The 118,399-nt window shown below is 43.7% G+C and overlaps 5 protein-coding genes across 12 annotated transcripts in view; 1 reads left to right on the top strand and 4 right to left on the bottom strand.

Annotated features, from left to right (window-relative positions):
- LOC121573881 (phosphatidylinositol 4-kinase alpha) overlaps window positions 1-16,960 on the bottom strand; it is a 33,287-nt gene extending 16,327 nt beyond the window's left edge. For all 6 annotated transcript variants that reach the window (XR_006002104.1, XR_006002105.1, XM_041886249.1 and 3 more), the window contains exons 1-28: window positions 16,798-16,960; window positions 10,842-10,958; window positions 10,554-10,647; window positions 10,291-10,452; window positions 9,830-10,092; window positions 9,379-9,445; window positions 8,889-9,037; window positions 8,723-8,788; window positions 8,539-8,635; window positions 8,189-8,380; window positions 7,903-8,003; window positions 7,519-7,778; window positions 7,301-7,396; window positions 6,888-7,071; window positions 6,599-6,699; window positions 6,339-6,507; window positions 6,026-6,076; window positions 5,770-5,878; window positions 5,440-5,576; window positions 5,182-5,315; window positions 4,858-4,940; window positions 4,553-4,623; window positions 4,165-4,371; window positions 3,975-4,058; window positions 3,806-3,895; window positions 3,105-3,224; window positions 2,938-3,030; window positions 1,435-1,591 (exon numbers count right to left, since the gene is read on the bottom strand). Coding sequence is in view for 4 of the 6 variants with exons in the window: in XM_041886249.1 (XP_041742183.1) it covers window positions 1,435-1,591; window positions 2,938-3,030; window positions 3,105-3,224; window positions 3,806-3,895; window positions 3,975-4,058; window positions 4,165-4,371; window positions 4,553-4,623; window positions 4,858-4,940; window positions 5,182-5,315; window positions 5,440-5,576; window positions 5,770-5,878; window positions 6,026-6,076; window positions 6,339-6,507; window positions 6,599-6,699; window positions 6,888-7,071; window positions 7,301-7,396; window positions 7,519-7,778; window positions 7,903-8,003; window positions 8,189-8,380; window positions 8,539-8,635; window positions 8,723-8,788; window positions 8,889-9,037; window positions 9,379-9,445; window positions 9,830-10,092; window positions 10,291-10,452; window positions 10,554-10,647; window positions 10,842-10,958; window positions 16,798-16,896 (3,553 nt within the window). In the remaining 2 variants the exon portion in view is untranslated. The remainder of the gene's footprint in view (window positions 1-1,434; window positions 1,592-2,937; window positions 3,031-3,104; window positions 3,225-3,805; window positions 3,896-3,974; window positions 4,059-4,164; window positions 4,372-4,552; window positions 4,624-4,857; window positions 4,941-5,181; window positions 5,316-5,439; window positions 5,577-5,769; window positions 5,879-6,025; window positions 6,077-6,338; window positions 6,508-6,598; window positions 6,700-6,887; window positions 7,072-7,300; window positions 7,397-7,518; window positions 7,779-7,902; window positions 8,004-8,188; window positions 8,381-8,538; window positions 8,636-8,722; window positions 8,789-8,888; window positions 9,038-9,378; window positions 9,446-9,829; window positions 10,093-10,290; window positions 10,453-10,553; window positions 10,648-10,841; window positions 10,959-16,797) is intronic.
- A 27,835-nt stretch (window positions 16,961-44,795) lies between these two features.
- Window positions 44,796-59,387, bottom strand: LOC121573877 (tricarboxylate transport protein B, mitochondrial). Its single transcript, XM_041886245.2, has 9 exons — window positions 59,038-59,387; window positions 49,997-50,104; window positions 49,057-49,156; window positions 48,841-48,979; window positions 48,638-48,722; window positions 47,208-47,312; window positions 46,973-47,088; window positions 46,786-46,859; window positions 44,796-46,651 (listed from the first exon to the last, which is right to left on the bottom strand). The coding sequence occupies exons 1-9, from the start codon at window positions 59,147-59,149 to the stop codon at window positions 46,537-46,539; spliced, it is 954 nt and encodes a 317-aa protein (XP_041742179.1). The 5' UTR covers window positions 59,150-59,387; the 3' UTR covers window positions 44,796-46,536.
- Window positions 59,388-60,288: 901 nt separating this feature from the next.
- On the top strand, window positions 60,289-74,540 carry LOC121573880 (voltage-dependent anion-selective channel protein 2). Of its 3 annotated transcripts, XM_041886246.2 has the most exons (9): window positions 60,290-60,432; window positions 63,014-63,085; window positions 68,007-68,056; window positions 68,578-68,580; window positions 70,532-70,737; window positions 70,930-71,151; window positions 71,458-71,608; window positions 72,478-72,535; window positions 72,646-74,540. In XM_041886246.2, the coding sequence occupies exons 2-9, from the start codon at window positions 63,019-63,021 to the stop codon at window positions 72,735-72,737; spliced, it is 849 nt and encodes a 282-aa protein (XP_041742180.1). In that variant the 5' UTR covers window positions 60,290-60,432; window positions 63,014-63,018; the 3' UTR covers window positions 72,738-74,540. The 3 variants fall into 3 exon arrangements, with proteins under 3 accessions (XP_041742181.1, XP_041742180.1, XP_041742182.1); XM_041886247.2 differs by lacking the exon at window positions 68,578-68,580 and having other exon boundaries at window positions 60,289-60,432; XM_041886248.2 differs by lacking the exons at window positions 60,290-60,432; window positions 63,014-63,085 and adding an exon at window positions 63,109-63,123.
- Window positions 74,415-89,103, bottom strand: LOC121573876 (torsin-4A-like). Its single transcript, XM_041886243.1, has 3 exons — window positions 88,978-89,103; window positions 76,326-76,790; window positions 74,415-76,064 (listed from the first exon to the last, which is right to left on the bottom strand). The coding sequence occupies exons 2-3, from the start codon at window positions 76,788-76,790 to the stop codon at window positions 75,210-75,212; spliced, it is 1,320 nt and encodes a 439-aa protein (XP_041742177.1). The 5' UTR covers window positions 88,978-89,103; the 3' UTR covers window positions 74,415-75,209.
- Window positions 89,104-101,294: 12,191 nt separating this feature from the next.
- On the bottom strand, window positions 101,295-118,158 carry LOC121573875 (BRCA1-associated protein). Its single transcript, XM_041886242.1, has 13 exons — window positions 117,797-118,158; window positions 116,021-116,182; window positions 115,521-115,764; window positions 108,219-108,408; window positions 107,969-108,082; window positions 107,721-107,869; window positions 107,379-107,454; window positions 106,935-107,073; window positions 103,154-103,263; window positions 102,927-103,016; window positions 102,662-102,765; window positions 102,314-102,453; window positions 101,295-101,636 (listed from the first exon to the last, which is right to left on the bottom strand). Exons 1-13 carry the CDS (start codon window positions 117,873-117,875, stop codon window positions 101,419-101,421), a joined length of 1,815 nt encoding a protein of 604 aa, XP_041742176.1. The 5' UTR covers window positions 117,876-118,158; the 3' UTR covers window positions 101,295-101,418.
- Window positions 118,159-118,399: the final 241 nt, after the last annotated feature.

Here is a 118,399-nt window from a genome sequence, read left to right as displayed (position 1 = left end):
TTTTATTGTTACAAAGTGGGATTAAAATGGATTGAATTGTCATTTTTTGTCAACGATCTACACAGAATATTCTGTAATGTCAAAGTGAAAAATTAAAAAAAATAAAAGATTAATGAACAAATAAAACACTAATATACCTTGATTAGATAAGTATTGACCGCCCTAAGTCATTACACGTTAGAAACATTTTTGGCAGTGATTACAGCTGTGAGTCTTCTTTGGTAAGTCTAAGAGCCTTGCACACCTGGATTGTGCAATATTTCTCCATTATTCCTTTCAGAATTCTTCAAGCGCTGTCAGATTCTTGGGGATCATGGCTAGACAGCAGTGTAAGTATTGTCATAGATTTTCAAGCAGATTTAAGTCAAAACTGTAACTTGGCCACTCAGGAACACTCACTGTCTTCTTGGTAAGCAACTCCAGTGTAGATTTGGCCTTGTGTTGAAAGGTGAATTCTTCTGATAGTGTCTGGTTTAAAGCAGGTTTTCTTCTAGGATTTTGCCTGTGCTTAGCTCCAGTTTTTATCCAGAAAAACTCCCCAGTCTTTGCCGATGTCAAGCTTACCCATAGTCAATACAATGTTCTTGATCAATCCTCAGTTTTCTCCCATCACAGCCATTGAACTCTGTAGCTGTTTTAAAATCACCAATGGCCTCAGGTGACATCCCTGAGCAGTTTCCTTCCTGTGCTGCAGCTTAGTTCAGAAGGACGACTGCATCTTTGATGTGTCTGGGTGGTTTAATACATCATCCACAGCATAATTATTAACTTGACCATGCTTAAAGAGATATTCAATGTCTGATTTGTTATTGTTACCCATCTACCAATCACTGACCTTCTTTATGAGGCTTTCAAAAAGCTCCCTGGTCTTTGTAGTTGAATCTTAGTTTGAAATGCATTACTTGACTGAGGAACCTTCCAGATGTTGTATGTATGGGGGACAGAGAAAGGGGTAGTCATTCAAAAACCATGGCAACCCCTATTATTTCACACAGTGAGTAACTTATCTGATTTGTTTAGCCAAATTTTACTCCTGAACTAATTTAGGATTGCCTAAACAAAGGGGGTGAATACTTATGCAACGACTATATATATATATATATATATATATATATATATATATATATATATATATATATATATATATATATATATATATATATATATATATATATATATTTCAGTTATTTAATTTGTATACATTTTTAAAAAATGTGTAGAATTTTCTTTTCACTGACATTAGAGCATTTTGTGTAGATCAATAAAAAATCACAATTAAATGCATTTAAATCCCACTTAGTAACGGAACAAAATCCAAGGGGGGTGAATACTTATTATACCCACTGTACATTAAAATATGCATCCCAACAATGGGCTATTTGCTGCATTTATTCTATTCCAAATCAAAATCTTAACTTTTCAGCACACACACACCTTTAGTGCTGATGAGCAGTGCAGCCAGTTTGAACATGTTCTCAGTGAAGGCCTCAGGGTTCTGGGCATCTAAAGCTTCTGTCGTCTGTCTGACCATCAGCCTGGACAGGTCTGACTGGCTACGCACCGCCTCACTGAAATGGATCATACCTGCCACCTGGAGGGAGAAAACACACACACACGCATCAGCAAACACACACACACACACACACCACACGCTGATGTGAACCACTTGGGACAACATTGTTCTGTTGAATAAGAAGGAGAACTATGATAAAGTGTATAAAGGAGAAGTGAGTGGAGTCCTATCTAGAACTGTCGCAGTGTCTCTCTGTACCTCCCCAGCATAGAGGGAGTCCTATCTAGAACTGTCGCAGTGTCTCTCTGTACCTCTCCAGCATAAAGGGAGTCCTATCTAGAACTGTCGCAGTGTCTCTCTGTACCTCTCCAGCATAAAGGGAGTCCTATCTGGAACTGTCGCAGTGTCTCTCTGTACCTCTCCAGCATAGAGGGAGTCCTATCTAGAACTGTCGCAGTGTCTCTCTGTACCTCCCCAGCATAGAGGGAGTCCTATCTAGAACTGTCGCAGTGTCTCTCTGTACCTCTCCAGCATAGAGGGAGTCCTATCTAGAACTGTCGCAGTGTCTCTCTGTACCTCCCCAGCATAGAGGGAGTCCTATCTAGAACTGTCGCAGTGTCTCTCTGTACCTCCCCAGCATAGAGGGAGTCCTATCTAGAACTGTCGCAGTGTCTCTCTGTACCTCTCCAGCATAGAGGGAGTCCTATCTAGAACTGTCGCAGTGTCTCTCTGTACCTCTCCAGCATAAAGGGAGTCCTATCTAGAACTGTCGCAGTGTCTCTCTGTACCTCTCCAGCATAGAGGGAGTCCTATCTAGAACTGTCGCAGTGTCTCTCTGTACCTCTCCAGCATAAAGGGAGTCCTATCTAGAACTGTCGCAGTGTCTCTCTGTACCTCTCCAGCATAGAGGGAGTCCTATCTAGAACTGTCGCAGTGTCTCTCTGTACCTCTCCAGCATAGAGGGAGTCCTATCTAGAACTGTCGCAGTGTCTCTCTGTACCTCTCCAGCATAAAGGGAGTCCTATCTAGAACTGTCGCAGTGTCTCTCTGTACCTCTCCAGCATAGAGGGAGTCCTATCTAGAACTGTCGCAGTGTCTCTCTGTACCTCTCCAGCATAGAGGGAGTCCTATCTAGAACTGTCGCAGTGTCTCTCTGTACCTCTCCAGCATAAAGGGAGTCCTATCTAGAACTGTCGCAGTGTCTCTCTGTACCTCTCCAGCATAGAGGGAGTCCTATCTAGAACTGTCGCAGTGTCTCTCTGTACCTCTCCAGCATAGAGGGAGTCCTATCTAGAACTGTCGCAGTGTCTCTCTGTACCTCTCCAGCATAAAGGGAGTCCTATCTAGAACTGTCGCAGTGTCTCTCTGTACCTCTCCAGCATAAAGGGAGTCCTATCTAGAACTGTCGCAGTGTCTCTCTGTACCTCTCCAGCATAGCGGTTTCTCAGGTTGAGTGAAGCCATGAAGTTGGAGTAGTCCTTCTTCACACAGGCTGGCCTTTCTGTCAGCTGTGTGATCTAGAGCGGATGACGGAACTTGGTTAGTGTGTGAGTGATTGCGTGTGTGTGTGTGTGTGTGTCTGTCTCCTCACCCCTAGCGTAGTGCTCTGTCTGTTGTAGCCAGCGAAGTGCAGGATGCTCTCTGTAGCCATGGCCAGGCCAGTGTGCTGGGACAGACCTGACACCCAGTTCTGATGCTTGTTCAGGTACTCCTGGAAATCAGGGAGAAAACATCCAAAACAAGGGATAAGAGAAGATTAATCTGAAACCTTGAGTCCCTCAAAAGGCCATCTAGAAGCTATTTTGACAGGACACCTGCAATCCGTTGTCATATAGATGGGTTAACTGACAGCATCACGAAAACTATGTGCACGCTTCAATGGGGAAGAAGTCTGTGAGTTGTTGTGATTCTGGATGACCAGATATCTACCAACAATGACAAGAAACTGCCATGTGGGGAATCGTAAGTGACTTGTACCAGCCAGTTTGTTCTTGATACCATGTCTTATTTTGAGGTGTTTTGACTGATTTCATGTCAATGCTAATAATGGCTAATATTCGCTAGCTAACCAACAACTGTAACGATGTATTTGAGACAACAAGTGCTCATTGTGCAAATATATTTATGTTTTTAATAAACATGGAAGAAATATAGTTTACATGTTGTCAACAATCTAAGTCAACCCTGTCTGTTTTGCCACATAGTTGCGCACGCGACGGTTGTGTTGCTAAACAACCAACCCGTCTATGCTTTTCCTTTACGAAATGTGGTGTGTGTGTGTGTGTGTCTCACCTGCAGGTGTGACTTGGTGACAGAGGGGGCCCACTTCATGGCCTCTTTCAGGATCTCCCCACAGCGAGCAGCAAAGTCCTTCACTATGCTCTACAACCACAGAGAAACATCAACCAGCATTTAGAAAACACATACACACACACACCGTATCACACACACACATTCCTACCTCTCTGGCCTCGTATGTGTCTGGTACAGTGATCCTGTAGGGGGTATCCGGGATGTCATAGTAAGGCTGGTCCTTATGGATGTCCTGCAAACAAGGTAGGTGCACGACACATCATAACACAATACATTGTCTACTAAGCCCTTATAGGGACCACAGAGAAAAACAAGTGTGTGAGAGTGCGTGTCCGTACTGCGCTGAGGGAAAGGGAGAGCGTCTGCAGGATGTCCAGCATGGTTTTCAGTACACGGCCACTCCACAACAGGTGGGGGAAGGTTTCGGCCAGACCTGACAGGTATTTGTCGGCCACCCTACGGATTCTCTTGTGGACGTGGTTGAAGTTGACCAATAGGAACTGAGCGTGGCGCTCCAACTCCTCTTCATGGGCTTTAGTCTTCGGCTGGGGAGAATAACAGAGGCAGCCAATCATTGTAGAGGACACGCTCCACAGAAGGTAGTTTGTTCTCGACTTCTCCTAGAGACCCAGTTTCTCTGTTTTGATTTAATCTTATGATGGTCCTGAAACAGTCATTGTATGACTCCTTAACTAGTGTTAAATGTTGTTATCCGACGACCTTTACCTTCTCAGCCATCATCTGTAGGAAGACCTCAAACACCTTGTCCCCCACCGCTATCACACACAGCATCATACCTGGACAGACAAAAATACACATTATCTCACTGTCTAAAACATGTGGAATAAACGCTTAATGCGTGCGTAATAACTGTCTAATGCGTGCGTAATAACTGTCTAATGCGTGCGTAATAACTGTCTAATGCGTGCGTAATAACTGTCTAATGCGTGCGTAATAACTGTCTAATGCGTGCGTAATAACTGTCTAATGCGTGCGTAATAACTGTCTAATACGTTTGTAATGCAGCTTACCAGACTTGTCCTTCTGGATGGCTCTGTCCTCAAAGTAGCGAAACATCACCTGGAAGCGGTCAGAGTCCAGCGCACGCAGCATCCTGGTGAGAGAACGCCATTCCTGGAGAGTTACTGTCCTGTAGGTTTTCACTCAAACCCTAAGCTAGCGCACCTAATAACTAGCTGCTTGATTAGCTGAATCAGGTTAGTTACAACTGGATTTGGAGCAAAAACCTGCAGGACAATAGCTCTCCAGGAACATGGTTGGAGAGCCCTGCTCTAGACAGATCACAAAAAGCAGGGGTGAATCTCAATAGTCCTAAGTGGTTTCCTTTTCCTTACCTCATGTACTCCAGCCTGTAGACAGACAGTAGGTAGGTAGACATGGCAAAGTCTAGTTTGTTGATGAGCGCAGACACCTCAGGAGGAGGATCTAGCAGGTTTATAATGGTGCTCCTCAGGTCATTCAGCTCCGCCTGAATATACACAACCAGGGAACATTAGCTGTGTGTGTGTGTGTGTGTGTGTGTGTGTATGTAGTAGCATGTGTGTGTATGTCTACATGCGTGTGTGTTGTGTGCGCATGCATGTGTACTGTACCGCTGTGACGGTGTCGTTCTTCAGGGCAGAGTTGTACTGTAGTTCAGAGCGTAGGGGTTCTCCACTGGGGAAGGTGAGGAGGGGAGACTTGGTGGCGACCTCACACACTCCCTCATACCACTCTTCTGGCCACAGACCTACACAACACACAAAACCCTTCATATACCTATGGACTTTTACATAGCAGGATGACTGATAACTCACTTTCCCTTTTATCTTTCCATCAGATGGGTATTAGCCCACCATTTCAAAAATGTTTCCATACTTTATATAGTATACCAATCCTGGTGGAATATTGTAGTAAATGTTAATATAATCTTAAACACCCACCTGATCCCTCAACAGCGAAGCCCATCACCACAGAGTAGAGCCAGAAGTCTCTGAACAGCTTCTGCAGACGAGGCTTTGCTTCCTTGATGGGCGGTAGACGCTTCGTCAGCTACACAGGGAGAGGGGATCTAGATCAATACTAAGCGTATAGTACTAAGTGTATAGATTATATACGGAGTACTGTAGACACTCGGGGCACAGAGGCACTACTGGACAAACTGTTGAAAGTGGAAATGTATAGAGGCAACCCACATACCACAGCAATAACAGGAACGAGTACTCCAAGGTTTCCAGCACTGCTTGACGCCTGCAAATACAAATAATAATAAACAATGTCAACAAGAAAAAAGCCTACCTCTAAAAGACCGCTACACACTTCATGCAAACGACAGAGCGTCGTATACGGCCCGTTTCCAAATTTGAGCTGCACAAAAGTACGTAGAACTACGTACAAAAACGATGCTGCGTTTGCGTAGTTTGAATTAAGTGTGTAGGGCCCATAACAAAAGCCTGTTGTCGCTGAACCCTACAGTCTATCGTAAGTAATGGCTACTGTAAATGGAGTGTACCTTCAGTGCAGGGCCCTTGTCCGAGGCCCTCTCGCTGGCCCTCTTGCCCTCCAGTCCCAGCTGGACAAACAGCTCCAGTAGGTTGACCAGCAGCTCATCTACCATCTGCTCTGCTGCCAGGTTAGCTGCTATGTTAGCTAACGCATTGATCACAGCCAGGGAACAGTGTCTGGAACACACAAGATGAACACAGTAGGTCGTGGAGCTGGCTATGGGTAGGGAGTAGGGGTTAAGGGTAAAGGTGTAGGGGCTAAGGATACCTGTATCCATGGTCCTTGTGGTCCTTGGTGGAGTAGACCATGGAGGAGGCCTTCACACTGATCTGCTGGAACAGGTTCCACACCTCCTGGTAGATATATTGCTGTGAGGAGAGAGAAACGGATGAGTTTACTGAGAGACGAGAGGGGGGTGAGTTTACTGACAGGAGAGAGAGAGAGAGAGAGACAGAGAGAGAGCGAGAGAGGAGAGAGTTTACTGAGGGATGTATTGCTGAGGGGAGAGTGGAAAAAAAATCATGTGTATACAGGATCAAGTGTGAGTGTGACTCACGTTCCCAGTGATGACCATGCATCCCAGCTGATCTATAATGAGTACGTCTAGCTGTGACGGCGGCTGGCAGAACTTTTGCTGTAGGATCTGCAGGATGGGCTCCATGACGCGGGGAGTGTCCCTCAGAGCCACCGCAATGTGACCCAGCGCTCTGATGGTGTGGTCTGGGATCAGATGGGCCTCCCTGGGGGGGAGAGAGAGACAGTGGGTTGGTCAGAGGGGCTGCCAGTCATTGCCATGGACCTGGGGATTGGTCAGAGCTGCTGTCAATCACTGCAGGAGAGTCTTTCTAGCTAGCGAGGTCACCTGAGGTTTCACTAGCTAACATTGACAGCAGCTCAGAGGTAATCCAGCCTGTTAATAAGTAAAGTACACTAATTGGTAATATTGGAGGGGTATGAAATAATACTTACTTGTCATTCTCCTGAGAGATGTAGAGACGGTTGGACAGGCTGGCCAGGAAAGCCTCCACTATAACACTGTCCATAGTCAGACCTGCCTTCAGACACCTGAGAGTAGCAGAGAGAGGGAGGAGAAAAGAGATAGCATACCTGGTTACCGCGATGAATGAAAGGAGAAAACACTGCTCATATTTCTCTCCTTTTCACACACATACTTTGTCTTTCCTCACCTGCAGATGTTGTCAATGGAGATGTCACGGAGCTGTTCGTACATGGAGGGCAGGCACTTCTTATTAGCGTGAGCACTGAACGTAGACTGGGAGTGCTCGTTGGTCACGTGGATCTTGATCTCTCCAGTCCCTGTGGTGTTCTGGCTGTGGTATTTGTACAGCTTGACCAGGACAGGAGAGGGGACCACCAGGAAGTCTCTGAGAGACGTGGTGACAGAGTGGGCCACCACCGGGAACCGCTCACACAGACGACCCAGACCCTTCACAGACACAGACAGGGAAAATGTGATTAGGTATGAGAATACTCGTTTTATGGCACTCTTATCAAAACAGTATTGTGAAGACAGATAAAGACAGGAACAGAAGACATATTACAGGCAATACCTGGAGACAGCAGATGAGCAGGGGAATGTGAGCGATGATGACTTTACTGGACGTCTTCGACTGCAGTTTCTCTGACAGCTTGGTACACAGGTTCTCAGCTCCTGATCAACGCAAAACACATGAACAACAGTTAGTTTGGTGTTAAATTCAAATTAATGACCCAATGTTTTTCAACACATGGCCAATTCATTCCAAATTAACGACCCAAAGTTTTTCAACACATGCGCACGGATGGATAGTACACACACACACTAGCGCGCACGTATGAACACACACACACTCGTACCCTGCTCCTCAGTGACAGCCCAGACCATGAGGTCGACACAGGCAGCGTTAGCTTGGCAGCGTAGCTTTAGAGGACTCAGCTCACTGTGGAGGTACTCTACGTCATGTAGGATCCTCTGCAGCTCCGACTGGCTGCTACTGAACTGCTCCAGCACAAAGTCATGAACCTCTTTCACATAGCCCGTCTGCAGGTCTGGGAATACCATCACACCAACATCAATAACATGTTAGTAGAACAGTAATAAACGCATGTAATAAACTGTCTGCTGAACTGCTTCAGAACAATCAGATCGTAGCAGAGGGTTTCTGTATATTCTGTAGGTTAAAGTGAGAGACCAGTGGATTTGTTACCTTTCAGGTTGTACAACGTGTCTCTCAGCATCTTGAAGATGGCCACATACAGAGGATCACTGAATGTCCTGTAGTACAGGTGCATACCTGGGTTCAACTAGAGGGAGAGAACACAACCAACATGATGTAACATTAACTTGACTACACAGGAAAGCGCTTTAATTAAAATATAGGGAAGATGAACCTCCAGAAGTTCCTGCAGGGTGTCATCCAGTGTTTTCAGAAAGGATTCAGAGACAAACTGCTCAACCTGCAAAAGACAAACAGAACACTCAGAAAGGAATTCTGAAAAACGATGTTCTACCCATTCTAATTCTATAGTTCTGTTAATTCTGATTCTACATACTGACCATGTTGAGGAGCTGGCGCAGAATGTCCAGAGGGACGTCAAACTCTCCCTGAGCACTACCCGTAAACAGAGGAGACACAGAGAAACTAGAACTGATGGTGGAAAAGTAATAGTCTGGGTCCACAGCACTACCATCAGGGAGATAGGAGCCTGGAGAGAGAAAGAAGGAGGAGGAGAGGGAGAGTGAGAAAGGTACCAGTCAAAAAAAGTGAGACACAGGCTACTTAGTATTTTTATTTATTTAACTAGGCAAGTCAGTTAAGAACAAATTCTTATTTATAATGACGGCCTACACCGGCCAAACCCGGACGACGCTGGGCCAATTGTGCGCCACCCTATGGGACTCCCAATCACGGCCGGTTGTGATACAGCCTGGAATCGAACCAAGGGGTCTGTTGTGACGCCTCAAGCACTGAGATGCAGTGCCTTAGACCGCTGCGCCACTCGGGAGCCCACTTCAGAAATATATTGCCTGTCTAATATATTCCTACCTTCATAGTACTGTGCTGAGGGGTCAGCTGGGGAGCTGGGGGTCAGTCCTGCTCTCTCTGGACTGGCCTACAGACAGAGGAACATCCCATTTTCAGACATTTCAAATACAAGCTTCCTTTGCCCTCTAGTGGCCGGCTATGGTAGTACAGTTGTTTTCTCTGTAGTGATATAGCAATAGTAACAGAGGAGTCCTTGTGTCTTATGGTGTCTTCCAGATACCCGATGAGAATGAATGTTAGTACTATGGTGTAGCAGTAGTAGTAGTAGTAGTGGTATAGTACAGTGCTTCCCAACTCCAGTCCTCCAGTACCCCCAACAGTACACCATTTTTGTTGTAGTCCTGGATAAGCACACCTGATTGTCCGGGGCTACAACAGAAATGTGTGCTGTTAGGGTTACCGGAGGACTGGAGTTGGGAACCACGGGTCTAGTCTAGTATAGTGATAGTACTTGTTGTGATATGCTGGACACTGAGCTTTCTTTGCGTCTGACAGTGTCTCCCTGACAGACTGTGAGCAGCGAGGCCGGCATGATGGAGCGGAAGTCGTTGAAGGAGCGCCGTCGTGACGGGTCGACATCCTCAACAGTGGACACTGGTGGTGCTCCTGCCCGCGGAAACAGCTTGGACAGCAGGGGCTCCTCCGTGTTGCTATAGCGACCAAAGGCCCGGGCCACGCCCAACAGGCAGGGCACAGTGTACCTGCACAGGTATTCTAGGGGAGGGAGGGAGGGAACAAAGAGAGAGAGACAGGTGAAAGGCTGCCCTTTTCATTGTCATTCTGTCTCCGCCTACTTGTATCACAAAGTTTGTGAGGAAAACAAGAGACAACAACTAGATAACTAACCAGGAACTAGAATTTTCATGAAACACTGGTGAACATGAAATGGTGGAACAGAGAGCATGCTGGTACCTTTATCATGGCCCTCTGGGTTCAAGCAGATGTCCAGCAGGACCTTCATTATGTCCATGATGGCCTCCAGGATCTGTCCTCGCAGGGTGTCATCTCGCTGGGCCACGTCTGAGAGAAGAGTGCCCATACAGAAACAGAAGTTCTCTGCCACCGGAAGGATATCTGTAGGACAAGAAGAAAGATCATCACCCAGTCAGAGAGCCGGAATTAGACATCATATTGACTGGTGTAAGACAGACAAATGCTGGCATCTCCTTCCTTACCCCGCCCTTTGCTTCCAGAGCTTTCTTCGATCCATTGGACTCTGGGAAGTCCCTTCAGCAGGCCCAGCAGGTAGGGGACGATAGATTCTTTGTGCTACAATAAAAACATAATTCACAAACCACTCGCACAAAAGCCATTAAACAGCTAAGGGGAGCACACAAGGTGCCATGGATAGGAGCCAATTATTGGTCCTGAGGTCAGGGAACATCTGTCCCGTAAAAAGCATTATATAAATGCAACCCTTAACAGCGTCAGAGAGTAGGCCTCGCTGCTCCAGTTGAATGTACCTGTAGGTCAGACTCGACCAGGAAGATGCCCAGAGCTAGGACCGCATCCCTCCTCCTCTCATCCAGCTGGAACACCCCTCGGAAGTCCATTGGACACATGCATTGGAGCTTCTGGACCTGAAAACAGAGAATAAACAGCAAACAAGTGGCTTGTGGCTGACTAATCAAACCATCAGTCCTAACCTTCACAAATATATTTCCCTGTATTAGCAGTTAGGTTGACTTCTACCAGGGCAAACTGACATCCACGGTAGGCTAACTGCTGGCCTCTGCTCCAGCTTTACATATAAAGATAGTAAACTATCCCTGGATTCCATGGCCTTCAGGAAAAACAACACAGAGAATCCTATACCCCTTAGTAACCACGGCATTGACAGCTTGACTCCACTCCAGGCGAGGAGCCAAACACAACTGGCCCTTAGCATTAATTAGCTTAGCTAACGAGGATCAGCCTTTAAGCTCAGTGAGGAGGATTACAGCCAAATGTCAACTCACCACCACAGTAGAGAGAGAGACACAAACCCAGTGCTAAAATCCCACTCAGTCACACATAGAATATACCATTCTAACCTCTGTGTATATAAGTGTACAAAGTTTTCTACCCATAATTCTGGACCTTTAGGGCACAGGAGTTAGACTAGTGCACTTGCCATGGTTACAATAGCAAGGTCATTTAATAGGATCTCTATGGTTTTATCATACCACTCTGGATGTTTGTGTAAAACTGTGCAAACATACATACACACACACATATACATACATATACACTACTATTGTTCAAAAGTTTGGGGTCACTTAGAAATGTCCTTGTTTTCCATGAAAACATACATGAAATGAGTTTGAATAGGAAATGTAGCTAAATTAATAGGAAATGTGGTCATAGAATCCTCCATTTGCAGCAATTACAGCCTTGCAGAACTTTGGCATTCTAGTGGTCAATTTGTTGAGGTAATCTGAAGAGATTTCACCCCATGCTTCATGAAGCACCTCCCACAAGTTCGATTGGCTTGATGGGCACTTCTTACGTACCATACGGTCAAGCTGCTCACACAACAGCTCAACAGGGTTGAGATCCGGTGACTGTGCTGGCCACTCCATTATAGACAGAACACCAGCTGACTGCTTCTTCCCTAAATAGTTATTGCATAGTTTGGAGCTGTGCTTTGGGTCATTGTCCTGTTGTAGGAGGAAATTGGCTCCAATCAAGCGCTGTCCACAGGGTATGGCATGGCGTTGCAAATTGGAGTGATAGCCTTCCTTCTTCAAGATCCCTTTTACCCTGTACAAATCTCCCACTTTACCACCACCAAAGCACCCCCAGACCATCACATTGCCTCTACCATGCTTGACAGATGGCATCAAGCACTCCTCCAGCATCTTTTCATTTGGTCTGCGTCTCACAAATGTTCTTCTTTGTGATCCGAACACCTCAAACTTCGATTTGTCTGTCCATAACACTTTTTTCCAATCTTCCTCTGTCCAGTGTCTGTGTTCTTCTGCCCATCTTAATCTTTTCTTTTCATTGGCCAGTCTGAGATATGGCTTTTTCTTTGCAACTCCGCCAATAAGGTTAGCATCCCGGAGTCGCCTCTTCACTGTTGATGTTGAGACTGGTGTTTTACTATTTAATGAAGCTGCCAGTTGAGGACCTGTGAGGCGTCTGTTTCTCAAACTAGACACTAATGTATTTGTCCTCTTGTTCAGTTGTGCACCGGGGCCTCCCACTCCTCTTTCTATTCTGGTTAGAGCCAGTTTACGCTGTTCTGTGAAGGGAGTAGTACACAGTGTTGTACAAGATCTTCAGTTTCTTGGCAATTTCTCGCATGGAATAGCCTTCATTTCTCAGAACAAGAATAGACTGACGAGTTTGAGAAGAAAGTTATTTGTTTCTGGCCATTTTGAGCCTGTAATCGAACCCACAATTGCTGATGCTCCAGATACTCAACTAGTCTCAAGAAGGCCAGTTTTATTGCTTCTTTAAATCAGCACAACAGTTTTCAGCTGTGCTAAAATAATTGCAAATGTGTTTTCTAATGATCAATTAGCCTTTTAAAATGATAAACTTGGATTAGCAAACACAACGTGCCATTGGAACACAGGACTGATGGTTGCTGATAACAGGCCTCTGTACGCCTATGTAGATATTCCATAAAATAAATCAGCCGTTTCCAGCTACAACAGCCATTTACAACATTAACAATGTCTACATTGTATTTCTGATCAATTTGATGTTATTTTAAAATGGACAATTTTTTTTCTAATTGACCCCAAACTTTTGAATGGTAGTGTGTGTGTGTGTATATATATATACAGTGGGGGAAAAAAAGTATTTAGTCAGCCACCAATTGTGCAAATTCTCCCACTTAAAAAGATGAGAGAGGCCTGTAATTTTCATCATAGGTACACGTCAACTATGACAGACAAATTGAATTTTGAATTTGGATTTTTAATGAATTTATTTGCGAATTATGGTGGAAAATAAGTATTTGGTCACCTACAAACAAGCAAGATTTCTGGCTCTCACAGACCTGTAACTTCTTCTTTAAGAGGCTCCTCTGTCCTCCACTCGTGACCTGTATTAATGGCTCCTGTTTGAACTTGTTATCAGTATAAAAGACACCTGTCCACAACCTCAAACAGTCACACTCCAAACTCCTCTATGGCCAAGACCAAAGAGCGGTCAAAGGACACCAGAAACAAAATTGTAGACCTGCACCAGGCTGGGAAGACTAAATCTGCAATAGGTAAGCAGCTTGGTTTGAAGAAATCAACTGTGGGAGCAATTATTAGGAAATGGAAGACATACAAGACCACTGATAATCTCCCTCGATCTGGGGCTACACGCAAGATCTCACCCCGTGGGGTCAAAATGATCACAAGAACGGTGAGCAAAAATCCCAGAACCACACGGGGGGACCTAGTGAATGACCTGCAGAGAGCTGGGACCAAAGTAACAAAGCCTACCATCAGTAACACACTACGCCACCAGGGACTCAAATCCTGCAGTGCCAGACGTGTCCCCCTGCTTAAGCCAGTACATGTCAAGGCCCGTCTGAAATTTGCTAGAGTGCATTTGGATGATCCAGAAGAGGATTGGGAGAATGTCATATGGTCAGATGAAACCAAAATAGAACTTTTTGGTAAAAACTCAACTCGTCGTGTTTGGAGGACAAAGAATGCTGAGTTGCATCCAAAGAACACCATACCTACTGTGAAGCATGGGGGTGGAAACATCATGCTTTGGGGCTGTTTTTCTGCAAAGGGACCAGGACGACTGATCCGTGTAAAGGAAAGAATGAATGGGGCCATGTATCATGAGATTTTGAGTGAAAACCTCCTTCCATCAGCAAGGGCATTGAAGATGAAACGCGGCTGGGTCTTTCAGCATGACAATGATCCCAAACACACCGCCCGGGCAACGAAGGAGTGGCTTTGTAAGAAGAATTTCAAGGTCCTGGAGTGGCCTAGCCAGTCTCCAGATCTCAACCCCATAGAAAATCTTTGGAGGGAGTTGAAAGTCTGTGTTGCCCAGTGACAGCCCCAAAACATCACTGCTCTAGAGGAGATCTGCATGGAGGAATGGGCCAAAATACCAGCAACAGTGTGTGAAAACCTTGTGAAGACTTACAGAAAACGTTTGACCTGTGTCATTGCCAACAAAGGGTATATAACAAAGTATTGAGAAACTTTTGTTATTGACCAAATACTTATTTTCCACCATAATTTGCTAATAAATTCATAAAAAATCCTACAATGTGATTTTCTTTCCTCATTTTGTCTGTCATAGTTGACGTGTACATATGATGAAAATTACAGGCCTCTCATCTTTTTAAGTGGGAGAACTTGCACAACTGGTGGCTGACTAAATACTTTTCCCCCCCCACTGTGTATATATATATATAGTACCAGTCAAAAGTTTGGACACACCTACTCATTCAATGGTTTTTCTTCATTTGTACTATTTTTTACATTGTAGAATAATAGTGAAGACATCAAAACTATGAAATAACACATATAGAATCATGTAGTAACCAAAAAAGTGTTAAACAAATCAATATATTTTAGATTCTTCAAAGTATCCACCATTTGCCTTGATGAAAATTGAGATGGTTTGGGATGAGTCGGACCGCAGAGTGAAGGAAAAGCAGCCAACAAGTGCTCAGCATATGTGGGAACTCCTTCAAGACTGTTGGAAAAGCGTTCCTGGTGAAGCTGGTTGAGAGAATGCCAAGAGTGTGCAAAGCTGTCATCAAGGCAAAGGGTGGCTATTTGAAGAAATTCAAATATAACATATATTTTGATTTGTTTTTGGTTACTACATTATTCTATATGTGTTATTTCATAGTTTTGATGTCTTCACTATTATTCTACAATGTAGAAAATATATACTGTATACATACATATATATGTATGCGTGTGTTTGCACACAATTTAAAACAGAGAGACCGTTCAGAGCAACATCATTGATGACTTCCAGTTTTTGCCTAAAGTTTGGCTGACAGTTCCTCCCATACAGCTTTCCTGCCAACGCCTGAATCAACATGATGTAATGTGATAAGGCAAATTAGCAAACTATGTCTGTTGAAATCATAGACCATATGGTTGAAATAAAGAATACAGAACAGTCAAGTAAATTGTGACCAATCAATGACCATTGTTGATGTAACAGTTGTTAAAGTAATTTGTGAATTTCACCAGGTTCATATATTAATATAGCATGTTGATTTGTTATTATGCATGCCTGCATCCTGGGAATAGGAGAGTGGGTACTTACGTTTTGCCCTGCGTGCTCGTGCTCAAATAATGTTTATGCACTATGAGAGGTAGGCACGCTTTTTCTGTCGTCTTTAGAAAAGTTAGATTCCTTCTAGCACAAAGTCGTACACACAGTGTTTTGTTCATGAATAATGTTGTATATTTAGAGTTTACTCATGAGTGGATGGTATTGTTAAGATACAATTGTAATTGTACTTTTCAGGATGATATTAACATTCTGAATTCAACATGTGGTTACTAGCTAGCTAAGGTATTGTATGTGTGAACGATGGCTAGCTCCTCGACTGATTCCAGTCCTTTGTATTGTGCGTCTATGTTGTAGAAAGAGGCGACAATGGGCAGAACATATGTGCTCTACAAATGTTTTGTATTTTCTTTTGGATGCAGGTATGTGGTTTTATCTATGTAAAATGTATGGTATGTGTTGATAAATTATAAGGAGAGGTTGTACTCATTTTTGTATTCTATAAATAATTGACGCACAATGAGAGAAAGAGGCGACAATGGGCAGAACATATTTGTACTCTACAAATGTTTTGTATTTTCTTTTGGATGCAGAGATAATTCTGATTCATTAAAACAGCCTGATCTCCGAAGTCCACATCTATAGTCCCAATCAATCACACACAACGCATAGATACAGCCGTGCAGCACAGTGCCGGTTACATTGACAAATAAATGGGGGCGTTACCTTTTTTGAGGTTTGAGAGCTCGCTAACTAATGGCTCATGGGTATGCCAACTTTCTCATTCTGATGGAATGACAATCCGCCATATATAATCGACAGGACTGACAGCTAAACGCGTAGTTAGCAAGTGATGTTGCAGTTATTAAACTAGGTTGTCAGTATGTAAAACTGCGTAGTTGCGGTGTCGTGTTCCGGTGTGAAATTACAAGCCAATTAACTAAGGGCCTCTACTTGGGAATGAATGGCTGTTTGTCCAACAACAGCTGTGTGAAGCTCTTGGAAAACGAGTCACTAGCTAGCAGCAAGACAAGTGTCGATAGCATCGCATATCACTTTAATCTAGCCATAGCGATACGTTTTATTTTAATAACTCATTTTTATTGTTCTGTGGCGATAATGTATAAATGTAATGTTAACCGAATCTAATAGACAACTTAACTAGCTAGCGTACGCTCACTTTACGGCAATGCTAATAACATCGCTCAGACTCACCTTATCTATCGGCGCTGGGCGGTGTGCGGCCAAAGAGCGCGCCAGGGACAAGACAGTGTTGAAATAAAAACCACTCGTTCCTGCTCCTTTCGCAGACATGTTTATTTATCAAGACAAACAGGTAGTACATTTTACAGCGCTAACCGCTGCGAAGAGGACAAGTAGTCACTAGTTACCACAGCCACAAAGTCCTACTTATGGCTAAACCCCGCCTATTACCATTAGGGTAGCTGCGACGTCATCCCTCAGGTTCTCTGCTGCCACCAGCTGATATGTGATCTCTCAGTGCAGGGCATCTCAGGAAAAGTGGGGGATTTTGAAAGGAACCATATAAGGAGAAGTGGGGATTTCGAAAGGAGTCTTTTAACACTAGAAGCGCTGGAATTCCATAAATGGTGGAACTGTCATGACTTGATATTTAAATTATATATAATTTCAAAAATGTAAGTGATAATGCCAGAGAAGCCAGTGTTTGGAGGATATATTGGCACGGGTGTTGTTAGGCCCGAGACAACGGTTACCAACATATTCAAATAATGATTTACATATTTTCATTAAAAACATTATTTTGATGAATTTATTCATACTATTTCATCCTTCCACAAGACATAGTCCCGACACAAATTTAGGGTTGCTACCCAAGCCGGCTGGTCGTTCGTTCTATCGGTTCGGTTGCCAGAGACATGACCCAGTCTTTAAGTCTTTTTGTTCTGTATCTATACAGTCGTTCATTTAAATGTTCTATTGCCATACTGGCTGGCAACGTTCTTATACCTTGCTCGCTTGCTAGCCAACTACGGCTAACTTACAGTCACGTCAAACAGTGCAGCCAGAAAAACAACAAAGTAGCTGCATTTGCATTTGTTTAAGCTGTTTTCTAGTGACATTTATTTGGATACATCCATAAAAATTAGTTAATGATGCGCAATTTCACCTGGCATAGAAAATGTGCTCTCTCATCAGGACACTGTTGTTCAGAGGATCTAGCCAACAACATAGCTAACATGATCACTTCAAACTGAAGCTGGAAAGACTGCAAACTAGCTGCACATTTCGTTTGACCTGTTTTCTATTGATATTTCTTCATATATCCATAAATATTATGCTGATTCATGATTTTGACTGGCTGAGAAAAGCTGCCTGCCTGTCTGTCTCATCCCGACTCCCGACAGGTTCATTACTATGTGACAGCTGGAGATCAAATTTGAATACTGAAACAATGTTGCAAATGTTGGAGAGACAGACAGCAAGGTTTATACAAATCTCCGCTGTTGAAAACTAAATGTTAGTCTAAAAGAAATGTGAGAAAATGTCTAGATGCTTTTTATAGTGGAGATCAAGTTTATACATTGCCTGGCTGGGCTGATGAGATGGAACAGAGTAAATAAGCATTTTGTCATAGATTTAGCCGGTGGTAACTTGAGGAATAGACACCAGCTGGAATGTGGTTTTAACCAATCAGTGTCCAGGATTAGACCCACCCGTTGTATAATCAATAATACATAATACATTCTAAATTGAATGCATTTTTATGTTAAAATAAGTCAAAACAAACTTCAGGACACCAAATGTAAATTGTAATAATTCAGAAAATGTATTGATTGATCCGGAATTGTGCTCCCCCGAGAATAATGCGGCACAACCCATTCCTCACTGAGTATGGCTGTATGGGCTGCAATGCAGGCAGGCCATTTAGGGGGTGAAAGCCTTTCTATTTTATTTGGTTATATTATTCTAACTGTAAAATATGTAGGCTTATGTGTTTACTGTGGTAGGGCAGGGGAATATATGTGTTTGATGTCTGCTAAATGAACATGTTGATTACATTGGCATGGTGCAGTATATAGCCTGGCTAAGCAGCACATATGCTATCATATTCTTTTGAAATAAATTGTCTTAATATCATATTGTTTTTATGACCTTCTTAAACAAAATATGAATGTATTTCTTTGGGACTACATACAAAACAAGATTAAATTAGCCTACCTCATGACTAGGCTATCAATTGTCAAATTGAAAGATTGTCAATGCAAGCTGAGCTTCAAGTCATCATAAAAAGGGCCATGAAGGCCAGACGTTTTGATTACTATATCCTATCGAAAATGGTGGATTAAAATGCTTCTAATTAACCTATTCTTGCCAAATAACTCTCCAAATTGCGCAGATGGGCCCCTTTTCAAAATAAGTTTTCAATAGAATAATCAAATTTTCATAGAATAACCATGGCTCAACTTGTTCCTCAGGTGAGTACATGCAGCAATGGCCATTTGGAAAAAATATCCTTTCTATTTTATCTGGTTACAGTGAGGGAAAAAAGTATTTGATCCCCTGCTGATTTTGTACGTTTGCCCACTGACAAAGACATGATCAGTCTATAATTCTAATGGTAGGTTTATTTGAACAGTGAGAGACAGAATAACAACAAAAAAATCCAAAAAAACACATGTCAAAAATGTTATAAATTGATTTGCATTTTAATGAGGGATATAAGTATTTGACCCCTCTACAAAACATGACTTAGTACTTGGTGGCAAAACCCTTGTTGGCAATCACAGAGGTCAGACTTTTCTTGTAGTTGGCCACCAGGTTTGCACACGTCAGGTGGGATTTTGTTCCACTCCTTTTTGCAGATCTTCTCCAAGTCATTAAGGTTTCGAGGCTGACGTTTGGCAACTCGAACCTTCAGCTCCCTCCACAGATTTTCTATGGGATTAAGGTCTGGAGACTGGCTAGGCCACTCCAGGACCTTAATGTGCTTCTTCTTGAGCCACTCCTTTGTTGCCATGGCCGTGTGTTTTGGGTCATTGTCATGCTGGAATACCCATCCACGACCCATTTTCAATGCCCTGGCTGAGGGAAGGAGGTTCTCACCCAAGATTTGATGGTACATGGCCCCGTCCATCGTCCCTTTGATGCGTGAAGTTGTCCTGTCCCCTTAGCAGAAAAACACCCCCAAAGCATAATGTTTCCACCTCCATGTTTGACGGTGGGGATGGTGTTCTTGGGGTCATAGGCAGCATTCCTCCTCCTCCAAACACGGCGAGTTGAGTTGATGCCAAAGAGCTCGATTTTGGTCTCATCTGACCACAACACTTTCACCCAGTTCTCCTCTGAATCATTCAGATGTTCATTGGCAATCTTCAGACGGGCCTGTATATGTGCTTTCTTGAGCAGGGGGACCTTGCGGGCACTGCAGGATTTCAGTCCTTCACGGCGTAGTGTGTTACCAATTGTTTTCTTGGTGACTATGGTCCCAGCTGCCTTGAGATCATTGACAAGATCCTCCCGTGTAGTTCTGGGCTGATTCCTCACCGTTCTCATGATCATTGCAACTCCACGAGGTGAGATCTTGCATGGAGCCCCAGGCCGAGGGAGATTGACAGTTATTTTGTGTTTCTTCCATTTGCGAATAATCGCACCAACTGTGCAATCTTGTCCCTGACATCCTTGGAGAGCTCTTTGGTCTTGGCCATGGTGGAGAGTTTGGAATCTGATTGATTGATTGCTTCTGTGGACAGGTGTCTTTTATTTATTTATTTTATTTTATTTCACCTTTATTTAACCAGGTAAGCCAGTTGAGAACAAGTTCTCATTTACAACTGCGACCTGGCCAAGATAAAGCAAAGCAGTGCGATAAAAACAACAACGCAGAGTTACATATGGGGTAAAACAAAACATAAAGTCAAAAATACAACAGAAAATATATATACAGTGTTTGCAAATGTAGCAAGTTATGGAGGTAAGGCAATAAATAGGCTATAGTGCAAAATAATTACAATTAGTATTAACATTGGAATGATAGATGTGCAAGAGATGATGTGCAAATAGAGATACTTGGGTGCAAATGAGCAAAATAAATAACAATATGGGGATGAGGTAGTTGGGTGGGCTAATTTCAGATGGGCTGTGTACAGGTGCAGTGATCGGTAAGGTGCTCTGACAACTGATGCTTAAAGTTAGTGAGGGAGGTAAGAGTCTCCAGCTTCAGAGATTTTTGCAATTTGTTCCAGTCATTGGCAGCAGAGAACTGGAAGGAATGGCGGCCAAAGGAGGTGTTGGCTTTGGGGATGACCAGTGAGATATACCTGCTGGAGCGCATACTACGGGTGGGTGTTGCTATGGTGACCAATGAGCTAAGATAAGGCGGGGATTTGCCTAGCAGTGATTTATAGATGGCCTGGAGCCAGTGGGTTTGGCGACGAATATGTAGTGAGGACCAGCCAACAAGAGCGTACAGGTCACAGTGGTGGGTAGTATATGGGGCTTTGGTGACAAAATGGATGGCACTGTGATAGACTACATCCAATTTGCTGAGTAGAGTGTTGGAGGCTATTTTGTAAATGACATCGCCGAAGTCAAGGATCGGTAGGATAGTCAGTTTTACGAGGGCATGTTTGGCAGCATGAGTGAAGGAGGCTTTGTTGCGAAATAGGAAGCCGATTCTAGATTTAACTTTGGATTGGAGATTCTTAATGTGAGTCTGGAGAGTTTACAGTCTTGTATGGCATTGAAGCTCGTTTGGAGGTTTGTTAACACAGTGTCCAATGAAGGGCCAGATGTATACAAAATGGTGTCGTCTGCGTAGAGGTGGATCTGAGAGTCACCAGCAGCAAGAGCGACATCATTGATATACACGGAGAAAAGAGTCGGCCCAAGAATTGAACCCTGTGGCACCCCCATAGAGACTCCCTTTAAGAGTGTGCTCCTAATCTCAGCTCGTTACCTGTATAAAAGACACCTGGGAGCCAGAAAACTATACTTATTTCCCTCATTAAAATGCAAATCAATTTATAACATTTTTGACATGTGTTTTTCTGGATTTTGTTGTTGTTATTCTGTCTCTCACTGTTCAAATAAACCTACCATTAAAATTATAGACTGATCATTTCTTTGTCAGTGGGCAAACGTACAAAATCAGCAGGGGATCAAATACTTTTTTCCTTCACTGTATATTCCATTAGGGCAGGGGAGTAGCCTATAAGCTGTGTGTTTGATGTCTGCTAAATGAGTTGATTTCATTTTAGTGGTGCAAGCCTACACTCTAAAAAGTAAAGGTTCCTGGAGGATCCTTTAGGGGTTCTTCAAATTGAAACTGTGGGGGATCCCCTATAAGTTCTTAGAAGAACCCTTTAAAAGGGTTCTTCAAATAACCCCTTTTAATGGATCCTCAAAGAACCTTTTGAATAACCTTTTGGGGTTAATTTTTGAACTACCCCCCATCCCCTATTATTTTTTTTTTTTATAATATGTTTATTATTTTCCAATAAAAATAAAGTAAAAGAGACAGCAATACAAACAATGACATTCATTGTACTGTTGGATGGGATGGCCAGTTTAGAGGACAAAACAAAAGTTAACTCACACATACACAAAATAAAACAAAATCCTATTAGGTGGTACGTGTATAAGAAGACAGCATATAGTCATTACAAGCAGTGTAGTTCAGCCAAAAATAAATATTGAGTGGAGTACAGCACAGAGTAGCAGCAGATCGTCAGCCCAGTTATGAAGCGGGACTAGACCATTTATCCAGTATCGGCTGCCATATTTTGTAAAACAATGGACTTCTATTGGAGGTGTTGTATCGAATCTTTTCCATATGGATTACATTCCCTAAATCCCGTAACCACATTTCAAAGGTAGGTACAGTCTCCAATTTCCAAAATTGCAATATGAGCCTTTTGGCTAATAGAGTACAAAGAGAGACAGCTTTCCCTCCTGGTTATTCCCATCAACTGTACCAAACAGAGCGATCAATGGGTCTGGGGCTAGAACTCTATCAAAGGCCTTAGATAAGTAATCAAAAATGAGAGCCCAGTAAGCCTGTAATTTAGGGCATGTCCAGAATAAGTGGGACAACGTCCCCCTCCTCCTGCTTGCACCTCTCACACAGTGGTGAGGTGTCCGGGAATATTTTATGCAGTTTTACTTTTGAGTAGTGTAACCTGTGTATCACCTTAAACTGTACAAGGTTGTGTCTGGCATTCACTGAACTGTGGTTTATATTCCTGAGAGCTTCTATCCAGTCCTCATTTGAGATTTCTGAACCAAGTTCTTGTTCCCAAGCCCTTTTAATGGTGTCTGTGGATACCTCTATGTGGGCCTGTAGCACATCATACAGTCTGGAGACCGACCCTTTTGAATGGGGTTTGACAAGGATCAAGCTATCTAATGTAGGACTATTTGGCTTCATGCCATACTGTGGGATGTGTGTCCTTAAGAAATTCCTGATTTGGAGGTATCTGAAAAAATGTGTTGTTGGCATGTTGAACTTTGCCTGTAGTTGTTGAAATGAAGCTAACTGACCATCTATGTATAGATTACCAATTGTTGTGAGCCCCTTCTCCCTCCACTGTGAAAACACCACATCATCCATTGCAGGGTGGAAAGCATGATTCCGGCTAATCGGGCTGTCTATGTACACAGTGGGTATGTTAAGAAAATCCCTAATCTGTTTCCAGATCCTAAGAGTATGACAAATGACTGGATTGGAGTCATAAGTGGCTTTTTTCACATATGATGGGCTATTAACAAGTGCAGGGAGTGAGAACGTTGACAGGAGGCCTGCTCAATCAAAAGCCATGAAGGCATATCCTTCCGTCTCATCTCAGGTAAACTTTCCTCCAGAAAGACACAATGTTCAGATTAGCAGCCCAATAATACAGTTAGAAGTGAGGAAGGCCAAAGCCCCCCTCTATCTTGTACTTGCATAAATGCTTCTTTGCAATTCTGGCTGCCTTGTTATCCCATAAAAATGGAGTTACTATTGAATCCAGTTTCTTAAAAATAGCTTTGTGGTATGAAATTGGGTAGACATTGGAAGAGGTAAAGAAACCTGGGTAGGACAACCATTTTAATAGCGTTTATACGACCAACCAAGGAAATAGGCAGAGTTTTCCAGAAATCTATATTTTGTTTAAGCTGATATATGTTCATGTCCCAATTCACTTTCAATAGCTGGTCAAGGTCTCTTGTCACTACAATGCCAAGGCTTGTGAACTTGTCCCTCACTGTTCTAAGCGGGGTAGATTGCAGAAATTGCATATCCACAGGCCGTGATATTGGCATCATCTCACTTTTTTGCCAGTTTATCTTGTAGCCAGAGAAGGAGCCGAATGTGTTTATCAAGTTAAGTAATGGTGGAATAGACGTTTTAGGCTTGGACAAAAACAAAAGAACATCGTCTGCATATAGGGAAATTTTGTGCTGTGTGTCTTTTATTTTAACAGAAGCTATATCGGCACATGCCCGAATGCGCGTAGCAAGGGGTTCCATGGCTATAGCGAAGAGAGCAGGCGAAATAGGGCACCCCTGTCGGCACCCCTTGAACAGGCGGAATGACTGCGACATTTCCTGATTGGTCACCACGGACGCCATTGGGTGTGCATAAATAATTCTTATCCAATTAATAAATTCCTTTCCAAATCGAAATGCTCCAGAACCGACATCATATACTTCCACTCAATCTGATCAAACGCCTTCTCTGCATCAAGAGCTATTACCACTGCCTCAACTTTATGATCATGATACATTACGTTGAAAAGGCGTCTCAAATTGTAGTATATATGTCGGCCCGGATAAAACCTGTCTGGTCAGGGTGTATGATGTCGGAAATATATTTTTTTCAATCGGTTTGCCAATATCTTTGTCAACACCTTGTTTTCTATGGGGGAGTAACGACACGGGGCGATACGACGACATCTCCATGGAATCTCTATCTTTTTTCAAGATCAGGGCTATTGTAGCCTCATACAGTGTTTGCGGAGTTTGGTATTTTCTTTGGATTGTTGAAACATTCGCAGCATAAGTGGAGATAGACTAGCGCAGTACTTCTTATAGAATTCTATTACATATCCATCGGGCCCAGGGGCCTTGCTGTTTGGAAATTGTGCTATCGCTGTGTTAATTTCATCTAAGGTTATCCCTGCATCGAGGTGCGGCAGCTGCCCCCTGTCTAGTTTAGGAAGTTCACAATCAGCGAGAAAGCGTTCCATAGTTTGTGGATCAGTAGCATCGCATTTTGATTGGTATAGCTCTGAGTAAAACTGTGCAAAGCATTTATTAATGTCCTGCGGATCTGTTACTATTTTACCCTTCTTGTCTTTTATTTTGTGAATAGCTCTAGATGCTTGTACATGCCTTAGCTGTCTTGCTAATAATTTATGTGGTTTGTCCCCCAGTTCAAAATAACTTTGTTGCGTTCTAGCAAGTAAAGAGCCCACCCGTTTGAAAGGATGGTATTGTATTCATACTTTAACTTTGTGATCTTCTCAAGGACTGTATACGAGGAATTTGTCCTAAAAACGTTCTCCTGTTCCCCTAACTCTCTTTCAATTTCTCTCAGCCTAGTATTGGCACGTTTCTTCCTCTCTGATGTATAAGAAATAATGTAACCTCTAATCACAGCCTTTAGAGATTCCCAAAGGGTGGAGTCGTCAACATCCCCCGTGTCGTTAGTACTGAGGAAAAAGGCAATCTGCTCCTCCAAATACTGACAAAAAGCCTCATCTTTCAACAGGTATGCGTCTAAGCGCCACGGTCGCCGACCTGTCGACATATTGTCGAGTTTCAGCACCATGGACAGAGGAGAGTGGTCCGTAATTAGAATGGGGTGATAGGTAACCGACTCAGCTGCTGAGATTAGTTTGGAGTCCAACAAAAAATAGTCAATTCTGGAATATGATTTATGAACTGATGAGAAGAAAGAATAATCCCTGTCTGTTGGTGCGCCAGTCTCCAAATATCGACAATGTTAAGGTTTGTCATCAATGTATTTAGACAGACACTGGCATTTGATTGTTGAAGTGACCTTGATAGCTGTTTATCTAAAAGAGGGTCTAACGTACAGTTAAAGTCACCTCCAACAATAACACTTGTATCCGAGATATTTGGTATGGCCTTAAATACCCTTTGAAAAAAATAATGGATCATCGAAGTTGGGTCCATATAAATTGACCAAGGTTATTGGTTTTGAATTCAGTGTACCAGCCACAATAATATACCGACCATTAGGATCTGAAATCGAGGTTGAGTAAACAAAAGGAATGTTTTTCCTTATCAGGATTGCTACCCCTCTCGCTTTTGCATCAAAGTTAGACTGGTATATCTGACCGATCCAGCCGACTCGTAGCTTGGCCTGCGCGGGCGTTTAATATGAGTTTCTTGAAGAAGCACTATGTCAGCACCCAGTGATTTAAGATGAGAAAAAACCTTAGCTCGTTTCACGACATGCCCTAATCCATTACAGTTCCAGCTGACTATCTTTATTCCACCTGGTCTACTCTGTGCTCGGTCACTATGTGGCATTTCTTATTTTAAAGCAAATTGCTGCTGTCATACAAAACCCAGAAGAAAAACGTCCCGCCGTGCGGAAGCTTGTCATGCCACCTGTACTAATAAACGTGAACATAAAACACAGACCCCAACCCCCTCCCGTCCCTTTTACTGAGTGACTTCCCCAAACGAAGCACTCCTTGGCTAACACACAAACGTTAGGGTGTCTAGACATAAAGCTTGAACTAACTCGTTGTCTATAGATGCTCCGCATATAAACTAATATTAAATAACACTTAACTTAACTCTCATGTTAGGGGGTGAGTGGCGCTAAAACATGACATGCCAAACAATGCTATATTAGCCACAACATCTCACCTATCCTATAAGTCCCAATTTCTGATCTTCTGATCGAAAAGACATAGGCCGGAAATTCAATTCACACACATTCCTGGCCTGTATTTGGCCATTTAGCCTGCTGGCACAGCCGTTCTGTATCCTCAGCCGGGGAGCTTGCTTGTCAAGAACAGATCTGCCTCTTTTGCGTTGTCAAACGTACGTGTTGATCCCTCGACTGTCACCTTAAACCGGGCTGGGAAGAGGAATCCATATCGGATGTTGGCCGCCCTGCATTTGTTGCGTACCTCATCATACTCTTTCCGTTGGTTCCTCACCTCCAAGGTAAGATCTGGGTAGAAAGACACCCTGGCTCCGTTGTAGTTAAGGGGGAACTTTTGACTAGCCAGCTTGAGGATGAGATCCCTGGTGTGGGGATAGTGCAGCCTTACAATGAATGGCCTTGGTGGCCCGCCCTTGGCCGGCTTCGTTGCCTGTGCTCTGTGTGCGCGGTCGATCAGGATGGCCGTTTGAAGTGTTCACTCCCCAGCAATGCCGGTATCAGCTCCGAGACAAATTCAGTGGGTTTCCCTTTCTCCGTGTCCTCCTGGATCCCACATATTCGGATGTTCTGGTGTCTTGAATGCGACTCGAGCATTTCCAGTCGGGCCTTCAGGGTTTTGTTGTCATTTTTGAACGTTGCGCACTGTTTCTCTATGTCCTGTAGCCTGGCCTCGTGATCGATTGTCGTCTGCTCAACCTCGTGCACCCTTCCCTTAGTTGCCTTCACAGTTTCGGCCAAAGTCCCAATACTCTTTGAGATATCAGCCAACCTTGTGTCCACCTTCTTGCTTAGTGCGTTTATGGCAGCCAGTATGTCACTTTGAGTAGGATCTGTGGGGAACTCTTGGAAGCTAGCCTCTTCAGCTAGCTCCTCGTGGGTCGGCGACGTTGAAATTGGTTCGTTGTCTATCTCATTCCAATTATCTTGTTTAGCGCCCCCTTTTTTGTTGCCTTTTCCCTTTGTCATATTTGTTTGAAGTTATAGGTTGTGAGAGGTTAAGATAAATATTAATTTGTTTGAAAATTGAGCGGAGCTCTAGCAATGCACGTCTACTCCATAGCACGCTCTCTAGCGCCCCCCCCCCCATCCCCTATTATTAATCATTATTATTATACGCATAACAAAAACTCAAATAACACAATATTTTAGTTGTCAGTGTTTATTATGATTTTAGTGGCAAAGCAGAATAAAAAAATAAAAATATGAGGTAAATTCCCAGCAAAGGCCCAAGTCCAATGGGTATATCCTCTGGCGTGTTAATGTGTTGATGTTCTCCGTATCCATAGCCATAATGATTTTGCAGTGCATGGTGATCGAACAGGTTTCCTGTTATATTCATCATATGTGTAGGGAGGGTGAAGTCTGTGAATCCAAAAAATTTTAATTATACAGATGTTTAACAAAACATGCACACAACAGTATTCATACCTTGGAATTTTGAAGAGGTAAGTGAGGAGGATGGTACATGTGATCTGCATAACATATCAATTGACATACCTATGTATGCCTCCTTGTCTGTATACAGTTGAAGTCAGAAGTTTACATACACCTTAACCAAATACATTTAAACTCAGTTTTTCACAATTCCTGACATTTAATCCTAGTAAACATTCCCTTTCTTCGGTCAGTTAGGATCACCACTTTATTTTAAGTGAAATGTCAGAATAATAGTAGAGAATGATTTCTTTCAGCTTTTATTACTTTCATCACATTCCCAGTGGGTCAGACGTTTACATACACTCAATTAGTATTTGGTAGCATTGCCTTTAAATTGTTTAACTTGGGTCAAACGTTTTGGGTAGTCTTCCACAAGCTTCCCACAATAAGTTGGGTGAATTTTGGCCCATTCCTCCTGACAGAGCTGGTGTAACTGAGTCAGGTTTGTAGGCCTCCTTGCTCAGACACGCTTTTTCAGTTCTGCCCACACATTTTCTATAGGATTGAGGTCAGGGCTTTGTGATGGCCACTCCAATATCTTGACTTTGTTGTCCTTAAGCCATTTTGCCACAACTTTGGAAGTATGCTTGGGGTCATTGTCCATTTGGAAGACCCATTTGCGACCAAGCTTTAACTTCCTGACTGATGTCTTGAGATGTTGCTTCAATATATCCACATAATTTTCCTTCCTCATGATGCCATCTATTTTGTGAAGTGCACCAGTCCCTCCTGCAGCAAAGCACCCCCACAGCATGATACTGCCACCCCCGTGCTTCACGGTTGGGATGGTGTTCTTCGGCTTGCAAGCGACCCCCTTTTTCCTCCAAACATAACGATGGTCATTATGGCCAAACAGTTCTATTTTTGTTTCATCAGACCAGAGGACATTTCTCCAAAAAGTACGATCTTTGTCCCCATGTGCAGTTGCAAACCGTAGTCTGGCTTTTTTATGTCGGTTTTGGCTTCTTCCTTGCTGAGCGGCCTTTCAGGTTATGTTGATATAGGACTTGTTTTACTGTGGATATAGATAATTTTGTACCTGTTTCCTCCAGCATCTTCACAAGGTCATTTGCTGTTGTTCTGGGATTGATTTGCACTTTTCGCACCAAAGTACGTTCATCTCTAGGAGACAGAACGCGTCTCCTTCCTGAGTGGTATGACGGCTGCGTGGTCCCATGGTGTTTATACTTGCGTACTATTGTTTGTACAGATGAACTTGGTACCTTCAGGCGTTTGGAAATTGCTCCCAAGGATGAACCAGACTTGTGGAGGTCTACAATGTTTTTTCTGAGGTCTTTGCCGATTTCTTTTGATTTTCCCATGATGTCAAGCAAAGACGCACTGAGTTTGAAGGTAGGCCTTGAAATACATCCACAGGTACACCTCCAATTGACTCAAATGATGTCAATTAGCCTATCAGAAGCTTTTAAAGCCATGACATCATTTTCTGGAATTTTCCAAGCTGTTTAAAGGTACAGTCAATTTAGTGTGTGTAAACTTCTGACCCACTGGAATTGTGATACAGTGAATTATAAGTGAAATAATCTGCCTGTAAACAATTGTTGGAAAAATTACTTGTGTTATGCACAAAGTAGATGTCCTAACCGACTGCCAAAACTATAGTTTGTTAACAAGACATTTGTGGAGTGGTTGAAAAACGAGTTTTAATGACTCCAACCTAAGTGTATGTAAACTTCCGACTTCAACTGTACCTGCAGACACAGACACAAAAGTGAGCAGTTCAGTCATCTGCACCCAATACAGCTAGCCTTCAACATATTCTTAGAGCATACATATTCTTACCTCTTTGTTGATTGATATCCATTGAATTTTGTCCATTTTCTGTTTTACAAAGATTTGCACAAATATGAAAAGATAGATGGTATCATCATAAAACAATATCAATTTAGATCATATAAGGGACAAACCTTACCTTAAATTGAGGATATCTTTACATTGTTCAGTTAAGTGCCTGCACCTGCTGTCCTTTGAAATTCAAATCCAAATGTTTCAGTTGGGCAGTTAGGTTCCTGCAAGAACCCCCACCAACTAAGGAGGTTCCTCGATGAACCCCACCTCCTATGGGGTTCTTGGAAGAACCTTTTGGGGGCAATTTTCAGTGCCAAGAACCCTAAGGTTATTTGAAGAACTTTGAGGATCTTAGAAGAACCCTTGTTGAACCCCTAATTTTTTGAGTGTATAAGGTAAACTCCCAGCAGAGCCCCAAGTCCAATGGGTATATCCTCTGGCATGGTGATGTTGGCATGTTGATGTTAATGTGCTGATGTTCTTCGTATCCATAGCCAGAATGATGGGGAGAGTGGGTCAAAACGGGGCAATGTGGCTGGAGCCTTAGCTTCGTCCTCAGACACCGACGGGCTTACAGGAGCAGCAGCCACATCCCTTACAGGAGCAGCAGACTCAGGTGGCGGTAACTCAAGCACTCGCTCGTTCAACAATATCTCTAACACAGTTTTCCTAACTTCTGCTTTCACTAAAACCCTTGATATGGGTACAGAAAAGTGGTCAGCCAAAGCCTGTAGATCCACTCTACGGCAATTCTCAAAAACCTCCCACGTAGGGTTTTCCAAAAATACATCCAACTCAAAAGTAGCCATCCTAAACTAGCAACACGAGCCAACGAATACTGAACAAAAAAACAGTTAGTTACAGCTGCCAAGCTCAACACTGAACCAGACACTACACTAATTTGCATGAGTAACACGGGTATCAATGAGAATGATCCCGGACGAGCCCCCCACATTATGTTACGAACCCCGTGGCTTTAAACGTCTAGGGGGGATGGACAAGAGACCCGTAACATAATTCATGCAACTTAGAATCGTGACATGGAACAGTGAGAACAAAAACTACACGACAACCATAAACTACCGTCAAAAATAAAATGTTTATTTTTGAACACACGGTAAAGGTTTGGGAAAAAGGGCTGAGCAGGACCCAAGAAATGAAACAATAGTGTAAAAAAAAACTAAACTGATCTTGCCTGCCTCAAGAACCGCTAAGCTACTGCTAATCATAAAAAAATTACAGTGGATGGTCCGCTCAGGTCTAACTAGTGTTTTTAGACAGTTTTCTTCCTACGGGTAATGTATGCCCAAGGGCAACTTGCTTAAATTCCCCTTTTCCCAGAAACACACAACAAAGTTACCAAACAGAGTAACCAGCAAATGAGTGAGTACACAGGACACCACAGTATCCATACTCACATACGGAAAATAGTATTCTCTCTACAAACACAACTGACCGGCTTTTAAACAATGGGATGTGTGATTGAAAAACCAGAAACAGGTGGTGCAATGCAGAGGAATGTCCACTGATTGGTCCACCTCAGCAATCAGCAGACACCCCAACGACCATCAATCAGGAACATACAGGACACCTGTGATTAGGGCAGAAGGAGAGGAAAAACACAAAAAGACACAGGATACCTGTATCCGTAACAGCAGTGCATGGTGATAGAACAGGTTTCCTGTTATTTTCATCAGAGGTGTAGGGAGGGTGAAGTCTGTGAATCCAAAAAATAGTAATTATACAGATGATTAACAAAACATGCACACAACAGTATTCATACCTTGGTTTTTGTGGTAAATGTGAATGAAAAAAACTATTTTGATAATGGTTTTCATACACATACCTTGTCCATAATGTAGAGGCCTATGGGATATTCATTGAAGAGGTAAGGGTAGAGGATGGTACATGTGATCTGCATAACATACCAATACCAATTGACATACCTTTGTATGCCTCCTCGTCTGTAAACCTGCACAGACACAAAAGTGAGCAGTTCAGTCATCTGCACCCAATACAGCTAGCCTTCAACATATTATTATGTCAGGCGGTCAGTGTGATGCGGTAGGACGAAGTCAGGCGCAGGACACAGAGCTAATCGAAAATGTACTTTACTCGTAGGTAACGTAAATAACATAACCTCCACGCAGGGAGGAACAAACCCGCTCACCAGACGACAACCAAACATGAGCAAACACGCACACAACACAGTGGGAGCCAGAGGGTTAAATAGGAAAACAAATCATTGACATAATGGGAACCAGGTGTGTACAATGAAGACAAAACACAGAAACATCGATCGGTGGCAGCTAGTACTCCGGTGACGACGAACGCCAAAGCCTGCCCGAGCAAGGAGGAGGAGCAGTAACAGTACCCCCCTCCCTTGACACTGACACCGGCCTCGGGGACGGCCAGGAGGACGCGGCGCAGGGCGAGTCGGATGACGACGGTGGAAATCCCTCAACATGGAGGGATCGAGGATGTCCCTCCTAGGGACCCAGCATCGTTCCTCCGGACAGTACCCCTCCCACCACGAGATACTGCAGGCCCCCCACCTGACGCCTCGAATCCAGGAGGAACCTCCCGTATCTCAGACTCCTGGAGTGGACCAGCTACCACCGGCCTGAGGAGAGACACATAGAACGAGGGGTTAATACGATACTCAGGAGGAAGCGGTAACCTATAACAAACCTCGTTCAATCTCCTCAGGACTTTAAATGGCCTCACAAACCGCCGACCCAGCTTCCGGCAGGTTTCGGGTCGAGAGCCAGACCCGGTCCCCCGGTGCATACACCGGGGCCTCACTGCGGTAGCGGTCGGCGCTCGCCTTGTGCCGCCTGATGGCCCGTTGCAGGCGTACATGGGCAGCGTTCCAGGTCTCCTCCGAGCGCCGAAACCATTCATCCACCGCAGGTGCCTCGATCTGGCTCTGATGCCATGGTGCCAGAACCGGCTGATAACCTAATACACACTGAAATGAAGGAAGGTTAGTGGAGGAGTGGCGGAGGGAGTTTTGGGCCATCTCTGCCCAGGGGATGAAAACCGACCACTCCCCCGGCCGGTCCTGGCAATAGGACCGCAGAAACCTACCCACATCCTGGTTTACTCTTTCCACCTGCCCATTACTCTCGGGGTGAAACCTTGAGGTAAGGCTGACCGAGACCCCCAGACGTTCCATGAACGCCCTCCAGACCCTTGAGGTGAACTGGGAACCCCGATCAGACACTATATCCTCAGGTACCCCGTAGTGCCGGAAGACGTGTGTAAATAGGGCTTTCGCAGTCTGTAGGGCCGTAGGGAGACCGGGCATAGGAATGAGACGCAGGACTTAGAAAACCGATCCACAACGACCAGGAACGTGGTGTTCCCTTGAGACGGGGAAAGGTCCGTAACAAAATCCACCGATAGGTGGGACCACGGCCGTTGTGGAATGGGTAGGGGTTGTAATTTCCCTCTGGGCAGGTGTCTAGGTGCCTTACACTGAGCGCACACCAAGCAGGAGGAAACATAAACCCTCACGTCCTTGGCTAAAGTGGGCCACCAGTATTTCCCACTAAGACAGTGCACTGTCCGACCGATGCCAGGATGACCAGAGGAGGGTTACGTGTGAGCCCAATAGATAAATCGATCGCGGACCTCTAACGGCACGTACATACAGCCCTCTGGACACTGGGGGGGGGGGGGAGTGGGCTCTGTAACGCCCGCTCAATGTCTGCGTCAACCTCCCACACCACCGGTGCCACCAGACACGACGCCGGAAGTATGGGAGTGGGCTCAATGGACCTCTCCTCTGTGTCATACAGTCGGGACAGGGCGTCTGCCTTAGCGTTCTGGGAACCTGGTCTGTATGAAAGGGTGAACACAAAACGAGTGAAAAACATGGCCCACCATGCCTGGCGAAGGTTCAATCTCCTCGCCGCCCGGATGTACTCCAGATTGCGGTGGTCAGTCAAAATAAGAAAAGGATGTTTAGCCCCCTCAAGCCAATGCCTCCACACTTTCAGAGCTTTAACCACAGCTAACAGCTCCCGGTCCCCCACATCATAGTTGCGCTCCGCCGGGCTGAGCTTCTTCGAATAGAAAGCACAGGGGCAGAGTTTTGGTGGCGTACCCGAGCGCTGAGACTGTACAGCTCCTATCCCAGCCTCGGATGAGTCTACCTCTACCATGAATTCTAAGGAGGGATCCGGATGAGCCAGCACTGGAGCCGAGGTAAACAGGTCCTTCAGGTGACCAAACACCCTGTCCGCCTCGGCTGACCACTGCAGTCGCACCGGTCCCCCCTTCAGCAAGGAGGTAATGGGAGCCGCTACCTGACCAAAGCCCCGGATAAACCTCCGGTAGTAGTTGGCAAACCCTAAGAATCGCTGCACCTCCTTAACCGTGGTTGGAGTCGGCCAATTACGCACGGCCGAAATGCGGTCAATCTCCATCTCCACCCCTGACGCGGACAGGCGGTGTCCTAGGAAGGAGACAGACTTTTGAAAGAACATAAATTTATTCGCCTTGACGTACAGGTCATGTTCCAACAGTCGACCAAGCACCTTACGCACCAGGGACACATGCTCGTTCGTGTAGCGGAGTATATGAGAATATCATCTATATACACCACTACACCCTGTCCGTGCAGGTCCCTGAAAATCTAATCTACAAAGGATTGGAAGACTGATGGAGCGTTCATCAACCCGTATGGCATGATGAGGTACTCATAGTGCCCAGATGTGGTACTAAACGCCGTCATCCACTCATCTCCCTCCCGGATACGCACCAGGTTGTACTCGCTCCTGAGCTCCAATTTTGTGGAGAAGCGCGCCCCGTGCAATGACTCCGTCATACTAGCAATGAGCAGTAGTGGATAACTGTACTTGACAGTGATCTGATTGAGACCCCGGTAGGCAATGCACGGGCTTAAACCTCCATCCTTCTTCTTCACAAAAAAGAAACTCAAGGAGACAGGTGAAGTGGATGGCCGAATGTATCCCTGCCCCAGAGATTCGGAGACATATGTTTCCATAGCCGCCGTCTCTTCCTGTGACGGGATACACGTGACTCCGGGGAAGTGCAGCGCCTACCTGGAGATTTATCGCACAATCCCCCTGTCGATGGGGTGGTAATTGAGTCGCCTTCTTTTTACAGAAGGCGAGAGCCAAATCGGCATATTCGGGGGGAATGTGCATGGTGGAGACCTGGTTTGGACTTTCCACCGTAGTTGGCCCTATGGAAACACCTACACACCTCCCCGAGCACTGACTTGACCATCCCTTGAGAGCCCTCTGTTGCCATGAAATCGTGGGGTCATGAGAAGTTAACCAGGGAAGCCCCAACACCACTGGAAACGCAGGAGAATCAATCAGATAGACTAATTTTCTCCTCATGACCCTCCTGCGTCTTCATCCAGAGTGGAGCTGTGACCTCCCTAAACAGGCCTGACCCTAAAGGGCGACTATCTAATGCATGTACAGGGAAGAGCACATCTACAGGAACACTAGGAATCCCTAAACTACGAGAAAACTGATGATCAATAAAGTTCCCAGCTGCGCCTGAATCTACGAGCGCCTTATGCTGGGAATGAGGGGAAAACTCTGGAAATACGACATCAATGCACATATGCGCAACAGGGAGCTCTGGGTGTGTCGGGTGCCTACTCACCTGAGACGGTCCACCAGTGCTCTGCCTACTGCCTCGACTCCCTAAAGACCCTCCCCAGCACCGACCAGCAGTGTGTCCTCTGTGGCCACAGTTGGTGCAGGAGATGGCCCTTCTTCCGGTCTCCCTAAGCGCAGCACCTCCGAGCTCCATAGGAGTAGGGTCGGAGGTGCTGGGGGATGGAATGGATGGCCCCTGATCTGGACGTCCACGGGTCGCCAACAGGTTATCCAGCCTTATCGACATATCCACCAGTTGGTCCAGGGTAAGGGTTGTGTCCCTGCAGGCCAGTTCCTGACGAACGTCCTCCTGTAGGCTACAATCAGGGCCCTCTCATTCCATCCTGCGCTGGCAGCCAGAGTCCTGAAGTCCAGTGCAAAGTCCTGTGCGCTCCTCTTCCCCTGTCTGAGGTGGAATAGACGTTCCCCCGCCGCTCTCCCCTCAGGTGGATGATCGAATACCGCCCGAAAGCGGCGGGTGAAATCCTCATAGCGTACTGACGCTGCGTCTATTCCTCCCCACTCAGCGTTGGCCCACTCAAGCGCTCTCCCCGACAGACAGGAGATGAGGGTGGACACGCTCTCGTATCCCGAGGGAGCCGGGTGGATGGTAGCCAGGTAGAGCTCTACCTGGAGCAGAAAACCCTGGCACCCGGCAGCTGTACCATCGTATGCCCTCGGGAGCGAGAGCCGAATCCCACTGGACCCAGGTGACGAAGGGGTGGACAGCGGTGTGGGTGGTTCTGTAGTTGGAGGAGGTGTAGGATAACCACCTCTCTCCCATCGCTCCATGGTGTTCAACACGCGCTCCATTGCGGTGCCGATATTCTGGATCATGGTCGCCTGCTGTTGGACACGTTCCTCCATTGATCCAGACGAAAGGAATGTACCTGCTGACTCCATTTATGGTGCGTGTTTCTGTCAGGCGGTCAGTGTGATGCGGTAGGACGAAGTCAGGCGCAGGACACAGAGCTAATCGAAAACGTACTTTACTCATAGGTAACGTAAATAACATAACCTCCACGCAGGGAGGAACAAACCCGCTCACCAGACGACAACCAAACATGAGCAAACACGCACACAACACAGTGGGAGCCAGAGGGTTAAATAGTAAAACAAATCATAGACATAATGGGAACCAGTAGAACACAGAAACATAGATCGGTGGCAGCTAGTACTCCGGCCTGCCTGAGCAAGCATTATAGCATACATATTCTTACATCTTTGTTGAGTGATATCCATTGAATTGTATCCATTTTCTGTTTTGCACAAATATGAAAAGATAGATGGTATCATCATAAAACAATATCAATTTAGATCATATAAGGGACAAACCTTACCTTAAATTGAGATCTTTACATTGTTCAGTGAAGTGCCTGCACCTGCGGTCCTTTCAAATTCAAATCCAAATGTTTCAGTTGGGCAGTTAGGTTCCTGCAAGAACCCCCACCAACTAATGAGGTTCCTCTATGAACCCCACCTCCTATTGGGTTCTTGGAAGAACCTTTTGGGTGCAATTTCCAGTGCCAAGAACCCTAAGGTTCTTCAAAGAACTTTGAGGATCTTAGAAGAACCCTTGTTGAACCCCTAATTTTTTTTAGAGTGTATAGGCCTATGCTTGCTAAGCATTGATAATACAAGTTTTTATAAAAATGCTATTGTGTTTAAAAATATATATATAGTCTTAATATCATAATGTTTTTTTATGACCCTCCTAAACGAAATAGTAATGCATTTCTTTGGAATTGTGTATATTAGGCTACATGGATATACAGACTGATGGCTGCTGCAAATCAATATTGTCTATTCCACTGTTAAATATGCATACGGTGACCGTCATGGCGCTTTGAGGTAGAAATGTTCAGAAAGTGTTTGTCTTTTATGATATTTATCTCAGAGTAATGCTAGACTGTAAAATACTCATATTTAGGAAAAGTCAAGGACAGGTGGGTTCAAGGCAATATGATGAAACTTCCACCTACGCTATCAGAGTTTAAAACTGAGCTATAAAGTGTGTTGGCAGGAGACACCCTAGAGATGTTGCGTGCAAGTAAAGAGAGCTCTAAAATAAACAGCGTAATATTATCAGATACAGTGGGGAGAACAAGTATTTGATACACTGCCGATTTTTCAGGTTTTCCTACTTACAAAGCATGTAGAGGTCTGTCATTTTTATCATAGGTACACTTCAACTGTGAGAGACGGAATCTAAAACAAAAATCCAGAAAATCACATTGTATGATTTTTAAGTAATTCATTTGCATTTTATTGCATGACATAAGTATTTGATACATCAGAAAAGCAGAACTTAATATTTGGTACAGAAACCTTTGTTTGCAATTACAGAAATCATACGTTTCCTGTAGGTCTTGACCAGGTTTGCACACACTGCAGCAGGGATTTTGGCCCACTCCTCCATACAGACCTTCTCCAGATCCTTCAGGTTTCGGGGCTGTCGCTGGGCAATACGGACTTTCAGCTCCCTCCAAAGATTTTCTATTGGGTTCAGGTCTGGAGACTGGCTAGGCCACTCCAGGACCTTGAGATGCTTCTTATGGAGCCACTCCTTAGTTGCCCTGGCTGTGTGTTTCGGGTCGTTGTCATGCTGGAAGACCCAGCCACGACCCATCTTCAATGCTCTTACTGAGGGAAGGAGGTTGTTGGCCAAGATCTCGCGATACATGGCCCCATCCTCCCCTCAATACGGTGCAGTCGTCCTGTCCCCTTTGCAGAAAAGCATCCCCAAAGAATGATGTTTCCACCTCCATGCTTCACGGTTGGGATGGTGTTCTTGGGGTTGTACTCATCCTTCTTCTTCCTCCAAACACGGAGAGTGGAGTTTAGACCAAAAATATCTATTTTTGTCTCATCAGACCACATGACCTTCTCCATTCCTCCTCTGGATCATCCAGATGGTCATTGGCAAACTTCAGACGGGCCTGGACATGCACTGGCTTGAGCAGGGGGACCTTGCGTGCGCTGCAGGATTTTAATCCATGACGGCGTAGTGTGTTACTAATGGTTTTCTTTGAGACTGTGGTCCCAGCTCTCTTCAGGTCATTGACCAGGTCCTGCCGTGTAGTTCTGGGCTGATCCCTCACCTTCCTCATGATCATTGATGCCCCACGAGGTGAGATCTTGCATGGAGCCCCAGACCGAGGGTGATTGACCGTCATCTTGAACTTCTTCCATTTTCTAATAATTGCGCCAACAGTTGTTGCCTTCTCACCAAGCTGCTTGCCTATTGTCCTGTAGCCCATCCCAGCCTTGTGCAGGTCTACAATTTTATCCCTGATGTCCTTACACAGCTCTCTGGTCTTGGCCATTGTGGAGAGGTTGGAGTCTGTTTGATTGAGTGTGTGGACAGGTGTCTTTTATACAGGTAACGAGTTCAAACAGGTGCAGTTAATACAGGTAATGAGTGGAGAACAGGAGGGCTTCTTAAAGAAAAACTAACAGGTCTGTGAGAGCCGGAATTTTTACTGGTTGGTAGGTGATCAAATACTTATGTCATGCAATAAAATGCAAATTAATTACTTAAAAATCATACAATGTGATTTTCTGGATTTTTGTTTTAGATTCCGTCTCTCGCAGTTGAAGTGTACCTATGATAAAAATTACAGACCTCTACATGCTTTGTAAGTAGGAAAACCTGCAAAATCGGCAGTGTATCAAATACTTGTTCTCCCCACTGTATGTGGAGGCTGTGCTGTTGCTGTGTTTATGCATATGGTTATGTTGTTTACTTTTGTTTGTTTTCTGTTATTGTTACTTTCCTCTCAAACTGCTAGTGAATGTTATTTTTTATTTTTTTTAACAGGTTGAAATGAAATGTACATTGGTCTGTTTAATATATTTTTCTTTCTCCCACAAAGAAACACTTTATTGATAATACATTCACAGATAAAAAATAATTCAGCTAACATTAGCTAACATTTACAGTTACGAAAAACTTAACGTTACATACAAGGCTACCGGTAGGTATCATTCAAAGACAGCTCACAGTGAGTGAATATACTTTTTTTTTTGCATAACTGAAATTCCTTCCTGTCATCTCTGCAGACCATGACTAACGTCCAATAACCCAAACAACGTCTTGAGTGGCACCTTTAGAAAGCCCCACTTTTCCTGAAAGATGCATTGCACTGAGACATGTCATTTGTGCAACCCATATGTGGCAGCATAGAGAACCTGAGCGATGACTGCTCTGAGAGATGATGTCGCAGCTGGACCCCTCTCCCTATTTCTACAATTTCTCTTCTTAAAATCAGATTTTAAACTTTACCCTAATCTTAAGTCTGCTAACCTTATGCCTTAAATGAAGACCAAAAAGCTAATTATAGTTTTCATGATTTTTTGACTTTGTGGCTGTGGTAACTAGTGACTTCCCAAGCATTTATATTTTACATTTACATTTACGTCATTTAGCAGACGCTCTTATCCAGAGTGACTTTAGCAGACACCAACAACTACGGCGAGCACCTGAGTTCAAGGTCATCAGAAAAATGTGTTGTTAATGGTATGTCAACATTATCAAGGTTTTGACTTCAAACAATTTGAGAACTCAACTGAATGGCACATCATGTCTGCTGAGAACCAGAAATGGAATAATTATTTAGGAACACTTTACTTTTTTTCTGTTCGTTGACAATGAATATTTTTCAGTTTGTTGACTATGAGGGATTATTTTGATGCTTTTAGCAAAGCTAGTATGTACACACTAGCATTTCTGGGAATTAGCTTGCAAAAAAACAGAATAGTCCGCTGAAGCTAGGTCCTTATGCAGCAGAGAATTTGAGAAAAAACATCTAATGGAATGTATAATTAAACAGAATTTCCAAACATGGGTCTGTTGTAGACCCATGCAGTTCCTCAGTGAGGTCAGTTTCTCTCTGCTTACCTTATGTCAAAATAAAAGTCCCCCACAAGTTCTTGCTTTTTTAGTGCAGGTATGACATGAAGTGGTGAGGAAGTGGGTCCACAACAGACCCACGTGAAAAGTCTGTTTAATTTATGTTCTACATGTTTTTTTTCTCAATTTCACCCCTGCATAAGGACCGACTCTACGGACAATCGGCAGAGAAAGTTGAAATTGAAGTCCGGCGAACTATTCCGTTGTTCTGCAAGCTAATTCCTAGCAACGTTGATGTGTAAATAATAGCATTGCTAAAAGCAGCTAGGGGATTGTAAACAATAGGTCTGCAAGGCATAAGCATCTTTATAATGTAAGACATTAATGGAGGTACTGGTGAGGTGGGAAGATACCGCTGGTAGGACCTAGAGGATAACTGATGCTCCAGTTATAAGATGCAGAGTAGACACACTTTGAAACCAATCCTGTCATAATAGGCTAAACAGACCCATCTTGTTCACAATCTTTTACAGTCTTTAATGCACACATGGCATATTCACAATCCCAAAGGCAAATGTTCCAAATGTCTCTCTTCAGGCAAATACAATCTGCAATGACTGTGTGCATGATCTTTCAATAAAACATGCTTACACAAGATCTTGTCTAAGAGCATCAAAAATATATGTATTTTACATTGGGTAGACATACAGTGCCTTGCAAAAGTATTCAACCCCCTTGCCGTTTCTCCTATTTTGTTGCATTACAACCTGTAAATTAAATTGATATTTATTTGGATTTCATGTAATGGACATACACCAAATAGTCCAAAGTGAAATGAAATAAATAACTTGTTTCAGAAAATTCTAAAAAATAAATAACAGAAAAGTGGTGCGTGCATATGTATTCACCTCCTTTGCTATGAAGCCCCTAAATAAGATCTGGTGCAACCAATTACCTTCAGTTAGTTAAATAAAGTCCACTTGTGTGCAATCTAAGTGTCACATGATCTGTCACATGATCTCAGTATATCTACACCTGTTCTGAAAGGCCCCAGAGTCTGCAACACCACTAAGCAAGGGGCACCACCAAGCAAGCGGCACCATGAAGACCAAGGAGCTCTCCAAACAGGTCAGGGACAAAGTTGTGGAGAAGTACAGATCAGGGTTGGGTTATAAACAAATATCTGAAACTTTGAACATCCCACGGAGCGCCATTAAATCCATTATTAAAAAATTGAAAGAATATGGCACCGCAACAAACCTGCCAACAGAGGGCCGCCCACCAAAACTCACGGACCAGGCAAGGAGGGCATTAATCAGAGATGCAACAAAGAGACCAAAGATAACCCTGAAGGAGCTGAAAAGCTCCACAGCAGAGATTGGAGTATCTATCCATAGGACCACTTTAAGCCGTACACTCCACAGAGCTGGGCTTTACGGAAGAGTGGCCAGAAAAAAACATTGCTTAAAGAAAAAAATAATCAAACACGTTTGGTGTTCACCAAAAGCCATGTTAGAGACTCCCCAAACATATGGAGGAAGGTACCCTGGTCTGATGAGACTAAAATTGAGCTTTTTGGCCATCAAGGAAAACGCTATGTCTGACGCAAACCCAACACCTCTCATCACCCCGAGAACACCATCCCCACAGTGAAGCATGGTGGTGGCAGCATCATGCTGTGAGGATGTTTTTCATCGGCAGGGACTGGGAAACTGGTCAGAATTGAAGGAATGATGGATGGCGCTAAATAGAGGGAAATTATTGAGGGAAACCTGTTTCAGTCTTCCAGAGATTTGAGACTGGGACAGCGGTTCACCTTTCAGCAAGACAATGACCCTAAGCATACTGCTAAAGCAACACTCGAGTGGTTTAAGGGGAAACATTTAAATGTCTTGGAATGGCCTAGTCAAAGCCCAGACCTCAATCCAATTGAGAATCTGTGGTATGACTTAAAGATTGCTGTACACCAGCAGAACCTGTCCAACTTGAAGGAGCTGGAGCAGTTTTGCCTTGAAGAATGGGCAAAAATCCCAGTGGCTAGATGTGCCAAGCTTATAGAGACATACCCCCAAGAGACTTGCAGCTGTAATTGCTGCAAAAGGTGGCACTACAAAGTATTGACTTTGGGGGGGGTGAATAGTTATGCACGCTCAAGTTCAGTTTTTTTGTATTATTTCTTGTTTGTTTCACCCCCAAAAATATTTTGCATCTTCAAAGTGGTAGGCATGTTGTGTAAATAAAATGATACAACCCCCCCCAAAATCCAATTTAATTCCAGGTTTTAAGGCAACAAAATAGGAAAAATGCCAAGGGGGTGAATACTTTCGCAAGCCACTGTAACAGTGGCAAATGTCTTGTTTCATGTAAAAAATCTATTATGTTTTGCAAAATATAAACAGGGCTGGTTCCTGCCTTTTGGGGCTAATTGAGTGACTGCCAGTGACTGACATAAGAGAGAAATTGCTGATGCACAACCAAATATAAATAATAATTGTGTTCTTCAAACTTTGCTTTCGTCAAAGAATAGGAGGAAATTGGCTCCAATCAAGCGCTGTCCACAGGGTATGGCATGGCGTTGCAAAATGGAGTGATAGCCTTCCTTCTTCAAGATCCCTTTTATCCTGTACAAATCTCCCACCACCAAAGCACCCCCAGACCATCGCATTGCCTCCACCATGCTTGACAGATGGTATCAAGCACTCCTCCAGCATATTTTCATTTGGTCTGCGTCTCACAAATGTTCTTCTTTGTGATCCGAACACCTCAAACTTCGATTCGTCTGTCCATAACACTTTTTTTCCAATCTTCCTCTGTCCAGTGTCTGTGTTCTTCTGCCCATCTTAATCTTTTATTTTCATTGGCCAGTCTGAGATATGGCTTTTTCTTTGCAACTCTGCCTAGAAGGTCAGCATCCCGGAGTCGCCTCTTCACTGTTGACGTGGAGACTGGTGTTTTGCGGGTACTATTTAATTAAGCTGCCAGTTGAGGACCTGTGAGGCGTCTGTTTCTCAAACTAGACACTCTAATGTATTTGTCCTTTTGATCAGTTGTGCACCGGGGCCTCCCACTCCTCTTTCTATTCTGGTTAGAGCCAGTTTGCGCTGTTTTGTGAAGGGACAGCGTTGTACGAGATCTTCAGTTTCTTGGCAATTTCTTGCATGGAATAGCCTTCATTTCTCAGAACAAGAATAGACTGACGAGCTTCAGAAAAAAGTTATTTGTTTCTGGCCATTTTGAGCCTGTAATCGAACCCACAATTGCTGATGCTCCAGATACTCAACTAGTCTCAATAAGGCCAGTTTTATTGCTTCTTTAATCAGCACAACAGTTTTCAGCTGTACTAACATAATTGCAAAAGGGTTTTCTAATGATCAATTAGCCTTTTAAAATGATAAACTTGGATTAGCAAACACAACGTGCCATTGGAACACAGGACTGATGGTTGCTGATAACGGGCCTCTGTACGCCTATGTAGATATTCCATTAAAAATCAGCCGTTTCCAGCTGCAATAGCCATTTACAACTTATCCAGAACGCTGCAGCCCGTCTGGTGTTCAACCTTCCCAAGTTCTCTCATGTCATCCCGCTCCTCCGCACACTCCACTGGCTTCCAGTTGAGGCTCGCATCTACTACAAGACCATGGTGCTTGCCTACGGAGCTGTGAGGGGAACGTCACCTCCTTACCTTCAGGCTCTGATCAGACCCTACACCCAAACGAGGGCACTACGTTCATCCACCTCTGGCCTGCTAGCCCCCCTACCTCTACGGAAGCACAGTTCCTGCTCAGCCCAGTCAAAGCTATTCGCTGCTCTGGCACCCCAATGGTGGAACAAGCTCCCCCACGACGCCAGGACAGTGGAGTCACTGACCACCTTCCGGAGACACTTGAAACCCTACCTCTTTAAGGAATACCTGGAATAGTATAAAAGTAATCCTTCAACCCCCCCCCCACTCCCCCACAAAAAAAAAGTGGTTGTCCCACTGGCTATCATAAGTTGAATGCACCAATTTGTAAGTCGCTCTGGATAAGAGCGTCTGCTAAGTGACGTAAATGTAAATTTACAACATTAACAATGTCTACACTGTATTTGTGATCAATTTGATGTTATTTTAATGGACAAACAAATTGCTTTTCTTTCGAAAACAAGGACATTTCTAAGTGACCCCAAACTTTTGTTATATCTTATGTTGTCTATTACTGTTCTGTACTTTGTCATGTATTTGTATGTTTTATGTGGACCCCAGGAAGAGTAGCTGCTGCATTTGCAGTAGCTAATGGGGATCCTAATAAACTAAACTAGGCTAAACTAAACTCGAAAACCTGCACAGCCTACCTGCACTGTATCTGCCAGCTGTTGGCTAGAGCGCAGGTGCCAAGAACAGAGTAGGCACATTTTCCATATAATGCAACAGTTTTTGTGACAAAACTATCTGTAGAGTTGAAAATGCCATGGAAACAATCAAACTTTTTATTCGGTACATGAAAACTTAGGTGAAAAGGTACATTTTGTGTGCACTACGTCATCACACACTGATTTTTATCTGCAACAAGTCCATTTGGTGGAAACATACCACTGGTGGGAAAATGCACATATTTTATTTATGCGGATTCTAGGATATTCGCATGAAAATCTGTCGCCAATTGGATGGAAACCTAGCTAGTGACTGACATAATAGAACAATTGTTGATGCACAACCAAATTTCGAACTTGCACCTTGTGTATTTTAACTCTCCAAAGTAAGTTGACACCCTGACTGAGCTTGTCGCTTATGCCTGGAGCCCACCCTGAATATAAATCTAGTCATTTTAAATAAAAATCAGTGTCCACCACCAAGAAAATATGTAAGCATAAATTGTAAATTAAAGACTACTCTAATACTGCCAGGGAACATTACCAGACAAAATCTCATCACATTGAATTACTCAAGGCTGCATTACGATGATGTCTGGTAAGCTATACTGCCAACTAGTCCCAGTAGATCTGATCATATTTGGCAATAAAAACATCTCAGCAAGGCCTCATTGCACTGTGTTACTGTCTATATTAAATAAAAAACAACAATTAAGTGTTATTGTGTCATACTGTATGACAGTAATGAAGAACTGACCCAGCTAAGACATACAACATTAAACATTTCAACTATAGACATTAGTAACACTAGACATCTTATATCAGATTTATAAAACAATCATAAGATACATTTGCAGGCACTTTCCTACAACATTCACCCCCCCCAAAAAAACAATCATTATGTAAATATATAACTGCAAAGTCCATCACCCTCACCACCATCATCTCAATCTTGGTCATTGTTTTTATGGAATTAACTTAAAAAGTGTTGGTGCATTCTGCAGAATGTCTGAGTATACCGTATGACATGTACATCTCTGTATTTGACAGACACCAAAAACAGGGTCTTCACCAGTATAGAATTAGTAGAATGAGTAGCAATTAAACACAGAGTTCTAATTCTATGGTCACAACAATCATGGTTACTACATATAATAGCTTTCTACCATAAAGATATCTCTGAATATAATGATCTATAAGGCATTGTGATGTAATAGCACTCAGGTATGTAAAGCAGCTAAAACATTTCACCTGCATTAAACCTGGACAATAACACCCATATGACACATGAACAAACATACATGTCTGTTATACTGCTATTAGGGTAAAACAATGATCTCTACCAGACCCATTTCCCTGGGTAATACCATCTCCTGTTAAAATGTACACGGTGCCCTTTGGAGTTAAAAGCCTCTGTGAGCCTCCTCCTCTCTCATTTCAAGTATTTTCTGTTGATCTACATCACATTATTTGGGGGTTTATAAGTATCGTTTCATTTTTGATTAAGTCAAGTATGTTAACGTACAACATAAGATGTTAATAATTGCCATTAGTGAACTGAAGCACCGTCGGTCTACGACACTTCTCTGGAATGACACAGTGTTCACATATTTCAGTCACATAGGCCCAATCCCTCACCCTACCCCCTATGCCCTTGCTAACTCCCCCTTGCGGATCTTAAGAAGATCAGAGACAGTAGGTATAAACAATATGATAGTAGTATCCCCAATAGAATCCTATAGCGCCTTAGGTGAAGTGCACTCAACTACCAAAGTAAACAAGGGTAGGGGACAGAGAACAACTTTCTGGAATGAAATATAGAGAGTCATGTCAGATCTGTGAGGATGTTGCTAGTCATGGATAACCTAAGGAAAGGATTGGGTTTGGAATCAGGCCATAGTTATGATGTCAGCGGGCCAGCCCCGTCTTCCCGGCTGTTCTCTGCTCCGCTGGTCGTCACAAATGTGGTCTTAGTCCGTCTTCCAGACTTTGTTAAGGACCTTCACCACCTCCTCGTAGATGATGAAGACGATAGCTACGTCCATACACACCCTGCCCAGCCTGGGGACTGTACCCTTATAGAACCTGGGGAGAGAGGGAGGAAATAAGGAAGGAAGGAGGCGAAGGGCAGACACAGGGTCAATACCATTATCTGTCTGATAACAATAGATGAAAATGAGACAGGAGGTCACAAAGTTAGTGTGTACAGAGATACTTACGCTTTAGGTCCCTCATGCTTCATGATCTTGACGGCACAGTCCAGGGTGCTTTTGTACTTGTGAGCCTCCAGACCCTGTTAGAGGAGAGACAGACGGGGTTCACCTAACAATATGATACAATACATGTATAGAGAAAGAGGTATAATTCACTGCATGTGACCAGGTCATTAATCATGGTGGTGTCTACCTGCATCCTGGTTTTGATGACATCAAGAGGAGTGTTTCCAAACACACTGACAGCTCCAGCGAAGGCTCCGAATGCTCCCGTGACCAAAGGGTTAATGGCCTTGTTAGCGTCATCACCTAGGAAACGGACAGGGAGAGACAGAGCAGTGAGACTCTCTGGATACACACACAGGTAAACAACACACACATACACACAGGAGACAAGGATTCAAACTCAGTCGGTCACACACACACACCTTTGTACCAGTTCCTTAGAGAGGTCATGACATAGAAGCGGATGGCCTGGTTGGATCCCTGTTTCAGTACCGTGGCTGTCAGACCCTGGTACGTCCCCCTCAGGCCTGGAAGAGACATAGACAGCACAACACCATAACACATCAACACACAGCCAATAACCAGCTAACAACTGTCCCACAACCTTCCGTCCAATAACCATAAAATAACCATCCAACAGCCATTTCAGTTATGGTGAGACCAGAACAAATAACTGTCCAGCAGATGGCAGTAACTACTCCATCTTCCCTTCCCTAGTCTCTTTCAACCAGGGGAGAACGACTATCCCCTCTCATTGAAGCCAAGGATGTTCAAGACCAACCGCGGTACCACAGATAGAACAATGAGCCAGATATTTCACCGGATGTATAAGTGTGAAGCATCCGCTTGGCGTTTCCACTCACTACCAAATATGGTGATGAGAGGAAGCCCAGTGGCCGGCAGTGGGAGAAGATGGAGCGAGATGGATTTTGGCCGACATTATGCACATTTTGTCATCAATGAAACATTTGATTTCAATACAGTTTTCTGTTCCCAAAACCAGAATCTGTTAGGAACAGAGTGGACTAAGTTTTGTAGATTTTACCCTTTGCCCAAGAAATAAAATGTATGTTGTTTAGAAGGAATGCAAGGGCAAATTTAGTTATTGCACACCCGCACTTCACAGAGTAGGCGTTCCCTAATGGAAATATGCAAATACATGCTAGAAACGTGCCTATATGATCTCGCTAGCTCGTGCTTGGCTCTGCACTCCTCCTTGCTTGTTCTGCCCACTATTCCCATTGGAAACAACAGGCTGTGGTCTATCTCTGGTTAGTTATAAAAATCTTTGCCTGTACTGCAGGCATTTTTAACAGAAAACAAGATCCCCCATTAGGTGAATGGAAAAATGTCAATCTTCGTGGTCAATCTTCGTGTAAAAAAATAAATGTTTAGAAGACAATCATGGTATCAATAATTGCGTTTAATACAGCAGATGTATTTCCTTTAACAGATTATTTTAAAATCCCACACAGAAAAGGTTATAAGGCTAATTAATTTGATAATGTCAGCCTGCAGTAGAACCCCGGTTGGCCTTCAACTTGAGTTACTCAATGAGAGGTGGCAGCACTGAGCTAGCCTGCAACGTCACTCCCTGGAGTAGCTCAAACTGCGCATGTTATGTCTCCGTGAGATGCAATCTTAACCGACTTCATTTGGCTTCAATGTGCTATTGAGTCTTCACATAGGAATGAATGGTGTCACGTGATCGATGGCTTTGTTCATTCATATATACAGTCATTGCTTTCAACAGCTACATTATGAGTTTGTACACTACACTATTTATTCTTCTTGCGGTTCAGGTGGCAGTAAACTCACACAAAGTTTCTGTCTGTCTCCCTTCTGTCCTTACCTTCTGTTCTGATGATCTCCCTGACTCCATGGAAGAATCCCCGGTACTTCGGGTTGGCTGACGACTGGTCATGGATGAACTTCACCTGAAATGACAAGAGGACGACACGGATTAAAATGAAATGCTGATCTTTATTGACATCGCACACCAACACATGCAAATAATGGTTTGAGAGTTCCGAAAACATTTTAAGACACACATACCTTGACCGTCTCCATGGGGCAGACCACCACCACAGCCTCAGCCATTCCTGCCCCCAGACCACAGAGAAGACCCCGGGTACTGTCCAGCTTCCCGTTCTCATCACGCATCTTATTACTGAGGAACTCAAACATACCAAACCTGATAGAGAGAGCAGTTGTCAGGGACATGTAAAACATTTACCGAAAACAGATAAACAGTGTGTGGGGTGGTGGTACCTGACAGCTGCTTTGGGTATGGAGCCATAGAGCAGTGAGCTGAGCCCTCTGTACAGACCCCTCACCCCATGACCGTCTACCGTCTGCTTCACACAGTCAACTACAGGGAGGGAAAGGAAGAGGGAGAGAATCAGGGTGAGAAAGGACAAACATACACAGTCAACTGCAGATATTTCAACTCAGCTTGAGGTGTTTTGTGCACGTTACATGTGGAACATTCAATAGTATTAACAAAAAGTAATGCATGGGTATAGGAAAGTGTTAGTGACAGTCATGGTGCTAGCAGCGAAGCAGGTTGGCATTTATTGGGATGACTCATGTACTGGAGGCAGCTCTGCAGAGTGGTCACTAGCTGGCACAGCCACAAAGTCATAAAATCTGATTTTAAACTTAACCTTAACCACACTGCTAACCTAACTTTAAATTAAGACCAAAACGCTATTTTTTCCCCATTAACTTTTACGATTTAGCCAATTTTGACTTTGAAGCTGGCCCATCTAGCAGAAGCCGATCAGTTCTGCCTCCAGGGTAAAACTCATGACAATAAATGTCAACTTGCAGCAGCTACAGTTAACAGTGCATGAGCTGAACTCTCAGTACTGACTGACAAACATGTTGTTTCAGAGCGACTCCAGGCCAAAGTCCACATGACTCTAAACACACAGATAACACAGCTAGGCACACACACACACACACACACACACACACACACACACAGCTCAGGAAAGTGTAGACCTAGTGTAGACCCATTTAGTACAGATCCCTGGCTCAAGGCTTTTCATTATTCTGCCATGTAAGGCCTACTGTAAGGCCTACTGCAAACAGCTACCTCTGTTTCAATGTGTTATAGCTATTACTGGTAACAATATAGGAAATAATGTCAAATAAACCAAATAATTCCCTTTCCTGTTTGGGAGAAACTGTTGGAACAGATACCCACCAATGCCTTTATATCTGGGAGGGTTGGCCTTCTCATCCAGCTGCAGCTGAGTCTTCACATACTCTGTAGGGAATGTAATACAGATCTCTATTCCTCCAGCAATACCACCTGGAGAGAGAGGGAGAGACAGAGAAAGAGTGTTGTTTGGTCTGATCACTATACCCCATGCTGAATCTGAAACAACAGACAAGTTTTAAGTTAAAGGTACAGTGCCTCCAGAAAGTATTAATATCCCTTGACTTATTCCACATTTTGTTGTGTTACAGCCTGAATTCAAAATCAATGAAATAATTTTTTTCTCACCCATCTACACACAATACCCCATAATGACAAAGTGAAAACATGTTTTTAGACATTTTTGCAAATGTATTGAAAATGAAATGGATAAATATTTAATTTACGTAAGTATTCACACCCCTGAGTCAATACTTTTATAGAAGCACCTTTGACAGCTTTTACAGCTGTGAGTCTTTCTGGGTAAGTCTCTAAGAGCTTTCCACACCTGGATTGTGCAACATTTCCCATTATTATTTTCCAAATTCTTCAAGTCAAATGGCATTCTGTACAGGCTTCATCTCTTTTCACTCTGTCAATTAGGTTAATATTGTGGAGTAACTACAATGTTGTTGATCCATCCTCACTTTTCTCATATCACAGCCATTAAACTCTTAACTGTTTTAAAGTCACCATTGGCCTCATGGTGAAATCCCTGAGCGGTTTTCCTTCCTCTCCGCAACTGAGTTAGGAAGGACGCCTGTATTTCTGTAGTGAGTGGGTGTACTGATACACCACCCAAAGTGTAATTAATAACTTCACCATGCTCAAAGGGATATTCAATGTCTGTTTAATTTTTTTACCCATCTACCAATAGGTGCCCTTCTTTGCAAGGCATTGCAAAACCTCCATGGTCTTTGTGATTGAATCTGTGTTTGAAATTCACTGCTCGACTGAGGGACCTTACAGATAGATAATTGTATGTGTGGGGTACAGAGATGAGGTAGTCATTCAAAAATCATGTAAACACTATTATTGCACAGAGTGAGTCCATGCAACTTATTATGTGACTTTTTAAGAATTGTTTTACCCCTGAACTTTAGGCTTGCCATAACAAAGGGGTTGAATACTTATTGACTCAAGACATTTCAGCTTTTCATTTTGGATTATTTAGTAAACATTTGAAAAACATACTTCAACTTTGACATTATTGGGTGTTGTGTGTAGGCCAGTGACAAAAAAACTAAATGTAATCTATTTTAAATTCAGTCTGTAACAACAAAATGTAGAAAAAGTAAACGGGTGTGAATACTTTCTGAAGGCACTGTATGGGTCTTCTCTGCTAGCTGAGTGGATGCCATCCTTTTATGTATAGCATGTGTTATTACTACATTCACAAATAAAATATGTACAAATATTATAAAGAATCAAAGTTATATCAAAGTGTTTCAATAACTGAACAATTAAAAAAGATCAACAGTGTATGAGGACAGTGTATGAGGACTTTTTATTAGTAACCTCCTGGTTCCACCTTAACAGCAGTAGCTCCACACATCTGCAGTTGAATGGCAAACAGAAAGAAGGTCTGATTGGTTGAGCTGGGATTCTGCCCATAGGATACTCCCCTCTGTGCTGTTCCTGATCAGTGGGGGCGTGACTGGTCCTCACTAGTTACCACAGCCACAAAGTCATAACCCCCGCCTATTTCTACAATTTCTCTTCTTAAAATGTGATTTTAAAACCTAAAAATAACCTTAACCAGACTGCTAACCTTATGTCTAACCCTAACCTTAAATTAAAGCCAAAAAGCTCATTTTTGTTTTCATAAATGTTTACAATATAGCCAATATTGAATTTGTGTCTGTGGTAACTAGTGGAAACCGGTGTGACTCTGCTGGAACAGAGAAAGTAGTACACACATAGGTTCTTCTGCCCAGGCGTTAGTGACGCATGCCAGATCTTACAATGCCTGGATAGGTATTTTACATATCAGCTAACCACATCATACTGTATGTTATAGCAATCTGGAGCCCACGGCACAGTCGATGACGTGGCACACAACCAGCAACAGCGCTTCTTCTACCTCAGGAGGCTGAAGAAATACGGCTTTGCCCTAAGACCCTCACAAACTTCTACAGATGCACCATTGAGAGCATCCTGTCGGGCTGTATCACCGCCTGGTATGGCAACTGCACCGTCCGCAACTGCAGGGCTCTCCAGAGGGTGTTCCGGTCAGCCCAACGCATCAACAGGGGGCACAATGCCTGCCCTCCAGGACATCTACAGCACAAGGTGTCATAGGAAGGCCAAGAAGATCATCAAGGATCTCAGCCACCCGAACCACGGCCTGTTCACCCCGCTACCATCTGGAAGGCGGAGACAGTACAGGTGCATCAAAGCAGGGACTGAGAGACAGCTTCTATCTCCAGGCCATCAGACTGTTAAATAGTCACCACTAGCCAGCTTCCGCCCAGTACAGTGCCCTGAACTTTAGTCACTGTTACTAGCCGGCTACCACCTGGTACTCTACCCTGTACACTACCAGTCAAAAGTTTGGACACACCTACTCATTCAAGGGTTTTTCTTTATTTTTACATTGTAGAATAATAGTGAAGACATCAAAACTATGAAAAAACACATATGGAATCATGTAGTAACCAAAAAGGTGTTAAACAAATCAAAATATATTTTATATTTGAGATTCTTCAAATAGCCACCCTTTGCCTTGATGACAGCTTTCCACACTCTTGGCATTCTCTCAACCAGCTTCATGAGGTAGTCACCTGGAATGCATTTCAATTAACAGGTGTGCCTTCTTAAAAGTTAATTTGTGGAATTTATTTCCTTCTTAATGCATTTGAGCCAATCAGTTGTGTTGTGACAAGGTAGGGGGGGGGGTATACAGAAGATAGCCCTATTTGGTAAAAGACCAAGTCCATATTATGGCAAGAACAGCTCAAATAAGCAAAGAGAAACGACAGTCCATCATTACTTTAAGACATGATGGTCAGTCAATATGGAACATTTCAAGTGCAGTCGCAAAAACCATCAAGCGTTATGATGAAACTGGCTCTCATGAGGACTGCCACAGGAATGGAAGACCCAGAGTTACCTCTGCTGCAGAGGATGAGTTCATTAGTTACTAGCCTCAGAAATTGCAGCCCAAATAAATGCTTCACAGAGTTCAAGTAACAGACACATCTCAACATCAACTGTTCAGAGGAGACTGTGTGAATCAGGCCTTCATGGTCGAATTGCTACAAAGAAACCACTACTAAAGGACACCAATAAGAAGAAGATACCTTCTTGGGCCAAGAAACACGAGCAATGGACATTAGACCGGTGGAAAATGCTCCTTTGGTCTGGTATCCAAATTTGAGATTTTTGGTTCCAACTGCCGTGTCTTTGTGAGACACGGTGTGGGTGAACGGATGATCTCCGCATGTGTAGTTCCCACCCTAAAGCATGGAGGAGGTGGTGTTATGGTGTGGGGGTGCTTTGCTGGTGACACTGTCTGTGATTTATTTAGAATTCAAGGCACACTTAACCAGCATGGCTACCACAGCATTCTGCAGCGATACGCCATCACATCTGGTTTGGGCTTAGTGGGACTATCATTTGTTTTTCAACAGGACAATGACCCAACACACCTCTATATGTGTTATTTCATAGTTTTGATATCTTCACTGTTATTCTACAATGTAGAAAATAGTAAAAATAAAGAAAAACCCTGGAATGAGTAGGTGTGTCCAAACTTTTGACTGGTACTGTATATAGTCATTGAACACCGTTTACATACTGTTTTACCCACTTCATATGTATATACTGTATTCTAGTCAAGGTCTATCATATATAACTACTGCTGTACACACCTGTTCTATTCATTTACTGCCAATAATGTCTATACAAACCATTATATACATATATATTTATATTCCGGACTGACCTTGCTCATTCTAATATTTATATATTTCTTAATTCCTTTATTTTGTATTTTTGGGGATTTGCTTGTATTGTTTTGTATCGTCAGATATTACTGCACTGTTGGGGCTAGGAACATTAGCATTTAGCTACAGGCGCGATAAAAATCTGCTAAATATGTGTACGCGACCAATACAATTTGATTTGATGCATGCAACGTCTGAGCAGGGGACCGCGACCACACTCTCACAGAGATAGAGCTACACAAACTGACACAGAGTCATCACAGACGTATAGAGTTTGTTGCTGGTAGCAAACTAAAAGTTATGTGATAATTTAGCATTCTCAACCACTGATCTCTAACCAGCTGTAACTAGGCTAAACACTCACCATGGAAAAATCTGTTAGATTTGGAGTGGGGAAAGCTGACCCTAGACCTGTGTGTGTGTGTGTGTGGGAAACGTCCTGGTTGAACCTAAACCTCAACCACATGCTGCTGCTTCTGAAAGAGACATTTGTTGAGGCTCTGGGCTCCAGCATGCATTTCACCTCAACACACAGACATGCAGGGCAGTCAGTCCCACACAGGAATGGACATGCAACACTTCAATCTCCACAAACACACACAGGCTCATTATCTTGTTATTACACAGTAGGCTAGAAATTCTACCCAGTGCCCAGCACCTTCCGTCATAAAGTTAGATATTTATAATTAGACGTGTCTAACCGTTTCCTCAAAACAGGATATGAGAAAGACAACCAGTTTGTCAGGTCTGACTACTGAGATTGTAATCATCTCTTGGCTGATAGTTAGACGGCTTTGCTGACCGGTCTCTGGTGGGAGGGAAACATCCAAGCAAGCAAAACACGCTCAAATAATTGATTGTGCAACAATGAACCTTCAATATGAGTTGATTTTAGAACTGACCTACAATGCTCTATGTTGAGAAAGAAGGGCCCGGAGTTAAAGATAAGGAGCAAGCCAAAATACTGCATAGCCAGAAATAACGTAATCTGGGTAGATGAGGGTGTTAAGTGCCATAGTTATGATCAACAACATTCCCAATTAATTGATTTATATTAATGGCACTTTTTACTGGGTCTCAGAGTGCTTTGCATTCTTTGGGGGTAATCAAGTGCAAAAAGTGCACTAAAAATAAAAAAATAGAAAATCGCAGGACAGCCCTACCTTCAGCATGCGCCCCTGGCCCTGGTCTGAGCTGGTCTGGTGAAAGGATGTTGTAATCCAACTGCACGTGTGCTGTGTGTGCTCTCTGAACTGCAGAAGTGTGTGGAGTTTATGCTGTGTCATCATGGCTCATGGATTTAGGAACACAGCACTGTACTGCACTGCAGACCCCAGCCCCCTGTCAAGCACTCACATTATTGGGTGAATATCACTGGTAGTGTAAAGATGGCTTCCTTTCATTTACTTTCCTTCATTCGGTTTGACTGTGAAAGCACTTCCTGGAAGACTTCCATCATATTGCTCTCATCTATCCTGTGTTAAAATGAGTGGGCCCCTATAGCTCACGTTTCACTCCAGGTGAAAGCATAGTAGTTGACTGACTCTGATAGACAGACCTAAAAAAAAAAACAGGCCTGAAAAATGTGCCAGAGAACTGAGACAGACAAATTATTTCTATCACCTAAAGTAGAGAGTGATATTTCCAGTCTATCAAGGCATTGGAAAGGGTCAGTGTTCACTTGTTCTGAAATCATTTCTGTAGTCAGAAACAGATAAGATATGCATTCTGGAAACATTATTTTGTTGAAATATAATTTGATCTCTGAAAAATTAAGCTAATTGATTGCACCCAAATTGGCCATTTTAATTTATAGGATTCATATACACTACTGTTAAAAAGTTTGGGGTCACTTAGAAATGTCCTTGTTTTCGAAAGAAAATCAATTTTTTGGTCCATTAAAATAACATCAAATTGATCAGAAATACAGTGTAGACATTGTTAATGTTGTAAATGGCTATTGTAGCTGGAAACGGCAGATTTTTTATGGAATATCTACATAGGCGTACAGAGGCCCGTTATCAGCAACCATCAGTCCTGTGTTCCAATGGCACGTTGTGTTTGCTAATCCAAGTTTATAATTTTAAAAGGCTAATTGATCATTAGAAAACCCTTTTGCAATTATGTTAGCACAGCTGAAAACTGTTGTGCTGATTAAAGAAGCAATAAAACTGGCCTTCTTGAGACTAGTTGAGTATCTGGAGCATCAGCAATTGTGGGTTCGATTACAGACTCAAAATGACCAGAAACAAATAACTTTCTTCTGAAACTCGTCAGTCTATTCTTGTTCTGAGAAATGAAGGCTATTCCATGCGAGAAATTGCCAAGAAACTGAAGATCTCGTACAACGCTGTGTACTACTCCCTTCACAGAACAGCGTAAACTGGCTCTAACCAGAATAGAAAGAGGAGTGGGAGGCCCCAGGGCACAACTGAGCAAGAGGACAAATACATTAGAGTGTCTAGTTTGAGAAACAGATACCTCACAGGTCCTCAACTGGCAGCTTCATTAAATAGTACCCGCAAAACACCAGTCTCAACGTCAACAGTGAAGAGGCGACTTCGGGATGCTGACCTTCTAGGCAGAGTTGCAAAGAAAAAGCCATATCTCAGTCTGGCCAATAAAAAGAAAAGATGAAGATGGGCAAAATAACACAGACACTGGACAGAGGAAGATTGGAAAAAAAGTGTTATGGACAGACAAATCGAAGTTTGAGGTGTTCGGATCACAAAGAAGAACATTTGTGAGACGCAGACCAAATGAAAAGATGCTGGAGGAGTGCTTGATGCCATCTGTCAAGCATGGTGGAGGCAATGTGATGGTCTGGGGGTGCTTTGGTGGTGGTAAAGTCGGAGATTTGTACAGGGTAAAAGGGATCTTGAAGAAGGAAGGCTATCACTCCATTTTGCAACGCCATGCCATACCCTGTGGACGGTGCTTGATTGGAGCCAATTTCCTCCTACAACAGGACAATGACCCAAAGCACAGCTCCAAACTATGCAAGAACTATTTAGGGAAGAAGCAGTCAGCTGGTATTCTGTCTATAATGGAGTGGCCAGTACAGTCACCGGATCTCAACCCTATTGAGCTGTTGTGTGAGCAGCTTGACCGTATGGTACGTAAGAAGTGCCCATCAAGCCAATCCAACTTGTGGGAGGTGCTTCAGGAAGCATGGGGTGAAATCTCTTCAGATTACCTCAACAAAATGACAACTAGAATGCCAAAGGTCTGCAATGCTGCAAATGGAGGATTCTTTGACAAAAGCTAAGTTTGAAGGACACAATAATTTCAATTATAAATAATTATTTCTAACCTTGTCAATGACTACATTTCCTATACATTTTGCTATATTTCCATTTCAAACTTATTTCATGTATGTTTTCATGGAAAACAAGGACATTTCTAAGTGATCCCAAACTTTTGAACGGTAGTTTAATAGTGAATGATTATAGTACCTAACATCCGATTTGGGCGAAATGTTTTGCTAACAATGAGTAAGACATGAGGAGTCCTAAGAAGTGGTCAAAAGCCAAACACAGACCCCCACACCCCCACACCAATCCCACCCCAACAATGAGTATATAGTATCAGTTCTCCATCTTTGACAAGTAATATGGAGCTGCGGTTTGGAGTATTGTTTCTGCATCCAAGATACAGAAGCAATATAGGCAGTTAGGCACGAATGTATGCCCTCAGTTATCACCCAGGAATGCCTTCAGTTATGCTATAGCATGTATTGTCCTAAAAGAGACAAAACAAGTAGTGCACCTGCATTCAAGGGTTCCTTGATTTTTCTATCTGATGCATGTGCAGCAAGGTTTCCATCCAAGGACCTTCCTCCTCAGGCTGCATAAGCATACGTAAGTATTTTGCTGCCCCTGCGATAACGCCTGCAAAAAATTGTGTACGCAACCAATAAACTTTGACTTGATTTGTATGTAAACCTTGATAAGCCTTACTATGCCTACAAATCTCTACACAGCTGTGCAACACAAGGCCATAGCCAGGTTTACTGTATACTCTGAGCAAGGGGATAGAACAGCCAACCATTATCTGTGTTGGCACCAAGTGTTCTATAAAATACTAACAAATCCTTTCCTAGATTGGAACTTTGCAAATGTTTTGTGTCTCAAACCCTGTTTGCCAGATTCTACAACTCTGTTACTTTAGTGTTCGGCACACTCCACTCAGCCCCCATTGCTGTGAGAGGAAAGCCTGCCTAACTTCCATTCATAAGCCATGTTAACCAAGCTCTGCTGGACTGAGGAGAGGGGGCTTCAGTAGGATCATGGGGTCAGTAATTATCAGAGAAATTGACCACAACATGCATCTAATTAACTCTACACACCCTGGAACTTTCGGCCAGAGCAGAGCATGTGTCCTTGATTTGAACAGACAGACCACTCACACACTTTGAAGTAAAGGCTCAAAGGGCATATTGATAGTAGCAGTTCAACAGATGCAGCCAGAACCATAGTCGAAGTGAGGAGGAGTGCACTGAACACTTCGGGGTTACTACAGTTTAAAGACAATCCAGGCTTAGACATGGGAGACTCTTATTTTAGGTTTTATTTCCAAACAATTAAAAACTGTATTGTATTCCTTAAGTCTCATATGCATTCAATAATTATCATATTGCAGCACCCTGTCAAGAACAGCACATGAAATGGGTTTCTATATTGTGATCAGCCTTACTCTCGAAGATACCTTCATGAATAGACGCTAAAGGTGGTTAGCGTCTATGAATGGGCTACTTACTCCCTAGCAACTGATTGACATGTAGTTCATGATTAAATGAAGAAAAAAGGTCTGAATAGATTAATAGACTCTCAAATAACTCACTACACTAACAAAGCTCACTTCACCACTCCCATAGCAAGCACTATAGGCAGGCACTTGTGTTTAAATATATTGCTACAATGTAACAGACTGCCACTCGACAAAAGTAAAAGGAAAACCCTGTAGAATACCCTGCATTGTCACAGTGACAATGACTTGCAATGTAACAATGTAGCAAGGCGGTAGAATAAACTCTGTATGAAATTATGATACAATGTATCAGTAGCCTACACAAGGAAAGATGAATGACTTCATCCTTACCTGCTAGAATGGCTTTGCCCGGGTGGGTGAGTTTGGCTTTCCCTGCTGGTGCGGCGGCGGCCAAACAGCGGGGTCTGTGGAAGGGACTCACAAATGTGGGATTCCCGGACATATTGGAAACAATCGCCCCCCCAAAAACAACCTAGAACTTGTTCTATTCTACGACAACACTAGTTCTCTCTCCCGATCGTCAGCCTCCGTGCACTCTACTGCTCTGTGCACAAATTGCTATGCGATCACTTACAAAGGCCGTGTTGATCATTGGACTTGGCACAGTACAAAAGGTAATGTTGCCTCTGCACTTTTGACAGGCGAAGTTTCCTCACTCCTCCATTGCCAGTAGGCTAGTGTATCGGCCCATAGTGGCCAGTGTTTTCAGGGCGGGGCGCTGGGTTTTCACCCTCATAAAAGCGCCATATTTTTCACAAACGCAAATCCGATTTAAGGTGGAACGGGACTTCCAATCACCGACTTTTATTAGCCCCCTAGTTCAGAATAACACATATTCAGAAAGAACAAAGCACTGCAGACCCCTCTAAAGTCACATACAGAATAACACATATTCAGAAAGAACAAAGCACTGCAAAACACTGCAGACTCCTCTAAAGTAACATATCCGCCAGTAGACTAGTGTTATTCATACGGGCCCCAGGTGGCCCTTCTTGTTCTCCCAACCAGACAGTAAAAATAGCTCCCAACGCTGCCTCTCCAAACATCCTACTGTAAACTTTCTTAGGGTGGCCACTGGCCTAAAGTGCAGGTGTAAACACAATTGCTGTTGTCATTTTTCACCACCGTGCCCCTCACACAAATTATAGTTTTAACACTAACACAGCCATTGGGCCCTATGTAAGCATTACGTTCCCCATTTCCTATCCCAGTGAGCACAATTCTCTTTCCAACGTTTTTCAGCCCAACGTATTTTGCTCATAGTACAGTGATGATGACTTATCTTTCTCATCTTATCATTTGCCACTAAAAAATGCTATTCGTCCGAATATAATGATGTTACAAATTGTACGCTAGGCAGCAAACTGACTGTAAATTGCTAAAAGAGCCACAGAGTTCCAAGGCCTGCCATTTGAGATGCAATTTACAGTCAGTTAATTGAATTTACAGTCAGTTAATTGAATTTATGTATTAGAAAATGCTGAAATTAATTAAACAAATGTGTATTATGTACCGGTAGGTAAATTGCATATTGCTGCAGTCATTCATACGGTCGCCCCTGTGAATTGCGCATGCTCCTTGTGTCTCCTTCACTGTGCCCTACCTTTGCCAGGCCGGCAGATGCTAATTGTGAGAGCGCTAACGTACGCTAGTTTTGACAGGGTGAAGAAGGAACAGTGCTCAGACGCTTTGCAGATATCCATCTCGCCTCACAACATAAAATCGGTAGCTATGAACAATCTACTGTTGATGTAGCTAATATCAAACATGAATGTTTATTTTTTATAATGCTATTCATCGCATGGATGAATAATTGACAATAAATGTCACTAGTTAGCGCGGTTGTCCAAGGTTAGCCACTGCACCAACTGGGCAACTAGCTAATGTTAGGTAGCTCGCTACAAGGGCCTATTCCAATGTCCATCTGTTGAAGCTAATGTGGTTCACTTGCTAGCTAGCAAATATTACATAATGTTGTTTGGCAAGGTGCTGTCTAATCCAAAGTAGAGTTTTGTTGCAATTAACGATATTAAACAATTTATTTAACGTTTTAAAGGACTAACAGTTTTTTTTTCTCCAAATAAATAGGGGGCGTGTACCATGGTTTTCCCACTGTTAGCTACTGATAACTAGCTAACGTTAGCTTCGTAATTTGGATGTGGCTAACTAGCTGCAATATTTATCAAATTAAGTTCTTAACTGTTATATATAGTACAATTTGTCGTTTTTGGCTTATATTAACTCTTACTGATGCCAGTCATCCCAACGCATCATGCAGATGTAACGTTATGTACGCTATCCAACATTTCAGCTGGCTAACGTTAGCCAGTTTGGCTAACCTGGCTAACCACCACCACTCTGACTCTCCTAAACTGTCCCATCTGCCGTCCTTTGCCAGAAATAGACGGTGCACAAAACATGTTCGCCCGCCACTCGTCTTGCAAACAATAGAACAATGAAAATGTAGTTGTTGAAATTTATTATCTAGCTAGCCAGCTAGGTACTTTTATTTGTGCTGGTGGTGTTATCTTATAGTTATGACCCTCACCTTGGTAACTGATAGCTATGACCCTCACCTTCAAGACAGACTCATCCAGAAAAATGTGTTTTCATCTAGCTAAGATAAGTAGCGTAGCTAACGTTAGCTGTCGTTGCGTGCTGAAATTGGGAGATAATCACCCAAATCAGCCAAGTGGATTAACCAGTGTCCTACTGTTAGCTAGTTGGAAGGATGATGACATAACATTACACTTGTATTAATTATTAGATGCATCTAGCTAGCTATCTATTATTACTAACCTGACATATTTAGGCTTTGTGACATTTCAAGGTAACTCAAAATAGAAAATTCTATGTAAAAATCAACTAGCAACTTGTTTTCTTAGTTTGGTATTGTGATAACTGCAAATATTGTGTTACAATATGTGCCTGTGCCCACTCCTGTCAACTCACAAGGGGCTAGGTTTGCAAATACTGCAGCCTGTTCTGCAAGCTCCTGTTGTCCGCAGTCAAGAAAATACATGTCACCTCTGACTTCAGTTTATCCTTGAGATGATAGGTTTGGAAACTTGCCTAGAATGGCATGTAAAGCATCTCCTTACGGTTATGTAGGTCAATCAAAGCTATAGGCTAATCCAGTACTGTGTGTGATGCTGGTGTAGGCCTAGGTGGCTTCCTGCCAAGAAGAAACAATCTGTTCTCTAGCTGAGCTCACTCACTGGGAAACCAGTCACATGACCTAGGTACCCAGCCTCCCAGCACTCTGGTTGCCAAGGATATGTGACAGAGCATCTATTCTACACTGATGATTCACTAGGGAAAAATGGCTGCTGCAGGAAAGTAACACTGCAGAACAGTCACTGGCTCACTGCAGTCATTCTGGACTGCTTTGTGAAATTAACAGTTCTGAGATTTCTAGTGAGAACTTCCAAATCAGTCCTGAGGAAATCATGTCAGCTGTATGCAACATTCTAGAACATCACACACTGAGTCAAGCATTGCAGTGGGACATACAGTTGCGGCCAAATATATTGGCTCCCTTGCACTTTTAAATAATTCCCTATTTCTTCTAAAACTTTGATCACCACACAATGCTATTGGATTTAGCTTTTGGGTTGCTTTGCTGCCTCTGATACTGGGGGCATTGAATGTGTGCAAGACATGAAACCAGCAGATTATCAAGGTATTTTGGAGTGCAATGTTCAACCCAGTGTCTAAAAACTGTCTCTCTGTTGATGGTTGTGGGTCTTCCAGCAAGTTAATAACCCCAAAAAATACATCAAAAGCATCTTGAAATGGTTCAAGAAGTATCACTGGACTGTTCTGGAGTGGCCAGCGACGATCCAGATCTGAATCACATCCATAACCTACGGCGAGAGCTGAAAACAACAGCAGTTGGTGGAGGGCACCCCTCAAACATTGAAGAATTAGAGCAGTTTGCTGCTAAAAAGTGGGCCAAATTGCCAGTAGAAACGTGCAGCAAGCTCATTGATGGCTACAATAAACATTTGTTGGCAGTTATCTTGGCCAAAGGCTGTGTAAGTACTAGCTATGGGCTGCCGATAACTTTGTCCACGCCATTTGTCTTTATTTTCTCAATTCAAATTGTAAACTTAAGTTTACAAAAATAAAAATGGTTCTGCAATGTTGAAAATCCAATAACACGGTAAGGAGACGTTTTTTTTCTCTCCATTTATAAGAGAAGAAATAGGGAATTATTTAAAAGTGCAAGGGAGCCAATATATTTGGCCGCAACTGTATATGGCTTGCATGTGTTGACTTTCCTGTCTTGTCTCCTCCTCTCCAGGTGCAATGGCTGTTCCTCCTTCATACTCAGACCTGGGCAAGGCTGCCAAGGATATCTTCAGCAAGGGCTATGGTAAGTTACTAACTAAAATATCTTCAGCAAGGGCTATGATAGGTTACTAAATAGTAAAACCATTTGCCCACCTGAACAGTTAGGTTACCTAGGAGAAGCCAAAATTCCACACATGACAATGAATGACAGTCAGAGGAGTTAGCCAAAGCATGAAATAACAGATGAAGTTACTGTTTATAGCCTGGTCGTGCTAGAATTTGAAACACCAAAGTCACCTGGGAATCAGCCAATGTGATACATAAAAATGTTAAGTTGCACTTGGCTGGCGAGGTTATGGACTGTTAGAAAGCAAAGCAAATAGGGATGTCACGATTCACCGATATGCATTTGTCCCTGATTGACATTTTTTAAAGATGCGATTGCATTGGTCCACGGACCCCAAACGGATAAAAGCGTAGCATGCATCGGTCAGAAAATCAATTAAAACGTTACGAATCGCTAATTCACAAAATATTTGCTCATATTACGTTCTACCTTCCGAAAATACCTAATATTTTGTGACACCTAATGCATCTTCTCCTTGAGTGTCGAACTAAGCATGTAACTGTGTTAGCCTACCATTTGAAGTATCTTATTAGGCCCATGTGGTCTAAAAAGGAAGGAAAATAAAATCATGAGGATCCACTTTTATATACAATATACCGACGCACAGACAGCGCGTTGTGCAAACAAAACAACCCTAGCAATATCAACTGGAATTTTTTATTTATTTCACCGTTATTTAACCAGGTAAGCCAGTTGAGAACAAGTTCTAATTTACAACTGCGACCTGGCCAAGATAAAGCAAAGCAGTGCGATTAAAAACAACAACACAGAGTTACATATGGGGTAAACAAAACATAAAGTAAAAAATACAACAGAAAATATATATACAGTGTGTGCGAATGTTGTAAATTATGGAGGTAAGGCAATAAATAGGCCATAGTGCAAAATAGTTACAATTTCGTATTAACACTGGAATGATAGATGTGCAAAAGATGATGTGCAAATAGAGATACTGGGGTGCAAAATAAATAACAATATGGGGATGAGGTAGTTGGATGGGCTAATTTCAGAATGGCTGCGTGCAGGTGCAGTGATCGGTAAGCTGTTCTGACAACTGACGCTTAAAGTTAGTGAGGGAGATAAGAGTCTCCAGCTTCAGAGATTTTTGCAGTTCGTTCCAGTCATTGGCAGCAGAGAACTGGAAGGAATGGCGGCCAAAGGAGGTGTTGGCTTTGGGGATGACCAGTGAGATATACCTGCTGGAGCGCAGACTAGGGGTGGGTGTTGCTATGGTGACCAGTGAGCTAAGATAAGACAGGGATTTGCCAAGCAGTGATTTATAGATGACCTGGAGCCAGTGGGTTTGGCGACGGAGTTGGAGGCTACGGAAGGAGTGTTGTATGGCATTGAAACTGGTTTGAGGTTTGTTAACACAGTGTCCAATGAAGGGCCAGATGTATACAAAATGGTGTCGTCTGCGTAGAGGTGGATCTGAGAGTCACCAGCAGCAAGAGCGACATCATTGATATACACAGAGAAAAGAGTCGGCCCGAGAATTGAACCTTGTGGCACCCCCATAGAGACTGCCAGAAGGTATGGTGGGATTCGAAATGGTCGGTGATCTGTTTGTTAACTTGGCTTTCGAAAGGCAGGGCAGGATGGATATAGGTCTGTAACAGTTTGGATCTAGAGTGTCACCCCCTTTGAAGAGGGGGATGACCGCGGCAGCTTTCCAATCTCTGGGGATCTCAGACGTTACGAAAGAGAGGTTGAACAGGCTAGTAATAGGGGTTGCGACAATTTCGGCGGCTAATTTTAGAAAGAAAGGGTCCAGATTGTCTAGCCCAGATGATTTGTAGGGGTCCAGATTTTGCAGCGCTTTCAGAACATCAGCTGTCTGAATTTGTGTGAAGGAGAAGCGGGGGTGGGGGGGCATGGGCAAGTTGCAGCGGAGAGTGCAGAGCTGGTGGCCGGGGTAGTGGTAGCCAGGTGGAAAGCATGGCCAGCCGTAACAAAATGCTTGTTGAAATTCTCAATTATTGTTGATTTATCGGTGGTGATAGTGTTTCCTAGCCTCAGTGCAGTGGGCAGCTGGGAGGAGGTGCTCTTATTCTCCATGGACTTTAGTGTCCCAACACTTTTTGGAGTTTGTGCTACAGGATGCACATTTCTGTTTGAAAAAGCTAGCCTTTGCTTTCCTAATTGCTTGTGTAAATTGGTTCCTAACTTCCCTGAAAAGTTGCATATCGCGGAGGCTATTTGATGCTAATGCAGTACGCCACAGGATGTTTTTGTGCTGGTCAAGGGCAGTCAAGTCTGAGGAGAACCAGGGGCTATATCTGTTCTTACTTTTGAATTTTTTGAATGGGGCATGCTTATTTAAGATGGAGAGGAAAGCACTTTTAAAGAACAACCAGGCATCCTCTACTGACGGAATGAGATCGATATCCATCCAGGATACCTGGGTCAGGTCAATTAGGAAGGCCTGCTCGCTAAAGTGTTTTAGGGAGCGCTTGACAGTGATGAGGGGTGGTCGTTTGACCGCGGACCCGTTACGGACGCAGCCCGTATTACATGGGTAATTACTGAACCTTTTGTTGAAAAAATATATACTTGAATTGGAAGAGACTGTCACTGGCAAACATGGTTACAGACCCAACAACATTTATATAGTATGTCCTCCTCGTCAAGAAAAGCACATGAGCTAATTATAATACACAAAGTAAGCAAAACAATGAAATCATTCCAACATTGCTTAAAAGGATGAATGAGATGGACCTATATAAGCAAAAGGCCTATAACAATTGAGATGGACAAACTATGGCATAAGGGAACGATGAGCGGATAAGAGGCAATCCGTAATTTCGATTAAGACATTAATGAGCGAGCTAAGATGGATGTAGTCAATAACTATTTGTTCAACACTTTTGAAATGGATAGCGACAGAATTCAGAACATGGGCAGTTTTTCTTTTTTTGAATTTTACCCCCTTTTTCTCCCCAATTTCGTGGTTTCCAATTGGTAGTTACAGTCTTGTCCCATCGCTGCAACTCCCGTACGGACACGGGAGAGGCGAAGGTCGAGAGTCGTGCGTCCTCCGAAACACAACCCAACCGAGCCGTTCTACAGTATTCTTCCTGTACACCAAGTCAGAACTGTAGGATAAATGAAGGGGCAAAGAAAGCTCTGACAATATTCGATGACATTTCTCTAAAACAGGCTCACTGTTGTTGTACTGTGCTCACTTGAAGTCCTTCTTGTGGGCACATTTTGTCATCAAAGTCTGGCATTCTCTGGGTTTATGTTGCTTTCAAGACAACTGGGAACTCTGGGGGTGGGGGAATTAAAATTAAAATAAAGGCCCGAGTTCTGACTTGGAGTTACGAGTTAGATGACCTTTCAAAACGTATTTTCCCAGTCGGAGCTCGTTTTTTTCAGACTTCCCAGTTGTCTTGAACTCACTGAAGTCATGCTGGATTGACAGCATGGCCAATGTATTCAACCTTTTCTGGCCCATGGTGTTGCGTGTGAATGTTTATCTTTTTAAGCTTGGAAAAGAGACCTTTTCAGACAATGTTTTAAATCCTTAAACCCAGACTTGGACCACACACCCTCTCCACCGAATAGCAGGCAGGGGAAGCAAAATAGGGATTGCTTTGCAAAGCTTGCAGTTAGCCACGGATTCCTTCCAAACCACTCATTGTTGAATTTGCGATTTCCGTCTTGTTGTGTAATGTTTATGGCCAATGAGCACCGATACGTTTTATCTATCATTTCTCTTCATAGGACAAGGATTGAAAAGGATTTGCCAGTAGATTGTTGACGTGATTAATGATGACTGCTTGCCTAGCTTGCTAGCTAAGATTTTGAAAGTATGACGTTGACATGATCAGTCCAATCAAAGCTATGGTAGATATAATGTGATTTGATGTCATTTTATCTGTGGCCAATGACCTTGAGCCTTCTTGGATAGGCACTTCTAATGTAAATCTATAGCAGCACCCAAGGGGGCTTGAACTGCCTAGCTCTCCCTGTAAATTCATAGTGTCCCCATGAGTGACAGAACACTGAGCCAATCACGGCGCAACTAGAGAAGATTACCAACGCCTACGCTCTGTATTTTCATCTGGCTGCCCCTCCACCACAGAAAGCACTGAGCTAGGCTGAAACACCTGCATTTTGGAGCTGCCTTACTCAAGAAAGCAAAAAGAGACCATGTTTGTATGCAGCTTTATTCACTCAATAAATTTGTTTTTACATTGTTTGCAAACTGATATGTGACACGAATTAATACCCCCCCACTGCACTGCATGGACAAAGCGGTAGGAGAAAAGAAGATCACTAAACTTCCAAACAGTCAAAAACATTTGATAATGAGATGGGGGTGAAATCCAAAGTTATGCTATATATTCAGAACCAAAGTGAGGGGACAAAAAACATGCTGGTCACTCAAAACATATATAAAGTATAAATACCACTCACTTCAGATTAGGGACTGCAAAAATACTTTACTAATGATTAGTCAATTGTTTATTAATGTGGGAGTAATGATTAATAAATGGTGAACACCCAATTTATAAATGCTTTATATAAATGGTTTATTATGGACCCTTCAAATAAAGTGTTACCAATGTGGGGTAAATGTGGGTTTATGCAACAAAAAAATAAAATAAAAATAAAATGCAACAAATGTTAGTGCATCGAATCGCATGGAACCGAAGTCGTACTGAATCGTTTCAAACTAAAGCGTATTGTTCCTCTATCGTGTTGGAGCCCATGTATCTAGAAACGTATCGAATCGTCTTGAAAGGGAAAGCTGCACATCCCTGATGATGATGTAACTCAATGCATCATAAACCAATTGTCATTCTTTTATGACTCTACGAGTCTGCTCAAATGTACCCGTAGCTCGTCAAACTCTTGTTTAACCCTCAAGGCTTCGGCATCGTGAAGCTGGACCTGAAGACCAAGTCTCAGAGCGGAGTGGTGAGTCTTCTGTTTCTGTCCTCCCGCTTTGTACTTCCCTCTCTCTCCCCCCTCCTCCACGTTCCCACCTGCTCTGCCTCGGTTGCAATTTCTCTCTGTTAATGTTAATGATAATCAATCATGAACATTAATTCTTGCTTAGTAGAACATCTTAGTAGAATATATTTTTCTTTCTCTGAGGAAAAAGTAGATTGTGATTCTGTGACTGTAATTTTATGAATAACTTCTCTCCCTCTCTCTATAGTACAGTAATAACGACCCTTCTAACTGTCTGTAATTCTGAGCTCTAAGGTTCACAGGTTGCTAGGTGATGTTACTGGCTCTGCTTGGCTTTATGCTTCAGGATAAAGAGATATGACAGGCCGTGTGTGTGTGTAAGACTGTGTGTATGTATGTGTGTGTGTGTGTGTGTAAGACTGTGTGTGTGTGTGGGGGGCCTGTTTGTCTCCATATCTGCCTATCCTAACCCCTGCTATGTCCCCCTGCCTCCCCGCTGCGTCCTGGACTGCTGTCTATTGTAGATGGTAAGACTCTCTCCCACAGTGTGCTGATGTCTCTGTATGTACAACATGATACGTGCTGGAAGATGCAGCGACAGACTCTGATTTCACTGTTAAATCTTATATCCAGCGGATGGTACTGTTAGTCTGTTTGCATCTTCATCACTGTCCAGTGAATATTATAATTATTTAACATTTTTGTCTCCGTCCAACTAATTTACATGTATTTCACATCCATTTCATTGGCTATCTGAATTCACTGGTGTCAGTGATAACATTTTCATCAATGTTGTGGTCCAAATAATGTTTTAATTCTTGTCTCTTCAACTAATTTAATTTTGTCATCCATTTCTTTGTCCAGCTTCAACCACTGACTGTGCCACTCACTGCTTTGCTGCACCTACACTACATGACCAAAAGTATGTGGACACCTGCTCGTCGAACATCTCATTGCAAAATCATGGGCATTAATATGGAGTTGATCCCCTCTTTGCTGCTATTACAGCCTCCACTCTTTTGGGAAAGCTTTCCATTAGTTGTTGGAACATTGCTGTGGGGACTTGCTTCCATTCAGCCACAAGCATTAGTGAGGTTGGGCACTGATTTTGGGCGATTAGGACTGGCTCGCAGTCGGCGTTCCAATTCATCCCAAAGGTGTTCGATGGGGTTGAGGTCAGGGTTCTGTGCAGGCCAGTCAAGTTTTTTCCACACCGATCTCAACAAACCATTTCTGTATGGACCGCGCTTTGTGCACGGGGCCATTGTCATGCTGAAACAGGAAAGGGCCTACCCCAAACTGTTGACACAAAGTTGGAAGCACAGAATCTTCTAGAATGTCATTGTATGCTGTAGCGTAAATATTTCCCTTCATTGGAACTAAGGGGCCTAGCCCGAACCATGAAAAACAGCCCCAGACCATTATTCCTCCTCCACCAAACTTTACAGTTGGCACTATGCATTGGGGAAGGTAGCGTTCTCCTGGCATCAGCCAAACCCAGATTCGTCCACCGGACGGCCAGATGGTGAAGCGTGATTCATCACTCCAGAGAATGCGTTTCCACTGCTCCAGAGTCCAATGGTGGCGAGCTTTTCACCACTCCAGCCAACGCTTGGCATTGCACATGGTGATTTTAGGCTTGTGTGCGGCTGCTCAGCCATGGAAACCCATTTCATTAAGCTCCCGACGAACAGTTCTTGTGCTGACGTTGCTTCCAGAGACCGTTTGGAACTCGGTAGTGAGTGTTGCAACCGAGAACACACTATTTTTGCGCACTACGCGCTTCAGCACTCGCCGGTCCCATTCTGTGTACTTGTGTGGCCTACCACTTCGCGGCTGAGCCGTTGTTGCTCCTAGATGTTTCCACTTCATAATAGCAGCTCTAGTAGGGCAGAAATCTGACAAACTGACTTGTTGGAAAGGTGGCATCCTATGACAGTGCCATGTTGAAAGTCACTGAGCTCTTCAGTAAGGCCATTCTACTGCCAATGTTTGTCTTTGGAGATTGCATGGCTGTGTGCTCGATTTTATACACCTGTCAGCAACGGGTATGGCTGAAATAGCCAGATCCACTAATTTGAAGGGGTGTCCACATACTTTTGTATATACAGTGTATATATCTGCTAGTGTTTCTGTCTATCCCTTCCTCCTACCCACCTTTCCACCCTCCTTACCTTGCATCCCTCACTTTCTCCGCACCTTTTCATCCTCTCTTACCTGTAATCTGTTTTCTATGTTTCTTCTCACATAGTTCATTAATCATTCAGGGTGTCCTCTTCTGCAGTCAGCAAAAAACTGCCCTTTTCACTAATCTGCTCTTCTAGATCCCTCTCTCTCTCCCTCTTACTCACTCCCTCAGTCTTTTCAAACTATTTGACCACAACTTTCTCTCCGCCACACACCATCTCTTGCCTCGCACATTTTCCCACTCTCTCTTTTTCTCTCACTCTCTCCCTCCCTCTCTTCTCTCCCCCTTAGGAGTTCAACACGTCAGGTTCCAGTAACACAGACACAGGGAAGGCAGCTGGTAACCTGGAGACCAAGTACAAGATGAAGGAGCTGGGCCTGAGCTTCAACCAGAAGTGGAACACTGACAACACCCTGGCTACAGAAGTCACTGTGGAGGACCAGCTTGCTCAGGGACTCAAGGTGGCTCTGGACACATCCTTCGTACCAAACACAGGGTGAGAGAGGGACATCAAACTGTTAACTAACTACATACCAAGTTATTCCTTTTGACAAAAAAATATGAAATTATTTAGGATTTATTTATTGAATATGTTATCACCTTTCCTTTTTTGGAATATCAAGGATCAGATATGAAAGGATATTTGTTGGATGTCAAATTTTCCTGTCTCTTCTCCATCTGTCCTCAGCAAAAAGAGTGGCAAGCTGAAGACTGGCTACAAGCGTGACTTCCTTAATGTGGGCTGTGACGTCGACTTCGAGGGTCCCATCATCCACGCAGCCGCAGTGGTGGGCTATGAGGGCTGGCTGGCCGGGTACCAGATGGCCTTTGACACGGCCAAGTCCAAACTGGCCCAGAACAACTTCGCCCTGGGATACAAGGCTGGAGACTTCCAGCTCCACACCAATGTGTGAGTATCTCAATGCAGTGGATCTTGGCTAGAAACACTGGTTTTGTTTTTGAGTGAGTCATCAGATATGTTGAAATGTGTTGGATGGTAAAGTTTGGGAACCGTGGCCGCCGTTGCCCTGTGTCTCTCTCAGTAGTAATGGTATAGAGGTTAGAGTAGGGAGGAGTTTCTGTTGCCCCCTCTCTCTTTCAGTAACGACGGAAGAGAGGTTAGGGGGTTCCACCCACCAGAAGGTGTCTAGGAGTATGAACTAGGGGTTGATTTGGGCAAGTCTGTAACTGTTAACCACTCTCTCTCCTCTCTCAGTAACGATGGGACTGAGTTTGGAGGTTCTATCTACCAGAAGGTGGATGACCAGCTGGAGACGGCGGTCACTCTGGCCTGGACGGCCGGCAGCAACAACACACGCTTCGGCATCGCAGCCAAATACGCTCTGGACAAAGACGCTTCCCTGTCTGTGAGTAACACACACACACTTACGTTTACACACACGTTCCATTTACACACTTTACCCTAGCGGGACTTCAGCCCTTTACCCTAGCGGGACTTCAGCCCTTTACCCTAGCGGGACTTCAGCCCTTTACCCTAGCGGGACTTCAGCCCTTTACCCTAGCGGGACTTCAGCCCTTTACCCTAGCGGGACTTCAGCCCTTTACCCTAGCGGGACTTCAGCCCTTTACCCTAGCGGGACTTCAGCCCTTTACCCTAGCGGGACTTCAGCCCTTTACCCTAGCGGGACTTCAGCCCTTTACCCTAGCGGGACTTCAGCCCTTTACCCTGGCGGGACTTCAGCCCTTTACCCTGGCGGGACTTCAGCCCTTTACCCTGGCGGGATTTCAGCCCTTTACCCTGGCGGGACTTCAGCCCTTCACCCTGGCGGGACTTCAGCCCTTCACCCTGGCGGGACTTCAGCCCTTCACCCTGGCGGGACTTCAGCCCTTCACCCTGGCGGGACTTCAGCCCTTCACCCTGGCGGGACTTCAGCCCTTCACCCTGGCGGGACTTCAGCCCTTCACCCTGGCGGGACTTCAGCCCTTCACCCTGGCGGGACTTCAGCCCTTCACCCTGGCGGGACTTCAGCCCTTCACCCTGGCGGGACTTCAGCCCTTCACCCTGGCGGGACTTCAGCCCTTCACCCTGGCGGGACTTCAGCCCTTCACCCTGGCGGGACTTCAGCCCTTCACCCTGGCGGGACTTCAGCCCTTCACCCTGGCGGGACTTCAGCCCTTCACCCTGGCGGGACTTCAGCCAGCCCTTTACAATTCATTCAGATTTACACGCTAACACACGTTCTCTGGCTGTCTCTAACTGTGTCTCCCCCTGCAGGCCAAAGTGAACAACGCCAGCCTGATTGGAGTCGGTTACACCCAGAGCCTCAGGCCAGGTGAGTAACTATCACAACAGACAATATTGTGATCTAAGCACAACCATCATGTTAGGTCTAGCTGTAGTGTTTTACATCTCCAGTAATATTATTCTCCTCTGTGCGTGTAGGTGTGAAGGTGACTCTGTCAGCCCTGATCGATGGGAAGAACTTCAACACTGGCGGTCACAAGGTTGGCCTGGGCTTCGAGCTGGAGGCATAGAGCAGGAACAAGACCCACCAACCAAGAGAAGAGCCCAGAACCAATCACCCCCCCCATTCCCAACCACATCCTACCACAGCCCTTATCCAAAACCATCGTCATGTAGCCTCTCCATTCCTGCACCTCTCTGTCACACACACCGGAGCCCCTTTACACACACACACACAGAAAAACACACATTAAGTGTTTTGGCAGGAATAGTCAAACCCGTGGCAGCCATGTCCGTCATGACTAAAGTAACTAAATAACCTGAATGAATACTGAGAGAGGGCGAGAGAGACATTCTGTAATGTCATGGCCGTTATATTCTAGTCCTCTGGTTTAGATAGTTAGATACCACTACTGTTCATCTTGTTTTAAAGGAAGTGTTTCAGTCTTAGAGGGGAAAGGCAGGCACAGAAGATGGATACCTCCCCTTTAACTGACGTTGTACAGGAACGCTGTGGCTAAGTTTTATCACCTTACTGGTAACTGAAGAGTCACTATTTGTTATATCACAGTAGGAGGTTGGCGGAGTAGTCTTTGGTAAACTTGTAGCTCATGTATGCTTATGTACGTATATATTCCCCTTCGTCATTCATTGTAAACATGTCTGAATGAATATCGGGAGTAGAACAGAAGGCTTAGTAAGAATGGAAGCATTTGAAGCCCAGTGTTCTCTTGGTAAAAAAATAAGAGTGTCTGTCTTTCTTTTGTATTGGTTTAAGTATCAACTGTTGTTGTTGTGCTGTTGTCAGTCGTGGACCATGGTATCAGTTAAACCAGGTGTGATTTATGATGTTTTAGTGATTTTGGATATTATGTACGACTTCAATTGTATGTTTTCATATCACGGACATAAACCGTTGAGTTGGTTTTGGTCAGGCTGGGTGGAAAGAGACCGGTTAAAGCCAGAAGAAACAGGGTTGGAGTAAGACCTATCTCATTTCAGCCAATTTCTATTTCAATTCCTAATTTGACTGAACTGAGATTTAATTGAGCCCAACCTTGAAGGAATCAACCATTTCACCACCACTACTGTCTGCTGTTACTGTAACTGCACTGAACAATAGAGGAGTCTGCAGGAGAGTTTGAGGAAGATTTTAGCGAAGGACCTGTTAGGAGTATTGTCAGCTGAATGCAGTTTTACATTCTATGTTCCAAAACTCTAAAATATTTTCCTCTCCTTTGCTCTGTTGCCACGCTTCTGTATATGCCAGCTGGTAGGTGAAAATAATATAGTGGAATCTTCCAGTAGGTTAGAATAGGTGGCATTTCTACAGTGTTGCTTTCATCTATCTAGTTAAGATCTGTGGTCAAATGAAGAGGGACGTTGACATGATGCCATTTGAGAGGATTTTGAGCGACTCCGAAGTTAGAATTTCTGTTCAGGGATTCCGTTTAGTCTGTTTTAAAATGAGAATCTTGCGCCTGTTCTAAAATGAGAATCTTGGCGCAATTCTAGAATGTTGTTGTTGCTTTGGACCTACACCCCTTCCTGGCTGTCATTGGTCCCGTCGGGAGCCAATCAACACTCCCTGTCATTCCCACTCTCTGTACATATTATGCATATTCTCCTCTGAGTTTCAACACTCCTATGGTCAGAAAACACTTGAAGGGATCATGTCAGAGGCCGTTGTGTAGAACTCAACTGTCCCCCTTTCCTTTACCAAGTCATTAACCAGGTATCTATTTATATTTGTTTTCTTTCCATTTGTTGGAATTATAATTCTGAATCTCTTTCATTTTGTGTGTTTGGACACAGTACCAAATTTTTTCCAACCTCAAGTAATGGAATTCTAATAAATAAACACATTGACTTGATGATGTCATGTCTTTTGTTTCTCAGAAGACATGAGCATATTTTCATGGTCTGTTAACACTGAAGTAAGAATAGTTGTGATAGGGACTACAAATATGTAAAATACTGCATCACATTTTCCTGAGCTGCTCTTGGCCCTGCAGTTATCATTGCCACAGCCAGACTCATTTGGTCCAATCACTGGTCCAATCACTTCTCTCGTCCTCTATTGGGAGTGGGTCTGTGGATTACCGACAGTAGTTTGACTAACAGCATCGTGGGAGAATGGGCACAGCGGTGTTTCACCATTACAACTCCTGATTGTGACTCTTCACTCTGCAGGCTAGGATATTATCCAAACCTCACCAACATGGTAATTATCTATTCATCCAGTAACCAAGGGGCTCGTTTAGGAGGTTTTAGTTACAGAATGTAGAAAAAATATGATTATCAGACATGATTAGCCTTCATCATGGAGATACTCCTCATTTTCAGACATACACTTTTTTGTTTTTTCAATGATGGTTCTGGCTAGCAACGTTGGCTTTGTTTGCTTGATGGATCATAAGATACACCAAAAGGCTATGGACCAGAATAGTTTTTGGAACACCACTGACTGTCCAGAACTGTCTTTTCTCAGAAGACATGTCTCTCTCATCTATTCACAACATTCCCCTGCAGTTCTAAGTCTCTCATAGCAGGTTGACCCTAGCTACCACCTGTTTACAACCTGTCCGGGCGTACACGCGGCCCCCTACCACAGGGTAATACTCTATCTCCCCCGCCAGCCTCTCAACGTTGGTACGGTCCGGGTAGAACCCCTCCCTTGTCATCTCATCCAGGAAGCACTCCATCACGTGACCTTTCTCCAGCAGGGTCATTGGTAAGAGTTCAGCTTCCGCCCACAGTGGGTGGAGCTTCACCAGAGTGTTGCGCAACAACGGATTCAGCTCCTTGACGAGTTTGCCGTGGTGTGCAGATGCGGTCATCATGGAGTCGCTGGAGGAGTTGTACAGCAGGTGCATGGTGATGTGGGTGTGTCCTTGGTTGCTAAGGAACAGGTAGACTGCGTTCAGGTATTCGTTGGAGCGGTTTGAGCGGACCAGGTCACTCAGTGCATCAAGAAGCTCTGGGTAAAGGTGCTCTGCTTCGTCAAAGATGAATAGAGGAATTTTCTCCTCCTCCTCTGCTCTCAGCGCTATCTCCGACACTAAGATCGACAGGGCTCGGGCGCAGCGCCAGGCGTCGTCCTCCAGGGGGCAGTGGTGCAACACAAAGTACTGTAGAACCAGGGGCTCCCCCACCACCGAGCGGAAGTGCCCAGCCAGGAGTCGTCCTACGTGGCTCTTCCCCACGCCAATGGGTCCGTGTAAGGAGAGGACCAGGGGTTTACTGTGGACATACGTAGAGAGGTAGTCTCTGAGCTGGGCTAACAGAGCATCCATCGCCCCCTGCTGGCCAAACACCTCCCTACACAGAGTCTTCTCTAATCCCCCCAGGTCATACTTCAGGACGTGGTCGTCAAGGTTCTCTATGGCATTATACACCTGGCGTGAGGGAGGATAGAAAGTACACAATATGAGACAAACACTGACAGAGAGGAGGATGATGATGAACGGGCCTCCTGTAGCTCAGTTGGTAGAGCATGGCGCTTGCAACGCCAGGGTTGCGGGTTCGATTCCCACGGGGGGCCAGTATAAAAAAAAGCATGCACTCACTAACTGTAAGTCGCTCTGGATAAGAGCGTCTGCTAAATGACTAAAATGTAAGATGAACCTCTCTCACACACATACACATTCACTCATTACCTGGAAGAAGAGGATGGTGCAGAGGAGGAAGAGGCAGATCTTTGCTCGGCTGTGTTCCTGTACGACGGGGGCTCTGCGCCCCCCTCCACTGGGGAACATGACCCGCCGCGACTTCTTCTTCTTCATCTTTAGGAAGAGCGACGAGAAGGCCAAGGGGGAGCTGGAAGGGGTATCGAAGGTGAAGATTTTGGGGCTGCTGCGAACAGGGGCCCCAGTCAGGAGACCAGCCCCTAACACTTGCCCTCCTTCCCCCAGCCCGGTCAACTCCAGCCGTCGTTTCTTCATGGCCTGGTACTTCTGTTTGATGCGAACCACAGTACGCAGAGAGGACGAGAACTGGCAGAAACTCTGAGCGCCTTTCCCCGAACCCCTCGTTTCACTTTCTCCTTCTCCATCTTTCTCTTTGTCCATCTCTCTGTCTGTCTGGGACTCTGACATTCTGTCATAAACATCCTGGTCGCCCATCTGAGTGAGGAAAAGAGAGAGAGAGGAGTAGAGGAGTAATTCATTAAATTACGGTCACAGAATCACAATCTGGGTTTTTTTCCTCAGAGAAAGAAAAATATGTTCTACTAAGCAAGAATGAATATAGTATGTATAAGCTGGAAGTAGAGGCCTAAGCATTGTTGTTCACTAGTTTACTCCAATTAGGGAAGGGGTGGTGGGGTTGGAAAGTAATAAAGGGAAATATTTTTTTTTAAAGGATATGTACAGTGAGGGAAAAAAGTATTTGATCGCCTGCTGATTTTGTACGTTTGCCCATTGACAAAGAAATGATCAGTCTATAATGCGTTTTTCTGGATTTTTTTGTTGTTATTCTGTCTCTCACTGTTCAAATAAACCTACCATTAAAATTATAGTCAGTGGGCAAACGTACAAAATCAGCAGGGGATCAAATACTTTTTTCCCTCACTGTATGTATGTATGTATATACAGTGGGGAGAACAAGTATTTGATACACTGCCGATTTTGCACGTTTTCCTACTTACAAAGCATGTAGAGGTCTGTAATTTTTATCATAGGTACACTTCAACTGTGAGAGACGGAATCTAAAACAAAAATCCAGAAAATCACATTGTATGATTTTTAAGTAATTAATTTGCATTTTATTGCATGACATAAGTATTTGATCACCTACCAACCAGTAAGAATCCCAGCTCTCACAGACCTGTTAGTTTTTCTTTAAGAAGCCCTCCTGTTCTCCACTCATTACCTGTATTAACTGCACCTGTTTGAACTCGTTACCTGTATAAAAGACACCTGTCCACACACTCAATCAAACAGACTCCAACCTCTCCACTATGGCCAAGACCAGAGAGCTGTGTAAGGACATCAGGGATAAAATTGTAGACCTGCACAAGGCTGGGATGGGCTACAGGACAATAGGCAAGCAGCTTGGTGAGAAGGCAACAACTGTTGGCGCAATTATTAGAAAATGGAAGAAGTTCAAGATGACGGTCAATCAACCTCGGTCTGGGGCTCCATGCAAGATCTCACCTTGTGGGGCATCAATGATCATGAGGAAGGTGAGGGATCAGCCCAGAACTACACGGCAGGACCTGGTCAATGACCTGAAGAGAGCTGGGACCACAGTCTCAAAGAAAACCATTAGTAACACACTACGCCGTCATGGATTAAAATCCTGCAGCGCACGCAAGGTCCCCCTGCTCAAGCCAGCGCATGTCCAGGCCCATCTGAAGTTTGCCAATGACCATCTGGATGATCCAGAGGAGGAATGGGAGAAGGTCATGTGGTCATTGAAGCATGGTGGTGGAAACATCATTCTTTGGGGATGCTTTTCTGCAAAGGGGACAGGACGACTGCACCGTATTGAGGGGAGGATGGATGGGGCTATGTATCGCGAGATCTTGGCCAACAACCTCCTTCCCTCAGTAAGAGCATTGAAGATGGTCATAGCTGGGTCTTCCAGCATGACAACGACCCGAAACACACAGCCAGGGCAACTAAGGAGTGGCTCCGTAAGAAGCATCTCAAGGTCCTGGAGTGGCCTAGCCAGTCTCCAGACCTGAACCCAATAGAAAATCTTTGGAGGGAGCTGAAAGTCTGTATTGCCCAGTGACAGCCCCGAAACCTGAAGGATCTGGAGAAGGTCTGAATGGAGGAGTGGGCCAAAATCCCTGCTGCAGTGTGTGCAAACCTGGTCAAGACCTACAGGAAACGTATGATCTCTGTAATTGAAAACAAAGGTTTCTGTGCCAAATATTAAGTTCTGCTTTTCTGATGTATCAAATACTTATGTCATGCAATAAAATGCAAATTAATTACTTAAAAATCATACAATGTGATTTTCTGGATTTTTGTTTTAGATTCCGTCTCTCACAGCTGAAGTGTACCTATGATAAAAATTACAGACCTCTACATGCTTTGTAATTAGGAAAACCTGCAAAATCGGCAGTGTATCAAATACTTGTTCTCCCCACTGTACATACATATATATTTGAGAGAAAAAAAACCATATGGGGGATTGGAAGTGATGCAGACAATTACATTGATGGAAGTTACAATCTATCTGCAATATTAAAGCTGATCTACCTCCTAAAAAAAAGAAGAGAAAATAAAGAAAATAAAGAATGTTAATGATTGATTATCTTCTCTTAGATGCATATATTATTATATGATATATTATATTATTATAATTATTATTCATAAATTATTATTAAACATGCTATATTTGAATGCTAATGTTTAGCCTAGGTTATGGTGTTAGATTTACTGTGGTCGTAAAGTTGAAATGAAAAACCCAGATGGTTACAGCTTGTCTGCTGCAACTTCCTTCTTAAACTTTACTCTTTCTAACCTAACTGCCTGTCACTGAACAGATAGACTGGTGGAAAATATCCAATAATACACAATGTTAGTCAAATATGACAGTATCAGATAGTACCTGATAACGTGACCTGGGAATGTAATTGTGTAAATATCTTTGACAAAATCCTTTTCAGTTCAAGTTGAGACATTGCAGTTAGTTGTGTAATCCTTTCGTTGCTGCGCAGTCATTATCTGTAGTCAAGCTTGGTGCGTGTGTGGGTAATGCTATCCTCAGCCATTTCCTCTAGTCAGATATAGGGTCAGATACTGAGAGGTACCAGACTGTGAGATGTCAGTTCACGTAACGTTTGACTCAATACATTTCAATTAACCTACAAAGGTATCAGAGCATTTTCTCCCCTGATTGTTAGATAATGATTACAGGAATACAAGTGAACCTGTTGATCATGCCTTGCAGTTGTGGCAAGAGTTCTGTGTGGTATGAAATTCTAATAACACAGTTATTTCAGCCCAGCCCAGTTTTTAAACACAAAATACTACAAGCATATATTGGCACTAACTGTAAGTCGCTCTGGATAAGAGCGTCTGCTAAATGACTAAAATGTAAAATGTAAATACAGTGGGGGAAAAAAGTATTTAGTCAGCCACCAATTGTGCAAGTTCTCCCACTTAAAAAGATGAGAGAGGCCTGTAATTTTCATCATAGGTACACGTCAACTATGACACAAAATGAGGAAAAAATTTCCAGAAAATCACATTGTAGGATTTTTAATGAATTTATTTGCAAATTATGGTGGAAAATAAGTATTTGGTCAATAACAAAAGTTTCTCAATACTTTGTTATACAGCCTTTGTTGGCAATGACACAGGTCAAACGTTTTCTGTAAGTCTTCACAAGGTTTTCACACACTGTTGCTGGTATTTTGGCCCATTCCTCCATGCAGATCTCCTCTAGAGCAGTGATGTTTTGGGGCTGTCGCTGGGCAACACGGACTTTCAACTCCCTCCAAAGATTTTCTATGGGGTTGAGATCTGGAGACTGGCTAGGCCACTCCAGGACCTTGAAATGCTTCTTACGAAGCCACTCCTTCATTGCCCGGGCGGTGTGTTTGGGATCATTGTCATGCTGAAAGACCCAGCCACGTTTCATCTTCAATGCCCTTGCTGATGGAAGGAGGTTTTCACTCAAAATCTCACGATACATGGCCCCATTCATTCTTTCCTTTACACGGATCAGTCGTCCTGGTCCCTTTGCAGAAAAACAGCCCCAAAGCATGATGTTTCCACCCCCATGCTTCACAGTAGGTATGGTGTTCTTTGGATGCAACTCAGCATTCTTTGTCCTCCAAACACGACGAGTTGAGTTTTTACCAAAAAGTTCTATTTTGGTTTCATCTGACCATATGACATTCTCCCAATCCTCTTCTGGATCATCCAAATGCACTCTAGCAAACTTCAGACAGGCCTGGACATGTACTGGCTTAAGCAGAGGGACACGTCTGGCACTGCAGGATTTGAGTTCCTGGCGGCGTAGTGTGTTACTGATGGTAGGCTTTGTTACTTTGGTCCCAGCTCTCTGCAGGTCATTAACTAGGTCCCCCCGTGTGGTTCTGGGATTTTTGCTCACCGTTCTTGTGATCATTTTGACCCCACGGGGTGAGATCTTGCGTGGAGCCCCAGATCGAGGGAGATTATCAGTGGTCTTGTACAGTGAGGGAAAAAAGTATTTGATCCCCTGCTGATTTTGTACGTTTGCCCACTGACAAAGAAATGATCAGTCTATAATTTTAATGGTAGGTTTATTTGAACAGTGAGAGACAGAATAACAACAAAAAAATCCAGAAAAACGCATGTCAAAAATGTTATAAATTGATTTGCATTTTAATGAGGGAAATAAGTATTTGACCCCCTCTCAATCAGAAAGAATTCTGGCTCCCAGGTGTCTTTTATACAGCTAACGAGCTGAGATTAGGAGCACACTCTCAAAGGGAGTGCTCTTAATCTTAGCTTGTTAACTGTATAAAAGTCAACTGTCCACAGAAGCAATCAATCAATCATATTCCAAACTCTCCACCATGGCCAAGACCAAAGAGCTCTCCAAGGATGTCAGGGACAAGATTGTAGACCTACACAAGGCTGGAATGGGCTACAAGACCATCGCCAAGCAGCTTGGTGAGAAGGTGACAACAGTTGGCACGATTATTCACAAATGGAAGAAACACAAAATAACTGTCAATCTCCCTCAGCCTGGGGCTCCATGCAAGATCTCACCTCGTGGAGTTGCAATGATCATGAGAATGGTGAGGAATCAGCCCAGAACTACACGGGAGGATCTTGTCAATGATCTCAAGGCAGCTGGGACCATAGTCACCAAGAAAACAATTGGTAACACACTACGCCGTGAAGGACTGAAATCCTGCAGCGCCCGCAAGGTCCCTCTGCTAAAGAAAGCACATATACAGGGCCGTCTTAGGTTTGCCAATGAACATCTGAATGATTCAGAGGAGAACTGGGTGAAAGTGTTCTGGTCAGATGAGACCAAAATCGAGCTCTTTGGCATCAACTCAACTCGTCGTGTTTGGAGGAGGAGGAATGCTGCCTATGACCCCAAGAACACTATCCCCACCATCAAACATGGAGGTGGAAACATTATGCTTTGGGGGTGTTTTTCTGCTAAGGGGACAGGACAACTTCACCGCATCAAAGGGACGATGGACGGGGCCATGTACCGTCAAATCTTGGGTGAGAACCTCCTTCCCTCAGCCAGGGCATTGGAAATGGTTCGTGGATGGGTATTCCAGCATGACAATGACCCAAAACACACGGCCAAGGCAACAAAGGAGTGGCTCAAGAAGAAGCACATTAAGGTCCTGTAGTGGCCTAGCCAGTCTCCAGACCTTAATCCCATAAAAAATCTGTGGAGGGAGCTGAAGGTTCGAGTTGCCAAACGTCAGCCTTGAAACCTTAATGACTTGGAGAAGATCTGCAAAGAGGAGTGGGACAAAATCCCTCCTGAGATGTGTGCAAACCTGGTGGCCAACTACAAGAAACGTCTGACCTCTGTGATTGCTAACAAGGGTTTTGCCACCAAGTACTAAGTCATGTTTTGCAGAGGGGTCAAATACTTATTTCCCTCATTAAAATGTAAATCAATTTATAACATTTTTGACATGTGTTTTTCTGGATTATTTTGTTGTTATTCTGTCTCTTACTGTTCAAATAAACCTACCATTAAAAGTATAGACTGATCATGTCTTTGTCAGTGGGCAAACGTACAAAATCAGCAGGGGATCAAATACTTTTTTCCCTCACTGTATGTCTTCCATTTCCTAATAATTGCTCCCACAGTTGATTTCTTCAAACCAAGCTGCTTACCTATTGCAGCTTCAGTCTTCCCAGCCTGGTGCAGGTCTACAATTTTGTTTCTGGTGTCCTTTGACAGCTCTTTGGTCTTGGAGTTTGGAGTGTGACTGTTTGAGGTTGTGGACAGGTGTCTTTTATACTGATAACAAGTTCAAACAGGTGCCATTAATACAGGTAACACGTGGAGGACAGAGGAACCTCTTAAAGAAGAAGTTACAGGTCTGTGAGAGACAGAAATCTTGCTTGTTTGTAGGTGACCAAATACTTATTTTCCACCGTAATTTGCAAATAAATTCATTAAAAATCCTACAATGTGATTTTCTGGATTTTTTTCTTCTCAATTTGTCTGTCATAGTTGTCGTGTACCTATGATGAAAATTACAGGCCTCTCTCATCTTTTTAAGTGGGAGAACTTGCACAATTGGTGGCTGACTAAATACTTTTTTCCCCCACTGTATATTACAGTGAGCTATAGCAAGAATCCAGTATATGAATACACAGTGTGAAAAACAGTATAAAAGAAACGAGAAGTGTCCAGTGTTTAATGTTTCTATATACATGGGACAGCAGCATTGTCTGTGTGTGTGTGAATGTGTGTGTATATGTGTTTTGTGTGAGTGAGTCTATCTATGTCTTACTACAGGAGATGGGGTGATGGCTGGAGATAGAAGCTGTTTTTCAGTCTCTCGGTCCCTGCTTTGATGCACCTGTACCGTCTCTGTCTGCTGGATGGTAGCAGAGTGAACAGACCATGGCTCAGGTGGCTGAGGTCCTTGATGATCTTCCTGGCCTTCTTTTGACACAGTGTGCTGTAAATGTCCTGGTGGACAGGCAGCGTGCCTCTGGTGATGCGTTGGGATGACCGCACCACCCTCTGGAGAGCCATTCGGTTGAGGGCGGTGCAGTTGCCGTTCCTGGCGGTGATGCAGCCAGACAGAATGATCTCAATGCTGCACCTGTAGAAGTTAGTGAGGGTCTTAGGGGCCATGCCGTATTTCTTCAGCCGCCTGAGGTTGTAAAGGCGCTGTTGCGCCTTCTTCAACACTGTGTCGGTGTGGAGGGACCATTTCAGGTCCTCAGTGACGTGCACGCCAAGGAACTTGAAGCTTTTGACCCTCTCTGCTGCGGCCCCGTCGATGTGGATGAGGGCTTGCTCCTTCTTCTGTCTCCTGTAGTCCACAATCAGCTCCATAGTTTTTTTTTGAGGGTGAGGTTATTTTTCTGGCACCACTCCACCAGGGCCCTCACCTCCTCCCTGCAGGCTATGTCGTCATTGTTGGTAATCAGGCCTACCACTGTCGTGTCGTCAGCTAACTTGATGAATGAGTTGGAGTCGTGCATAGCCAAGCAGTCATAGGTGAACATGGAGTACATGAGGGGGCTGAGCACACACCCCTTGTGGGCCCCCGTGTTAGAGCCCTTCACGGGAATGAATTTTAAACCCGAGCCCTACTCATGCCCGTGGCGATCAGGCCCTACCCTACCCAGGCCCGATTGCTTCTGCCAGATTTAAGGCCCGGCCCAGCACTGCCCGAAACCCCAAATCAGAAATAACTTCCTCCGTTAGTAAATCCATTAGCTGCTCCTCTCTGTCTGTCACTCACTCCCTAGGCACAGTTCGCTCTGCATGCGCTCTGCTCATGGCAGCTTTGAGTCTGAGTATCCATAGCAACTGCTCCGCTTGGGCTGCTCTGCTCAATGAAGAGACATGAGAGAGCAGTTAGCTGTTAGCTACTTTTTGTCACTCTAAACTCTGACAAAACTCAAGGAACATTATTACTATTTTCTGTGAAATAATCTCTCCTGTTTTATATTTGATGAAGTTGAAGCACTTCTGACACCAAGTTATAATCTTAGTCAGATATGACTGTGCTGTGCAGCAGAGTACGAGCAAATGACTCAGCTTCAAAATGTTAGTGATCAATTTAGTGACACCCAAGCCCTGCCCGTACCCGAGTTATTGATGAAAGAACAGTCCCTACCCGGCCCTAACCCAATGTATAAAGTCGGGGCTCGTTGGGCTCGGGTCGGGTAGCAGAGCTCTACCCCCTGTTGAGGATCAGTGTGGCGGAGGTGTTGTTGCCTACCCTCACCACCTTGTGAGGGTAGGCAACAACACCTCCGGCCCACAAAATTGTCAAAGACTCCAGCCACCCAAGTCATAGACTGTTCTCTCTGCTACCGCACGGCAAGCGGTACTGGAGCGCCAAGTCTAGGTCCAAAAGGGCTCCTTAACAGCTTCTACCCCCAAGCCATAAGACTGCTGAACAATTAATCAAATGGCTACCCGGACTATTTGCATTGAACCCCCCGCTGTTTATTATCTATGCAAAGTCTCTTTACCTCTACCTACATGTACATATTCCCTCAATTACCTCGACTAACCTGTACCACCGCACATTGACTCGGTACAGGTACCCCCTGTATACAGCCTCATAATTTTATTGTGTTACTTTTTTTACTTTAGTTTATTTAGTAAATATTTTCTTAACTCTTATTTTCTTAAAACTGCATTGTTGGTTAAGGGCTTGTAAGTAAGCATTTCACGGTAAGGTCTACACCTGTTGTATTCGGCGCATCTGACAAATCAAATTTTATTTGATGATTTGTATGTCCACTTAGAGTTAGTCATCATTACTTTAAAGTGTGTTGTGATGTGAGCAAAACAGAGCTTGAGAGATAGAGAGAGAGAGAGAGAGAGAGAGAGAGAGAGAGAGAGAGAGAGATGGGGGGAAAGAGAGAGAGAGAGAGAAAGAGAGAGAATTAGGTCATAATTAAACTCTTGTGCTTACTGTAAGACTGGGTGGCAATTTATAAACTTGATCTCCACTATAAAAAGCATCTAGACATTTTCTCACATTTCTTTTAGACTAACGTTTAGTTTTTTTTACAGTGGAGATTTGTATAAACCTTGCTGTCTCTCTGACAATTGCAACATTGTTTCAATATTCAAATTTGATCTCAAGCTGTCCCATAGTAATGAACGTGCCGGGAGTCGGGATGAGACAGACAGACAGGCAGCTTTTCCCAGCCAGTCAAAATCATGAATCAGCATAATCTTTATGGATATATACAAAGAACTGTCAATAGAAAACAGGTAAAACGAAACGAAGTGCAGCTAGTTTTCCAGATTCAGTTTGAAGTGTCCTGACGAGAGAGCACATTTTCTATGCCAGGTGAAATCGTGCATCATTAGCTCATTGTTATGGATGTATCCAAATAAATGTCACTAGAAAACAGCTTAAACTAACACAAATGCAGCTACTTTGCTGTTATTCTGGCTGCACTTTTTGATGTGACTGTAAGTTAGCCATAGTTGGCTAGCTAGCAAGCAAGGGATAAGAACGTTGCCAGTCAGTATGGCAATGGAACATTTAGAACGAACGACTCTGTCGTTTCCGTAGATACAGAACAAAAACACTGAACGACTGGATCGCGTCTCTGGCAACCGAACTGATAGAATGAACGACCAGCCGGCTTGGGTAGCAACCATAGATCTTGTGGAAGGATGAAATATTACGAATAAATTCATCAAAATAAAGTTTTTATGTAAATATAAAATATGTAAATCATTATTTGAATATGTTGGTAACTCGTTGTATAAAAGTGATAATGCCCTCGATGCCGGTGTTTGGATGATATATTGGCACGGTTTGCCGGCCCGAGACTAAACAACACCCGTGCCAATATATCCTCCAAACACCGGCTTCTCGGGCATTATCACTTAATCATGATTCATGGCACACCTGTTTGTTCAGAGATTAGAGAATCTATGATCAAAAACCTTTCCCAGGTGGGAGTGAGTGATGGTAGATTACAATTACATCATGGTCTTTCCCAGGTGAAGCCCTGATATTAACAGCCTCTTATCACCATGTTAGTCACGCTCCACTCCCATATCAAACAGATACTGTAGATAGATAGTGTTAATGACAGGATTTAGTTCTGAAAGTAGCTCTGACACCTCTTTGTTCCCATTCATACTGTATGTGACGTCACTCAGTTACTACTGATGAAACAGTCATACACATTTTTTACATTTACATTTTAGTCATTTAGCAGACGCTCTTATCCAGAGCGACTTACAGGAGCAATTAGGGTTAAGTGCCTTGCTCAAGGGCACATTTACGTCATTTAGCAGACGCTCTTATCCAGAGCGACTTACAAATTGGTGCATTCACCCTATAGCCAGTGGGATAACCACTTTACACTTTTCTCTTTTTTTTTTTTGGGGGGTGGAAGGATTACTTTATCCTATCCCAGGTATTCTTTAAAGAGGTGGGGTTTCACATGGCACATTGACGGAAATATTGATTGGTCCTTGGGAAATACATTTTATAAAGCATGTGTGCTGCTCGTGGGTGTGTGCACTAGTGCATCCATGCATTGTGTGTGTGTGTGTGTGTGTGTACTGCCACCAACTTCTCCCTATTCCTCCCAGCACTCCAAACCCTCACACAAGACTGCTCATCATAGGGATTCACTGTGCAATAAATAACAGCCGGAAACCTTTTCAATCCTTGCGTCCTTCGCGCAAAAAACAAAGTGAGACCTACATTTACATTTTAGTCATTTAGCAGACGCTCTTATCCAGAGCCACTTACATTTAATGAGTGCATACATTTTCATACTGGCCCCCCGTGGGAAATGAACCCACAACCCTAACATTGCAAGCGCCATGCTCTATCAACTGAGCTACAGGGGACTCTACCACAGTCAAAGACCTCCAATATGCTGAAGAATGTGACATTGTTACACACTCCAAAGCAAACCTCCAAACCACTCTCAAAAGCTTATCTGAAGCATACAAGAGCCTGAACATAAATAAAACAAAGCCCCAGGACAACCACCAAATCCAACAGTGACCTATGATGAATGTGAACCACTTGACAACGTGGAACACTTTGCCTACCTCGGCAGCCATCTCTCCCAATGAGTCACCATTAAGGAAGAAATACAGCACACAATATGCTGTGCAAGCACAGCCTTTGGAAAACGACGACATCAGGACGAGCATGAAACTCATAGTGTACAAGGCTGTCATAATTCCAACCCTTCTCTATGGCTGTAAAACGTGTACAAGGCTGTCATAATTCCAACCCTTCTCTATGGCTGAGAGACGTGGGTGACATACAGAAGGCCCCTTTAAAAACTGGAGTTCCAGCAACAACACTTCCTGAGAAAGATACTAAACGTCAGGTGGGAGGATCGACGGACCAATGTCAGAGTCCTGACCTAGGCCCCAGTGTAGGATCCCAAATCATCCGGCATAAACCTTATCAGTAAACACCCACCGGGGCACAATAGTCAATAAGGGAATTTTTGTGTTTTCACCTCTAATGGTTCAGGCCAGGGTTTGGGGAGGGTAAGCTGATCATGGATCTGTGCCTACTGCCTAAGGAACATGTGTACACACAGCTACATACAGCCCAAACTAACTATTGCATCTGGTCTCTCCCACTAAAGAGTGTGAAGCAAGCAAGAGAACCCGTAAACCTATAGCTAAACTACTGTAACACCACTGCATTTACCTTGGCACCAGTCTCACTCACTGGCCGTGTGCAGGCCTGGCAAGCAGAGCTAAAAAAACACAGAGGAATTACGCACATCAAACATGCCACAGGAGCTGAACCAAAGACTGAATGTTGAGAGGAATTGCTTTTTAGCTAGTCTGGCGAGCTCGTTTACCTTGGCACTACAGTTAGCTCTGCTGCTGGGAAGCTTTACTCACTCAGTGTCAGTCTCAGCCATTCTCTGACCAAGCGCAATAGGATTAGACTAACTACACCTCAGTGTGTCCTGCAGCCAGGTGAGGTGATATCATCTTAACCCCCTCCTTCACGTTGTGTCCTGAGAGGGGCTGGCGGCATTCCACGCATTCTAGAGCCTTTCCAGGAGTCTTTCCCTTTTAGAAGTTCTCTATCTCCCTCTCTCTCAGACCTCCACTGCTCTCTGCTGACTATGTTTCCTTCCTGGAAGGGTCCTGGCTGCTGGCTACTAGATATACACGTGTGCAAACACAGACGCACACGCACACACACACACACACACACACACATACAAACACACAAACACACACACAGTAGTACAGACGAAGAGGGTTGCAGAACTTTTCCTCTGTATCTTGTGTAACATATATATGTTTTCTTGTGTAGAACAGAAACCAGAACTTTAAGTGGTTGGTTTTGAATTAATCTAAAACACACTAGATCTCACTTTACATAACCAGTTTCCATTGCTGCACATATAATATCTTCAATAGCTAACATTCTTGTAGATTTTCAAGTTCTGGTTCTGTGTTTTACATGTGGAAGCTTTTCTAACCCTGAGAGTGAGAGAAAGAGAGGGAGATTGTGAAGCTTGCCAAAGGCCTTGAGACACAGCTGCAAATACGTCACCCAAAAAACAGTGTAAGCAAGAAGAGAGAGAAAGGAGAGGAGAGGGGAAAGAATGAAAACAGTATGCAGAAAGAGAAATGCAGGGTAATCAGTTGGCTTACCTTAAATGTATAGGTAATATAAAGCCTCCTATAGGTAATATCAAGCCTCCTATAGACTGATAGTTCTTCACTAAGCTCGCACCAAGATTTTTGTTGGGAGAGAACAGTAGAGTAACTCCTTCTGTGGAACTTTATCAGCAAATAGTGCGCTGCTATACTAAGACCGCTATACAACCCCTCCTATCATTCTATCTCACCCTCCCCATTCTCGCTTATGTCCTCTGCAGTCTCCTCCTCCTCCTTCCTCTTTCTCTCTCTGTCTGTCTTTCCACCTACTATCTCCCCCTTCTGGCTCTACATATCCTCCATCAGGGCCGGCTCTAGCCTTTTGGGGGCCCTGAGAGAGATGTGGTTGGGGTGCCCTTCCCCCACCCCGCGGGCTAAATATTTTAGTGGCCTCCATGTCTTGATGTCGGAGAGAAAAATGTACATTTTAAAGTGGATTTCCTGCAATTCTACACATTTTGCCATGGGGCAGAGAGAAAACAAAATCGGTTTTACGGCTAATTTCCTACAATTCTACCCATTTTGCCATGGGGTGGAGGACATTTTTTCAGTTTTAAACAAGTTTAGATAACTGGCTAGACTAATTTACCAATCTATAAATTGTTAGCTGACATTGCTAATTGAGTGGCTGTCAGTGACTAAAATAACAAGATAAAAATTGCTGATGCACAACCAAATTTTGAACTTGCACCTTATGTATTCTACTATCCTAACTCTCAACAGTAAGTTGAGACGCCGACTGAGTTGCCTGGGGCCCTAAGCGACCATTTATGTCGCTTATGCCTGGAGCCGGCCCTGTCCTCCATTCATGTTGTTGAGATGAGAGTGAAAACGAGGCCTTGATGACTCTCCTCCTAGTCATCTACTTAATCAAATTCAATCAATCAAATGTATTTTATAAATCCCTTTTTACATCAGCAGTTGTCACAAAGTGCTATACAGAAACCCAGCCTAAAACCCCAAACAGCAAGCAATGCAGATGCATAAGCACAGTGGCTAGGAAAAACTCCCTAGAAAGGCAGGAACCTAGGAAGAAACCTAGAGAGGAACCAGGCTCTGAGGGGTGGCCAGTCCTCTTCTGGCTGTGCCGCATGGACATTATAAGAGTACATGGCCATTAAGACCTAATTGTTCTTCAAGATGTTCAAACGTTCATAGATGACCAGCAGGGTCAAATAATAACCACAGTGGTTATAGAGGGGGCAGCAGTTTAACGCCTCAGGAATTTATGTCAGTTGGCTTTTCATAGCCGAGCATTCAGAGGTCGAGACAGCCACGAAGAGAAGAGAAGAGAAGAGAAGAGAAGAGAAGAGAAGAGAAGAGAGCAAGAGAGAGGTTCGAAACAGCAGGTCCGGGACAAGGTAGCACGTCCGGTGAAACAGGTTAGGGTTCCATAGCCACAGGTAGAACAGCAGAACTGGTTCGGCAGCACGACTGGGTGGACTGGGGACAGCCAGGAGTCATCAGGCCAAGATCGGACAGACTGACCCTAGCCCCCCTACACTCAATCATAAGACTCACTGAAGAGATGCGTCTTCAGTAAAGACTTTTACTCCCAGCCTGCAGTCATGCACTCTTAGAAAAAAAGGTTCCAAAAGGGTTCTTCGGCTGTCCCCATAGGAGAACCCTTTTTGGTTCTAGGTAGAGCCCTTTTTGGTTCCATTTAGAACACTCTGTGGAAAGGGTTCTACGTGGAATCCAAAAGGGTTCTACGGCTGTCCCCATAGGATAACCCTTTTTGGTTCTAGGTAGAGCCCTTTTTGGTTCCATGTAGAACCCTTTTGGGTTCCATGTAGAACTCTCTGTGGAAAGGGTTCTACATGGAACCTAAAAGGGTTCTACCTGGAACCAAAAAGGGTTCTTCAAAGGGTTCTCCTATTGGGACAGCCGAAGAACCCTTTTAGGTTCTAGATAGCAACTTTTTTTTCTAAAAGTGTGGATAGCTTTGTTTAATTAATCCATTTGCTTAGTTAGAGGTCCTCTACTTGGCAGGAAACTGGGCGGTGTGATACATGTTTGCATATTTCATGTGTAATTTGCTTCACAGCAAATATGAGAAGAGGAAACCCACAGCCAAGCAGGGGTGAAACTGATAGGTCCGGTTTAGCATAAGATCTATGTACAATTGGTACTAGCCAAATTGATTGGTAGCCAAGAGTTCAAGGAGAGAAATTGTCATATTATCCATTATAACAATAACGGATTATTGTTGTGAACAATGACAGATTATTGTTGTGAACAATGACGACATTTAATACAATATGGGCTCTCCAATTCAGTTTTTCCTGCTATTGTAAGTCGTTTATGTAAATAAATGATAACAAAACCATCACATGATTAAGTTCCCTCCAAATCTTTTTCATACAATGGGTTACAATCCACAAATGTTTGACCTTTTAAGTCCTGTGATTGTAATAACTTTGCACTCACCCAAGGCAGAATGACTCTGTGTCAATGTCACAACATGATGCTGATGAGGACAACAATTCACAAAACTGAGTGTTATTAATAGCTGAGTGGGTGTGAGTGTTTTACTAGTGAGTGTGGGTAGTAGGAGAATGTATATGTGTTATAAATGAGTTTGAGTTGCAGTGTATGTCTGTGTGTGTGTGTGTGTGTGTGTGTTATTGAGTAAGTGAGTTTGGTGTGGTTGATTTGAAAGAGTAAATATCTCAAGGATGAGAGAGAGGAGGTTCATCTCCATCATGGTTGGAGTCAATTCAGTTTTCAATTCAGACTTGAGATAGTTGTCTCAACATGGACCTAAGTAAAAAAAATGTTGACTTAAGTCCAGGGGCGTCATGCACCCCAAAAATCTGAGGGGGCACAAAGTACGTGAGGATGGCTGGGGCGTGGTCTGGAGGGGGGCTAGGCCCCTCGAACCCAAGTTGGAGAATTTTGCATTCTTTAAACACTGGAAACAGTTTTTTCCTGTAATTTAGAGCCATAATCATTATTGCATATCTAAGCATACCTCTTGAGCTGTCTGTATCCTCCTGACCGGTTGTTCTTTTTTAAAAGAAACTAAATATGCTTCTATACATCTCTGCTAAAATCTGGGTATAAGATTGAAAGGAATGTGAGTCTTATTCAGTACATTTAGTTATTGCTTGCTTTTCTAAAGTCTACCAACCTTGCCAGCAGGCATGCCAGTTAAGATAGTTAGACAGGCTAGTTACTCTAACTTGATTGATAGCCTGAAATGGCTTCTTGGTAGCAATTTTTTTATATGTATTTGCATTACTTTTTATTCATTCAGGGTCTAATTCCCAATGGTGCCCTTAGTACAAACATTTTCTCACAACAGGATAAAAAAAACCCATTACAATTAAAACAAGATTATGAGGCTGGGAGATTGGGAACCTTTCTGGGATAGCTAAAGCCAACTTGCTAGGTGGCTAGTAGTATTACAGAGAAAACAATACAATTATGTACACTACCGTTCAAAAGTTTGGGGTCACTTAGAAATGTCATTGTTTTCGAAAGAAAAGAAAAACATTTTGTCCATTAAAATCAAATCGATCAGAAATACAGTGTAGACATTGTTAAATGTTGTAAATGTCTATTGTAGCTGGAAACGGCTGATTTTTAATGGAATATCTACATAGGCGTACAGAGGCCCATTATCAGCAACCATCAGTCCTGTGTTCCAATGGCACGTTGTGTTTGCTAATCCAAGTTTATCATTTTAAAAGGCTAATTGATCATTAGAAAACCCTTTTGCAATTACAGTGGGGGAAAAAAGTATTTAGTCAGCCACCAATTGTGCAAGTTCTCCCACTTAAAAAGTTGAGAGAGGCCTGTAATTTTCATCATAGGTACACGTCAACTATAAAAGACAAATTGAGAGAGAAAAAATCCAGAAAATCACATTGTAGGATTTTTAATTTATTTATTTGCAAATTATGGTGGAAAATAAGTATTTGGTCACCTACAAACAAGCAAGATTTCTGGCTCTCACAGACCTGTAACTTCTTCTTTAAGAGGCTCCTCTGTCCTCCACTCGTTACCTGTATTAATGGCACCTGTTTGAACTTGTTATCAGTATAAAAGACACCTGTCCACAACCTCAAACAGTCACACTCCAAACTCCACTATGGCCAAGACCAAAGAGCTGTCAAAGGACACCAGAAACAAAATTGTAGACCTGCACCAGGCTGGGAAGACTGAATCTGCAATAGGTAAGCAGCTTGGTTTGAAGAAATCAACTGTGGGAGCAATTATTAGGAAATGGAAGACATACAAGACCACCACTGATAATCTCCCTCGATCTGGGGCTCCACGCAAGATCTCACCCCGTGGGGTCAAAATGATCACAAGAACGGTGAGCAAAAATCCCAGAACCACACGGGGGGACCTAGTGAATGACCTGCAGAGAGCTGGGACCAAAGTAACAAAGCCTACCATCAGTAACACACTACGCCGCCAGGGACTCAAATCCTGCAGTGCCAGACGTGTCCCCCTGCTTAAGCCAGTACATGTCCAGGCCCGTCTGAAATTTGCTAGAGTGCATTTGGATGATCCAGAAGAGGATTGGGAGAATGTCATATGGTCAGATGAAACCAAAATAGAACTTTTTGGTAAAAACTCAACTCGTCGTGTTTGGAGGACAAAGAATGCTGAGTTGCATCCAAAGAACACCATACCTACTGTGAAGTATGGGGGTGGAAACATCATGCTTTGGGGCTGTTTTTCTGCAAAGGGACCAGGACGACTGATCCGTGTAAAGGAAAGAATGAATGGGGCCATGTATCGTGAGATTTTGAGTGAAAACCTCCTTCCATCAGCAAGGGCTTTGAAGATGAAACGTGGCTGGGTCTTTCAGCATGACAATGATCCCAAACACACCGCCCGGGCAACGAAGGAGTGGCTTTGTAAGAAGCATTTCAAGGTCCTGGAGTGGCCTAGCCAGTCTCCAGATCTCAACCCCATAGAAAATCTTTGGCGGGAGTTGAAAGTCCGTGTTGCCCAGCGACAGCCCCAAAACATCACTGCTCTAGAGGAGATCTGCATGGAGGAATGGGCCAAAATACCAGCAACAGTGTGTGAAAACCTTGTGAAGACTTACAGAAAACGTTTGACCTGTGTCATTGCCAACAAAGGGTGTATAACAAAGTATTGAGAAACTTTTGTTATTGACCAAATATTTATTTTCCACCATAATTTGCAAATAAATTCATTAAAAATCCTACAATGTGATTTTCTGGAATTTTTTTCTCAATTTGTCTGTCATAGTTGACGTGCACCTATGATAAAAATTACAGGCCTCTTTCATCTTTTTAAGTGGGAGAACTTGCATAATTGGTGGCTGACTAAATACTTTTTTTCCCCCACTGTATGTTAGCACAGCTGAAAACTGTTGTGCTGATTAAAGAAGCAATAAAACTGGCCTTCTTGAGACTAGTTGAGTATCTGGAGCATCAGCAATTGTGGGTTCGATTACAGGCTCAAAATGGCAAGAAACAAATAACTTTCTTCTGAAACTCGTCAGTCTATTCTTGTTCTGAGAAATGAAGGCTATTCCATGCAAGAAATTGCCAAGAAACTGAAGATCTCGTACAACGCTGTGTACTACTCCCTTCACAGAACAGCGCAAACTGGCTCTAACCAGAATAGAAAGAGGAGTGGGAGGCCTCGGTGCACAACTGAGCAAGAGAACAAATACATTAGAGTGTCTAGTTTGAGAAACAGACGCCTTACAGGTCCTCAACTGGCAGCTTCATTAAATAGTACCCGCAAAACACCAGCCTCAACGTCAACAGTGAAGAGGCGACTCTGGGATGCTGACCTTCTAGGCAGAGTTGCAAAGAAAAAGCCATATCTCAGACGACCAATAAAAATAAAATATTAAGATGCGCAGTCTGAGATATAGCTGCGGGATGTAGGGGTGCTGAGGGTGCTGCAGCACCCTGATAAATCACAATAAATAAAAAAATATATATAAAACCAATTAATAAAACTTACACCAAATTAGTGCACTAGACCTTTCTTACTCCTGTATGAACGGAATACTCGTCAGCAGGGCGTGATGAAAAATCCCCCCCTCGGAGCGGGGAGAAAAATACCCCAGCCCTAACTCTCTCGATGACTCACAGTTTATAGTTTAATCTCTATAAAAAGTGACTTATAGCATAGTTTACCATCTTTAACTTCCCTTTACACAGACATCACACAGAAATGACTGGGCAGCCGGTGTGGGTGGTAAATAAAGTATAATTTAAAAAGAGGCCTTTCTCGGAAGTCTTCATTTTGACTATCATGACCCTTCTTTGAGGTAAAACAACACCATCACCCTGAGTACAAATGGTAACAATTTATTGAGCACTTTAACATGTATACAAAACACACAGTAAATACTTAAACTGCTGGAAGTTGACATTCAGGAGGGTAAAATTAAATAGGACATGTTTACATTAGGCTAAAGTTGGGATGCTGCTGCCGTCTACTGTTTGAACTTCTGCGTTGACCTAGATACCATGCTTTGACAATATTGACGCTATATTATAGTGGAAAGTTGTGCCTGAGCAGAAAATACAAGTAGCCCTTCAGCATTTCAACACAAACACACGCATGCACACAGCTTATCAGACCTTGGTAGTGCACTGTATAGGCAATAGGGTGCCCCAGATGTGTTGTCAGTGAAGAATATGGTGGTCACATACACACAGGAACTTGCAGAGAAACAGGAGTGAAACTGTTGTATGATATTGTATTTGTAGAGTATTGTACTGTATTACAGGGATTGACATTAAAGTCTGAAAGGCACTTGCCCGAAAATGTAAATTAGCTATTTACACACAGAAGTGCCATATATTGCCTGGCTTTCACCTACAAAGGGGAGGAACCAGAAAGATCAGTAATGGAATTCTTTGTATTTTGGTTGTTATCAGCAAGTAGAACACGCTCAACTTGCCCAACTGCCATACATTGTCTGTCTTTCACTTAAACAATGGGGAGGAACCAAAAAAATCCACTTTTGGCAACTGGAATTCTTTGCAGTTTGGATTTGACTTTTTGTTAAAACTCACCTGCCCAAAGTGCAACCTCAGGCTTAACTTGCATGACTGCTCAGTTCACTTAGCCCAGGCAATAGGGCAACCCTTGATGTCAGGTGCACAACTCAGATCAGTGTAGGAATGCCAAAGCATCAACCACATATACCTGTGCCAGTCTATTAAGTCTACAGCTCTGACACAGGTCATTTCTAAATTAAGAAATTAAACATTTCAGCACTTTACTTAATCTCTCAGATAAAGTGATCATCAGTTTGTTTTCTGTCACATATTAAATTATCTAAATGAAAAATAAGTGCAGAAACCCCATTCTCAAGATAGAACTAAGTCATACAGTTTCCTGAGAACAGATCAGAATCACAGACTTTCTAAACAACCCATTTATAACAACACACATACCTACAAAAAGTGACTAGAAATTTGGAAAAACCAGCATATTCAAACATTAGGTATTTTCTTCTTTCTCTAGTCCACTTCTGTCCAGTCTCCTCACTTCCTTATTACCATGTATCTCAACTTCCTTCAGGAAGTAAACACGGTGAACAAAAAAATACTCTGGAGATTATCCATTTTTTATAGAAGGAAGGAGCGAGAAGAGCAAACGCTCTCAAATCAATCATTCTTTTTTTTCATTCAGCAAAGTGGGCACCTTGAAGCAGAGATATACACAGTGGTGTAAAGTACAGTCGTGGTCAAAAGTTTTGAGAATGACACAAAAACTAATTTTCACAAAGTCTGCTGCCTCAGTTTTGATGATGGCAATTTGCATATTCTCCAGAATGTAATGAAGAGTGATCAGATTAATTGCAATTCATTGCAAAGTCCCTCTTTGCCGTGAAAATGAACTTAATCCCCAAAAAACATTTACACTGCATTTCAGCCCTGCCACAAAAGGACCAGCTGCCATCATGTCAGTGATTCTCTCGTTAACACAGGTGACAGTGTTGACGAGGACAAGTCTGGAGATCACTCTGTCATGCTGATTGAGTTAGAAAAACAGACTGGAAGCTTTAAAAGGAGGGTGGTGCTTGAAAATCATTGTTCTTCCTCTGTTAACCATGGTTACCTGCAAGGAAACACGTGCCGTCATCATTGCTTTGCACAAAAAGGGCTTCACAGGCAAAGATATTGCTGCTAGTAAGATTGCACCTAAATCAACCATTTATCGGATCATCAAGAACTTCAAGGAGAGAGGTTCAATTGTTGTGAAGAAGGCGTCTGGGCACCCAAGAAAGTCCAGCAAGCGCCAGGACCGTCTCCTAAAGTTGATTCAGCTGCGGGATCGGGGCATCACCAGTGCAGAGCTTGCTCAGGAATGGCAGCAGGCAGGTGTGAGTGCATCTGCACGCACAGTGAGGCGAAGACTTTTGGAGGATGGCCTGGTGTCAAGAAGGGTAGCAAAGACGCCACTTCTCTCCAGGAAAAACATCAGGGACAGACTGATATTCTGCAAAAGGTACAGGGATTGGACTGCTGACGACTAGGGTAAAGTCATATTCTCTGATTAATCCTCTTTCCGATTGTTTGGGGCATCCGGAAAACACCTTGTCCGTAGAAGACAAGGTGAGCGCTACCATCAGTCCTGTGTCATGCCAACAGTAAAGCATCCTGAGACCATTCATGTGTGGGGTTGCTTCTCAGCCAAGGGAGTGGGCTCACTCACAATTTTGCCTAAGAACACAGCCATCTATAAAGAATGGTACCAACACATCCTCCGAGAGAAACTTCTCCCAACCATCCAAGAAGAGTTTGGTGACGACCAATGCCTTTTCCAGCATGATGGAGCACCTTGCCATAAGGCAAAAGTGATAACTAAGTGGCTCGGGGAACAAAACATCAACATTTTGGGTCCATGGCCAGGAAACTCCCCAGACCTTAATCCCATTGAGAACTTGTGGTCGATCCTCAAGAGGCGGGTGGACAAACAAAAACCCACAAATTCTGACAAACTCCAAGAATTGATTATGCAAGAATGGGCTGCCATCAGTCAGGATGTGGCCCAGAAGTTAATTGACAGCATGCCAGGGCGGATTGCAGACGTCTTGAAAAAGAAGTTTTTCACAATTCACAATTCCTGACATTTAATCCTAGTAAGAATTCCCTGTCTTAAGTCAGTTAGGATCACCACTTTATTTTAAGAATGTGAAATGTCAGAATAATAGTAGAGAGAATGATTTATTTCAGCTTTTATTTCTTTCATCACATTCCCAGTGGGTCAGAAGTTTACATACACTCAATTAGTATTTGGTAGCATTGCCTTTAAATTGTTTAACTTGGGTCAAACGTTTTGGGTAGCCTTCCACAAGCTTCCCACAATAAGTTGGGTGAATTTTGGCCCATTCCCCCTGACAGAGCTGGTGTAACTGAGTCAGGTTTGTAGGCCTCCTTGCTCGCACACACTTTTTCAGTTCTGCCCACACATTTTCTGTAGGATTGAGGCCAGGGCTTTGTGATGGCCACTCCAATACCTTGACTTTGTTGTCCTTAAGCCATTTTGCCACAACTTTGGAAGTATGTTTGGGGTCATTGTCCATTTGGAAGACCCATTTGCGACCAAGCTTTAACTTCCTGACTGATGTCTTGAGATGTTGCTTCAATATATCCACATAATTTTGATGCCATCTATTTTGTGAAGTGCACCAGTCCCTCCTGCAGCAAAGCATCCCCACAGCATGATGCTGCCACCCCTGTACTTCACGGTTGGGATGGTGTTCTTCAGATTGCAACCGGTTGGGATGGTGTTCCTCAGATTGCAAGCCCCCCTCTCCTCCTCCAAACATAACGATGGTCATTAAGGCCAAACAATTCTATTTTGGTTTCATCAGACCAGAGGACATTTCTCCAAAAAGTACAATCTTTGTCCCCATGTGCAGTTGCAAACCGTAGTCTGGTTTTTTATGGCGGTTTTGGAGCAGTGGCTTCTTCCTTGCTGAGCGGCCTTTATGTCGATATAGGACTTGTTTTACTGTGGATATAGATACTTTTGTACCTGTTTCCTCCAGCATCTTCACAAGGTCCTTTGCTGTTGTTCTGGGATTGATTTGCACTTTTCGCACCAAAGTACATTCATCTCTAAGAGACAGAATGTGTCTCCTTCCTGGGTGGTATGACGGCTGCGTGGTCCCATGGTGTTTATACTTGCGTACTATTGTTGGTACAGATGAACGTGGTACCTTCAGGCGTTTGGAAATTGCTCCCAAGGATGAACCAGACTTGTGGAGGTCTACAATGTTTTTTCTGAGGTCTTAGCCGATTTCTTTTGATTTTCCCATGATGTCAAGCAAAGAGGCACTGAGTTTGAAGGTAGGCCTTGAAATACATCCACAGGTACACCTCCAATTGACTCAAATGATGTCAATTAGCCTATCAGAAGCTTCTAAAGTCATGACATCATTTTCTGGAATTTTCCAAGCTGTTTAAAGGCAGTCAATTTAGTGTATGTAAACTTCTGACCCACTGGAATTGTGATACAGTGAATTATAAGTGAAATAATCTGTCTGTAAACAATTGTTGGAAAAAGGACTTGTGTCATGCACAAATTAGATGACCTAACCGACTTGCCAAAACTATAGTTTGTTAAAAATAAATTTGTGGAGTGGTTGAAAAACGAGTTTTAATGACTCCAACCTAAGTGTATGTAAACTTCCGACTTCAACTGTAAGTAAAAATACTTTAAAGTACTACAGTACTACTGTAGTGGAACAGGTTGAGAGCTTCAAGTTCCTTGGTGTCCACATCACCAACGAACTATCATGGTCCAAACACACCAAGACAGTCGTGAAGAGGGCACGACAAAGCCTATTCCCCCTCAGGAGACTAAAAAGATTTGGCATGGGTCCTCAGATCCTCAAAAAATTCTACAGCTGCACCATCGAGAGCATCCTGACTGGTTGCATCACCGCCTGGTATGGCAACTGCTTGGCCTCTGACCGCAAGGCACTACAGAGGGTAGTGCGTACGGCCCAGTACATCACTGGGGCAAAGCTCCCTGCCATCCAGGACCTCTATACCAGGCGGTGTCAGAGGAAGGCCCTCAAAATTGTCAAAGACTCCAGTCACCCTAGTCATAGACTGTTCTCTCTGCTACCGCACGGCAAGCGGTACCGGAGTGCCAAGTCTAGGTCCAAAAGACTTCTCAACAGCTTCTACCCCCAAGCCATAAGACTCCTGAACAGCTAATCATGGCTACCCGGACTATTTGCACTGCCCCCCCACCCCATCCTTTTTACGCTGCTGCTACTCTGTTAAGTATTTATGCATAGTCACTTTAACTCTACCCACATGTACATATTACCTCAACTACCCGGTGCCCCCGCACATTGACTATGCAACGGTACCCCCTGTATATATAGCCTCCCTACTGTCACTTTATTTTATTGTATATATAGCCTCCCTACTGTCACTTTATTTTACTTCTGCTTTTTTTTCTCAACACTTTTTTGTTGTTGTTTTATTCTTACTTTTTTGTTTAAAATAAATGCACTGTTGGTTAAGGGCTGTAAGTAAGCATTTCACTGTAATGTCTGCACCTGTTGTATTCGGCGCATGTGACCAATAAAATTTGATTTGATTTGATTTGATTTGAAGTAGTTTTTGGGGGTATCTGTACTTTACTTAACTATTTATATTTTTGCCAACTTTTACTTCACTACATTCCTAAAGAAAATATTGTACTTTTTACTCCATACATTTTCCCTGACACCCAAAGTACTCGTTACATTTTGACAGGAAAATGGTCCAATTCACACTCTTATCAAGAGAGCATCCCTGGTCATCCCTACTGCCTCTGATCTGGTGGACTCACTAAACACAAATGCTTAGTTCGTAAATTATGTCTGAGTGTTGGAGTGTGCCGCTGGCTATCCGTCAATAAAAATAAACAAAAATTGTGCCGTCAGTCTGGTTCGCTTAATATAAGGAATTTGAAATGGTTTTTACTTTTACTTTTGATACTTAAGTACATTTTAGCAATTCCATTGACTTTTGATACTTAAGTATATTTAAAACCAAATCCTCTTTGAATAGTGTCTAAGGAGCCAAAGTCCTTTTGCAAAGCACAAACACACTTGCACACACGCACACAATTGCGCAAACACGCACTCACACACTTTAATAATGTCATTTTGGTGGGTCACTTCAGGCATCTGACATCTCTGGCTTCCACTAGTTACCACAGGCGCAAAGTCAAAATTGGCTATATCATAGAAAATTAATGTAAATTAATTTAAGGTTATGGTTAGGTAAAGGTTAGCAGTGTGGTTAAGGCTAGGGTTAAAATCACATTTTAAAATCAGGTTTAAAATCACATTTTAAGAAGATAAATTGTAGAAATAGCTGGGGTTTATGACTTTGTGGCTGTGGTAACTAGTGATGACCGACATCTCTTCCTCACTCCACTTCCTGGTTGTGTCTTCTCTACTTCCTACTTCCCCCTTTTTGACCGCCCCCTGCGGCCTCGGCCTATGGCGGTGGAGGGTCCTGAGGCGGGAGTGGCAGCTGCGCCGATGTTGATGTGTCCTTCCTGTATCTCAGTCCTGGTCTCTGGAGGCAGACCTTCTATCTGCTGCTGGGTCTCCAGATAAAACATGACATCTCTCAGCTGCTCCTGGAGCTCTGCTATCACACCATCCTTACGCTTGCCTGAAAGAGACAGAGAGAGGTTAAAGGCATCAAGGAGATAAGATGAAATGTTGTCATCCATTTAACTCCCAGATAGAGACTATGTCCACAAAGGAGGGTTCTAGTCTCCCCGACTCACCCAGAAGTAGGTTCTGGTTACTCCCACCCCGACTCACCCAGAATTAGGTTCTAGTCTCTCCCTCCCCCCCAACTCACCCAGAATTAGGTTCTAGTCTCTCCCACCCAGAATTAGGTTATAGTCTCTCGTGCCCCCTGACTCACCCAGAATTAGGTTCTAGTCTCTCCCTCCCCCAGAATTAGGTTCTAGTCTCTCCCTCCCCCCGACTCACCAATCTCACCCAGAATTAGGTTCTAGTCTCTCCCTCTCCCGACTCACCCAGTATTAAGTTCTAGTCTCTCCCTCCCCCTGACTCACCCAGAATTAGGTTTTAGTCTCTCCCTGCCCCAGTCTTACCCAGAATTAGGTTCTAGTCTCTCCCTCGCCCAGAATTAGTTTCTAGTCTCTCCCTCCCCACTGACTCACCCAGAATTAGGTTCTAGTCTCTCCCTCCCCACTGACTCACCCAGAAGTAGGTTCTAGTCTCTCCCTTTCCCAGAATTAGATTCTAGTCTCCCTTCCCCTGTCTCACCAGTCTCACCCTGAATTAGGTTTTAGTCTCTCCCTCCCCCTGACTCACCAGTGTCTCTAGCCTTGCGCTCCTCTTCAGCCAGCTGGGCCTGTAGCTGACCCTGATTGTCTCTCAGCCAGTGGTTCATTTCCAGTTCCTCTTTCAGCTCCTGACCAAGTTTTGTCACACGGGTCGACAACTGACCATACCTGGAGGAGGAGAGAGAACAAGGAAGATGTACCTATATGCAGATGGTGCTACCGAGACACCCAGATTTTCAATAGCAGTTAACAACCTCTCTCCCCACTAGTTTACAAAAACCTACAGTACAACATGACTATGTCCACAGTCAGATTCTAACAGTCTACTGTGTCAGGATGATTGACAGCTTCCTGCAGTGTGAGAGGATCCACCTACTTCTTGTCCATGCTCTGTTTGTCCTTGGCCAGCTCTCCCAGCCGACGCTCCAGATTATCACAGCGATCTATGGTCTCCTTAAACTTTGCCTTCATGTTGTTGATCTGAAACACACACACACACCAAGCATACATGAATCAGGCATTTAGCTGGACAGATGCGTGTACACACACACACACACACACACACACACAGAATCAGGTATTTAGCTGAATGGATAAATAGAGACATGATTTCAGACATGCAGCATTGATTCTTATCCTACCTCCTCCGCTGTGTCCTTCTCCAGATGAACAATCTTATTCTCCCAGTAAATGCGCTGGGACTCCAGCTGACTCGTTAGCAGGTAAGAGTACTGCAGGAAGAGGAAACATAATTCTGGTTGAGACATATCTGCTGTAATTCAGTGTGCCATGTTAACTAATAGCTGTCACACTTTTGGAATGAAAAATATGGAGTCAAACACACACACACACACACACACACACAGACCTCTAGTTGCAGAGCGTCTATCTTCTCCTCTTGACAGGTTTCTCCTTCACACCCGTACTGAACCATCTTCCCATCAGTCTTACTGGCCACCAGCCTGTGCACATAGTTATCTACAACACGCACGCACACACAATCAGTCAAACACCGTTGCAGTGCTACACACAAGGTTTTATATTAGGGGTGTGAACGTTTAAACGACATTGGGATCGTTAACGTTTAGAAAAAAATCCCTAAACTAAAAACGTTTATTTAGTTTTTTACTAAATGAAAATCACAGTGCAGTTATCACAAAACTACCACTAACAGGTCCCGATCATCATCATAAAGGGATTTAAATTAAACAGATACCTAATGCAACAATGCTGTAACGTTAGTAGGAGATATGCATCTTTCAAATTATTTGCCGCGGAAATAAAGCGCGTCGCACGTTGTCTTCGTTGTTAACAGTTCGAAAAAAATGCCAGAGTAAGACAGGGAAGGGACAGCAGCTTAGTTCTGTATTATTTTTTATTTATTTTTGTACTTTTACCCCTTTTGCTTGATATCCAATTGCTAGTTAAAGTCTTGTCCCATCGCTGCAACTCCCGTACGGACTCGGGAGAGGCGAAGGTCGAGAGCCATGCGTCCTCCGAACCATGACCCTGCCAAGCCGCACTGCTCGCTTAACCCGGAAACAGCCGCACCAAATGTGTCAGCGAAGTCCTGTATGGCAATACTTTGAGAAAGTTAAATGAGAAGGTGGTGAAATAAATACAAACTTTGCAAGGTGCAATTGAGCTACAGTGGCAGTACAGGTGCCATGCTTAACCATCTAAAAGGGACGGAGTGAGAAAATCACAGCGCTGATTACAGAAATTATTGCAATTGATATGCAGCCATTGTCAATGGTAGAGGATATCGGCTTCACTGCCCTGATGGCATATCTAGAACCAGACTACAAGATGCAATGTCGAAAAAACCGTGACGAAATTGTACAATGATTGCTCCGCAAGTACAAAGCGCGAGCTCTCAAACACCATCTGTGGTATTAACAACATATTGTTGGACGTCTATGAACACGCTGTCATACGTCACTGCAACGAGCCATCACATTGATGAGAAGTGCGACACATCAAATCAAATTGTATTTGTCACATGCGCCGAATACAGCAGGTGTAGACCTTACAGTGAAATGCTTACTTACAAGCCCTTAACCAACAATGCAGTTTTATGAAAAAATAAGTGTTAAGAAAGTATTTACTAAATAAACTTCAGTAAACAATAAATACAATGAAAAAAATAAGAACATTGAAAAATAACATAATTAAAGAGCAACAATAAAATAACAGTAAAGAGGCTATATACAGGGGGTACCGGTACAGAGTCAATGTGCAGGGGCAGATGTTAGTCGAGGTAATTGAGGTAATATTTACATGTAGGTAGAAGTAAAGTGACTATGCATAGATAATAACAGAGAGTAGGGGGTCAATGTAAATAGTCCGGGTAGCCATTTGGTTAGCTGTTCAGGAGTCTTTTGGCTTGGGGTTAGAAGCTGTTAATAAGCCTTTTGGAACTAGACTTGGTGCTCCGGTACCGTTTTCCGTGCGGTAGCAGAGAGAACAGTCTAGGACTAAGGTGGCTGGAGTGTTTGGCAATTTTTAGGGCCTTCCTCTGACACTGCCTGGTACAGAGGTCCTGGATGGCAGGAAGCTTGGCCCCAGTGATGTACTGGGCCGTACGCACTACCCTCTGTAGTGCCTTGCAGTCGGAGGCCGAGCAGTTGCCATACCAGGCGGTGATGCAACCAGTCAGGATGCTCTCGATGGTGCAGCTGTAGAACTTTTTGAGGATCTGAGGACCTGTGCCAAATCTTTTCAGTCTCCTGAGGGAGAATAGGTGTTGTTGTGCACTCTTCACGACTGTCTTGGTGTGTTTGGAGCATGACAGTTCGTTGGTGATGTGGACACCAAGAAACTTGAAGCTCTCAACCTGCTCCACTACTGCCCCGTCGATGAGAATGGGGGCGTGCTCGGCCCTCCTTTTCCTGTAGTCCATGATCATCTCCTTTGTCTTGATCACGTTGAGGGAGAGGTTGTTTTGTCCTGGCACCACACTGCCAGGTCTCTGACCTCCTCCCTATAGGCCGTCTTATCGTTGTCGGTGATCAGGCCTACCACTGTTGTGTTGTCTGCAAACTTAATGATGGTGTTGGAGTCGTGCTTGGCCATGCAGTCATGGGTGAACAGGGAGTACAGGAGGGGACTGAGCAGTCACCCCTGAGGGGCCCCCGTGTTGAGGGTCAGCGTGGCAGATGTGTTGTTACCTACCCTTACCACCTGGGGGCGGCCCGTCAGGAAGTCCAGGATCCAGTTGCAGAGGGAGGTGTTTAGTCCCAAGGTCCTTAGCTTAGTGATGAGCTTTGGTGGTCTAGAGTTTTTTTCCCTCTGGTTACACATATAACATGCCGGTAGAAATGAGGTAAAAATGATTTAAGTTTCCCTGCATTAAAGTCTAGGAGTGCCGCCTCTGGGTGAGCATTTTCTTGTTTGCTTATGGCCTTATACAGCTTGTTGAGTGCGGTCTTAGTGCCAGAATCTGTTTGTGGTGGTAAATAGACAGCTACGAAAAATATAGATGAAAACTATCTTGGTAAATAGTGTGGTCTACAGCTTGTCATGAAATACTCTACCTCAGGCGAGCAAAACCTTGAGACTTCATTAATATTAGATTTTGTGCATCAGCTGTTATTGACAAATAGACACAGACCGCCACCCCTTGTCTTACCGGAGGCAGCTGTTCTATCATGCCGATGCACGGAAAACACAGCCAGATGTATGTTATCCATGTCGTTGTTCAGCCACGACTCGGTGAAACATATTACAGTTTTGAATGTCCCGTTGGTAGGATAGTCTTGATCGGAGCTCATCCAGTTTATTAGCCAATGATTGCACGTTGGCTAATAGGACTGATGGTAGAGGCGGGTTACCCACTCGCCGTCGGATTCTTACAAGGCACCCCGACCTACGACCCCTATATCTCTGTCTCTTCTTCATGCGAATGACGGGGATTTGGGCCTTGTCCGGTGTCTGAAGTAAATCCTTTGTGTCCGACTCGTTAAAGAAAAAATCTTCGTCCAGTACGATGTGAGTAATCACTGTTTTGATATCCAGAAGCTTTTTTCGGTCATAAGAGACGGTGGCAGAAACATAATGTACAAAATAAGTTGCGAAAAAACACACACAATAGAACGGCAGCCATCTCCTCCGGCGCCATAATTATATGTGCAGAGAACCTAAAACGGCATTAACTACCATCGTTGCTGAGTGGGTGGGGGACAGCAGTAAGGTGAGTGCTGTCTGGTAGGTAGCCAGGACTGCAATAGATTGAACTGCATTTCCCCCCTAGCAGTCATACGCAGGATCATATCTGAATTGTGAATTCAAGTCATTTAAATATTTTTTCTTAGCGTTGAAAAAAAAAAATAATAATGTAAATGTGACTTTAAATGTTAAGAACAATTATAGATTTGGCGGCAGGTAGCCTAGCGGTTAAGAGTGTTGGGCCAGTAACCGAAAGGTTGCTGGTTCGAATCCCAGAGCCGACTAGGTGAAAAATCTGTCTGTGCCCTTGAGCAAGGAAATTAACCCTAATTGCTCATGTACGTCGCTCTGGATAAGAGCGTCTGCTAAATGACTAAAATGTAATTGTATATTTGTCACATCCCCGTTTTATATACATTGGAGTTTATATATAGAGACAGAAGCCTGTACTCTTGCCCCTAGCCCTCCACAGTCTCCTGTACCTCCAGCATAGTCCCAGACACGGTGGTTAGTGAGCTGCATGGCGTACGTGTGTTGCGTCTCCTCAAAGTGTTTGTAGGCATGACGACTGACGTAGCGACCACAGCCGATATGACCACAGATCAGACAGATCCAAAGGTTCTGGGGTGGAGGGGCGTAGGAGGGAAAACATTAGCCAGGGGGAGGGGCGTAGGAGGGAAAACATTAGCCAGGGGGAGGGGCGTAGGAGGGAAAACATTAGCCAGGGGGAGGGGCGTAGGAGGGAAAACATTAGCCAGGGGGAGGGGCGTAGAAGGGAAAACATTAGCCTGGGGGAGGGGCGTAGGAGGGAAAACATTAGCCAGGGGGAGGGGCGTAGGAGGGAAAACATTAGCAACTGTAAACGAGTTCCTGTAGATGTCTGCAAATGTATGTAGTGTTGATTTTAGTGTGTAAATAATGTTTACCTCCTGTACTCCACATTCAAAGCACTTGTTCTCCTCTACAGGCTCTGGGGTCTGACAGTACCGACACACAGGACACCTGGAACAGAACAGTCAGTACACTCCAGTCAACACCTTTACACATGCACACACATGAAAACACCAAATGCACAGTACCACTTCTATTGTCCCCATGCTAAAACACAATGCCATTTTGCTCAAATGTTGTGCCACAAAAGGACTAAAACAGCAGCACATGACGGTCATCCACTGACCAGAGAGAGGGAGGATGGAGAAATGAACACAGGGTCATGCTGTGAGTCGAATCAGGTTGAAGTGTGTGTGTATGTGCTGGTATATACTCACGAGGCGTCCTCCCAGCGTTGCAGACACAGGCTGTGGAAGCTGTGGTTACAGAGTGTAGTGAGAACCCCATTCACTGACTCGTCCATCCTCTCCAGACACACGGTACACTTAGGAAGCTCTGTCAGCTCCATCACTGGAAGACTGGCGCCCTGAGGGAGAGAGACAGAAACAGAGAGAAATGATTAAAACCTATGTCCTCGGGTGCACTGCTCAGACAGTCATTAGAGGTACTGGTGTACATACTGTACCTGCTCAGACTTGATGACCTCAGCTCTCTCCACATAGACCAGCTGACAGACTGCATCCTCTATGGAGTTGAAAGTACGGCCATTACACGCTGTGTAGAAACTATCTGCATCAGCCTGGAGAGAGAAAGGGGTAGACGGAGACAGAGACAGACAGAGAGAGACCGAGTAATAATGTGAATAATTATAAACAGTTTATAAGCAGACCTTCAGATACAACAACAGTAGTGTTCTATGGTCTTACTAATCTCACCTGGCTACTAAACTTGATCAGCACCATGTACTGGTTAGGGGTGGAGTCTCGTATGATCTTCATGTGCTCCATGACATCATAAAATGGTGCCACAAACTTCATGAGGTCGTGACTTGTCATGGTGGAGGGGACCGTCAGGATACACAGCATGGCACTGCGACGCATGTCCTCCGTCAGTGATGTCATCTTGCTGCGACGGGACAGTCAGGAGAAACTAAATTGTCTCATAATGCCAGTGAGAAATCTTTTCAATGAACTATAATATCTTTGGTATACTCTAGTCGCTCTGGATATAGTAAAGAATGTCTACTGCATGGTAGGCTTGGGCGATATAACGTATTCCGGGGGATATTTGAAAATAGCCACAGATGGTTTTTCAACCATTAAAAAAAATTATATATATATTAGGGCTGTCAAATGATTAAAATTTTTAATCAAATTAATCAGAATTTTCAGTGGATTAATCATGATTAATCACTATTTGCAATTACACCTGAATCCTAACCATTTTTTTTCTGAAATGCATACCAAAAGATAAATAACAGGACACAGATACATAATTTTCATATTATGTCTGTTTATTAACACAGCCAAATAATGGTGTTTTAAATCAAGCTGAAACATACTACACACCATAATATTTGTCTTTGTAATGTTCCATCACTTCCTCTTTGGCATTCCTCTTAACCAGGATGTACAATTTACAGTATTCAATTGAACAGAAAGCAATAAATGTAGTCAAATCATAACAGTGACCTACCACATTTTTGCACAATTTGAGTCATCTGTGGAAAAAAACATTTTCAATAAAACTTTTAAATCAAACCAAAGAACAATCTTTTACCTTTTCCTCCATTCTTTAATCCAGTTGCTCAAAAATCCAGTTGCTAACTACTATAACATGTTGCACTGAAACTGGTCTTTTTGTTTGAACATCACCTTTCAAATCTACTGAGCTTCATCATCTTTCAGCCAGTTGCTGAGGCAAACTAACTTGTTCACATTTTCTGAAAGTAAAGCTGACCTTTTCTTGTTCACAATGTGACCTGCAACTGAGAAAAGTCGTTCACAGGGAACAGTGGTTGCAGGAGTGGCTAGATATTTGTGAGCTAGTGAGGCCAGCTTCTCATGGGCTCCTGAATGAGATGCCCACCACCTCAAGGGGCAGTCCTCCAATTTAATGGTGGGCTCTGCTCTGTACCTCTGTATGGCAGGTTGGACCTCTTCATCTTCTGATTCTGAATCTGAGCCCATTTGCAGAAGGCTGATTTTCTTCCTGGGTGGCCCATCATCATGTGTCTGTGAAGACCTTCTGGGTGATTCTTGTTGCAGCATCCCTTCAAGTGTGGTCCACACCTCTTCCCTGTCTGTCTTGGGCAGGCATTTCAAGTCTTTGAAACGAGGATCCAAAACTGTAGCAATCTGGAGCCATGCATTGTTGAGCTGTTCTTGACGGGATGCTAGGTCCTCCTTGAACCCGGTCTTGAATCTCACCACATATGCAGGGTCCTCATCACAGGCTTCCATCTTGAGACGCAAGTGGCAGAGAGAAGGTAGTACCACAGAACAGGAGACATAGGCCTCTCCACCCAGGAGCTCAGTTACATACCTACGCACACAAACACACACATGCACACAGAGACAGTGTATTATTAGAACAGTGGTTATCAACATATTATTATTATTATTATTATTATTATTATCATCATCATTATTTTTTACATAGATACATGTTATTGATATTTGACTTGGTTTAATTCATTCCAGAAAATAATCAAAGCGATGTTATTTGATAAGTTACAGACTGATTTACCTGCATGGCTCTAGAAGTGTCTCCAGCCTCTGCAGTTTATCCCACTCTGCTGCGGTCGGCAAAACGAGTTTGTGCTCCTGATTGTCCAGGGCTGCGATGACAGAATCTGACGGCCCAGCAAACGCATGTTTGGCGTTGACATGGTACTTCCAAGCTTGAACAGCTCCGGTGAAATTGAAACTCCTTCTTACAAATCTTGCAAATAACCTTGTACTTGTTAACTGTACCATCATCATTCTTTTTATATTTGAATCCGTCAATAGGCCCACTTTGCTCACCTTGCTCCATCTCGCCTCTAGCTCCCAACCACTTTCCTGACCTGAATAATTTGTCACACTGCGCATGCGTGAAATGCGTTTAAAAAATTGACGTAATTAACAGCAAACAACTAATTAACGTCGTTAACGCGCTATTTTTCACAGCCCTAATATATATATATTTCACCTTTATTTAACCAGGTAAGCCAGTTGAGAACAAGTTCTCATTTACAACTGCGACCTGGCCAAGATAAAGCAAAGCAGTGCGATAAAAACAACAACAACACAGAGTTACATATGGGATAAACAAAACATACAGTCAATAACACAATAGAAAATCTATATACAGTGTGTGCAAATGTAGTAAGTTATGGAGGTAAGGCAATAAATAGGCCATAGTGCAAAATAATTACAATTTAGTATTAACACTGGAGTGATAGATGTGCAGAAGATGATGTGCAAAAAGAGATACTTGGGTGCAAATGAGCAAAATAAATAACAATATGGTGATGAGGTAGTTGGATGGGCTAATTACAGATGGGCTGTGTACAGGTGCAGTGATTGGTAAGCTGCTCTGACAACTGATGCTTAAAGTTAGTGAGGGAGATAAGAGTCTCCAGCTTCAGAGATTTTTGCAGTTCGTTCCAGTCATTAGCAGCAGAGAACTGGAAGGAATGGCGGCCAAAGGAGGTGTTGGCTTTGGGGATGACCAGTGAGATATACCTGCTGGAGCGCATACTACGGGTGGGTGTTGCTATGGTGACCAATGAGCTAAGATAAGGCGGGGATTTGCCTAGCAGTGATTTATAGATGGCCTGGAGCCAGTGGGTTTGGCGACTAATATGTAATGAGGGCCAGCCAACGAGAGCGTACAGGTCACAATGGTGGGTAGTATATGGGGCTTTGGTGACAAAACGGATGGCACTGTGATAGACTACATCCAATTTGCTGATTAGAGTGTTGGAGGCTATTTTGTAAATGACATCGCCGAAGTCAAGGATCGGTAGGATAGTCAGTTTTACGAGGGCATGTTTGGCAGCATGAGTGAAGGAGGCTTTGTTGCGAAATAGGAAGCTGATTCTAGATTTAACTTTGGATTGGAGATGCTTAATGTGAGTCTGGAAGGAGAGTTTACGGTCTAACCAGACACCTAGGTATTTGTAGTTGTCCACATATTCTAAGTCAGACCCGCCGAGAGTAGTGATTCTAGTCGGGTGGGCGGGTGCAAGCAGCGTTCGATTGAAGAGCATGCATTTAGTTTTAATAGCGTTTAAGAGCAGTTGGAGGCTACGGAAGGAGTGTTGTATGGCATTGAAGCTCATTTGGAGGTTTATTAACACAGTGTCTAATGAAGGGCCAGATGTATACAAAATGGTGTCGTCTGCGTAGAGGTGGATCTGAGAGTCACCAGCAGCAAGAGCGACATCATTGATATACACAGAGAATAGAGTCGGCCCGAGAATTGAACCCTGTGGCACCCCCATAGAGACTGCCAGAGGTCCAGACAACAGGCCCTCCGATTTGACACATTGAACTCTGAGAAGTAGTTGGTGAACCAGGCGAGGCAGTAATTTGAGAAACCAAGGCTATTTAGTCTGCCGATAAGAATGCGGTGATTGAAAGAGTCGAAAGCCTTGGCCACGTCGATGAAGACGGCTGGACAGTCTTTTATCGATCGCGGTTATAATATCGTTTAGGACCTTGAGCGTGGCAGAAGTGGGCAAGTTGCAGCGGAGGGTGCAGAGCTGGTGGCCGGGGTAGGGGTAGCCAGGTGGAAAGCATGGCCAGCCGTAGCAAAATGCTTATTGAAATTCTCGATTATCGTAGATTTATGAGTGGTGACAGTGTTTCCTAGCCTCAGTGCAGTGGGCAGCTGGGAGGAGGTGCTCTTATTCTCCATGAACCCCTGTAGCTCAGTTGGTAGAGCATGGCGCTTGCAACGCCACGGTTGTGGGTTAGTTTCCCACGGGGGGCCAGTATGAAAATGTATGCACTCACTAACTGTAAGTCGCTCTGGATAAGAGCGTCTGCTAAACAAACAAACAAAAAAAAAAAACACTTTGGAGTTAGTGCTACAGGATGCAAATTTCTGTTTGAAAAAGCTAGCCTTTGCTTTCCTAACTGATTGTGTATATTGGTTCCTGACTTCCCTGAAAAGTTGCATATCGCGGGGGCTGTTCGATGCTAATGCAGTACGCCACAGGATGTTTTTGTGCTGGTCAAGGGCAGTATCCATCCAGGATACCCGGGCCAGGTCAATTAGAAAGGCCTCCTCGCTGAAGTGTTTTAGGGAGCGTTTGACAGTGATGAGGGGTGGTCGTTTGACCGCGGACCCATTACGGACGCAGGCAATGAGGCAGTGATCGCTGAGATCCTGGTTGAAGACAGCGGAGGTGTATTTAGAGGGTAAATTAGTCAGGATGATATCTATGAGGGTGCCCATGTTTACGGATTTATGGTTGTACCTGGTAGGTTCCTTGATAATTTGTGTGAGATTGAGGACATCTAGTTTAGATTGTAGGGCGGCCGGGGTGTTAAGCATATCCCAGTTTAGGTCACCAAGCAGTACGAACTCTGAGGATAGATGGGGAGCAATCAAATCACATATGGTGTCCAGAGCACAGCTGGGGGCTGAGGGGGGTCTGTAGCAAGCGGCAACAGTGAGAGACTTATTTCTGGAAAGGTGGATTTTTAGAAGTAGAAGCTCAAACTGTTTGGGCACAGACCTGGATAGTATGATAGAGCTCTGTAGGCTATCTCTACAGTAGATTGCAACTCTGCCCCCTTTGGCAGTTCTATCTAGATGGAAAATGTTGTAGTTGGGGATGGACATTTCAGAGTTTTTGGTGGCCTTCCTAAGCCAGGATTCAGACACTGCTAGAACATCAGGGTTTGCGGAGTGTGCTAACGCAGTGAATAACTCAAACTTAGGGAGGAGGCTTCTGATGTTAACATGCAAGAAACCAAGGCTTTTACGGTTACAGAAGTCAGCAAATGATAGCGCCTGGGGAGTAGGAGTGATACTGGGGGCTACAGGGCCTTGGTTAACCTCTACATCACCAGATGAACAGAGGAGGAGAGGAATAAGGATACGGCTAAAGGCTTTAAGAACTGGTCTTCTAGTGCGTTGGGTACAGAGAATAAAAGGGGCAGATTTCCGGGCGTTGTAGAATAGATTCAGGGCATTATGTACAGACAAGGATATGGAAGGATATGAGTACAGTGGAGGTAAACCTAAGCGTTGGGTAACGATGAAAGCGATAGCATCACTGGAGGCACCAATTGAGCCGGTCTCCGCGTGTATGGGGGGTGGGACAAAGGAGCTATCTGAGGCAGGTTGAGCGGGACTGAGGGCTCTACAATGAAATTGTATAATAAGAACTAACCGAAACAGCAGTAGGCAAGGCATATTGACATGGGAGAGAGGCATAAAGCAATCACAGGTGTTATTCAAGAGAGCTAAGACAACAACTGGTAATGGCGACGAAAGTTTGGACTGAGGCTAAACAGATAAACAGGACAGATAAACAGGATGGGGTACCGTGTAAAGGAACAGTCCAGCAGGCATCAGCTGTGTAGCTGAGTGATCATAAGGTCCAGTGAACAGCAATAGGTGAGTCTGGGAGCAGTTCGATGGCTGCTACGGCACAGGCGAGCAGGAGGCACGGCTATTGATTGCGTGTGCTAGCGGGCCGGGGCTAGCAGATGGATCTTCATGGTTGTCGCAACGGAAAGCCTGTTGAAACCGCATCAGACGATCACGTCGGCAGACCAGTCGTGATGGATCAGCGGGGCTCCGTGTCGACACTAGGAGGTCCCGTCCGGTTGACAGAGAGGTAGATAGCCGGGAGATGGGCCTGGCTCGAGGCTAGCTCAAGGCTAACTGGTGCTTGCTTCGGGACAGGGGTTGATTAGCCAACAACAACATCCATTCGGTTGCAGCTAGCTAGTTGCGATGATCCGGTGTTAAGGTCCAGTGATTCAGTGATTCCGGCAGAAAATCTGATATGTTCTGGGTCGATAGCGCTCTGTGCAGACTGTGCAGACTGGCCGATAATTGTCCAGGCTAGAGGTGGCTGGTAGGTAGTGCAGGCCACGGACAATGTAATAGCAAGTAGCTAGTTAGCTGGCTAGCTTCAGCCAGAGGTTCAAGATAAAAAGGTATAAGAAATAATAGAATCCGTTCCACATTGGGTGAGGTGGGTTGCAGGAAAGTATATTTAGTTGAAAGATGAAAAGTGAGATTGAGAAATATATACGAAAAAGACAAAAAAAATAAAAAAAAGGCTATTTACACGGACACACTACAGAGTACACGACCGCACTGCTACGCCATCTTGGTACCATAGTTACAGTATGGAATTCACAACTAATTGTTTGCCAGCTAGATATTGTAACTATTAAGTTAACTGTTTAAAATGTGCTAAATGCTCTGTAGTTGTGCATTTGGTTTGCTAACTTAGTAGTTATCTAGCTGGTTAGCTTGCAAAATCAAGCTTCTCCTGGATCAAGAGCCTTGCTGTCTAATATTTATTTTGAGTGTGCAGCAAACTGAGTAGCCTTTTTTAGTTACTTGTATAACTTCATGAGCTGGGAAGTCTGTCCTGCAAATAGTTTGTCAGAGACTGTATAAAATGTTCGCAATCCGCTGTTTAGCATGTAGCTAGCATTCGCTATGGGATTTTACATGTACTTGTTAGCATTGCTAACCTTTTGAAAATAGCGCCCCTTGTGTTCAGTGCCGATATTACAGAATATCCCAATCTGGATACCGCCCAAGCCTACTGAATGGAAATATAAAGCCAATGGGTTCAGACTCAATGAGCACTGTTAGGTTCTGAACAAACGGACGACTAGAATGTTGTCTTTGCGGTCGAGCGTTCTGGTAGCAGTTACTCTCTACCCGGTCTCCATGATGTTTACAAATGACCTGTTCACCTTCCTCAACAGACCTTGGCCAGACACTCTCTCACAGCAACATGCTGACCACACTGCTCGCGTTGCAAAATAAATGTACATATACATGTTATTCAATCATTTCATCCAAACTGCTAGGGCGCGTCAACGAGCGTCTGCGTAGCCAGGCGCTAAAATAGAACTTGGTTCTATTTGACGCGTGACACGCTTCATGTCCCTCCTCTCCCACCTCCACATTGGTTTTTAGGAACATACATATAATTATTAGTCTGCATGTAAACGTACTCAGTGTTGTGTATAGCAGCAGAGACTCACTTGGTCTTGTAGAGGTGCATGATGCCGTGGGCTATCTCCACCGAGGGGTTTCCACTGAAGAAGGAGATCTGGTCTGGAAGCTGCTTGGAGGGCGAGTCTGGAGCCGCCTCTGTGCCCTCGGCACTGACCTCCGTAGGGCCCTCCTTAGTAGTGTCCTCAGTTGGACCCCTCCCGTCTGGTTGATACTCTAGGAGCTGGGCTCCTCCACCCTCCTGTCCCTCGGCCTGCGCACCCTCTTCTTTATCTACAGGGGAGAAATTGAGGTTTCTAGTAGTTTCCATTCCTATAAAGTCTGACTGAGATTGATACCCACAGCTGTATTTTCTTTAGTTAGTAATTCTGAAATCTCAGAATATTTTAACACATACCATCTCCCTATACACACACACACCACATGTATTAGTATTATTACATGCCAACAAATAATAATGCATTGGTTCGTGTACAGCATCACATTAATTAAATATGTCATCCATATAGCTATACACCCTGATTCTTACCAAGGTTGGGTGCGAAGGTCTCGATGACCATGTCTCCCATGGCTCTGCTGCCGATGTGCTGTTGTAGGACTGCTGCTCTCTCCAGCTCTGTCTTCCCACTCAGAGAGAGCCTGGCTGAGCCCAGAGCTTTCTCCTGCAAATCCTCCTCTGACATATCCTCAACTACAGGGCCAGAGAGCAAGAGGGGGAGAGAAAGAGGGTGAATAGGCAAACACAAAGCATCAACTTCTGGATCAATACAATACCTATTGCCATCATTGCTGAATTACTCATACAAATGTGTTCCAGAAACAGTAACCTGAGCAGGTCTCTGCTGGTAAGAGGAGGGAGTGACTTGCTCTGATGCTGTTGCCTGACTCCTCAAACTGAATTATTCCGCTGCTCTATGTTCTACCGCTGTGAAGCTGGCAAGAATAACTATGTACTTCCAGGTCACAGATTTTTTGGAATCCTTCAGAATAAGAATCATGTCCTGTATACTTTTGTAAATTAATAATTAGGATGAAAATGTGCACAATTATCGATATATTTTATACTAGTTATTATACAAATAATAATTAAAAGTATTTATATAAGAAATATGATGTATTTGTTTATTTTTTCAAGCCTAAATGGTCAACAATGTTTTTATGTGTGTACGCCTATCATTTATTGCACCGTACGCAATTTTCTTTACATTTTGTCGCAGTAAAAAGGGGGATCCATTCTACTCAGGAGCACCTCTAGTTTCGAAATCCACAGAGTTTACACCCAGAGGAGCGTTGCTGCTCATTTTGCGGACCTTAAAGAGTGGCTTAAATCCAATTGTTTTTTCATACTGGACATACATATTGCACCGTACACAATTGTCTGTACATTGTGTCGCAGTACAAGGGGGGGTCCAATTCTACTCAGGAGCACTTCTCGTTTCCAAATCCACAGAGTTTACACTCCGAGGAGCGTCACTGCGGCCCTTAAAAGAGTGGCCAATCAGCTTAAATCGAATCTTCTATTTTTGCATGTCCAATATGAAAAAACTATTGGATTAAAGCTGATTGGCGCTCCTCTGGCTGTAAACTCAGTGGATTTGGAAAGTAGAAGTGCTACTGAGTAGAATGGACCCCCCCCCCACACACACACACACACACACACACACTTTATTGCGACGCAACCTACAGAAAATTGTAAGAAGAGCAATATGTATTTCCAATGTGAAAAAAAGTAAAGATTGGGTTTAAATTGATTGGCCACTCTTAAGGTCCGCAAAATTAGCAGCAACGCTCCTCTGGGTGTAAACTCTTTGGATTTGGAAACTACAAGTGCTCCTGAGTAGAATGGACCCTTTTACTGGACACAATGTAAAGAAAATTGTGTATGGTCCAATAAATGATAGGAGTACACACACAAAAATAATTGTTGACCATTCAGACTTGAAAAAAATTAACTTTTAATTATTATTTGTATGTTAGTATAAACTATATCAATAATTGTGCACATTTGACATCATTTTCACCCTAATTATTAATTTACAACGTATACAGGACGGAACTCTTATTCTGAAGGATTTCCGAAAATCCGTGACTCGGAAGTACTTAGTTATTATTGCCTGCTTCACATAATATTAAATGTATTAGGCTAGCTAGCTAGTTGTCTATAAAATAATACTCCTGTGAGGAAGAGTGCAAAAACAAACACCATACGTCACTGCGGACTACTTAAATTGGCTATATATCTAGCTGCTGCTAGTAGCTAGCAAGATGATGACTTCAGTATTAAAACTGAAATAATTAAACTCACCAGCGGTGTATTGGAAATCCTGTGGAGAAAGAGACTGGTCTGCGAGCTCCAGACGGATAACGACCAGTGACACACTCATGTGTTATGAAATAATGACGATTCTCCTCGACGAAAAAACAAAACAAAGACTGGATAACAGCTAGCTAGCAAGTTAACCTAGCGAGCTAGCATCTAACGTTAGCAAGCCAAATGCCTGGCTAAAAAGAGGGACAAATGACGTTTAACGAAACACTAGCTAGCTAATATAACGACGTTCTAACGAGCCCACATACCACCGTCTTACCTCAAAATACGATATCACATTTCCATAAATTATTGATTTTCCAGTTCACCAATTTACTTACGAAATTCGATCTGACCCCTGTTACAAACCTCTTCCGGGTTACTAGATTGACATCATGACGAAAAATATATAATTGCCCAGGTCAGCATGTCAGCCCTTACCTGGGGGCCAGATACCACATAGGGCCAGGCCCTGGAAGTGACTGTAAAAAATAAATACTACAATAAAATGGATATTGCCTAGAACTTTTGAGTAATGCAATGTGAAATGGATCAATCTATTCTGCTAAAATTATGCCCCTTTTTTGCATGAGGGCTTTT

The sequence above is a fragment of the Coregonus clupeaformis genome, chromosome 9 (genome assembly GCF_020615455.1).
Source record: "Coregonus clupeaformis isolate EN_2021a chromosome 9, ASM2061545v1, whole genome shotgun sequence".
NCBI classification, from domain to species: domain Eukaryota; kingdom Metazoa; phylum Chordata; class Actinopteri; order Salmoniformes; family Salmonidae; genus Coregonus; species Coregonus clupeaformis.
This window is presented reverse-complemented; position numbering and strand designations above follow the sequence as displayed.

What these genes read in the sequence shown, in the direction of transcription:
- LOC121573877 (XM_041886245.2), bottom strand. Translation starts at nt 59,149, where the DNA reads ATGTCCGGGAATCCCACATTTGTGAGTCCCTTCCACAGACCCCGCTGT. An exon ending in TCTAAGGAACTGGTACAAAG is followed by an intron (nt 47,089 to 47,207) that starts GTGTGTGTGTGT and finishes TCCGTTTCCTAG; the next exon opens with GTGATGACGCTAACAAGGCC. An exon ending in AAGCATGAGGGACCTAAAGC is followed by an intron (nt 46,652 to 46,785) that starts GTAAGTATCTCT and finishes CTCTCTCCCCAG; the next exon opens with GTTCTATAAGGGTACAGTCC.
- LOC121573880 (XM_041886246.2), top strand. Translation starts at nt 63,019, where the DNA reads ATGGCTGTTCCTCCTTCATACTCAGACCTGGGCAAGGCTGCCAAGGAT. An exon ending in ACAAAGACGCTTCCCTGTCT is followed by an intron (nt 71,609 to 72,477) that starts GTGAGTAACACA and finishes CTCCCCCTGCAG; the next exon opens with GCCAAAGTGAACAACGCCAG. An exon ending in CACCCAGAGCCTCAGGCCAG is followed by an intron (nt 72,536 to 72,645) that starts GTGAGTAACTAT and finishes CTGTGCGTGTAG; the next exon opens with GTGTGAAGGTGACTCTGTCA.
- LOC121573876 (XM_041886243.1), bottom strand. Translation starts at nt 76,790, where the DNA reads ATGGGCGACCAGGATGTTTATGACAGAATGTCAGAGTCCCAGACAGAC. An exon ending in GCACCATCCTCTTCTTCCAG is followed by an intron (nt 76,065 to 76,325) that starts GTAATGAGTGAA and finishes CCCTCACGCCAG; the next exon opens with GTGTATAATGCCATAGAGAA.
- LOC121573875 (XM_041886242.1), bottom strand. Translation starts at nt 117,875, where the DNA reads ATGAGTGTGTCACTGGTCGTTATCCGTCTGGAGCTCGCAGACCAGTCT. An exon ending in ATGCACCTCTACAAGACCAA is followed by an intron (nt 108,409 to 115,520) that starts GTGAGTCTCTGC and finishes GTCCCGTCGCAG; the next exon opens with CAAGATGACATCACTGACGG. An exon ending in TGTCTGGGACTATGCTGGAG is followed by an intron (nt 103,264 to 106,934) that starts GTACAGGAGACT and finishes TGCGTGTTGTAG; the next exon opens with ATAACTATGTGCACAGGCTG.